General features: G+C 47.0%; 1 protein-coding gene, 2 long non-coding RNA genes and 1 other non-coding gene across 13 annotated transcripts; 2 read left to right on the top strand and 2 right to left on the bottom strand.

Annotated features, from left to right (window-relative positions):
* Positions 1–11,854: 11,854 nt before the first annotated feature.
* On the top strand, positions 11,855–11,992 carry LOC119949744. The gene has a single exon (XR_005457282.1). It is a non-coding gene; the product is annotated as a small nucleolar RNA SNORA7 (small nucleolar RNA).
* Positions 11,993–33,353: 21,361 nt separating this feature from the next.
* Positions 33,354–44,950, bottom strand: LOC119949504 (dynein light chain roadblock-type 2-like). Of its 4 annotated transcripts, none has more exons than XR_005457214.1 (4): positions 44,927–44,950; positions 43,979–44,048; positions 36,775–36,932; positions 33,354–33,648 (listed from the first exon to the last, which is right to left on the bottom strand). XR_005457214.1 is itself a non-coding variant. In XM_038771330.1 (4 exons), the coding sequence occupies exons 1-4, from the start codon at positions 44,283–44,285 to the stop codon at positions 33,511–33,513; spliced, it is 402 nt and encodes a 133-aa protein (XP_038627258.1). In that variant the 5' UTR covers positions 44,286–44,300; the 3' UTR covers positions 33,354–33,510. The 4 variants fall into 4 exon arrangements, 1 of the variants encoding a protein (XP_038627258.1); XR_005457213.1 differs by lacking the exon at positions 44,927–44,950 and adding an exon at positions 44,708–44,888; XR_005457212.1 differs by lacking the exon at positions 44,927–44,950 and adding an exon at positions 44,718–44,888.
* A 3,657-nt stretch (positions 44,951–48,607) lies between these two features.
* LOC119949475 lies at positions 48,608–92,150 on the top strand. 7 transcript variants are annotated; one of them, XR_005457206.1, is made up of 6 exons: positions 48,608–48,644; positions 50,991–51,112; positions 53,238–53,662; positions 59,378–59,495; positions 61,907–62,330; positions 92,073–92,150. It is a non-coding gene; the product is annotated as an uncharacterized LOC119949475 (long non-coding RNA). The 7 variants fall into 7 exon arrangements; XR_005457205.1 differs by lacking the exon at positions 92,073–92,150 and having other exon boundaries at positions 53,241–53,662; positions 61,907–62,427; XR_005457202.1 differs by lacking the exon at positions 92,073–92,150 and having other exon boundaries at positions 53,238–53,646; positions 61,907–62,427.
* On the bottom strand, positions 72,546–81,684 carry LOC119949473. The gene is made up of 3 exons (XR_005457199.1): positions 81,313–81,684; positions 78,262–78,429; positions 72,546–72,836 (listed from the first exon to the last, which is right to left on the bottom strand). It is a non-coding gene; the product is annotated as an uncharacterized LOC119949473 (long non-coding RNA).
* Positions 92,151–144,179: the final 52,029 nt, after the last annotated feature.

Genomic DNA, 144,179 nt, shown 5'->3' with positions numbered 1-144,179 from the left:
CTAATCCCAGTTCCAATACTGTCTGCTGTGTGACCTTGGGCAAGTCACTTAACTTCTCTGTGCTTCAGTTCCCTCATCTGCAAAATTCGTAGTCAATGCCTGTTTTTTTATGGCATTTATTAAGTGCTTACTATGTGCAAAGCACTGTTCTTAGCGCTAGGGAGGTTACAAGGTGATCAGGTTGTCCCACGGGGGGCTCACAGTCTTAACCCCCATTTTACAGTTGAGGGAACTGAGGCGCAGAGAAGTTAAGTGACTTGTCCAAAGTCACACAGCTGACAATTGGCGGAGCTGGGATTTGAACCCGTGACCTCTGACTCCAAAGCTCGTGCTCTTTCCACTGAGCCACACTGCTTCTCTCTCCAACTTAGGCCCCATGTGGGACCTGATTATCTTGTATCTACTTGGCACATAGTAAGCACTTAACAAATACCACAATTGTAATTAAAGACAAAGTCAAAAGACACACCAAAGGCAAAAGGGAGATAGGGGCTCTTGTCAGTAGCAAGACAAGTAGCAGAGTGGGCCTGGGTGCGGGTTGGAAGGGTAACAGACACATATCCATGAGCTTCCAATAAAGTGTTCTGGGTCCCAGCACCATCGCATCTGTCTTCTTGTCTCCACATTGGCATAACCCATGGAAAGGGAGGCAGCAATGTTTGATGGAAAGAAGGATTCTGACACAAAGCAGAGCCACAGATGGGCTACGTTTCTTCCAGAGGGTTGGGCTTGGGTGACTGCAGGTACCCAAAACTCCCTTATGGAGCAGCTGCCTGGGTGGAAATGCCCAGGTAGGGTGATGCTAGGAAACCGGGGTTGAAAATGGAGTTTTTCCTACTGGGACTCAGGAAACTATGGAGTTTAGGTTGCTGCTTGAAATAGCTAAAGAGATAGGGAGTCCCTTTGCTGAGGGGGAGGAAAAAAGTGGGCAGACGGGGAGGTCATCCTTATAAAATGTGGGAAGTAAGTGGGACTTGTGATGAGCTTTCCAATTGACCTTCTGGGTTTCATTCTTCTTGCAACCCAAATCAAAGAGATCCCGTATGAGATCTTTAGGGATAAATCAGCTGACATCCACATATTAGCACTTCTATGAACTGATAAATCAATCAATCATATTAAATGCTTACTGTGTGTGCAGTGCATTGTACTAAGTGCTTGGGATAGTACAATACAACAGAGTTGGTAGAAGATAAGAATATTCAATTAACATTTATAGACATATTCAATCTGTCATTAAATCCTGCCGGTTCAACCTTCACAACATCGCTAATCCACCCTTTCCTCTCGATCCAAGCTGCTACCATGTTAATCCAAGAATTTATCCTATCTCACCTTCATTACTGTATCAGCTTCCTTCCTTGTCTCCCTGCCTCATGTCTCTCCCCACTCCAGTCCATACTTCTCTCTGCTGCCTGGTTCATTTTTCTACAAAAATGTTTAGTCCCTGTTTCCCCATTAGTCAAGAACCTCCAGTGGTTGCCCATCCACCTCTGCATCAAAAAGAAATGTCTTACCATTAATTTTAAAGCCCTCAATAACCTTTCCCCCTCCTACCTCACCTTGCTGTTCTCCTACTACAACCCAGCCTGCACACTGTGGTCCTCTAATGCCAACCTACTCACTGTACCTCAGTATCATCTATCTTGCCACCAACCTCTTGTCCTTGTCCAGCCTCTGGCCTGGAATGCCTTCTGACAGTGCTTGGCACATAGTAAGTGCTTAACAAATACCACAATTATTGCCTTTGACACTGTGGACCACCCCCTTCTCCTCAACACCTATCCAAACTTGGCTTCACTGTCTGTCCTCTCCTGGTTCTCCTCATCTCTCTGGCCCTTCATTCTCAGTCTCCTTTGCGGGCCCTTCCTCCCTCTCCCATCCCCTAACTGTAGGGGTCCTTCAAGGTTCGGTTCTTGGTCCCTTTCTATTCTCCATCTACACTCACTCCCTTGGAGAACTCATTTGCTCCTACGGCTTCACCTATCATCTCTACGCAGATGACACCCAAATCTATATCTCCTCCCCAGTTCTCTCTCCCTCCCTCCAGGCTCGCATCTTCTCCTGCCTTCAGGACATCTCTACTTGGATGTCCTCCCGCCCCCTAAAACTCAACATGACCAAGACAGAGCTCCTTATCTTCCCTCCCAGAGTCCTGATCAAATATCTTCCTTCCATCTTCTCACTCCTTCTTCCAGATCTTCAGGTTCTTGCTTGCCCCAGTCCCACTCTCCAACTCCCCTCAGAGCCATAGTCTGCCCTTGAGTTCCGCAGTTCAGTCTTTTCAACCTCACCTCCTGGCCCCCCTGCCCCCGCCAATACCAACCCTGCAACCCTTTCTGCCAGATATGTGCTTGCCATCCACTTCCCTCACCTCTCCCATCTTTCCAAGTCCAGTTCCAGGTCGACTCTAGGGAGAATTTCAGTGGAATGGCAGGTGACTGAATATTTCAAGGCCAAAACTGGAGAGGGTAGGCAGGGTTTCCAAGAAATGGGTCTTCCCGGGCCTAAGGGGCCAAGGGGGAAGGGGAGAGGGAGGGAGAATTAGCAATGTCACTAGGTCTGTTCTAGGGCCTCTTCTGTCCTCCTGGACAGGCACCGTGACACCCGAACAGGCTTTCATTTTGTAGGTCAGTGAAAATGACCAAAGCCACTGTTCCCGACAGGAAGGGTTGTGCTGTTGCTTATCACCACAGATTCTAAAGGTTTGGCTCCTGCTCCCCACCTTGGTCACCCTTCACCCTCAAAGGAGCTAGAGTGGCCTAGTGAATAGAGCCTGGGCCTGGAAGTCAGAAGGACCTGGGTTCTAATTCCAGCTCTGCCACTTGTCTGCTGTGTGACCAACTCCATCTTTGTAAGCATCTGCCACTTGCCATAAGCAGGCGTCTGTGAACCCAAAGTACATAACAGGAAACCAGGCCCCAGCTGAGAGGGGATGTAAAATCTCAGAAATAAACCCAAAGTTCATAACAGGAAACTAGGCCCCATTCAAAGGGATCACAGAAACAATACTGAAGGGTCCGATGGGTCTTGCCGCACAATCCTCGCCCCTCCTCCTTCCCCACTGAATAAGGCATTGTAACTGCCATTGGTCTATTGCCAGCACAGAGGAGAGGAACCAAGATATGGCAGGGCATATTTGGAGGGGCGTCTCCACAAACTCTTCAGTAGGTTGGAACTCTGTAACACCAATGTGGCAAGTCGCCTCTACCCAGAGTAGGGTATGCCCACTCTGTTGGACCCTGAGCAGTATCGAGTGACTGAGAGCCCACTGTTGGGTAGGGACCGTCTCTATATGTTGACAACTTGTACTTCCCAAGCGCTTAATACAGTGCTCTGCAACACAGTAAGTGTTCAATAAATACGATTGAATGAATGAATGAATGAATATGATTGAATGAATGAATGATCAGACCTCCTCTCTGGAGCAGGGAGAAGTGAATATCCTCTTGGGGAGGGAGCTCAACTGCTGGGTTATTTGAAAGGTACCCCATGCCAGCGTGATTTGAAAAGTAGCTCCTAGAGACAACCAGTATCTCCTTCCCAGTTCCTCAGGCTGTTAGTAGTTGGTGACCATGCTGGCCACAGAAGTGTGTATTCCTTCAGAGGGGGAAGTGTTCATGGGGTGGGAGCTAGGTGCTTCACCATGTGCTGGTAACTAAATAAGTGTATTCCTCCTGAAAAGTTCAATTCTCCACACAGGATAAATCGTGCAAGGCTTAGCCTTTCTCACTTCAGTCTCTCACTCTCACTGCGTCAGTCCTCCAACCCGTCCCCACCCAATGGGTGACAGCTTCCTATTAATTCCCAAATACTTGAAAATATGAGGAGAGCATAATTTAATTATTTGTAAATTCTCTTCTCTGCCGGCCCGCCCCCACTCCCCATTCTTTCACCTCCACCTTCCCTCCAGAATAAAATTCTTCCTCCAGGGTCCCGGCCCATCTCACAAATGCCAGCCTCCACGTTGCCCTGCTCATACTGTCAACATAATTGCTGTGAAGGGCAGAGATCTTACCTGGCCTGGGACCTTTGATGGTCTGCATTGCATCACATGACTTTCAGCTCAAATTCCCACCTCCCTCTTCCCCGGTACCACCCCCCTGCTCAGAAACTCCAGCAGCCTTGTAATTTAAACTTTGCAGAGATTTGGTGGGGCAGGTCCATAGTTCACTGCTTAAGAGAATCATCTCTAAGGATCAAGTTTCATTAGCATAGTGTAGAACAATGTCTGGAAAAACGTCATGTAACTACCTCCACAGCATGCTTCCTCCGCTCCTGTGCACAATCTGCACAGTGCTGCTGGAGGAAATTCAGACACCAGGCTGACCTTGTCTATCCTAAACTCATCCTCATCTACTTTTACACTGCCCTCTCCTTCCCCCAGCAGCAATGCATTTCTTTCCTTATTACCATGCCCATTTCCCCCGCCAGTTGTTGTAGATTTTTAACTCCCTTTCAAACTCTGTCCCCCTGCCTCTCCCATATCTTTCCCTTAATGACCTTGCCACCTACGTCACTGATAAAATTGAAACCATTTGGTGTGGTCTCTCTAAAATCTCCCCTGCTCTTCTCCAGTCCTACCTCCTCCTGCCCTCTTTGATTCTATCATCCTTCCCAACAGAATCTTAAAAAAACCTCCCACCTCCTCTTCAAATCTATCCACTCCAACAATGCCTCCAACCTCATCCTGCCACACCTTATTAAAAGGTTTGCTCTCTCCCTTCTTCCCTTCCCTACTGACATCTTCAACCATTCACTTTCCAACGGTTCCTTCCCCACTGCTTTTAATCATGTCCATGTATCCCCTGTCCGAAAAAACCCTCCCTTGACCCCACTGTGCCCTCCAGTTATTGCCCCATCTCCCTCCAGCCATTCTTTTCCCAACTCCTCGAGTGAGCTGTTTACACCTGCTGCCTTCACTTCCTCTCCTCCAATGTTCCCATTGACCGCTTGCAATCTGGCCTCCACCCTCTCCACTGACCAATGACCTCCGTCTTACCAACTCCAATGGCCTCTACTCCATCCTAATCCTCCTCGACCGCTCATCTGCCTTGGACACTGTAGACCACCCCCTTCTGGAAACATTATTTAACCTTAGAATCACTGATACTCTCAATTAATCAGTCAATCAATCAATGGTATTTATCAGATCACTGTACTAAGTGCTTGAGAGAGTGCAATACAAAGGAGTAATTATAGATGATCCCTGTCCACAAGGAGCTTACTAGCTAAAGGGGGTTCTAGTCTAAGAGATAGATTCTCCTCCTGTCTCTCTGGCTGCTCCTTCTCAGTCTCTACTGCCTGTTTCCTTTTGGCCTCCCAACCCCTAACTGGGAGTCCCTCAAGGCTCAGTTCTTCATCTACATTGGATCTCTTGGCTTCAATCTCCATCTCTATGTAGATGAATCCCAAAACTACATCTCCAGCCCTAATCTTTCTCCCTCTCTGCAGTTTTGTATTTCCTCCGGCCTTCAGGGCATCTCTAGTTGGATGTCCCACCAACACCTCAAACTTAACATGTCCAAAACAGAATTCCTCATCTTCCCACTCAAGCCCTGTCCTCCCCCTGACTTTCCCATCACTGTAGACAGCACCACCATCCTCCCTTTTTCACAATCCCATAACTTTAACATTATCCTTGACTCATCTCTTTCATTTTACCCACTTATTCAATCTGTCACTAAATCCTGTCAGGTCAACTTTTATAACAACGCTGCCCTTTCCTCTCCCTTCAAACTGCTACCGTGTTAATCCAAGTACTTATCCTTCCCTGCCCTGATTACTGCATCAGCCCTCTTGCTGGCCTTGCTGCCTCCCATCTCCCCACTCTAATCCATACTTCACTCTGCTGCTCAGCTCATTTTTCAATGAAACTGCTTTGTTCATGTTTCTCCACTGCTCAGGAACCTCCAGTGGTTGCCTACCCAGTTCTGCATCAAACAGAAACTCCTTTAAAGCACTCAATCTCCTTTCCCCTTCCTCCTTTACCTCCCTGATTTCCTCCTACAACCCAGCCTGCACACTTCACTCCTCTAATGCCTACTTAAGCACTGTACCTCAGTCTCGTTTATGCCACCGCCAACCCCTCGCCCATGTCCTGTCTCTGGCCGGAACTCCCTGTACCGTTCTTCATAACTGACAGATGATCACCCTCCCCAACTTCAAAGACTTATAAAAATCACATCTCCTCCAAGAGGTCGTCCTTGACTAGGCCCTCCTTTTCTCTTCTCCCACTCCCTTCTGATGGCCTTTGTACATGGATTTACACCCTTTTTTCACCCTACCCTCTGTCCCAAAGCCCTTATTGCATATATCCATAAATTATTTATTTATATTAATGTCTGTCTCCCCCTCCACCAACTCATCTCCCGAGCCCTTAGTTCAATGCTCTGCACACAGTGTTCAATCAATCAATCAATTTTATATATTTATTGATCGATAGCAGTGTGGCTCCCAACCCATCTGGTTAATCTCAGATAAGCACACACATGAACACACACACACACACACACACACACACACACACACACACAGAGAACTAGTAATTCACCAGTTATAGCATAATTTTCAAGTAAGAAGTCAGCTGATTGATTATTCTCCATTTTCAGAGGTGGCGTGGCTGAAAGGTATCTTTGTCCATGGGCATGGGTAGAGGTTGAAAAAATGAATGTTTCCCTTCTACACACACACACACACACACACACACACACAAGAAAAGCGTATCTTTGCTTATAGCAATAGCTACCATTTCCAGGGCCTGGAAACTTTTAACCTGCTCATTCCTCATTCAGAGGAACCCAGGCCTGAAATCTTACCTAGAATTTTCTCCCCCAACACTGCCACCAAGAGCATATCTTCACAACCTGTAGAAGGTTTGGAAGCTGCACCCACTTAGTAATGGTAATAATAGAGCACGGGCTTGGGAGTCAGAGGTCGTGGGTTCTAATCCTGGCTCCGCCACTCGACAGCTGTGTGACCTTGGGCAAATCACTTAATTTCTCTGTGCCTCAGTTACCTCATCTGTAAAATGGGGATTAAGACTGTGAACCCCACGTGGGACAACCTGATTACCTTATACCTACCCCAGCACTTAGACCAGTGCTTGGCACATAGTAAGCACTTAAAATGCCATTATTATTATTACATATGTTATTTGTTTAGTGCTTACTATGTGCGAGGCACTGTACTAGGCATTTAGGTAGATACAAGTTAGGTTGGGCACAGTCTCTGTCCCACATGGGGCTCACAGTCTCAATCCCCATTTTACAGACGAGGTACCTGAGGCACAGAGAAGTAAAGTGACTTGCCCAAGTTCACACAGAAGATATGGTGCAGAGCCAGGATTCATTCATTCATTCATTCAATCGTATTTATTGAGCGCTTACTTTGTGCAGAGCACTGTACTAAGCGCTTGGGAAGTCCAAGTCGGCAACATATAGAGACGGTCCCTACCCAACAGCGGGCTCACAGTCTAGAAAGGGGAGACAGACAACAAAACAGAACATATTAACGAAATAAAATAAATAGAATAAATATGTACAAGTAAAATAAATAAACTCATTCATTAAATCTTATTTATTGAGCACTTACTGTGTGCAGAGCACTGCGCTAAGCGCTTGGGAAGTACAAGTTGGCCACATAGACAACAAAACGGAACATATTAACGAAATTAAATAGGCTAAATATGTATAAGTAAAATAAATAAATTCATTCATTCAATCGTATTTATTGAGCGCTTCCTGTGTGCAGAGTGCTTTCCTAAGCGCTTGGGAAGTACAAGTTGGCCACATAGAGAGACAGACAACAAAACAGAACATATTAACGAAATAAAATAATTAGAATAAATATGTACAAGTAAAATAAATAAATTCATTCATTCAATCGTATTTATTGAGCGCTTCCTGTGTGCAGAGCACTGTCCTAAGAGCTTGGGAAGTACAAGTTGGCCACATAGAGAGACAGACAACAAAACGGAACATATTAACGAAATAAAATAAATAGAATAAATATGTACAAGTAAAATAAATAAATTCATTCATTCAATCATATTTATTGAGCACTTCCTGTGTGCAGATCACTGTCCTAAGCGCTTGGGAAGTACAAGTTGGCCACATAGAGAGACAGACAACAAAACGGAGCATATTAACAAAATAAAATAAATAGAATAAATATGTACAAGTAAAATAAATTCATTCATTCAATCGTATTTCTTGAGTGCTTCCTGTGTGCAGAGCACTGTACTAAGCGCTTGGGATCAGAACTCATGACCTTCTGACTCCCAGGCCTGTGCTCTATCCACTACTCCATGTGGATGCCATGGTCACTCCAGACCAGGAACTGGAAGCAGTGCTGACTCCAGACCAGGGACTGGTAGATGTGGTCTCTGCCAACCTGGAACTGGATCTTGTGGACCCCGGACCACTCCAGACTAAAGTCTAGTAGTTGGGGTGCTTGAGGTCCTAGGACTACACCATGAAACTCCCACCCAAGCACTCTGTGCTCACCCTGTCCCTGTCCTACTCTCCCACTTCCACCCCAAACTGCTCAGCATTGCACCCCATCAGGTCACTCCTATCCAATCCATCCCCACTGCTCATGCTGTCCTTTCCCCTGCCCAGTAACCTCATCTAAATGCAGTCTGTGGAACCCTTGTTCCGTCGTAGGCAAACTCTCCTTCAGCCTTAACCTGTAAAAAAAGAGGGGGATGGCTGTTCCAAGGGGAACTGGGGTACTCACCAACTCAAGGTCAATACCTTTTCCTTTTCTCTTAAGGAAATGAGCCCTCCAGGTGCGTTACCCCCTATTCGGTCTTTGGGGCCTTTTCCCTTAAGGAAATGAGCCCGCCGGGTGCGTTACCCCCTATTCGGTCTTTGGGGCCTTTTCCCTTAAGGAAATGAGCCCGCCGGGTGCGTTACCCCCTATTCGGTCTTCGGCCTTACCAATAAAACTTTATTAAAACTTTCGGTAGTCACATGCTGCCTAACTAATTCTTTAGTCGCCCGGCGACTTGGTGGCCATCCGGAACCACTGCCTCCATCAACCTGTATAGATGTATCACCTGTATAGATGTTTGTACGTATTTATTACTCTATTCTATTTATTTTATTTTGTTAATATGTTTTGTTTTGCTGTCTGTCTCCACCTTCTAGACTGTGAGCCCCCTGTTGGGTAGGGACCGTCTGTATATCAATCAATCCTATTTATTGAGCGCTTACTGAGCGCTTGGGAAGTACAAGTTGGCAACATATAGAGACGGTCCCTACCCAAAAGTGGGCTCACAGTCTAGAAGACTCTAGACTGTCAAAATCATTTGACAAGCCCAGCCCGCACCCTCCACTCCTCTGCCGCTAATCTCCTCACCGTGCTTCATTCTCGCCTGTCCCACCGTCGACCCCCGGCCCACGTCAACCCAATGGCCTGGAATGCCCTCCCTCCGCACATCCGCCAAGCTAGCTCTCTTCCTCCCTTCAAGGCCCTACTGAGAGCTCACCTCCTCCAGGAGGCCTTCCCAGACTGAGCCCCCTCCTTCCTCTCCCCCCTCCTCCCCCTCTACATCCCCCCCACCTTACCTCCTTCCCTTCCCCACAGCACCTATGTATATGTTTTTACGTATTTATTACTCTATTTATTTTACTTGTACATATTCTATTTATTTTATTTTGTTAATATGTTTTGTTTTGTTCTCTGTCTCCCCCTTCTAGACTGAGTCCACTGTTGGGTAGGGACCGTCTCTATATGCTGCCAACTTGTACTTCCCAAGCGCTTAGTACAGTGCTCTGCACACAGTAAGTGCTCAATAAATACAATTGAATGAATGAATACAATCCCGTGACTGCCTGAGCTAGCAAAGCAGAACTCGGGAGCATGGGCAGGACACTGCAACTGAAATAGACAGAAATACCAGGCCAGGAATACAGAAGGTGTCCCTCACCCCCATGCTAATCAAATAAGGAATGGAGGAAGGGGTGGGACGGAGATTGGACAGGCAGAAACCAGAAGCCCAAACAGCCCAGAAGGACAGCTGATAAATACCTGCTGCTCCTAATATTCTGGGCAGTGGATCAAGACTCGCAGAAGCTGAATGTCTGTCACCTCTACCCGGAGCGTGGGATGCCGGGTCTGTCTGCACCAAGTGAGAAGCCCTGGGACAGGTGAGTGTCCCATTGAGCACTCATGGATCTGGATGCTAGGCACTTCTCCACGTGTATGTAACACATAAGTGGATTCCTCCCAAGAGGGAAGCGTTCATGGTCGGAGCCTAGGTGCTTCGCCATGTGCAAGTAACACATAAGTTACATATATATATGCACACGTTACATATATATGTGTGTATATGAGTGTGTATATATATATATAAACATATATATAATATAGATAAGTAATATATATATATATATATTAGGTTATATATGTATGTGTATATATATATATATGTGTATACATACACACACATAGAGAAGCAGCGTGGCTCAGTGGAAAGAACCCGGACTTGGGAGTCAGAGGTCATGGGTTCGAATCCCAGCTCCACCACTTGTGAGCTGTGTGACTTTGGGCAAGTCACTTAACTTCTCTGTGCCTCACTTCTCTCATCTGTAAAATGGGGATTAAGACTGTGAGCCCCACGTGGGGCAACCTGATCACCTTGTATCCTCCCCAGTGCTTAGAACAGTGCTTAGCATGTAATAAGTGCTTAATAAATTCCATTATTATTATTATTATAAGTGTAGTCCTTCCGAGGGGGAAGTTCAATTCGCTGCGTGTGAATAACTCAAATGAATGTATTTCTCCCAAAAGGGAAGTTCAGTTCACCACATACAATAAATCTTTCATGGCTCAGCCTTTTTGACCCTGGTCTCTAGCTCTCTCCGTGCCAATCCTCGAACCCATCCCCATGCAAGGAGTGACAGTGGCTTCTCCTTGTCATCACCAAGTTCTGGCTCACTTCAGACAACACTGCCTCTCCTGCTGCTCTCTTAAAGCGGGGCCAGGGGGGCCTCACTTCCCACTCCACCTGACTTACTGGAAAATTGAGAGGTGTTGGGCTGCTTCTTGCTAACCATGCCACTTTGGTATTCTCTCAGTCTTTCCTCTGCTTTCAAAATCCACACCCTCTACCTGCACCTCCAACCCCATCCTTTCATGCCTTATAGAGACACTTGCTCCTACTCTCCTTCCCTCCCTTACTACCATCTTCAATCACTCACTCTCAGATGGCTCCTTCCCCTCTGCTTTCAAACATGCCCACATTTTCCTTATCCAAAAAAAATTTCCCTTGACTCCACTGCACCATTCATTCATTCAATTGTATTTATTGAGCACTTACTGTGTGCAGAGCACTGTACTAAGCACTAGGGAAGTACAAGTTGGCAACATAATCAAGAGAGAGCCTCATTTCCCTCCTACCAGTCCTCTCCAAACTCCTTGAACACGTTTTATCCACCCACTGCCTCACTTCCTCTTCTCCAAATATCTCTTTTACCCTCTGCAATCTGGCTTTCACCCTCCTTCATTCCACCAAGACCACTTTATCCAAGGTCACCAATGATCCTTTCTCACCAAATCTAACAGACTATTTCATCCAAATCCTCCTCAACCACTCCACTGTCTTTGACACTGTGAACGACCCCTTTCTCCTTGGAAACACTATTTAACCTTTTTTTTTGGACAAAGTCCTTTCCTGATTCTCCTCTTACTTTTTGGACCGTTCCTTCTCAATCTTCTTTGACCTCTGACTTAGGATTCCCTCAAGGCTTAACTTTAGTTCCCCTTCTATTTTCAATCTACACGTACTTCCTCAATGAACTCATCTGCTCCCACAGCTTTCAGACTTTACACCAGGGATGATAACAGTTCCCTCTCAGAGTCACACCTGGTGAGTTTCCAGTACTCTACCAGTTTTGTCTATGGGAGGGAGAGCCAAGCAGAGGCATACCCATTCCATTCCTAGCTTGAGCAGTGGCTAGCGAGTGGAATGCAATCTGCTACAAATCAAAACTCACCTGTGCTGGGCAGCAGCAGCTTGGGAGAAATTCGAGGGGGGAGACTCAGGTTTACTGCGTGGAAGGAGGTAATGGTAAACCACTTCCACATTTTTACCAAGAAAACACTATGGTTACACTACCAGAATGATTGTAGATGGAGGTGGGGCATTCTGGGAGAGATGTGTCCATGGAGTCGCTATGGGCTGGAGATGACTTGACAGCATAAGACAAGACAACCCTCCCTTGAACCCACATCTCTCTCCAGTTACCACCCCATCTCCCTCCTATCTTTCCTCTCTGTACTCCTTGAGCAAGTCGTCTACACCCACTGTCTCAAATTCCTCTCCGCCAATTCTCTCCTGGACCCCCTCAAATCTGGCTTCTGTCCCCTTCACTCCACTTTAACCACCCTCTCAAAGGTCACCAATGATCTCCTTCTTGCCAAATCCAATGGCTCCTACTCCATCTTAATCCTCCTCGACCTCTCAGCCGCCTTTGACACTGTGGACCCTCCCCTTCTCCTGAGTACATTACCCAACCTTGGCTTCACTGCCTCTGTCCTCTCCTGGTTCTCCTCTTATCTCTCTGGCTGTTCATTCTCAGTCTCCTTCATGGGCTCCTCCTCCCCCTCCCACCTCCTAACTTGGGGGTCCCACAAGGTTCAGTTCTGGTTCCCCTTCTATTCTCCATCTACATCCACTCCCTTGGAGAACTCAATTGCTCCCACGGCTTCAACTACCATCTATACGCGGATGATACCCAAATCTACATCTCCTCCCTTGATCTCTCTCCCTCTCTCCCTCTCTCCAGGCTCGCACCCTCTCCAGTCTTCAAGACATCTCTATGTAGATGTCCTTCCATCACCTCAAACTTAGCATGTCCAAAACAGAGCTTATCTTCCCACCCAAACTCTGCATTCTATAGAATTTGTAGACACTGTAGACAGCACCAATATCTCACAAGCTCATAACCTTGGCGTTATCCTTGACTCCGTTCTCTCATTCAATCCATATATCTAATTTGTCACCAAATCCTGTTGGTCTCACCTTCATAACATCGCTAAAATCCACCCTTTCTTCTCCATCCATACTGCTACCACATTAGTACAATCACTCATCCTATCCCACCCAGATTACTGCATCACCCTCCTTGCTTGACCTACCAACCTTCTGGCTCTCCCCACTCCAGTCCATACTTCACTCCGCTGCCCAGATGATCTTTCTACAGAAACGTTCAGGACGTGTCACCACCCCACCTCCCACTCCTCAAAAATCTCCAGTGGTTGCCTATCCACTGCTGTATCAAACAAAAACTTCTCACCTTTGGCTTTAAAGCCCTATATCACCTCGCCCCTTCCTACCTCACCTTGCTTCTCTCCTTCTACAACCCAGCCCGCACACTTTTCTCCTCTGGTGCTAACCTTCTCACTGTGCCTCGATCTCACCTGTCCCGGCTCTGATCCCTGGCCCACATCAATCAATCAATCATATTTATTGAGCACTTACTGTGTGCAGAGCACTGTACTAAGCGCTTGGGAAGTACAAGTTGGCATCATATAGAGACAGTCCCTACCCAACAGTGGGCTCACAGTCTAAAACAGTCTACCATCCTACATCTGGCCTGGAATGCCCTCCCTCTTCAAATCTCTCAGACAATTACTCTCCCTCCCTTCAAAGCCTTACTGAAGGCCTATCTCCTCCAAGAGGCCTTCCCAGACTAAGCCTCACTTTTCCTTAACTTCCACTCCCTTCTGTGTCACCCTGGCTTGCTCCCTTTGCTCTTCCTCCCCTCCCCACACCACAGCACTTATGTACATATCTGTAATTTTATTTATATTGATGTCTGTTTATTTGTATTGATGTCTGTTCCCCCCTTCTAGACTGTGAGCTCATTGTGGGCAAGGATTGTCTCTCTTTATTGCTGTATTGTGCTTTCTCAGGCACTTATTACAGTGCTCTGCACACAGTCAGTGCTCAATAAATATGATTGAATGAAGGAACAAGATGATGACAGTGATGATTATGATGATGGTAGATTTTCTCAGGGTTCCCTTCTTTGAGGAGAAGCCCAGACTGATATCTAAGCCATATTTTTTTTTTATCTTGTAGATCTTGGCAGATGTGCACTGAATTATGGGAGGTTTAATCATTATTCATGGCTTTGTCTGTAGCTGTTGTTCCTTCAAAAGTTGTAATGAAGACCAAAGAGCATGATCTCTTTGCTTAAGAGGGCATAATCCTAGATAGTGGAAAGCACCACCATTCATTCATTAAGTCATATTTATTGAGCACTTTCTGTGTGCAGAGCACTGTACTAAGTGCTTGGAACAGTACAGTACAACAATACACAGACACATTCCCTGCCCACAATGAGCTGGCGGGTGTTGTGGGGGGAGACAGACATTAATATAAAAAATATACTACAAATATGTACATAAGTGCTGTGGGGCTGGGAGGAGGGAATGATCAAAGGGAACTAGTCAGGGTGATGCAGAAGGGAGTGGGAGAAGAGGAAAGGGGGGCTTAGTCAGGGAGGACCTCTTGGAGGAGATGTGCCCTCAATAAGACTTTGAAGGGGGAGAGAGTAATTGTCTGTTGGATTTGAGGAGGGAAAGCGTTCCAGTCCAGAGGCAGGACATGGGCAAGGGGTCGGCAGCGAGATAGACAAGATCGAGGCACAGTGAGAAGATTGGCATTAGAGAAGGGAAGTGTGACGTCTAGGTTGTAGTAGGAGAGTAACAAGGTGGGGTAGGAGGGGGCAAGGTTATTGAGTGCTTTAAAGTCAATGGTGAGCAGTTTTTGTTTGATGTGGAGGTGGATGGGCAACCACTGGAGTTTCTTGAGAAATGGGGAAACATGTCCTGAGCTTTACTGCAGAGAAATGATCCGGGCAGCAGACTGAAGTATGGACTAGAGTAGGGAAAGACAGGAGGCTGAGAGGTCAGCAAGGAGACTGATGTAGTAATCCAGGCAGGATAGGATGAGTGATTTTAGTAACGTTGTGGCAGTTTGGATGGAGAGAAAAGGGAAGATTTTAGCTATGTTGTGAAGGTCGAACCGACAGGATTTAGTGATGGATTGAATTATGTGGGTTAAATGGGAGAGAGGAGTCAGGGATAATGCCAAGGTTACTGGTTTGTGAGCCAGGAAGGATGGTGGTGCCACCTACAGTGATGGGAAAGTCACGGGGAGGACAGGGTTTGGGTGGGAAGATAATGAGTTCTGTTTTGGGTATTTTAAGCTTGAGGTGATGGGAGGATATCCAAGTAGAGATGTCTTGAAGGCAGAAGGAAATGCAAGGCTGCAGAGTTGGAGAAAAATCATGGCTAGAGATGTAGATTTGGGTATCAACCGCTTTGAGGTGGTAGTTGAAGCCATGGGAGTGAATGAATTCTCCAAGGGAGTAAGTGCAGATGGAGAATAGATGGGAACCGCAAACTGAACCTTGAGGGACCACCGCAGTTAGGGGATGGGAGGCAGAGGAGGAGCCCACGAAAGAGAATGAGACTGAGTGGCCAGAGAAATGAGAACCAGGAGAGCACAGTGTCAGTGAAGCCAAGGTTGAATAATGTTTCCAGGAGAAGGGGGTGGTCAACAGTGTAGAAGGCAACTGAGAGGTCGAGGAGGATTTGGATGGAGTAGAAGCTGTTGGATCTGACAAGAAGATCATCATTGGTGACCTTTGAGAGGGTGGTTTCTGTGGAGTGAAGGGGACGGAAGCCAGATTGGAGGGGGTCAAAGAGAGAATTGGAAGAGAGGGATTTGAGACAGCGTGTATAGATAACTCGATCAAGGAGTTTGGAGAGGAATAGCAGGAGGGAGATGGGGCAGTAACTGGAGGGAGCTGTGGGGTCAAGGGAGGGGTTTTTTAGGATAGGGGAGACATGGGCATGTTTGAAGCAGCCAATGGCGAGCGAGAAGGAAGAGGAAGATTTGTAACCTTAGGATGGTGCCTGATGTCCCAGTTTTCTACAAAGTACATGTGATGCGTCTATTTATGTCAGTCATAATAAAGCTGGACAGTCAAAAAACAGGAAAGAGTATCAATTTTTTTGAAATGTGGTTTTGGAGAAGACCTGTCTACATGTTTTGTTTTGTTGTCTGTCTCCCCCTTCTAGACTGTGAGCCCATTGTTGGGTAGGGACTGTCTCTATATGTTGCCGACTTGTACTTCCCAAGAACTTAGTACAGTGCTCTGCACACAGTATGCGCTCAATAAATACGATTGAATGAGTGAATGAATGAATGAATGAATGAATACCATGGACTGCCCAAATAACAAACAAATGGGTTTTGGAGCAAATTAATTAAACCAAAGTGGTCTTTGGAAGGCCAAATAACTCGACTTGGATGAGCATATTTTGGACACATATTTGAACACATATTTAGGAGGACTAATTCTCTGGAGAAGACACTAATGCTAGGAAAAGGCCAGGGAAAATGAGAAAGAGGCAGACCAGCAGCTAGATGGATTGAGACCATAACAACGATAATGGAAGAACTGTTAGAAAGGTTGCGAATTATGGCAGAGGACAGGTCGTTCTGGAGAAAGTAAACCCATGGAGTCGCTGTGAATCGGAAATGATTTGACAGCACATAGTAACAACAATAATGATAAGGAGCTGTTGGATTTGGCAAGAAGAAAATCATTGGTGACCTCTGAGAGGGCAGTTTCAGTGGAGTGAAGGGGGTGGAAGCCAGATTGGAGGGGGTCCAGGAAGAGAGGAATTTGAGGCAGCGAGTGTAGATGACTCACTCAAGGAGTTTGGAGAGGAAAGGTAGGAGGGAGATGGGGTGATAGCTGGAGGGGGCTGTGGGGTCAAGGGAGGCTTTTTTAGGATGGGCGAGATGTGGGCATGTTTGAAGGCAGTTGGGAAGAAGTCATTGGAGAGTGAGCAGTTGAAGATGGTAGTTATATGAGGGAAGAAGGGAAGGGGCGAGAGTTTTTATAAGGTGCGAAGGAATGGGGTCCGATGCACATGTAGAGGGGATGTCACTTGAGAGGAGGCAGGATATTTCATCTGGAGATACTGCTGGGAAGGATGGGAAAGTGCCTGGATTACTGTATCAGCTTTCTTTGCTGACCTCCCAACCTTCTGTCTCTCCCCACTCCAGTCCATACTTCACTCTGCTGCCAAGATCATTTTTTCTACAAAATCGTTCCCCTCTATGTTCCCAGATAACTAAAACAAACATAAAAATTGCCAGAGTCCAGAGAGGCAGTAGATGCTGTCCAGCTATTTGCTAGCTTTGCCCCTGTGGCTTTCTCCTGGCTCCAGTAGTTTGCATGTTGGGGTACCATTATTAGCCCAAGACGGGCCTAGAGGAAGCAATACTGTTTTAAGTGTGCCTTGAAGCTTTAGGAGGAGCAGTGGGAGCAATGACCAAAAGAGGAGCTGGAGCAATGGCAGTGTCTAGAGAAGAAAGAGAAGGAAGTACACAGAAGAGGCTTAACAACAGGGTGCATGATAAGTGTGCAAATCCAATAAACTATGAATTGCTAAGCTTCTTCAGCTTCCGGGCAACCTTCTTTGATCATATTCCATCAGTTAAAAGCAATTTTACACCCCACACGTGTGACACTTTTTCTGATGGGTTTCCACTGCCAGGATCTGCCAATCTGCTGGTTGAAAGGCAATTCCCATATCCGTGTGTGTGTGTGTGTGTGTGTGTCCGCGCATCCGGGGGTGGGGTGGGCAGGGGTTTATGTGAGTGTGTATGCATATGCCCAGGTTGCAACAACGGCAGCAGGATATTTCAGGCACCATGCACTTCTAAATCTCTGAAGCTGCTGACCTGAGCCCAAGCTCTGCTCACTTTGTCAGATGCAGAAAGTGGGGGCAGGGGGTGGGGGGAATTTCATGGGAGAATAATAATAATAATACTTTTGGTATTCGTTAAGCACTTATTATGTGCCAGGCACTATACTAACCACTGGGGTGGCTGCACCTAAGTCAGGGACACAGTCCCTATCCCATGTATGGCTCATAGTCTCAAACCCCATTTTACAAATGAGGTAACTGAGGCACAGAGAAGTAAACTAACCTGCCCAAGGTTGCACAGCAGACGAGTGGTGGAGTCAGGATTAGAACCCACGACCTTCTGACTCCCAGGCCCACATTCTATTTACTATGCCAGGCCTGCTGGGGAAGGCATGGCTCAGCGTTGGTGAGAGGGAAATCTGTAGAAAGGCTTCAAGGACATTCTTCTAGGCCTCTGTTAAGCTTGGGTGGAGAGTTGGGCTCACTGAAACCACAGTTAAACCTGCAAGGTAGACTATCTCCTGGTCTTTTTAAAGCATATTTATATCAGTTCATTCTATTTTAAATCAATGAAAATGTTAGCCTTACTGGTTTGATTCCCAACTGTTTCCAGGTATCATTTCCCTCCCAAACTCTCTCCTCCCCACAAATTTCCCAACACTGTAGGTCAAGTGTAGTCATAAGGTCACTCCCTCTCACAAGCCCACAATCGTGACATCATCCTTGATTCAACTCCTTTTTTCAATCTGCATACTCAGTCACTACATCTGATGAATTCTCTATCCACAACATCTCCAGAATTCACTCCATTCAAACTGCTACCACACTGGTTCAAGCACCTGTCCATATCCTGTCTTAGCTACTATATCAGCCTCCACGCTGAACTACCTTCTTCCAGCTTCTCTCCTCTCCAGGCCATACTTCACTCTGCTGCCCTGATCATTTTTCTAAAAATACCATTCTGCACCCATCTTCCAGCTCCTCAAGTGCCTCCAATGTTTGTCCATCCGTCTCTGCATCAAGTAGGAACTCCTCACCATCGGGTTCAAGGCACTCAGTCATCTTTCTCCCAGCTACTTATCCTCACTCCTCTCCCACTACAACCCAGCCCTCACATTTCAGCCCTGTACCCAATGGGCCTTGCTTTTGTCTCTCCTGTCAGTCAATCAATGGTATTTATTGAGTGGTTACTGCATCCGGAGCACTGTACTAAGCTCTTGGGAGAGCATGATATGAAAAAGAGTAGGTATAGGCAATCCCTGCTCATGAGTTTACAGACTAGGCGGGGAATTACTGACAAAGATGTACATATGTGTTGTGGAGCTGGGGGAGGGGTGATTTTCACAGTGCTCACTCTGACTCCTTTCCCTCCTTCCTGGAGCTCCCTCCCCCTTGACATCTGGGCTCTCCCATCTCCAAAGCCCTATTAAAATCATACCTCCTCCAGGAATAATAATAACAATAATAATAATAATATTTGCTAAGCGCTTACTATGTGCTAAGCACTGGGGTAGATAGACGATAATCAGGTTGTCCCATGTGAAACTCACAGTCTTAATCCCCATTTAACAGATGAGGTAACTGAGGCCCAGAGAATAATAATAATAATGATGATGATGGCAGTTATTAAGCGCTTACTATGTGCAAAGCACTGTTCTAAGCGCTGGGGAGGTTACAAGGTGATCAGGTTGTCCCACAGGGGGTTCACAGTCTTAATCCCCTTTTTACAGATGAGGTAACTGAGGCACAGAGAAGTTAAGTGACTTGCCCAAAGCCACACAGCTGACAAGTGGCGGAGCTGGGATTTGAACCCATGACTTTTGACTCCAGAGCCTGTGCTCTTTCCACTGAGCCATGCTGCTTCTCTATGTTAAGTGGTCAGAGAAGTTAAGTGACTTGCCCAAGGTCACACAGCAGACAAGTGGCAGAGTCAGGATTAGAACCCACATCCTCTGACTCTCAAGTCCATGCTCTCGCCACTAGGCCATGCTGCTTCCTGAGTAACCTCTCCTCCCCAGCTTCCTATTTTATCTCCTTATTGCCTGACCCATATACTTAGCCCATCCCCTAAGCACTTTGGAACTCACCCTACCCTGACAGCACTTATGTACATATCTTTATACTGCCTGTAATTTATTTTAGTGCCTGGCTCCCCTACTAGACTGTAAGCTCCTGGAGAGCAGGGATTGTTTACTTTTGTCTTGAAATAGGGGTCACAAGACACTGGGTTACTTGGATTCTGAAGTTCTGTATGTGTGAGATGGAGATGCAAAGATCACAATATACACAATACAGTTAAGCAAACCTTTGAAATTATAATAATCATAATTCTACAGGGATGGAAGGGAGATTCATTAGGATGACTGCAGTCAATTTGAATACATGTAGTTAGGAGAATAGGTTACAAAGAGCTAGATATAAAGGAGGAATAATACCATAGCAGCATCCTTCTGATTCGAGGGAGCCCTGGGCTCTCAAGAGGACCTTCTGCTCTCACACTGTTTCCGGTTGCCTGGCATCAGCTCCAGCATTTCTGAACCCAAGGCTGAGGCTCAACTTCCTAGATCTTTCAGCGATCTTCCATACCTTTTACTGTCAATCATACCCGTGTAGCCTGGCCTCCAAGGCTTATCGGTCCACTGATTCAAGGCAAATCTTATCCGTTGACAACTCTTCTTGTCCTGGGGCCCGTTGTCTGCAGAACTGATAAGTGCTTTTGTGTAAGGCCTCATACAGTGTTATGGAAACTGTGTCTTGCTGGGCCCCCAGGATGTGGGGTCAGCTCTCAGGCACAACACCCCGCATTCCTCTGGTTAATCCTATATTTTCCTCCTCTTGAACAGCATACTTGCGTGCGGCAGACACCTACATACATTCCACCCTTGGCCTTTATGCAAAGCAGAAGAGTGGCATAAGCCTATCAGGACTGCTTTGAGGGCCCCCACTACAAGCCACATATAAGGCAATATGGATACTGAGCTAGAACTAGACTCACATCCCCAGTTTACCTGCTGAAGGAGAATTCATTAGAACACGGCCTAATGAGGAGGCTCACCTAGTTTATCTGATATGCTAGCACTTAAAACATGTATGAATACATCGGGTCTACCCATCCGAGAATACTTACAACCTCATCTGGCAGCATGGACTCCTTAGGGCTACTTAAAGCCCTATCCAGTAGCAGGAGGCAGCACGGATGCGCTGGTCAAGGTCGGGGGTCTACGTACATACAAACAAGGACCAACCAGATGCCCCTTCTTCTTAGCGGTGCTATCTCAGAGCCAGCATCCTACATTCTGGGTAGGGTAGAGTGTTAGACCAGATGACGGAGGTCTCATCCCACTACAAAAGGCTGTTTCTCAATGTTGATTTATATAGGGGTATCTGGCCGAACCCAGTTATTTTCCACTGGGTGGTTGCTCTACCAGGCTCTGTCTTATTCTTCTCAATCAATCGATCGTATTTATTGAGTGCTTACTATGTGCAAAGCACTGTACTAAGTGCTTAGGAGAGCACAATACAACAAAATTAGCAGATATGCTCCCTGCCCACAATGAGTTTACAGTCTAGAGGTGGAGACAGACAATCTACATCTCCAGACCTGATCGCGCTCTCTCAATGCAGTCTTTCATTTCCTCTTGCCTTCAAGACATCTCTACCTGGATGTGCTTCCATCACCTCATACTTAACGTGTCCAAAACAGAACTCCTTATCTTCCCACCCAAACCCTGTCCTCCCCGTGACTCTCCCATCACTGTAGATGTCACCACCATCCTTCCTGGCTCACAAACCAGTAACCTTGGCATTAGCCTTGACTCCTCTCTCCCATTTAACCCACATAATTCAATCCATCACTAAATCCTGTCAGTTCGACCTTCACAACATAGCTAAAAGCTGCCCTTTCCTCTCCATCCAAACTGCCACAACGTTACTAAAATCAGTCATCCTATCCTGCCTGGATTACTGCATCAGCCTCCTTGCTGACCTCCCAGCCTCCTGTCGCTCCCCACTCCAGTGTACTCTGCTGCCTGCATCATTTTTCTACAAAAATGCTCAGGACATGTTTCCCCACTCCTCAGGAAACTCCAGTGGTTGCCCATCTACCTCTGCATCAGTAAAAAACTCCTCACCATTTAAAGCACTTTAAAGCACTCAGTCACCTTGCCCCCTCCTATCTCACCTCACTACTCTCCTACCCAGCCTGCACACTTCATTCCTCTAATGCTAACCTTCTCACTGTGCCTTGATCTTGTCTATCTTGCTGCCGACCTCTTGCCCACATCCTGCCTCTGTCATGGAATGCCTCATGTCAGACAGATAATTGCTCTCCCCCACTTCAAAGCCTTATTGAAGGTATATCTCCCTCAAGAAACCTTCCCTAAGCCCTCCTCTCCTTTTCTCTCACTCCCTTCTATGTCAACCTGACTTGCTCCCTTTATTCATCCCCTCTCCCAGCCCCATAGCACTTATGTACATATCTGTAATTTATTTATTTCTATTAATGTCTGTCTCCCCCTCTAGACTCGAGACTGTAAGCTCGTTGTGGGCAGGAAACGTTTCTGTTTATCGGTATATTGAATTCTTCCAAGTGCTTAGTACAGTGCTCTGGACACAGTAAGTGCTCAATAAATATGATTGAATAAATAAATGAAATCTAGAGAGGGAGACAGACATTAATATCATTAGTAATAATGATAATAATGACCTAATAATTATTAGCTCAGGGACATGGGTGAATACCACTTCCTTGTCTGGCCTCTTCAGGGTCTGCAGCCCCTAAGGGTCAGCAGCTGCAGTCAAGGACATCAACAACATCTGCTAACATAGGGGTAGTCTCATACGTGCCCTGCCAACTTTGAGCTAATGGGGCTTTGGCCAAACAAAATGGAGTCCAGGCTTTGGACTCTGCTTTACTCTATTGTACTTTCCCAAATGCTTAGTACAGTGCTCTACACAGAGCAAGTGTTCAATTAATACAATTTATTGATCGATTGATTGAATGATGGAAAATATAAATCAGTGGTTTGAGTATTTAATGTTCAAATCTAAGAGATCCCAACAAAAAGAACATATAGCTTTCAGAAACAGTAGGGCATGCTATATGAGATTTCAAAAGTCATTCTATTCTGTGCATTTTGGTGATTTAAGGCTTGGTCAGCCTGATAGAGAACAAATATTGAGGTAGGGAATCAACAGGTATCCCAGGGGAAAACTGAATGACTGCAGGTTGCTGCTTCCATTTACAAGATGGTGATTTTTAGCCATGTCCATTATGGTCATCCCAGTTAGTGTACTTAATTTGTTCCCATGAGAAGAAAATGTTAAGTGAACAAAGCATGGAGATAATGTAAAGTGTATGAATACAACTGTATTTGTAAGTGATTAAAAAACACCTTGATGGGTTTGTCAGGGATCATGTCTACTAACTATATTGTAATCTGCACCTGGTAGGTTCAATGAATACTACTGATTGATGGCTAGAGGATTGAATAGCAAAGTAAATATATACTGCTAATGAAAGATTTTGAGTGCTGTTTTGTGTGTGTGTATGTGTGTGCACAGTACTTAATTTTCAGAGCGATATCTTTCACATCCTATTCAGCACAAAGACATCTTGTGCTAACATCTGCCATCATCTCTGGTAAATCAGTGTCAGTGTCATGATCTAATGCTAAATATGGGTTTTAGTCCCTCCCTCAAGTCAGACAAAATACTTCAAAGGATGGGGAAGGGAAGTCCTTGAGCCAAGGTCATCTGAGCAGCTTTGTGTCATTCATTCATTCAACTGTATTTATTGAGCACTTACTGTGTGCAAAGCCCTATACTAAGCGCTTAGGAGAGCAGAATATAACAATGAACAGACACATTCCCTGACCACAACAAGCTTACTAAGTATGATGTAGTGGATAGAGCATGGGCCTGGGAGTCAGAAGATCTTGGGTTCTAATTCTGGCACCTCCGCTTGTCTGATGCGTAGCCTTGGACAAGCCACTTTACTTCTCTATGCCTCAGTTACCTCATCTATAAAATGGGGATAAAGACTCTGAGCCCTTTGCAGGACAGGGACCGTGTCCAACCTGATTTGCTTGTATCCATCACAGTGTCTAGTACAGTGCCTGGCACATAGTAAACACTTAGCAAATACTATAATTACATAAATATGTACATAAGTGCTGTAGGGCTGGGAGGAAGGATGAATAAAGGGAGAAATTCAGGATGATGTAGGAGTGGGAGAAGAGGAAAAGAGGGCTTAGGGAAAACCTCTTGGAGGAGATGTGACTTCAGTAAGGCTTTGAAGGTGGGGAGAGTAATTGTCTCTCGGATTTGAGGAGGGAAGGCGTTCCAGGCCAGATGCAGGATATGCGCACAAGGTTGGCAGTGAGATGAACGAGATTGAGATACAGTGAGAAGGTTAACATTAGAGGAGTGATGTTAGCATTAGAGGAGTGAAGTGTGCAGGCTGAGTAGTGAGGTGAGGTAGGAGGAGGCAAGGTGATTGAGTACTTTAAAAGTTAGTTCTCTAACGATATTGGCATGAAAATTCAGTAGTGCTTAGAGCTAAAAGAAGAGCATTATAACGGGGCATGGCAGTACAAAATTTGTCCACATAAACAAACTGAACAATGAACACACTCATCCAAAGCACACTCATCCAGTGTGGCCTAGTGGATAGTGCATGGACCTGAGGGTCAGAGAGACCTGGGTTCTAATCCCGGCTCTGACACTTGTCTGCTGTGTGACCTTGGATGTCACTAACTTCTCTGTGTCTCAGTTACCTCATCTGTAAAATGGAGATTAAGACTTTGAGCTCCATGTGGGACGTGGACTGTGTCCAACCCGATTTACCTTGTATCTACCCCAGCACTTAGTACAGTGGCTGGCATATAGTAAGCACTTAACAAATACCACTAAAAAAAAAAAAATCCAGCTATAAATTATGGACACAAGGGGCAGCTGTTTCCACTGGGAAGGCACATTTGGTGCCTCAGCAGGGAAACTAGTTCCAGCTTTATTTGGTTTTACCATGCTTTCACCATTCTTTCCACCGTGGTTTCTGGATAGTCCATGCACACGTTTGTTCATATGAGTTATGAGGATAATTTACTATTGGAGACCAAGACCCTAAAATGTCTTTCCAAAGGGCACTAAGGTACGTGGTCCTAAATGGTTTTTCCATTGATTGCCCCCCAACTCCCCGAAGTTAGCAAGTGCAGTAAACACAGTGAAAATCAGAGTCTGGTGGAGTGATCAGGTCCGCCGAAGACTAGCAGCAGCAAGGTCCCGGAATGCAGTCAGCTCATCCTATGTGAGGGGATGTTTTCTGCTCCTCTTCTGCCCCTGGCTTCACTTTCATTCTGGCCTCTGTTCTCAGGAAGATAAAAATCCATTTGAATATCATTTCAAAGCACAACTTGTTATTCGAATACATCGAGATGCAGCATGTCCTAGTGGAAAGAGTACAGGCCTGGGAATCAGAGGACCTGGGTTCCAATCCTGGCTCTGCCACTTGCCAGCTGTGTGACCTTGGGCAAGTCACTTCATTTCTCTATGCCTGTTACCTCATCTGTAAAATGGGGATTAAGACTGTGAACCTTATATGGGACAGGGACTGAGTACAACCTGATTATTTTGTATGTACCTCAGCGCTTAATACAGCGCATGGCACGTAGAAAGAACTTAATAAATACCATTAAAAGAAAAAAGTCCCTTGGTTTGAGGTTTATCCATCAAATAGTCTGAGGTACCTTTCAATTCCTATTCTATCCTGGTCCTCCTCGACCTCTCAGCTGCCTTCGAAACTGTGGACCACCCCCTTCTCCTCAACACTCTGTCCAACCTTGGCTTCACAGACTCTGCCCTCTCCTGGCTCTCCTCATCTCTCTGGCTGTCCATTCTCAGTCTCCTTTGGGGGCTCCTCCTCCCCTTCCCATCCCCTTACTTTAGGGGTTCCTCAATGGTCAGTTCTGGGTCCCCTTCTGTTCTCTATCTATACTCACTCCCTTGGGGAACTCATTCACTCCCACAGCTTCAACTATCATCTCTACGCTGATGACACCCAAATCTACTTCTCCACCCCTGCTCTCTCTCCCTCCCGCCAGGCTCATATCTGAAAGCAGTGGGGAAGAAGCCATTGGAGAGAGAACAGTTTTCTACAAAAATGTTCAGCCCGTATTTCCCCATTCCTCAAGAAACTCCAGTGGTTGTATATATCTGTAATTTAATTTATTTTATATTGATGTCTTTATTTATATTGATGTCTGTTTATTTGTATTGATGTCTGTCTCTCCCCCAACCCCTGCAGACTGAGCTCGTTGTGGGCAGGGATTGTCCCTCTTTATTGCTGAATTGTAATTTCACAAGTGCTTAGTACAGTGCTCTGCACACAGTAAATTCTTAATAAATACGGTTGAATTGAATCCATCTCCGCATCAAACAAAAATTCCTCACAATTGACTTTAAAGCACTTGCCCCCTCCTACCTAACGTCACTACTTTACTACAACCCAGCGCACACACTTCTCTTAATGCTAATCTTCTCACTGCGACTCGATTTCGCCTATCTCACCACTGACCTCTCGCCCACGTCCTGCCTCTGGCCTGGAACGCCCTCCCTTTTCATATCCCCTTCTAGACTGTGAGCCCGCTGTTGGGTAGGGACCGTCTCTATATGTTGCCAACTTGTACTTCCCAAGCACTTAGTAAAGTGCTCTGCACACAGTAAGCGCTCAATAAATACGATTGAATGAATGAAGGAATGAATATCCGACAGACAGTTACTCGCCCCCCTTTCAAGTCCTCCAGGAGGCCTGCACTAACTAAGCCCCCCTTTCCTCTTCTCCCATTCCCTTCTGCATCACCCTGACTTGCTCCCTTTGTTTTTCCCCCTCCCAACCCCACAGCACTTATGTACATAGCTATAATTTATTTATATTAATGTCTGTCTCCACCTCTAGACTTTAAGCACATTGTGGGCAGGGATTGTGTCTGTTTCTTGCTGTATTATTGTATTGTAGAGAAGCAGCTTAGTAGATAGAGCACCGGCCTGGGAGTCAGAAGTACCTGGGTTCTTATCCCAAATCCACCACATGTCTAATGTGTGACCTTGGGCAAATCACTTCTCTGTGCCTCAGTTGCCCCATCTGTAAAATAGGGATAAGAGTGTGAGCCCCATGTGGGACAGGGACTGTGTCCAACCTGATTAACTTGTATCTACTCCAGCACTTAGAACGGTGCTTGGCACATAATAAGCACTTAGTAAGTATTATAATTAAGTACCATAATTATTTCCCAAGTGCTTACTGCACACAGTAAGCACTCAATAAATTTGTTTGAATGATTGAATGAATCACTGAAATCTGGCTGTCCCCAGACAACATGGTCTCTCCAGCTGCTCTCTCCAGAGCGGGCCTCATTTTATCCCACTCCCCCAGATTCACTGGGAAAGGAGGAGGTGTTACTTCATTTTCATCATCATCATCATCAATCGTATTTATTGAGCGCTTGCTATGTGCAGAGCACTGTACTAAGCGCTTGGGAAGTACAAATTGGCAACATATAGAGACAGTCCCTACCCAACAGTGGGCTCACAGTCTAAAAGGGGCTCACAGTCTAAAAGGGGATTAAAATTTTCATATCCCAATGCCACTTTCGCACCATTCCACCTTCCCCATCCCTTTCTTTCTTTCGCTTCCTTCGAAGCCCTTATCACCTGCTTCTACCAACCACTCCGGGTTCTAGTAATGGTCACCTACCACCCCCCAGGCTACACCTCCAACTTCTTTAACCATTTTGATCCCTTTCTCACATTCCTTCTTTCTCCATGCCTACATTGATCCTTGGGGACTTCAATATGCACTTAGATGTTCCTGATGACCCTTCTGCTGCACGCCTTCTATAACTCCTCAACTCCACTGCCCTCCTGCTCCACTCCACCTCACCCATTCATCAACTTGGACACACACTCGACCTCATAATCCCTAGCCACTGCACAATCTCTACCCTCACCAACTCTGAAATCCCTCTATCAGATCACAACCTCTTCATCTGCCTTCTCTCCCACACACCTCCTACCCGTAAATCTGTACTGTTCCCCACAGAGACCTCCAATCTTTTGATCCCATCCAATTTTCTCAACTCATCATACCCCGTTTAGCCAAACTACCCTCCCTTTGTGGACACCAACTCTTAACCAGCCTTACTCCATTTTGTTTTCATTCTCCATTTTGCATTAATCTAGTTTGTTTTCCTAAATTATGATTCAGCCACACTCTTCCCCTTTTGTCAATTTCAGCCATACCGTCCCCTGTCATCAGTTTCAGCCACACCCTATCATCAGTTAGGACAACTGCAGCCACATTTAATTGGATCTGTTGATGGTGTGAAGGAGCACCATCCCCACCACGGTGTATAACTAACTACCTCTCCCACATTTCTGTGAGGGTGTTGAGTCCACTTTTAGCATAACACACTTTGTCTGTCTTCACCCATGCAGATCTGTAATAGCATTCCATTTATAAACCCCTTGTGCTGTGTTGCTGCAACTGGCTTCGTTTGTTGGACCTGACATCTTGATGACGAAATTGACTCTCTCAAAACCACCCTCTCTACTGAACTCAACTCACTCGCTCTCCTATCCCTTCCTCGATCTCATACCACTAACCCACAGCCCTGGATCACCTCCACAGTCTGCCGCCTTTGTTCTTGCGCATGAGCTGCTGAGTGATGCTGGTGGAAATCTAGATCAGGCCAACTTCGTCCACTTCAAGCTAATCCTTGAGTGCTTTAAATCTGCCTTCTTTTCTGCCAGGCAAAATGAGTTCTCCATCCTTATTCATACCCATGCCCATCACCCTCATCAGTGGTTCCAGATGTCCCTCCTCAAACACCCTGTCTCCCTGCTTCCCTCGTCCCTTGTCCTCTATGACTTGGCCACTTACTTTATTGAGAAAATCGACACTCTCAGGCATGATGCCCTTAAAATCTCCCCTGCCCCTCCCCAGTCCCTTCCCCTTCTTGCCCCTTCTTCAACTCTCTCAACTTTCCTAGAAGTACCTCTAGAGGAGATCTCCTGCTTTCCCTCAAAACCCACCCATCCACCCGCGCATCCGACCCCACTCCTTTGCACCTTATCAAAACACGTGCCCTCCCTGCCGCCCCCTTCCCTTCTTCCCTGCCTAACTGCCATCTTCAATTGTTTGCTCTCCATTGGCTGCTTCCCCATTGCTTTCAAATATGCTCATGTCTCCCCTATCCTAAAACAACCTTCCTTTGACCCCATGGCTCCCTCCAGTTATCACCCCATCTCCCTCCTACCATTCCTTTCTAAACTCCTTGAGTGAGTGGTCTACACCCACTGCCTCAAATTCCTCTCCTCTAATTCTCTCCTTGACCCACTCCAATCTGGATTCCGTCCCCTTCACTCCACAGAAACTGCTCTGTCAAAGGTCACCAATGATCTCCTTCTTGTCAAATTCAATGGCCTCTACTCCATCCTAATCCTCCTCGACCTCTCAGCTGCCTTGGACACTGTCGACCACCTGCTTCTCCTGGAAACATTATCCAACCTCAGCTTCACTGATACTGTCCTCTCCTGGTTCTCCTCCTATCCCTCTGGCCGCTCATTCTCAGTCTCTTTCATGGGCTCCTCCTCTGCCACCCACCCCCTAAATGTGGGGGGTCCCTCAAGGTTCAGTTCTGGGTCCCCTTCTATTCTACATCTACACCTTGGAGAACTCGTTTGCTCCCATGGCTTCAACTACCACCGTTATGCAGATGTTACCCAAATCTACATCTCCAGCCCCGATCTCTCTCCCTCTCTGCAGTCTCACATTTCCTCCTGCCTTCTAGACATCTCTACTTGAACGTCTTCCAGTCATCTCAAGTTTAACATGTCCAAAACATGTTATCTTCCCACCCAGATCCTGTCCTCCCCCTGACTTTCCTATCACTGTGGTTGGCACCACCATCCTTCCTTTCTCACAAGCCTGTAACCTTGGTGTTATCCTTGACTCCTCTCTTTCATTCAACCCACATATTCAATCCGTCAATAAATCCTGTCGATTCGCTAAAATTTCCCCTTTCCTCTCCATCCAAACTACTACCACGTTAATCCAAGCCCTTATCCTACCTCGCCTTGATTACTGTATCAGCCTCCTTGCTGACCTCCGTGCTTCCTGCCTCTCCCCATTCCAATCCATACTTCACTCTGCTGCCCAGCTCATTTTCCTACAAAAAGGAAACAGACCATGTTTCCCCACTCCTCAAGAACTTCTAGTGGTTGCCCATCCACCTCCACATCAAACAAAAATTCCTCACCATTGGTTTTAGAGCACTCAATTACCTTTCCCTCTCCTACTTCACCCCACTACTCTCCTACTACAACCCAGCCCAAACATTCGACTCCTCTAATGCTAACCTTCTCACTGTACCTCGACCTTGTCTATCTCACCGATGACCTTTCATCCACATCCTGCCTCTGGCCGGGAATGTCCTCCTTTCTCATATCTGACAGACGATTACACTCCCCCCTTCAAAGCCTTATTAAAGGCATGTCTCCTCCACTCCCTTCTGCATATCCCTGACTTACTCCCTTTATTCATCCCCCTCCCAGTCTCACAGCACCTATGTACATATCTGTAATGTCTGCCTCCCCTTCTAGATTGTAAATTTGTTGTGGGTAGGGAATGAGTCTGTTTATTGTTATATTGTACTTTCCCAAGCACTTAATGCAGTGCTTTGCGCACAGTAAGTGCTCAATAAATTGGACTGAATGAACTAATCCCAATTTTACAGATGAGGTAATTGAGGCACAGAGAAGTTAAGTGACTTGCCCACAATCACACAGCAGACAAGTGGTGGAGCGGGATTAGAACCCAGGTCCTCTGACCCCTGGGCCTGTGATCCTTCTACTAGGCCACATTGCTTCTCATTCATCTTGTTCATTTGTCCACTGGAAGCCGAGCAGCAGGTTAGGAAGATGGAATGATTGGGAGGAAACCACCTATCCTGCCCCACACCCACTTCAAGCAATTTGGCCTAGATGGCTTGGTAGATGGCTTCCCAGTTGAGGGAAGTAGAATTTAGGCGTGGCAGCTTCCAACTGAGGTCAGTACCTTAATGTACCCCCAAAAGAACAATCTGGTCAGATCATGAGACCTCCTCTAAGATACTTCCCTTGGCTACGAAACTAGGAAACCGAAAGCAAGGAGGTCAGAGGAAACGTTCTGAGGACACAGTAAAACAAATCCTCAGACAATGCTGTACCCCAAGCTGCAAACTGGGAGCCAACTGCTTAAGACACACCTGCATGGCGCCCTGCCTTCAAGAAGGGAGTGGCTCTTCTCAAGCAAGAGCTTCAAAAGGAAAGAGAGACACGAGCCAACAATAGTACCAGGGCCTGAAAACATTAAGCCTGATAACACAACCATAAATACACTTACTACTATTAACGATGGTGGCTCCATGCTTCACCAAACAGCAAGGTAAACCCTACACCACCATCCGTCCCCCAGCTGCAGCAAGCAGCACTGGTGCTGAGGCAGATCGGCCAAGCCAAGTAGGAGGAGGCAACTTACCCCATCTGTGCACGGGGCCCATCAGTAGATCCCGTGCTAAGGCACCAGGCCCAGCAACAGTGACCAAGGGCAGGGTGCACTCCAGGCAGCAAAGTGGCAGTGTAGGGAGTAAGTTCAGGCCTCGTGCCCAGTGCCACAAGCACTTGTCATGGACTGCCAGGCATACCAGTTCCTGGAGGAGTTGAGCAGCAGCAGGAGGAGGAAGATCAGGGGAAGGGGCAGGCACTAAAGCCCTCCCACAGACTCTTGCCTCTCTGCTTCACTTCTGGCATCAGCAAGCTGTAGGCAAGAGCAGGGGCTAGTGCCAGCCCATGGAACCCCTCCTCTATCCCTTCCCTTACCCTTCTCTTCTGTACCCTCCAACCCTCTTCTTTCCCCACTCTTACTCATTCCCTTCCTTAACCTATTTATTGCCCCAACTACTCATATTCAAAATGGATGCAAAAACATTTGTCGTTGCTTTGTTTCGAATGAGTTTATTCATTTTTAATAATTATTCATTTTTAATTCTGTAAAATGTGCACTGTCAGGCCAGTACACTTTAAGGCCAGAGGAGGGAGAATATCTATGCCCCCTATTCTGGCCCACAGGGCAGTAAAGCTAGTAAAGCTTAATGCTTATTGATCGGTGTTTCCCATTGAAGGGGACTCAGTCGGGAGCTCAGGTGTCTTCTCATTTCTCTTAAGCAGCTTCCCTGAGTGCCTATCTGAGACTTGCAGGGGAGCTAGTTTCTTTTAGGGTATTTGTTAAGCACTTACTATGTGCCAGGCACTGTATAATAAGCCCTGGGGTAGATACAAGCTAATCAGGTTGGACAAAGTCCCTGTCCCACATGGGGCTTACAGCCTTAATCCTCATTTTACAGATGAGGTAACTGAGACACAGAGAAGTTAAGTGACTTGTCTAAGATCACGCAGTAGACAAGTGGCAGAGCCAACATTAGAGCCCAGGCCCTTCTGACTCCCAAGCTCTATCCACTAGGCCATGCTGCTTCTCTAATTCCAGTGGTTGTTGAGGTGGTTGTCTTCTGAGTAGTGTGCAATTCTTTCTAATCTTCAACCAAGTGCAAGGGTACAATAGTGGTGAGAGACTAGAAGGAGTCACCAATTCTCACCACTGGAATCCAAGAGGGTGAGTTCTCTCTCCCAAGTCAGAAGGGACTAATCTGTTCATTACCCAGGATCATTGCTAGTATCGAGTAAGTGCCTAGTACAGTGTTCTGCATACAGTAACTGCTCAATAAATACCACTGATGAAGTGTTTATGATGTCCTGAGCACTGTACTGTACCAGTCACTTGGAAGGTGTATAAAAGAGACTCAGTTCTTGCAATTGAGACACTTAAAATCTAATGGAGAAAAATGGGCACATGGCTAAATATTCACCAGGCAGAATTGGGGTAGGCATGTCTTTTGTGCAGAAGAGTCAACCCAAATGAAATATTTGAGCAGTCGGTTCACAAAAAGACATATAATTTAGTGCCACCGTACAAGAGGTTAAGTGATGACATCACTGCACCATGTGGCTGCTTCTTAGCAACAGCCGTTGCTGTCAGCAGGGATGGGACAAGGGAGAGGGAAGGGGAAAGGATGGTAGGGGAAGGAAGGAGAGAATGGTAAAAGTGTCACAGAAGTGCCAGGAGGAGAAGGGAGGCAAATTGTTGTGGCTAGAGGTCATTGTAACAGGCTCAGCACACATCTTTGCCCAACTGCCCCAATGGTATGGCAACTATAAAACCCTGTGGAAGCTTGAGTGAGGTATTCAGGGAATTCTTCTGCCTAGTATGGTACTATATGTATGTAGAGCTGTCCTTCGTATTCCAAGAAGGCACTACTTGAAGTACACCTGTGCGTGTGTGTGTGTGTGGCTGAAAAGGACAATGTGGGATCCACAGTCCCAGCCACATTGGACACACAAAAAGATGACCTCTTGTTGTGATGCTGTATTTCATATTTGCAGATAAGGGTGCTGTTCTTTCTTGTGCCTCCTTGTCTCTCAGCACAAAGCAGAAGTTAAGCAGAAACACCTTCAGGGAGCATGTTTCACATATTCATTTTTATTACATTAGTCATTAAGCTTGGCAACTCACATCAGATTTTGATCTGTGTATATCTTGCTAAAGCACAGTTCTAAAATTCAACCAGAAACAAAAACTGAGAAGCTGTGCTAGAAACAGTTTTAATAAAGACAAGCTCAGTACATTAGTAAATTCAGTAAGGACCACAATGAAAACTTGAGCCTTTTCAAAGTATAGTTTCGTGAATGCAAGATTACTACTGCAGAAGGTCTAGTCATATGGATCCTGAAGAACGACAAGAAGATATTCCTTAGCTGTGGAAAAAAATGAAAGAAACATGAGTTCAACTTCAACCAAAAAAAGCTAAGCTTAAAAATAAAAAGAGACCTCATTTTTGTTGCTTTTTATACTCCAACAATGCCGGCAGATTCTCTCAGTCCAGTCACTGTGTGGGGGAGCATGAGTTGCCATAAGTGGCCAGCAGTAATAGTATTTATTAAGCACCTACTGTGTACTACACTGTGTATACAGATACGGTCTCTGGCCCCCAAGGAGCTCACCATCTAAGAAGATCAGAAAAAGCAGATCAATCTTAGAACCCCCCTGGATGTACACAGTAAAGGTTTCCCTCCCTCCCCTCTCCCTGAGATCCCTAATCACCCATTCCGCTGCAGCCTGTGAAATTTGTTCTTAGTGGGCAACCCCAGAAAGTGGCACGAGATGGGACAGGAAAGGAAAAGGAGTAGGGTGGGGCTCTCTGTGATTCAGTTTGAACTCCAGTTCTCCCCAGCTCCCAACAATATGCTGCTCAGAGGAGATTGGCTGTCAGGTTGAACAAGTGATTCTTTAAGTGCAGCCAGGCAATGCTGGGAGCAGCTGGGAAGGGAGGGATGGTAGTAGTAAGACCACGTATTAAGGGTCTGCTGTGGGAAAAACCCAGGGAAAAAGTACAATATGGATAAGAATTAGGCACGATTTCTGGTTCTAGAAGGACGTCGGGCACTTCTCTGCAGTTTAGGAGGGTGAGTCTGTTTGCTTTCCCACACCAGAAAGGGAGAATATAATTTGTTGAATGCTAAGACTGCATACTCTTAATCATATCATCCTTAATGCATTAAAGCAGTTGAATCCAATTCCACTGAGAAAGAATGGAAGGTCACGGAAAAGTTGTACTTTTCCCATGTTTGAAGCAGAGGATCAGGCTCTTTCATTCATTCATTCATTCAATCATATTTACTGAGCGCTTACTGTGTGCAGAGCACTTCACTAAGTGCTTGGGAGAGTACAATACAACAAAAAACAGATACATTCCTTGTCCACAATAAGCTTACTTTACTTTTCAGTGGAAAAATACAGCACACCTATTTATTCAGGGTTATTTAAAAACATAAATTTACAGTTAAAATATTTTCCAATTGTATTTTCTAATTATGCAAAGTTAAAGATGAATGTTCAGAACCAATTTACTTCTGTTTACATACAAAATGGAATTTTAAGAAGATTGATTAAGATTGACTTTATCAGTCTTTGAAACACGGAATCTGATCCATAAAAGGAAAGCAAAATGCACCTGTGTGAAGGCAGCAAAAAGCAAAAAGAATATTAATTCAGGACATACATCTACAGAGATGATACCCAAATCTACATCTCCCCCCTGTTCTCTCTCCCTCCCTCCAGGCTCGTATCTCCTCCTGCCTTCAGGACATCTCTACCAAGATGTCCGCCCACCACCTAAAACTCAACATGTCTAAGACTGAGCTCCTTATCTTCCCTCCCAAACCCTGTCCTCTCTCTGACTTTCCCATCACTGTGAACGGCACTACCATCCTTCCCGTCTCACAAGCCTGCACCCTTGGTATCATCCTTGACTCCGCTCTCTCGTTCACCCCACACATCCAATCCGGCACCAAAACCTGTCGGGTTCACCTTCCTAACATCGCCAAGACCCTTACCCAACCACAGTCTTCTAACCTGTCATCTTGGCCCACCCCACACCTCCCCAAATCCATGACCTCTGCACTCTGGACCCACTCATGCTGTCCCAAACTGTCATATTCCTCCCATCCACCTCCTCAACACCTCCCTCTCCACCAAATAACTTCCTGGCCCCCTTGTCCCTCTGTCACTCTTACACCAGCAACCCCCTGCCCTGGATCACCCCCATTGCCCACTTGCCCCATTTCTGGGCTTGTGCAGCTGATCCCAGCTGGTGAAAACTAAGGCACCAGGCTAACTTCTGCCACTTGGAATTCACTCTGACCTGCTCTATTTCAGCTCACTCTTCGGCTCAGCAACCATTCTATTCCTCGCTCATTGACTCCCATGCCTGCAGCCCTATCAACTCTTGCAAACCTTCAACTCCTTCTTGAAGCCTCCAGTGTTCCTACTGCCTCTCTCCCATAGCCCTGATGATCTCACCAACTTCTTTCAGGGTAAAATAGAAACCACTGGGCATGAACTTTGCAAGGTTCTTCCTTCCCTTTCTCAAGCTCTACTCCCTCCTCTTCCTTCTCTTCCTCCTTCCCTGCTCACAGGAAGCTTACACTCTAGGGGTGGAGACTGACAGGGGAATCAGAATAAATAAATGGAATGTTCAATAATAATATCAGTAGTAAATGAATTGCATTTTCAAAGGATAAGACCTAGATCATAAAGGCAGTTAACAAAAAATAAACACAGAACCCTAGAAGCAGATGATGGGTTGCTGCATTCAGGGTACGGATAATTGCCTGGGTAAGTATTGTTGTAAAAGGTGGCATTTTAAGAGGCCTTTGAAGGTGAGGAGGATTAAGGTCTGGTGGATTTCAGGGTGGGGGCAGGGGGAGAAGGGTGCTCTTGATTGCAGGGATAGTATGAATGAGCTGAGCTGAGAGCACAGGTTGGAGGTGGGCTTGGGTGGAGCAAATAGTATGAGCCGGGAACGTATGAGAAAACTGAGGCCCGGAGAAGATTAGTGACTTGCCCAAGGTCGAGCAACAGGCAAGTAGCAGAGCTGGGACTAGAACCTGTGACTCCTGGCTCCCAGGTCTGTGCTTATTCCACTAGGCCCCACTGGTTTTGAGGTGAAAGATGATGTGTGCCAAGCAAGGTTTCAGAAAGATGATCTGGGCAGGAGTGCCATTTTATCAATCAGTCAATGTGTGCAGAGCACTGTACTAAGCCTATGGGGGAGTACAATATAACAGAGTTGATATACATGTTCCCTGCCCTGTCTAGAGGACTGGACGGACTGTAGAGGTAAGCGTTGGTGCATCCACCTCACCCAGCCATCAAAAATTGAAAGCCAAGGTCTCACTTAACATTTTTGGCTTTGATCAATGTACATCTAAATGGCTGTTTGATATGCTTCGAAACAGTAGGTAACACCGAATGTATAAGAATGTGGTTTGTTTTTTAAAGTTACAAAAAGTCACTTTAAATATTAAATTACCTGGTATTACCAGGATTTCATATTTCTCTGTAGCAATCCGAAGAAGATTTAGGGCATCTTGAGGATTAAATTCTTTCACAGCGTACTGTGCTAGTTCTATAAGGTGATGAAGATGCTTTGCATATTGAACTGTTGCAGGGTACAATAGGTTTTTTTTAATTGGAGTGCCTATAAAAATGAGTGAATACAAAACATACTATTAGTGCACAGATCATCACTGCATGCTAAAGAGCACATTCAAATGAAAACCCATAAATGAATATTCTCTATTCATTAACAGCTTCTCTCACAAAATTTAAATTTTATATTAGGATTTATTAGAAAATCTTTAGAAAAATAAATCTAGATTACATCATCTCAGAGTTTATTTACTAGAGAAGCAGCATAGTGTAGTGGATAGAGCACGGGCCTGGGAGTCAGAAGGTCATTCGTCCTTATTCTGGCTCCTCCACCTGTCTGCTGTGCGACCTTGGGCAAGTCACTTCACTTCTCTGGGCCTCAGTTACCTCATCTGTAAAAAGGGGATTGAGACTGTGAGCCCCACATGGGACAGGGACTATGTCCAACCCAATTTGCTTGTATCTACCCCAGTGCTTAGTACAGTGCCTCGCACATAGTAAGCGCTTAACAAAATACCATTATTCATTCATTCATTCGTATTTATTGAGCGCTTACTGTGTGCAGAGCACTGTACTAAGCGCTTGGGAAGTACAAATCGGCAACATATAGAGACGGTCCCTACCCAACAGTGGGTTCACAGTCTAGAAGGGGGAGACAGACAACAAAACAAAACATATTAACAAAATAAAATAAATAGAATAAACATGTACAAATCAAATAAAGAGTAATATAAAATAAATAAATAAATAAATAAATAGAGTAATACACATGGTAAGAGCCCGCTGCGGGACAAGGCCTGCGTCCAACCCGATCTCCTTGGGAGCCACCCCGGCGTTCATTCATTCATTCAATCGTATTTATTGAGCGCTTACTGTGTGCAGATCACTGTACTAAGCGCTTGGGAAGTACAAGTTGGCAACATATAGAGACAGTCCCTACCCAACAGTGGGCTCACAGTCTATTGTCTGTTGTTTGCAATCATAAACACAAACATTTATTAAGTCCTTATACTGAATAACTCTAATGCTCCATACTACACATTACAGAAAACACATAGAAATTGATTAAGTCACCGAGAAGCCACTTGGAGGTATCTGTTCAAAATGGTGTTAAATGGTCTGCGTTAATTGGCACTAAATGTAGTTATTTCGGTCATATGAATTCACACAAAGATATCTATTCTTCATATTCAAAGACCCAGCTACCGACAGTGGTGCTTTCTCCTTGTGTGTGGCTGAAAACTGATGACTCCTGATGACTCCTCCCTGATGACGCCTCTGCCGCCCACCTTCTATCTCTCCTCGACGCTGCCAACCTCTTGCTCCACCCCACCTCACCCACTCACCAACTTGGTCATACTCTCGACCTCGTGATCTCCTATCGCTGCACTGTGTCCACCCTCACCAACTCTGAAATCCCTCTCTGATCATAATGTTCTCACCTGCCTCCTCACTCACACTCCTTTCCCCTGTAAATCCATATTACTCCCTCATAGAGATCTCTGCTCTCTTGACCCCATCCATCTTTCTGAGCACCTCACACCCCACCTCGCCTCCCTCTCCTCTCTACCCAGTCTTGACGATCAGATTACTGCTCTCAACTCTGCCCTTTCTACTCAGCTAGACTCACTCGCTCCCCTTTCCCTTCGACGCTCTCGTACCACTAACCCACAGCCCTGGATCACTGCCACTGTGCACCTCCTTCGCTCTTATGCTCGAGCTGCCGAACATTGCTGGCGAAAGTCTAAACACCATGCCAACCTCTTTCACTTCAAGTTTATCCTTTCCTGCCTTAACTCAGCCCTCTCCTCTGCCAGACAAAACTATTTCTCCTCCCTTATTGACACCCATGCCCATCATCCCCGCCAGCTCTTCCGTACATTTAACTCCCTACTCAGGCCTCCGGTTCCTCCCCCTCCTCCTTCCCTCACCCCCAACGATCTGGCCTCCTACTTCATTAACAAAATTAAATCCATCAGGTCTGACCTCCCCAAGGTCACTCCCCCCCCTTCTCCAACCCCCCGGCTCTCCACACTCTCTGCTACTCTCCCATCCTTCCCAGCAGTATCCTCAGAGGAGCTCTCCTCCCTCCTCTCAAGTGCTACTCCGGCCACCTGTGCTTCTGACCCCATTCCCTCTCATCTCATGAAATCTCTCGCTCCATCCCTTCTCCCCCGCCTTAACCTCCATCTTCAACCGTTCTCTCTCCACTGGTTCCTTCCCCTCTGCCTTCAAACATGCCCATGTCTCTCCCATCCGAAAAAAACCCTCTCTTAACCCCACCTCACCTTCTAGTTATCGCCCCATATCCCTCCTACCATTCCTTTCCAAACTCCTTGAACAAGTTGTCTACGCGCGCTGCCTCGAAGTCTTCAACACCTACTCTCTTCTCGACCCCCTCCAGTCTGGCTTCCGTCCCCTACATTCCATGGAAACTGCCCTCTCAAAGGTCACCAATGACCTCTTGCTTGCCAAATCCAACGGCTCATACTCTGTCCTAATCCTCCTCGACGTCTCAGCTGCCTTCGACACTGTGGACCACCCCCTTCTCCTCAACACGCTATCCGACCTTGGCTTCACAGACTCCGTCCTCTCCTGGTTCTCCTCTTATCTCTCCGGTCGTTCATTCTCAGTCTCTTTTGCAGGCTCCTCCGCCCCCTCCCATCCCCTTACTGTGGGGGTTCCCCAATGTTCAGTGCTTGGTCCCCTTCTGTTCTCGATCTACACTCAGTCCCTTGGTGACCTCATTCGTTCCCACGGCTTCAACTATCATCTCTACACTGATGACACCCAGATCTACATCTCTGCCACTGCTCTCTCCCCCTCTCTCCAGGCTCGCATCTCCGCCTGCCTTCAGGACATCTCCATCTGGATGTCTGCCCGACACCTAAAACTCAATATGTCCAAGACTGAACTCCTTGTCTTCTCTCCCAAACCCTGCCCTCTCCCTGACTTTCCCACCTCTGTTGACGGCACTACCACCCTTCCCGTCTCACAAGCCTGCAACCTTGGTGTCATCCTCGACTCCGCTCTCTCATTCACCCCTCACATCCACGCCGTCACCAAAACCTGCCGGTCTCAGCTCCGCAACATCGCCAAGATCCGCCCTTTCCTCTCCATCCAAACCGCTACCCTGCTCGTTCAAGCTCTGATCCTATCCCGTCTGGACTACTGTATCAGCCTTCTCTCTGATCTCCCATCCTCATGTCTCTCCCCACTTCAATCCATACTTCGTGCTGCTGCCCAGATTGTCTTTGTCTAGAAATGCTCTGGGCATGTTACTCCCCTCCTCAAAAATCTCCAGTGGCTACCAATCAATCTGTGCATCAGGCAGAAACTCCTCACCCTCAGCTTCACAGCTGTCCATCACTTTGCCCCCTCCTACCTCACCTCCCTTCTCTCCTTCTACAGCCCACCCCGTACCCTCCGCTCCTCTGCCGCTACTCTCCTCACCGTGCCTCATTCTCACCTGTCCCGCCATCGACCCCCGGCCCACATCATCCCCGGGGCCTGGAATGCCCTCCCTCTGCCCATCCGCCAAGCTAGCTCTCTTCCTCCCTTCAAGGCCCTACTGAGAGCTCACCTCCTCCAGGAGGCCTTCCCTGACTGAGCCCCTTCCTCCCTTTCCCCCTCGTCCCCCTCTCCATCCCCCTCATCTTACCTCCTTCCCTTCCCCACAGCACCTGTATATATGTATATATGTTTGTACGTATTTATTACTCTATTCATTTATTTTACTTGTACATATCTATTCTATTTATTTTATTTTGTTAGTATGTTTGGCTTTGTTCTCTGTCTCCCCCTTTTAGACTGTGAGCCCACTGTTGGGTAGGGACTGTCTCTATATGTTGCCAACTTGTACTTCCCAAGTGCTTAGTACAGTGCTCTACACACAGTAAGCGCTCAATAAATACGATTTGATTGATTGATTGAAAAGGTGGTGAACATACACCAAAGGTAGGTAGAGCACTTTTTGTGGTCCCCTGCTCCACTGGGTTGAGCAATGTGCTCCTAAATATGGCTGCTTGGACAACAAGAATGTTGCAAGCAGCCACTGAGGCCTCTTCGGAAACCGAGAGCCCAATATAAAGTTCCTGACTGACACGGGACTTGAGTTTAGGGTGGCAGGGTGAAAACTGCATTTGATTTGTCCTTGCAGGAGTGGTGATGGACAAATCCTCACTATTGGCTTCAAAGCTCTCCATCACCCTGCCCCCTCTTACCTCACCTCCCTTCTCACCTTCTACAGCCCAGCCCGCACACTCCGCTCCTCTGCCTCTAACCTCACTGTGCTTCATTCTCGCCTGTCCGGCCGTCGACCCCTGGCCCACGTCCTACCTCTGGCCTGGAATGCCCTCCCTCCTCACATCCACCAAACTAGCACACTTCCCCTCTTCAAAGCCCTACTGAAAGCTCACCTCCTCCAGAAGGCCTTCCCAGACTAAGTCCCCCTTTTCCTCTGCTCCTCCTCCCCTCCCTGTTGCCCCGACTCCCTCCCTCTGCTCTACCCCCCTCCGCACCCCACAACACTTGTGTATACATGTACATATTTATTATTCTATTTATTTTATTAATGATGTGTATATATCTATAATTCTCTCCTCCCTTTCCTCCCAGGAGGCCTTCCCAGACTGAGCCCCCCTATTCCTCTCCCCCTCCCCATCCCCCCAACCCTACCTCCTTCCCCTCCCCACAGCACCTGTATATATGTTTGTACAGATTTATTACTCTATTTTACTTGTACATATTTACTGTTCTATTTATTTTATTTTGTTAATATGTTTTGTTTTGTTGTCTGTCTCCCCCTTCTAGACTGTGAACCCGCTGTTGGGTAGGGACCATCTCTATATGTTGCCAACTTGTACTTCCCAAGCACTTAGTACAGTGCTCTGCACACAGTAAGCGCTCAATAAATATGATTGTATGAATGCTATTGATGCCTGTCTACTTGTTTTGTTTTGCTTTGTATTGTTGTCTGTCTCTCCCCTTCTAGACTGTGAGCCCATTGTTGGGTAGGGATTGTCTCTCTCTGTTGCCAAAATGTACTTTCCAAGCACTTGGTACACTGCTCTGCACATGCTAGACCCTCAATAAATACCAGTGGTTGACTGATAAATACTAAAGCCAGAACAAGTAGGACCATCAGAAAGGAAGTTGATTACCAAACTCAATTCTCATGTGTAAAATCAGAGGCCCTTAAGAAATGTCATTATGGCCCACCGGCCCACTAGATGCCACTGGTCCACCTAGCTCAGTTCTCCAACAGTAGCAACAGGATTCTTGAAGGAACACGGTGATGATTACCCTCAGTAACGGTTAGGGATGTGCCACCTACCATCTCTCTACACGACTGATTTCCCCTCTAGTAATCCAGTATGAATTCAATCAATCAATAGTGTTTACTGAGTACTTGCTTTGGGCAGAGCCCTGTACTTAGCACTTGGGAGAATACGATATAATAATAACTGTGGTATTTTTTAAGGGCTTAAAAAACAGTGTCAGTCACTGTTCTACGAGCTGGACAAGGCAATTAGGCTGGACACAGTCCATATCCCACTCAGGGCTGACTGTCTTAATCCCTATTTTACAGATGAGGTAACTGAGGCACAGAGAAATTAAGTGACTTGCCCAAGGTCGCACAGCACACAGCCCAACATATGACCCTTTTACAAAAGGGATGTCCGGAGGAGGGATGGAAGTGGAGGAGCTGGGATGACAGCAAAGGGGGCTCCAGAAGAGGAAAAGGCGGGTCTGGATAGAGCACAGCCCTGGGAGTCAGAAGGACCTGGTTCTAATCCTGGCTCCACCATCTGTCTGCCAGGTGACCTTGGACAAGTCGCTCAATTTCTCTGCCCCTCACTTCCCTCATCTGTTAATGGGCACGAACACAGTCCCTTCCCTCAAGGAGCTTACAGTCTAATGGGAGGTCCTGAAACTGAAATAAATTAACAGGTAGGGGGAAGCAACCGGGTTTAAAGATATGGACATAACTGCCATGGGCGGGATGGGGTGGGAGTGGGCTCAAGTACACTGACACCTGTCTACATGTTTCGTTTTGTTGTCTGTCTCCCCCTTCTAGACTGTGAGTCCGTTTCCGGGTAGGGACTGTCTCTATATGTTGCCAATCTGTACTTCCCAAGCGCTTAGGACAGTGCTCTGCACACAATAAGGGCTCAATAAATACGATTGAATGAATGAATGAAAGTACAGAGGTGACAGTATGTTTGCACCTTTTCACACTAGAATCAGGATTCAGGACAGAGTCGATTATTATCTCGCAGTCCATTATCTGTTTCTGAAACTAATTATGGTACTTGTTAAGCACTTACGATGTGCCAAACACCGTTCTAAACACTGGGGTAGATAAAAGTTAATCAGGTTGGTCACAGTCCCTGTTCCACATGGGGCTCACATTCTCTTAGTCCCCACTTTACAGATGAGATAACTAAGGCCCACAGAATACTAATAATGATGGTATTTAAGGGCTTACTATGTGGGGGCACTGTACTAAGCGCCCAGATGGATACAAGCAAATCAAGTTGGATAAAGTCCCTGTCCCACGTGGGGCTCACAATCTCAATCCCCATTCTACATCTGAGGTCCCTGCGGCACAGAGAAGTGAACCGACTGGCCCAGGGTCACACAGCAGATAAGCGGTGGAGCCGAGATCAGAAGCCAGGTCCTTCTGGCCCCTGCTCTATCCGCTAAGCCACACTGCTTCTAAACTCGTAGGCTATATAAATGTCTTTCCTAAACTGAGAAATTCCCAGACATTCCCAGAAATTCCCAGCGGTAAGCTCTTCAAATTCAGGAGCGAAACCAACAGCTGTTGAGAACTATCATAACTCAAACATTTTCCCCTTTCTGAATAGTTACTGAAGAATACAAATTGGGGGGTGGAATTGTATTTAGGTTTTTTAGAAGAACCGCTGGATTTTTTAGCATAATACCCATAAAGTGTTAAACTCAAAATATAGAGAACAGTTCTTTGATATCAAAGTATTTTACAAGGCATTTTTTTTTCTTCAGGCCTGGTATAACACACACCTATGAAGTTACATTTTAGATCTTTAAATATAGTTGAAATATATTTACCGTCTGCACTTATAACCATAACTCCAACAACCCTTCTATGGAACCACAACCTCCTTAAGGTCCTTGCCGTCTATAACGAATGAAACAGAGCAGTGAGAGTTAATTAACCAAAATAACATGTTGGGGGATATACACTTTCCTTTTTCTCCAACTCGAGACTAAATTGTCCATTGCAAAGACATCTCAGTGAGATTCTCGTGAAAACATTATTTAACTTTAGTTGAGAAGTTATCCAGATCCTAAGTGTCCTCCAGATTCAGTAAAAACCTACTAGGACATTGTAGTCGAAATTCTGGAAAAAGACCATGCGTTGATCAATCAGATCCTAGGCGTCATCAAGTCAATGGGAAATAGGGAATCTGGCTCTCGAGGAGGCAGATTTTCTATAATTTTTAAAAAAGAAGATTTTGACAAATATTTAGGACTACACGTGTTGCAGATTGGTGTGTGTATACATACACACACAGACACACACACACACAGAATTATTGTGACATCTTTCAGTGTTTATGTGTAGCATATCATTTCTGGGGGTCGGTGGGGTATGCCGGTCTTTCCTTCCCCGTCTACCGCTGACTTGGAGAGTTAGTTAACCACAGTGTAGCCCAAAAGCTTCCTAGGGTCGATCAAATTCTGCCTTCATTTAACAGTGCTAGAGAATGAATAAAGGGAATCACAGCAATATAGAAAGTTAGGTCTTGTAAATGGGGATGCTTAAAGCTCAGGGACCTGGGCCTACTTTGTGGTCATGAATGGATCTTGTAAATGGGGATGCTTAAAGCTCCTGGGTCTCCTTTTTGGTCATGAACGGCGCAGGGCGGTTGCGGGGCTTCCCCGGGCTCAGCTACGCCAGAGGCAGAACGACAAGCCGAGCCGCCTGAGCCCTCCTCCCGGGCCGCTCCCCCTCTCCCCGTCCCCCCCGGCAGGGTGGGGGTCCAGCCCGGTTACCATGGCGGGGCGGAGCGGAGCCGGGAGCCCAACCGCCGCCACGGGCCCCGTCGGTTGCTAGGAGACAGGGGCGATGACGTCACCCCGGACAAGCGGCCGGGCGCCGCCGGTCGGGGGCGCGCGGGGGAGCGGGGGCGCGCGGAGCCGGGCCCCAATGGCGTGGGCGGAGCCTCCCCCGGCCCGGCGGGGACGCGGCCGCGCCTCTGTCGTCTCCTCCGCCTCCTCCTCCTTTTCTCTCTCTCTCTCTCGGTGGCAGCTGGGAGTGGACTGCTTTAGGTACACAAGGACTACAGAATCAGGTGCCGGCATCATCTGCGCACTGACTGGAGCCGGAGGTTTCTTTGGTTTTTCTTCTTTTAATGGCATTCGTCAGTTGCTTACTGTGCGCCAGTCACTGTACTATGCACTGGAGTAGACGGTAATAATGACTGTATTTTTAAGCGCTTACTATCTGCCAAGCACTGTTCTAAGCGCTGGGGTAGATACAAGGTCATCAGGTTGTCCCATGTGGAGCTCACAGTCTTAACCCCTATTTTACAGAGAAGTGAAGTGACTCGCCCAAAATCACACAGCCGACAAGCGGCAGAGCCAGGATTAATCGTGACCTCTGGCTCGCAAGCCCGTGCTCTTTCCACTGAGCCACACTGCTTCTCCAGATATAAACTAATCAGGTCTGACACAGTCCGTATCGTTCACATTGGGCTCACAGTTTTCATCCCCATTTTACAGATGAGGTAACTGAGGCAGAGGCAAATTAAGTGACTTGCCCAAAGTCCCACTGGGGGCAAGTGGCAAAGCCCGGGTTAGAAGTCAGAGAGGAGGGAAGGGATCTCTTGAGATATTGCCGGGAAAGATGGGAGAGTTGAAGAAGGGGAAGGAGGAGGGAGGGACAGGAGAGGAGCCGGGGAGATTTTAGGGAGCTCGTGCCTGATGGTTTCGATTTTCTCAATAAAGTACCTGGCCATTAGGGTCAAGAGATGAGGGAGGCAGGGGGGAAGAGGCCAGTAGACAGCCAACAGGGAATGTGTCTGTTTATCGTTGTATTGTACTCTTCCAAGCGCTTAGTACAGTGCTCCGCACACAGTAAGCACTCAATAAATACGATTGAATGAATGAACAAACAGTTGAAGATCAATTAATCATTCAATCGAATTTACTGGGTGAATTAAATGACTTGCCCAAAGCCGCACTGGGGGCAAGTGGCAGAGCCCGGGGTTAGAAGTCAGGTCCTCCTGACTCACAGGCCCACGCTCCATCCATTAGACTATGCCACTGATACTGATTCCACTCCCAGGTTCAGCAGTCTGTGGTTGCACTGATGCCAGCTGAACCAGGCTTTCCTTGGTTAGCCTATGACTGGAGCATTACTGATTTTGGGACTAGGATTTTCCAATGCTCTTTCTTGCCTCCTCCCTCTCTCTTCTCCTTCCATCGCCCATTCTCCTCCACCTCCTATTCCCTCTGCCACTCCCTCCCCCTTCTCCTTCTTCCTTCCCCTGTTGACAGAGCCTACTTCAGATGGCCGAGTGGCAAGAGCACAAGCTTGGGAGTCAGAGGATGAGTCAGTCTAATCCCGGCTCCACTACTTGTTTGCTGGGAGACCTTGGACAAGTCACTTCATTCATTCATTCAGTTGTATTTGAGCGCTTACTGTGTGCAGAGTACTGTACTAAGCACTTGGGAAGTACAGAAGCAGCGTGGCTGTGTACACAGAGCACGGGCTTGGGAGTCAGAGCTCATGGGTTCAAATCCTGGCTCCGCCAATTCTCAGCTGTGTGATTTTGGGCAAGTCACTCAATTTCTCTGTGCCTCAGTCACCTCATCTGTAATCTGTAATATCTGTAATATGGGGATTAAGACTGTGAGCCCCACGTGGGACAACCTGATCACCTTGTATCCTCCCCAGCGATTAGAACAGTGCTTTGCACATAGGAAGCGCTTAACAAATGCCATCATTATTATTACAAATTGGCAACATAGTCATTCATTCAATCGTATTTATTGAGCGCTTACTGTGTGCAGAGCATTGTACTAAGCACTTGGGAAGTACAAGTGGGCAACATATAGAGACGGTCCCTACCCAACAACGGGCTCACAGTCTAGAAGGGGGAGACAGACAACAAAACAATACATGTAGACAGGTGTCAAAATCGTTAGAATAAATAGAATTATAGCTATATGTACATCATTAACAAAATAGAGTAGTAAATATGTAAAAGTAAAATGAATAGAGTAATAAATCTGTACAAATATATACAAGTGCTGTGGGGAGGGGAAGGAGGTAGGGTGGGGGAGGATGGGGAGGAAGGGGGGGAAAGGGGGCTCAGTCTGAGAAGGCCTCCTGGAGGGGGTGAGCTCTCAGTAGGGCTTTGAAGGGAGGAAGAGAGCTAGCTTGGCGGATGTGCGGAGGGAGGGCATTCCAGGCCAGGGGAAGCACGTGGGCCGGGGGTCGACGGCGGGACAGGCGAGAACGAGGCACGGTGAGGAGGTTAGCAGCAGAGGAGCGGAGGGTGCGGGCTGGGCCGTAGAAGGAGAGAAGGGAGGTGAGATAGGAGACTGCGAGCCCACCGTTGGGTAGGGACTGTCTCTATATGTTGCCAACTTGTACTTCCCAAGCGCTTAGTACAATGCTCTGCACACAGTAGGTGCTCAATAAATACGATCGATTGATTGATAGGAGGGGGCGAGGTGATGGAGAGCCTTGAAGCCGAGGTGAGGAGTTTTTGCTTGATGCGTACGTTGGCGGGCACTGGAGATTTTTGAGGAGGGAAGTAACATGCCCAGAGGGTTTCTGTACAAATATAATCCGGGCAGCAGAGTGAAGTATAGACTGAAGAGGGGAGAGACAGGAGGATGGGAGATCCAAACAACTCCGCACGACCCTCAAGAAGCAGCGAAGCCAGTGGAAAGTGCCCAGGGCTGGGAGTTGGAAGTCTTGGGTCCTAGTCCTGGTTCTGACACTTGTGTGCTGCGTGACCTTGGGCAAAGGCTCTTTGGCTTCTCTGGGCTTCAATGCCCAATCTGTAAAACTGGGGGAAAGGCATCTGTTCTCCCTCTTCCTTAGCCTGGGACGCTGCCTCTGCTCTGGCCGCCAAATCCCCGCACCAGCGATTGGCACAGAGGGATCGCTCGATCATCCGCGCTCGAATGCGGGGACTGACCTAGCCCACCCCAGGCACCGACTCAATCAGACCCTGCCGCGAGGGGAGGGAGCAAAGGCTTCTGGGAGTCGTAGTCCGGCGCTCGCTCTGGAGGGCGTCCGGCCGGGGCCACAGAACTACCAGTCCCGTCGTGCCCCGCGGCGGGGCCGGCTGCGGTGGGCGGAGCTGCCGCAGAAGGCGCTCGCGAGGCGATGGTTCGTACGGGCGAAGGGCGGCCGAGCGGCGGGGCCGGCCCCTTCCCGACCACTGCCGACGCCCTCCTTCCCCGCTCGGGTGGCGGAAGAAGCGAGGATTTTCGTCGTCGTCGTCGTCGTCGTCCTCCTCCTCCTCCTCCCCAGAGCCCGGGAGCGGTCAGGATGGCGCGGGGTCATCCATCCTACAGCCGGGCCCCGCCCCGCCCGCCCGCCGCTGGTGCCCAATGCCCAGGGCCCCGGCGGGCGGGGGAAGGAGGGAGGAGAGAGGGGGGCTCTGCCCCCAGGCCCGGCCCGGCCCGGCCCGGCCCAGCCCAGCTCACAGACAGACAGACAGACAGACAGACAGACAGACAGAGGGCGGAGGTAGGCCGCTGCAGGCCGCGGTGGGGAGAGGGGAGGGAGGGGAGGAAGGGCTCTGGCCATGGGCTGGACACCCTTGGCTCGTTCCTGGGGAGTTTACCCTTCAGGATAACTTGAAGGGGCACTAATAACAGCTGTGGTATTTGTTGAGTGCCTAACAAAGTGCCGGGCACTGTACTGAACTCCGGGGTGGAGACGAGCGGATCGGGGCGGACACAGTGTCTGCCCTCACCTGGGGCTCACAGCCTCAGTCCCCGTTTTACAGATGAGGAAACTGAGGCCCCGAGAAGTGAAGTGACCTGCCCGAGGGCACGCGGCAGACAGGTGGTGGAGTAGGGATTAGAACCCAGGTCCTCCGACTCCCAGGCCTGTGCTCTATCCACTAGGCCGCGCCAAACGGCGGCGGAAAACCACCGTCAGACTCCTGCTCGCCTGGTTCTGGGCCCACGCTGAAGGGAAAAACATTGCGTAACCATTGGCCACATAAGGAAGGGCCGGGATTGGCGGTAAAGGTTCAGCCTTAGATCAGCGGATTGTATTTCACTGGGAATCAGTCAATAATAATAATAATGGTGTTTGTTAAGCGCTTACTATGTGCAAAGCACTGTTCTAAGCGCTTGGCGGGGGGGGCTACAAGGTGACCAGGTTGTCCCACTTGGGGCTCACAGTCTTAATCCCCATTTTGCAGATGAGGTAACTGAGGCACAGAGAAGTTAAGTGGCTTGCCCAAGGTCACACAGCCGACAGGTGGCGGAGCCGGGATTCGAACGCATGACCTCCGACTCCCAGGCCCTCGCTCTTTCCACTGAGCCACGCCGCTTTGCACTTACTATGTGCCAATCACTGTCCTGAGATTGAGATCAATCAGTGGTACCGATTGAGTGCTTGGCTTCAGCAGGGAAGCAGCGCTTGAGAGAGCCCAGTTCCATAGAGTTGGTGGGCATGTTCTGTGCCCACCAGGAGCTTACAAGTTAGAGGGAGGAGCTTACAGCCTAGAGGGGCCCGTAATAATAATAATAATAATGATGATGGCATTTGTTAAGCACTTACTATGTGCAAAGCACTGTTCTAAGTGCTGGGGAGGTTACAGGGTGATCAGATTGTCCCACGGGGGGCTCACAGTCTTAATCCCCATTTTACAGATGAGGGAACTGAGGCACAGAGAAGTTAAGTGACTTGCCCAAAGTCACACAGCTGACAATTGGTGGAGCCGGGATTTGAACCCATGACCTCTGACTCCAAAGCCCGGGCTCCCGTACTATCTGATTTAACCCTCCACGGTGTTCGCGGCACCATTTCATTCATTCATTCGATTAGTCATATTTATTGAGCGCTTACTGTGTGCAGAGCACTGTACTATGTGCTTGGGAGTACGAGTTGGCAACATACAGAGATGGTCCCTACCCAACTACGGGGTCACAGTCTAGAATGGGGAGACAGACGACAAAACAAAACAGGTGGACAGGTGTCAAGTCATCAGAATAAATAGAAGTAAAGCTAGATGCACATCATTAACAAAATAAGTAGAATAGTAAATATGTACAAGTTAAATAGAGTAGTAAATCTGTGCAAACATATACAGGTGCTGTGGGGAGGGGAAGGAGATAGGGTGGGGGGGATGGGGAGGAGGAGAGGAAAAAGGGGGCTCAGTCTGGGAAGGCCTCTTGGAGGAGGTGAGCTCTCAGGGCTTTGAAGGGAGGAAGAGCTAGCTTGGCGGATGTGCAGAGGGAGGGCACCATTTGCTGCTTGGGATTCACCACCAGGTCATTTCATCTGATTCTCAGGTCTTTGGCCTGGGTTGATTCCCCAGGCTCATTTATCATTTCCCATTTCCATCTTCCCTTGGATTTTGGGGCATTTCATTCATTCATTCATTCACTCATTCAACCGTATTTATTGAGCACTTACTGTGTGCAGAGCACTGTACTAAGGACTTGGGAAGTACAAGTTGGCAACATATAGAGATGGTCCCTACCCAACAGTGGGCTCACAGTCTAGAAGGGGGAGACAGACAACAAAACAAAACATATTAACAAAATAAAATAAATAGAATAAATATGTACAAATAAAATAAAGTAATAAATACATACAAACATATGTACAGGTGCTGTGGGGAGGGGAAAGAGGTAAGGTGGGGGGGATGGAGAGGGAGAGGAGGGGGAGAGGAAGGAGAGGGCTCAGTCTGGGAAGGCCTCCTGGAGGAGGTGAGCCCTATCAGGGTCCTATTAGCAAGGACGGTTGAGAGCTGGGCCAACATTGATCGATCAGTCGTATTTATTAAGCGCTTACTGTGTGCCGAGCACTGTAAGATCTGTTGGGTTTCTCTTTCTCTGCCCTGTGGGGTTGTAGATGGCCCCTGATGGATGGCTTGCAAGCAGGTGCAGAAACTCCAGGACCAGGTTTCTCTGCGGGAGATCCCTGCGGCCAAGATCCCGAAGCCCTGCTTCCCTGAGGACAGGCTCCAAGGTGAGGTAAGGACAGGTAAATTCCTAAGGAATGAGTGTCAGATCTGACCCCAAAGGGGCACGGTTGGAGTATGCTGACCCTGTAGTGCAGGTGCTAAAGGACGCCCCTGGATCGAAGGATGCTTTGGGCACAGCGGGCGGGCAATTATCCGTGAACATGAGTTGTACTCTCCCGAGTGCTTAGTACACCATATGCTTTGCACACCATACGTGCTTAATAAATAGGATTGAATGAATGAATGGACATCCTGCCACGGGAGTACATCTCTTCAAACGTCTCTTGCCCAGCTTAAAGAGGAAGAACGGCACCTTCAGTCCCTTCTCAGACTGACCTACTCACTATGCCTCAGGCTCATCTCGTGCATCTCCGACTCCTGGCTCACACACTCCCTCTGGCCTGGAGCTTCTTTTACCCCCTGCCCCCTTCCACGTCCATCATAACACATCTCTCCCCAGCTTCACAGCCCTCCCGCGGTCATGTGGCCTCCGGGAGCTCATCTTTGATTCATTTTTCTTTTGTCCAGGTGGTCCATACTCTGCCTAACTACAACATGAGCCCTTCATGGCCAACATTGCACCCACACTTACCTACCTGTAACACGTTTACACACACTGGCTTAAATATTTGGCTTTTCATTATTAATAATAATAGTAATGGCATTTGTTAAGCGCTTACTATGTGTCAGGCACTGTACTAAGCGCTGGGGTGGATACAAGCAAATTGGGTTGGACACAGTCCCTGTCCCACTTGGGGCTCAGACTCAATCCCCAATTAACAGATGAGGGAACTGAGGCCCAGAGAAGTGAAGTGAGTTGCCTAAGGTCACACAGCAGACAAGGGGCAGAGGCGGGATTAGAACCCATGACCGTCTGACTCCCAGGCCTGTACTCTATCCACTATGCCATGCTGGCTGCTTCTCTAAGCATTTTCTTATCTGCACATCCAATTTTCCTTTCTCTTCTTCTAGCTGTAAGGTGTTTGGTGTTTGGCTCCCCTGCTGGGCTGTGGTTTCCTCAAAGGGAGGAATCCATTTTCTAACTGTATTATATTATTCCATGTGCATGCCACAGTGTTATGCACAAGGGAGGTTTTTCCCAGATTGAGCCCCCTTTTTCCTCTCCTCCCCGTCCTCCCCGCCCTACCTCCTTCCCCTCCCCACAGCACCTATGTATATGTTTGTACAGCTTTATTACTCTATTTATTTTACTTGTACATATTTACTATTCTATTTATTTTGTTAAAGCATCTAGCTTTACTTCTATTTATTCTGATGACTTGACACCTGTCCACATGTTTTGTTTTGTTGTCTGTCTCCCCCTTCTAGACTGTGAGCCCATTGTTGGGTAGGGACCGAAAAAATCTCCTCAAAAAATCTCCTCAAAAATCTCCAGTGGCTACGCATCAGGCTGAAACTCCTCACCCTGGGCTTCAAGGCTCTCCATCACCTCGCCCCCTCCTACCTCACCTCCCTTCTTTCCTTCTACAGCCCAGCCCGCACCCTCCGCTCCTCCGCCGCTAATCTCCTCACCGTACCTCATTCTCACCTGTCCCGCCATTGACCCCCGGCCCACGTCATCCCCCGGGGCCTGGAATGCCCTCCCTCTGCCCATCCGCCAAGCTAGCTCTCTTCCTCCCTTCAAGGCCCTGCTGAGAGCTCACCTCCTCCAGGAGGCCTTCCCAGACTGAGCCCCTTCCTTCCTCTCCCCCTCGTCCCCCTCTCCATCCCCCCGTCTTACCTCCTTCCCTTCCCCACAGCACCTGTATATATGTATATATGTTTGTACATATTTATTACTCTATTTATTTATTTATTTATTTTACTTGTACATATCTATTCTATTTTATTTTGTTAGTATGTTTGGTTTTGTTCTCTGTCTCCCCCTTTTAGACTGTGAGCCCAATGTTGGGTAGGAACTGTCTCTATATGTTGCCAACTTGTACTTCCCAAGCGCTTAGTACAGTGCTCTGCACATAGTAAGCGCTCAATAAATACGATTGATGATGACCGTCTCTATATGTTGCCAACTTGTACTTCCCAAGCAATTAGTACAGTGCTCTGCACACAGTAAGTGTTCAATAAATACGAATGAATGAATGAATACCACTGTTACACCAGCTTCCTTTCCCTAGCAGATGATTTCAACGTTGCTTTTGATGAAAACCATCTACCATCTCAACTTGGAGGAGCGGGAAAGAAAAGATCAGGACAGAAGGGAGATAAAAGTCTCAGGAACGAGGAGGCAAAGGAAATGTCACTGAAGAAAGGCATCTGCTCCAAAAAGTGGTGAAGGGAGAAGAAGAGGGAGAAGCATGGCATCCTCCAAAGAGAACAGGCCGTGAGATGATAAATGAAAGAATCGGGGAGACTGGGAAGAAAATGTCTCTGAAGAGAGGAGAGAAACTTAACAGAGTTCCTGGAGAAATATGTCAAGGGACGGGGTTGGAGGATGGGACGTAGTGCCTGCCCAGGAGAAGAGGACAGGCAAGGAAAATGGAAGACACAGTGAGAGAAGGAAGACGAGGCGCGTGCACGCCAGAGGTGCGTACTGCCGAAGGTACGGCCGTCCCGAGCACCCCTGTTATTCGTTCAATCGTATTTATTGTGTGCAGAGCACACAGTAGGTACAATTAGGATAATACAATTTGGCAACAGATAGAGAAAATCCCTACCCAACAACGGGCTCACGGTCTAGAAGGGGGGAAGCAGACAACGAAACAAGTAGACAGGCATTAATAGCATCAAAATAAATAGAATTATAGATTTATATACACATCATTAACAAAATAAATAGAATAATAAATATGTACAAATATACAAAAGTGCTGGGGCGCGGGGTAGGGGGCAGAGTAGAGGGAGGGAGTAGGGGTGATGGGGAGGGGAGAAGCTGAGGAAAAGGGGGAGCTCAGTCTGGGAAGGCCTCCTGGAGGAGGTGAGCTCTCAGTCGGGTTTTGAAGGTGAGGGGAAGTGAGCTAGTTTGGCAGATGTAAGGAGGGAGGGCATTCCAGGCCAGAGGTAGGGTGTGGGCCAGGGGTTGACCGTGGGACAGGAGAGAAAGAGACACAGTGAGGAGGTTAGCAGCAGAGAAACGGAGCGTGTGGGATGGGCTGTAGATAGAGAGCTTTGAAGCCAGTAGTGAGGAGTTTTTGCTTAATGCGAAGGTTGATAGGCAACCACTGGAGACTTTTGAGGAGGGGAGTGACATACCCAAAGCGTTTCTGTACAAAGGTAATCCGGGCAGCAGAGTGAAGTCTAGATAGACTGAAGTGGGTAGAGACAGGAGGTAGGGAGATCAGAAAGGATGCTGATGCAGTAATCCAGTTGGGATTGGATGAGTGATTGTACCAACAAGGTAATGGTTTGGATGGAGACGAAAGGGCGGATCTTGGCGATGTTGTGGAGGTGAGACCGGCATGTTTTGGTGATGGAGTGGATGTGTGGGGTGAATGAGAGAGCGGAGTCGAGGACGACACCAAGTTTGCTGGCTTGTGAGGTGGGAAGGATGGTAGTGCCATCCACAGTGACGGGAAAGTCAGGTAGAGGACGGGGTTTGGGAGGGAAGATAAGAGGTTCTATCTTGGACATGTTGAGTATTAGGTGGTGGGCAGACATCCAGGTGGAGATGTCCTGAAGTCAAGGAGGAGATACGAGCCTGGAGGGAAGGAGAGAGAACAGGGGAGGAGATGTAGATTTGGGTGTCATCTGTGTAGAGATGATAGATGAAGCTGTGGAAGTGAATGAGTTCACCAAGGGAGTGAGTATAGATGGAGGACTGAAGGGGACCAAGAACTGACCCTTGAGGAACCCCTGCAGTTAGGGGATGGGATGGGGAGGAGGAGCCCGCGAAGGAGACTGAGAATGAATGGTCAGAGTGATAGAGGAGAACCAGGGGAGGACGGGGTTCATGAAGCCAAGGTTGGATAACGTGTTGAGGAGAAGGGGACGGTCGACAGTGTCAAAGGCAGCTGAGTGGTCGAGGAGGATTAAGATAGAGTAGGAGCCATTGGATTTGGCAAGAAGGAGGTCAATGGTGACCTTTGAGAGGGCAGTGTCAGTGGAGTGGAGGGGACGGAATCCAGATTGGAGAGGTCCAGGTGAGAGTTGGAGCTGAGGAATTCGAGGCAGTGAGTGTAGACAACTCATTAGATCTTCCTTCTCTCAGCTGAAGGGATTAATTTAGGGCTCGGTAATGAGCTGCCTCGTTTGGTTACTGCCAGCATGAACCGTGTATCATTTTTGGTTCCCCAGTTCTGTTGTCCCTGCTTTGGGATGGGTTTGCAGCCGGGCCTTTCCTGCCATCAGGATCCAAAACTTTGTTTAAAATGTACTAGAGAAGGAGAGAATGTTTCTGAAAAATGCAAATCAGTACCCTTTTCCGTGCTCGCAGCCACCCCAGCTCCTTGGGGCACAGATCAAGCGGGCTTCCCAACCTGGAGGAATTTATTTTTTTCTTTGTTTCGTAACTAAAGAATGCCTGCCACTGTCTCCCCACGGCTGGTCATCTCCACGGGCGCAGGAGTGCCAGTGCCAGGGCATTTATTTTAAATTTAGGGCAGTGGGAAGGCAGCTGTGGCTCTTCCCCTCCCGCAGCGACAGGAGCAGCGGCTTACGGTGACCGGCCAGGAAAGCCCCAGCTTCAGTGGCCCGGACCGGATTCCTCCCTGCCGCGGGGCTCGGCTCCAGGTTCATCCAATTCGGAGGTGATCTTGTGGTGATCCCAGGTTCCTTCCTCCCCGGCTTCACCGAAAGCCCCGGCCTCCCTCTTCCCTGGCTCCTCCTGCCCGTCATATCGGGCAACTTAGTAATGCAAAGTGAGAGGCGGGTCGCCCCCGAAGTCACGGAAAAAGGCCGCCTGATAGCATCTTGAAGATTTTCGCCCGAATAAAGTGTCGTAGTGAAAAACACGCTGCCCTGCGCCTTGTGGAACCGACAAGACGAAGAGGAAACGGTCCCAGAGCAGAGAGGAATGATCGTGGTGGGTCTGGTGGGCCTCGTGCTGTTGGCCACAGAGAGTGCCCCGCATGACCTGCCCTCCGCTGGGGAGGCTGGTTTAGACTCGCATGTGTTCTACTCGATTAGCTTGAATCAACCCAGCATCTAGTACAGTGCCTAGTACATAGTGCTCGTTCAGCGATTACTCTTGGCCAGTCGCTGGTGTGGGGACTGTACGGTTAGAGCAGAGGCAGCCTGCGTTCCACATGGGGCTCCCCGGAGAAGATGGAGAACAAGTGCTTCACCCCCAGTTTGAGAGATAAGCCAACCGAGGCCCAGAGAAACCAAAGAGCCTTTGCCCAAAATCACACAGCACACTAGTGGCGGAGCCGGGACTTGAATCCAGGTCTCCCAACTCCCAGCTCTGTGCACTTTCCACTGGCTTCCCTGCTTCTTGAGGGTTGTGCGGGGTTATTTGGACGGAGGCGGGATTGTGGGAGACCAGAGGAGCCGGCCGTTGCTGCTTTCTTGTGGCAACTCTGGAGTGTTACATCCGCCCTGAACTGGCACATCAGTACTTTAGTACTTCAATTCATTTAATAATACTAATGGTAATGATGGCATTTGTTAAGCGCTTACTATGTGCCAAACACTGTTCTAAACGTGGGGTAGATACAAGGTAATCAAGTGGGGCTCACAGTCCATTTTACAGATGTGGTAACTGAGGCACAGAGAAGTGAAGTGACTTGCCCAAAGTCACACAGCTGATAGCGGCGGAGCCGGGATTAGAACCCACGACCTCTGACTCCCAAGCTCGTGCTCTTTCCACTAGGCCACGATGCTACTCGTTTACTGAGAGCTTGATGTGCAGAGCACTGTACTAAGTGCTTAGAAAGTACAATTCAGTAACAAATAGAGACAATCCCTGCCCGCAATGGAATCACAGTCTATAAAGGGGGAGACAGGCAGCAAAACACATAGACAGGCATCAATAGCATCAATATAAATAAATAGAATTATAGACGTATACACACCATTAATAAAATAAATAGAATAATAAATATGTACATATATACACAAGTGCTGTGGGGAGGGCAGGGAAGTAATAATAATGGCATTTTGTTAAGCACTTACTATGTGCAAAGCACTGTTCTAAGTGCTGGGGAGGCTACAAAGTGATGAGGTTGTCCCACGGGGGCTCACAGTCAATCCCCATTTTACAGATGAGGTAACTGAGGCCCAGAGAAGTTAAGTGACTTCCCCAAAGTCACACAACTGGCAAATGGCGGAACTGGGATTTGAACCCATGACCACTGACTCCAAAACCTGTGCTTTTTCCACTGAGCCACGCTGCTTCTCCAAGTAGAGTAGAGGGAGAGAGTCGGGGCGATGGGGAGGGGAGAGAGAGAGCAGAGGAAAAGGGGGGCTTAGTCTGGGAAGGCCTCCTGGAGGAGATGAGCCTTCAGTAGGGCTTTGAAAGGGGGAAGTGTGCTAGTTTGGTGGATGTGAGGAAGGAGGGCATTCCAGGCCAGAGATAGGACGTGGGCTAGGGGTCGACAGCGGAACGGGCGAGAACGAGGCACAGTGAGGAGGTTAGCGAGAGAGGAGCCAAGTGTGTGGGCTGGGCTGTAGAAGGAGAGAAGGGAGGTGAGGTAGGAGGGGGCGAGGTGATCAGACCCAATAATGAGTTTTTGCTTCATGCAAAGATTGATAGGCAACCATTGGAGAGTTTTGAGGAGGGGGGTGTCACTCCCAGAGCGTTTCTGTAGAAAGATAATCCGGGCAGCAGAGTGAAGTATCACGTGTACTATGTCTCACCTGCACCTCGAATTAGACATGTCCAAAACAGAACTCCTCCTCTTCCCACTTGAACCCTGTCCCAGCACCTGTCTTCTTTTTCTTTTTCTGATGTTTGTTAAGCCCTTACTATGTACTAGGCACTGTACTAGATGCTGGGTTGATTCAAGCTAATCGGGTAGAACACAATCCCTGTCCCACATAAGAAGAATAATAATAATTATTATTATGGTATTAAGCACTTACTATGTGCCAGGCACTGTACTAGGCGCCGGGGTGGAGACAAGTAAATTGGGTTGGGCAGTCCCTGCCCCACATGGGGCTCCCAGTCTTAATCCCCATTTTACACATGAGAGAACTGAGCCCTGAGAAGTGGAGTGACTTGCCCAGGGTCACGCAGCAGGCAAGTGGCGAAGCTTGAACCCATGAAGTTCTGTCTCCCAGGCCCATGCTCTATCCACTACACCAGGCTACATGAGGCTCACAGTCTTAACCCCCCTTTTACAGATGAGGTAACTGAGGCCCAGAAAAGTTAAATGACTTGCCTGAGGACACACAGCAGAAAAGTGGCAGGGCTGGGATTAGAACCCAGATCCTTTTTTAAAAACTGGTATTTGTTAAGCGCTTGCCATGTGCCAGGCACTGTCCTAAGCACTGGAATAAGTGCAAGGTATTCAAGTGGGACACGCTTTATGTCCCACATGGGGCTCACAGTCTTAATCCCTATTTTACAGATGAGGTAACAGCACAGAGAAGCCAACAAGTCTTGTCCAAGGTCACACAGCACACAAAAGTAGCCGGGATTAGAACCTAGGCCTCTCAATTCACAGCACTGTGCGCTTTCCACTCGCTTCACTGCTTCTTGAAGGTTGTGTGGGGTTGTTTGGACGGCGGCCGGGCTGAGGGAATCCAGAGGAACCGGCCATGGCCAGGGTAATCAGGGCAGCTGCTCTCTTGTGGCGACTCTGGAGCCTTAGGTCAGCACTCAACGTGTGCATCAGTACTTTAATACGTTATCTTCTATGAACTCCTCCTACCTGGAATCTTCTTTTTGTCCCTCCTTCCATCTAGTCCTTGGGCAGGGATCACGTACACTATGTTCTGCTGACACCTCAAACTAGGCGTGTCCAAAACAGAACTCCTTTTCTTCCTTTTCATTCATTCATTAAACTGGTGTTATAAAATGAAAAGACAATCTGATTATGGAACAGTTTGTTCCCATCCACTGAAATAAACATCTCACTTGCATGCAATAACTTGGGACAACAACATCAGAACAACATAACGCACAGACACAGAGTTGCTCATCGCTTTCATCTCCCACTGCTGAGATTCTTGTCTTACCCCAGAAGAGCCCTAACACTTGCATTCCAAAATTTCATTCAGTACAATCCTCTCCTTTGCACCAAAAAAAGAGATGAGTTTGGGGCACAGAGAGGAGAGAATCTCCTCAAGCCCTCTACTTGATTCTTCACACTTACTGTGTACCGAGCACTGTCAAAGATCTGTTGGGTTTCTCTTTCTCTGCCCTGTGCAATTGTAGATGGCCCCTGATGGATGGCTTGCAGGCAGGTGCAGAAACTCCAGGACCAGGTTTCTCTGCGGGAGATCCCTGCAGCCAAGATCTTGAAGCCCTGCTTTCCCTGAGGACAGGCTCCAAGGTTAGGTAACGACGGGTAAATTCCTAAGGAACGAGTGTCAGATCTGACCCCAAAGGGGCATGGTTGGAGTATGCTGACCCTGTAGTGCCGGTGCTAAAGGACGCCCCTGGATCGAAGAATGCTTTGGGCACAGCGGGCGGGCAACTACCGTTCACATGACTTGTACTCTCCCGAGTGCTTAGTACACTGCTTTGCACACCGTACGTACTCAATAAATAGGATTGAATGAATGAATGGACATCCTGCCATGGGAGTACATCTTATCAAACGTCTCTCGCCCAGCTTAAAGAGGAAGAACCGCACCTTCAGTCCCCTCTCGGACCGACCTACTCACTGTGCCTCATGCTCATCTCGTGCATCTCCGACTCCTGGCTCACACACTCCCTCTGGCCTGGAGCTTCTTTTACCCCCTGCCCCCTTCCACATCCATCATACCACATCTCTCCCCAGCTTCACAGCCCTCCCGCGGTCATATGGCCTCCGGGAGCTCATCTTTGATTCATTTTTCTTTTGTCCAGGTGGTCCATACTCCGCCTAACTACAACATGAGCCCTTCATGGCCAACATTGCACCCACACTTACCTACCTGTAACACGTTTAAACACACTGGCTTTTCATTATTAATAATAATAGTAATGGCATTTGTTAAGCGCTTACTATGTGTCAGGCACTGTACTAAGCGCTGGGGTGGATACAAGCAAATTGGGTTGGACACAGTCCCTGCCCCACTTGGGGCTCGGTATCAATCCCCAATTAACAGATGAGGGAACTGAGGCCCAGAGAAGTGAAGTGAGTTTCCTAAGGTCACATAGCAGACAAGGGGCAGAGGCGGGATTAGAACCCATGACCGTCTGACTCCCAGGCCTGTACTCTATCCACTGTGCCATGCTGCTTCTCTAAGCATTTTCTTATCTGCACATCCAATTTTCCTTTCTCTTCTTCTAGCTGTAAGGTAGTTGGTGTTTGGCTCCCCTGCTGGGCTGTGGTTTCCTCGAAGGGAGGAATCCATTTTCTAACTGTATTATATTAGTCAATCAATCAATCGTATTTATTGAGTGCTTACTGTGTGCAGAGCACTGTACTAAGCGCTTGGGAAGTACAAGTTGGCAACATATAGAGACAGTCCCTACCCAACAGTGGGCTCACAGTCTAGAAGGGGGAGACAGAGAACAAAACCAAACATATTAACAAAATAAATAGAATAGGTATGTACAAGTAAAATGAATAGAGTAATAAATATGTACATACATATATACAGGTGCTGTGGGGAAGGGAAGTAGGTAAGACGGGGGGAAGGAGAGGGGAACAAGGGGGAGAGGAAGGAGGGGGCTCAGTCTGGGAAGGCCTTCTGGAGGAGGTGAGCTCTCAGTAGGGCCTTGAAGGGAGGAAGAGAGCTAGCTTGGCAGATGGGAAGAGGAAGGGCATTCCGGGCCAGGGGGATGATGTGGGCCGGGGGTCGACGGCGGGACAGGTGAGAACGAGGCACGGTGAGGAGATTAGCGCCAGAGGAGCAGAGGGTGCGGGCTGGGCTGTAGAAGGAGAGAAGGGAGGTGAAGTAGGAGGGGGCGAGGTGATGGACAGCCTTGAAGCCGAGAGTGAGGAGTTTCTGCCTGATGCGCTGATTGATTGGTAGCCACTGGGGATTTTTGAAGAGGGGAGTAACATGCCCAGAGCATTTCTAGACAAAGACAATCCGGGCAGCAGCATGAAGTATGGATTGACGTGGGGAGAGACACGAGGATGGGAGATCAGAGAGAAGGCTGATGCAGTAGTCCAGACGGGATAGGAGGAGAGCTTGAACGAGCAGGGTAGCGTTTTGGATGGAGAGGAAAGGGCGGATCTTGTCAATGTTGTGGAGCTGAGACCGGCAGGTTTTGGTGACGGCTTGGATGTGAGGGGTGAATGAGAGAGCGGAGTCGAGGATGACACCAAGGTTGCTGGCTTGTGAGACTGGAAGGATGGTAGTGCCGTCAACAACGTGCCACAGTGTTCTGCACAAGGGAGGTTCTTCCCAGACTGAGCCCCCTTTTTCCTCTCCACCTCCCCATCCCCTCTGCCCTACCTCCTTCCCCTCCCCACAGCACCTGTATATATGCTTTTACGGATTTATTTCTCTATTCATTTTACTTGTACATATTTACTATTCTATTAATTTTGTTAATGATGTGTGTCTAGCTTTACTTCTATTTATTCTGATGACTTGACACCTCTCCACATGTTTTGTTTTGTTGTCTGTCTCCCCCTTCTGCACTGTGAGCCCGTTGTTGGGTAGGGACCGTCTCTATATGTTGCCAACTTGTACTTCCCAAGCGCTTAGTACAGTGCTCTGCACACAGTAAGCATTGAATAAATACGTTTGAATGAATGAATAAATACCACTGTTACACCAGCTTCCTTTCTCTCCCTAGCAGATGATTTCAACGTTGCTTTTGATGAAAACCATCTACCATCTCAACTTGGAGGAGCGGGAAAGAAAAGATCAGGACAGAAGGGAGATAAAAGTCTCAGGAGCGAGGAGGTAAAGGAAATGTCACTGAAGAAAGACATCTGCCCCAAAAAGTGGTGAAGGGAGAAGAAGAGGGAGAAGCATGGCATCCTCCAAAGAGAACAGGCCATGAGATGATAAATGAAAGCATCGGGGAGATTGGGAAAAAAAAGTCTCTGAAGAGAGGAGAGAAACTTAACAGAGTTCCTGGAAAAACATGTCAAGGGATGGGGTGGGAGGACGGGACGTATGGCCTGCCCAGGAGAAGAGGACAGGCAAGGAAAATGGAAGACGCAGTGAGAGGAAAGGAAGACAAGGTGCGTGCACACCAGAGGTGCATACTGCCGAAGGTACGGCCGTCCCGAGCACCCCTGTTATTCGTTCAATCGTATTTACTGTGTGCAGAGCACACAGTAAGTACAATTAGGACAGTGCAATTCGGCAACAGAGACAATCCCTACCCAACAATGGGCTCACAGTCTAGAAGGGGGGAAGCAGACAACAAAACAAAACAAGTAGACAGGCATCAATAGCATCAAAATAAATGAATAGAATTATAGATATGTATACATATCATTAATAAAATTAATAGAATAATAAATATGTACAAATATACAAAAGTGCTTGGGGGCGGGGTAGGGGGCAGAGTAGGGGGAGGGAGTAGGGGCGATGGGGAGGGGAGGAGCTGAGGAAAAGGGGGAGCTCAGTCTGGGAAGGCCTCCTGGAGGAGGTGAGCTCTCAGTAGGACTTTGGGGGGTGGGGGGGGCAAGTGAGGTAGTTTGGCCGATATGAGGAGGGAGGACATTCCAGGCCAGTGGTAGAGTGTGGGCCGGGGGTTGACCGTGGGACAGGCGAGAAAGAGGCACAGTGAGGAGGTTAGCGGCAGAGAAGCAGAGCGTTTGGGTTGGGCTGTAGATGGAGAGCTTTGAAGCCGGTAGTGAGGAGTTTTTGCTTCATGCGAAGGTTGATAGGCAACCACTGGAGACTTTTGAGGAGGGGAGTGACATACCCAAAGCGTTTCTGTACAAAGGTAATCCGGGCAGCAGAGTGAAGTATAGATAGACTGAAGTGGGTAGAGACAGGAGGTTGGGAGATCAGAAAGGATGCTGATGCAGTAATCCAGTCAGGGTACGATGAGTGATTGTACCAACAAGGTAATGGTTTGGATGGAGAGGAAAGGGTGGATCTTGGTGATCTTGTGGAGGTGAGACTGGCAGGTTTTGGTGACGGATTGGATGTTTGGGGTGAATGAGAGAGCGGAGTCGAGGATGACACCAAGGTTGCGGGTTGTGAGATGGAAAGGAGGGTAGTGCTGTCCACAGTGACTGGAAAGTCAGGGAGAGGACAGGGTTTGAGAGGGTAGATAAGGAGCTCTATCTTGGACCTGCTGAGTATTAGGTGGGGGGCGGACATCCAGGTGGAGGTGTCCTGAAGGCAGGAGGAGATATGAGCCTGGAGGGAGGGAGAGAGAACAGGGGAGGAGATGTAGATTTGGGTGTCATCTATGTAGAGGTGATAGTTGAAGCTGTGGGAGTGAATGAGTTCACCAAGGGAGTGAGTATAGATGGAGGACTAAAGGGGACCAAGAACTGACCCTTGAGGAACCCCTGCAGTTAGGGGATGGGATGGGGAGGAGGAGCCCGCGAAGGAGACTGAGAATGAACGGTCAGAGTGATAGAGGAGAACCAGGAGAAGACGGGGTTCGTGAATCCAAGGTTGGATAACGTGTTGAGGAGAAGGGGACGGTCGACAGTGTCAAAGGCAGCTGAGTGGTCGAGGAGGATTAAGATAGAGTAGGAGCCATTGGATTTGGCAAGAAGGAGGTTATTGGTGCCCTTTGAGAGGGCAGTGTCAGTGGAGTGGAGGGGACGGAATCCAGATTGGAGGGGTCCAGGTGAGAGTTGGAGTTGAGGAATTCGAGGCAGCGAGTTTAGATAACTCGTTAGATCTTCCTTCTTTCAGCTGAAGGGATTAATTTAGGGCTCGGTAATGAGTTGCCTCGTTTGGTTACTGCCAGTGTGAACCGGGTATTTTTTTTGGTTCCCCAGTTCTGTTGTCCCTGTTGTGGGATGGGTTTGCAGCCGGGCCCTTCCTGCCATCAGGATCCAAAACTTGTTTAAAATGTACTAGAGAAGGAGAGAATGTTTCTGAAAAATGCAAATCATCATCATCATCATCATCAATCGTATTTATTGAGCGCTTACTATGTGCAGAGCACTGTACTAAGCACTTGGGAAGTACAAATTGGTGTGATCGCAGCCACCCCAGCTCCTTGGGGCACAGATCAAGCGGGCTTTCCAACCTGGAGGAATTTTTTTTTTTTTTTTTTTGTAATTAAAGAATGCCTGCCACTGTCTCCCCACGGCTGGCCATCTCCACGGGCACAGGAGCCCCAGTGCCAGGGCATTTATTTTAAATTTAGGGCAGTGGGAAGGCAGCTCTGGCTCTTCCCCTTCCGCGCCCCCAAGAGCGACAGGAGCAGCAGCTCACGGTGACCGGCCAGGAAAGCCGCATCTGCAGCGGCCCGGACCGGGGTCCTCCCTGCCGCGGGGCTCGGCTCCAGGTTCATCCGATTCGGAGGCGATCCTGTGGAGATCCCGGGTTCCTGCCTCCCTGGCTTCACTGAAAGCCCCGGCCTCCCTCTCCCTGGCTCCTCCTGCTCGTCAGATCGGGCAACTTAGTAATGCAAAGTGAGAGACGGGTCGCCCCTGAAGTCACAGAAAAGGGCCGCCTAATAGCATCTTGAAGATTTTCACCCGAATAATGTGTCGTAGCGAAAAATGTGCTGCCCTGCACCTTGTGGAACCAACAGGACGAAGAGGAAACGGTCCCAGAGCGGAGAGGAATGATCGTGGTGGGTGTGGTGGGCCTCGTCCTGTTGGCCACAGAGAGTCCCCCCCACGACCGGCCCTCCGCTGGGGAGGCAGAAGGCAGATGTCCAACCTGAGGGCCCGTCGCAGATGGGGCAGGCTTTATGGGAGCACCTGGCTCCCTGGTGACACAGGCCTCGACTAGGGTACCGTGGGCCACATCTGCTGAGGCCATGGGCCTCTTTGATTTTTATTTTTTTAGCCTGTTCCGGGGTCTCTGCCCAGCTCAGTGCCCTGGGGCTGGAAGGGAACCACTTCACCCGAGCCTTGCAGCTGAGCCCCAGCCAGATGCAGCCCTTCCTGCTGCACGGACATGGGAGGGTGGGAGGCTTCCTGGTCGCTGTCCCTGCTCCTGGGGCCGGGGCCAGCTCTGTTGGAGAGGATCCCGTTGGGGCTGAAGTTGGTGCTCTTCTTGGAGGGCTTCGTGCTGGGTGGGTGCAGTATGGCCTAGTGGATACAGCACGGGTCCGGGAGTCCGAAGGACCTGCGTTCTAATCCCAGCTCTGTCACGTGTCTGCTGTGTGACCTTGGACAAGTCACCTCACTTCTCTATGCCTCAGTTACCTCATCTGTAAAACGGTGATTAAGGCTGTGAGCCCTTGTGGGATAGGGACTGTCCAACCTGCTTATGCTGTTTCAGTGTGCCATCCCTCAGAAATGAGTTCTTAGTGTTTATTTCTTTGCACTCTCCAATAAATCTGAACACGAATCAACCGAATGCTCCATCGTGGTGATTGCGAGTATTTCCTTTGCTTTTCCAATAATTTCCGCATCTATTGAGAAGCCCAACGGGCCCGAAGGTGGCCTTTCCCCAGCTCCATGCCGCCTGTCTGCTTCTCCTCAGGCTACAGCAGCTGCACAGGGTCCCATCTGGCTGAGGCTGATCCACGCCCTTGATGACCCAAAGGATCCTCCGACCCTATTAGTGGCTTGAGAGCTCCCGGGACTGGTGTGGAAATTCAGGAGGGCCAGGAATCCCCAAGTGGGTCCCTCCAAGCCCACACCACCCAAAGCCGAACCAAACCCCCAAGGGACGAAAAGCAGCGTGGCTCTGTGGAAAGAGCACAGGCTTTGGAGTCAGAGGTCATGGGTTCAAATTCCGACTCTGCCACTTAGCTGTGTGACTTTGGGCAAGTCACTTAACTTCTGTGTGCCTCAGTTACCTCAACTGTAAAATGGGGATGAAGACTGTGAGCCCCCTATGGGACAACCTGATCACCTTGTAACCTCCCCAGCTCTTAGAACAGTGCTTTGCACATAGTATGTGCTTAATAAATGCCATGAAAAGAAAAGAAAAGGGTCAGCTCCAATTGTACACGAAGCTGCCTTGAGCTTCAGGGGCTCCCTGGAAGCTGTGAGCTCAGGGCTTGAGATGGGGCATAGGAACCCTGGGGTGTCCAGCATCATTGCTCTCCTCGTGGATGTTTGTCATGAGAGAATTGGTCCGGGCTGGTCCTTTCCAAATAGAGCCTGTTTTAGCTCGGGTGAGTGCCTGAGGGTCAGTCAGAAGAAGGTCCTTCCAAAAGAGAAATCCCGGAGGGGCCCCTGGATGGGTAGGCATATTTCTCCAAGTTGGTGCAGCCCATTATTCGTGTCCCCAGCCTGATTTCCATGAGATGGAACCTCAAAAAATCGATCCAAATGGAGTCACTGGAGCCAGCTTTCTGGAAACAGCCCTTAGCTCCCTACACTAGAGAGGCCTACCTCTCCTCTCTGAAAATCTGGGGTTTTCCTTGGAACTCTGGAAATTCCACAATTTCTGCCAGGCTAACGCGACAGCCTCTAGATAGCCTTGAGAAGCAACGTGGCCTAATGGATAGAGCACGGGCCTTGGAGACAGAAGGACCCGGGTACTAATCTCTGCTCCGCCACGTCTGCTTGACAAGTCACCTTGGACAAGTCACTTCACTTTCTGGGCCTCAGTTACCTCCTCTGTAAAATGGAGATTAAGATTGTGAGCCCCATGTGGGACAGGGCCTGTGTCCAACCTGATTAACTTGTATCTACTCTAGCACTTAGAACAGTGCTTAGCACATAGTAAGCACTTAACAGGTACCATAAAAATAGTGATTATAATAATTATTATCATTATTTGATTTCTAACGACTTCCTGGTCCCAGGGAAAACCTCACTGGTCAGTGCTCATTTGGTTGATCCCACATGCTTCCTGACTGGTGGGCCACAGCCTTGACTTTAGGGAGGATTTCAGAAGGATGGGAGGTGACAGGATATTTCAAGGCCAAAACCGTAGTGGGCAGGCGGAAGGGGTTCAAGGAGGTGGGTCTTCCCAGGGCTCAGGAACCCAACGGGGCAAGGGGAGATGGAGAATTAGCAATGTCACTAGGTTTGTTCTAGGGTCTCGTCCTCCTGGACGGGCATCGTGACACCCGAACATGGTTTCATTTTGTAGGTCAGTGAAAATGACCCAAGTCAGTGTTCCTGAGGGTGGGCTGGAGAAGGTGCCGCGCTGTTGCTTATCACCACAGATTCTTAACGTTTTGGCTCCTGCTTCCCACTTTGGACACCGATCACTCTCAAAGGAGCTAGCGTGACCTAATGTATTTAGAGCATGGGCCTGGAAATCAGAAGGACCTGGATTCTAATCCCAGCTCTGCCACCTGTCTGCTGCGTGACCTTGGGCAAGTCACTTCACTTCTCTGTGCTTCAGTTAGCTAATCTGTGAAAAGGGGATTAAGACTGTGAGCCCCAAATGGAGCCATGGACTGTATCCAATCTGAATAGCTTGCACCTACCCCAGTGCTTAGCACAGTGCCTGGGACATAGTAAACGCTTAACAGACACCGGTTTTTTTTTTTAAAAAAAGAGCTAGCGACCGGACCTCTCTCTCCAGATAGGAAAAATCTGGAATTGTTCTGGCTCAGATGGTTAGAGGGATAGCGAAAGTCCTAAATGGGGTCTTGCAGAACTAGGATGTCAGTCACCTGATTTTCTGTGACTCTCCACTGTTCTCTTGGGTGTGCCTTATCCAACTACATGCTGGCCAGCTGCTTTTGACCAAAGTGAGGGCTCTGTACTCTCTACTATGATACTCATGCCTCTATTCCCCTCTAGACTGTAAGGTAGTTGTGAGCAAGGAACGTGTCTACCACTCTGTTATACTGTACTCTCCCAACCTGTCCCATGACCAGCAGCGGCTTTGACTGGAAAGAAGGGCCCAGGTTGCGCTGCGGGGCTGCTACTTTGCTCTGGTGACAGAACTTGGCTCGTTCTGGATTGTGTACACTCAATCAAGATGCCATTTTAAGCAAATTCCTCCTTTCTTTTGATGAGCAACAAGAAGAAGAGAAGCAGCACGGCTTAGTGGAAAGAGCATGGGCTTGGGAGTCAGAGGTCATGGGTTCTAATCCCAGCTCCACCACTTTTCAGCTGTGTGACTTTGGGCAAGTCACTTAACTTCTCTGTGCCTAAGTTACCTCATCTGTAAAATGGGGATTAAGACTGTGAGCCCCACGTGGGACAACCCAACTACTTTGTGTCTACCGTAGCGCTTAGAACAGTGCTTGGCACATAGTAAGCTCTTAACAAATACCATCATTATTATCATGATGATGATCGCATGCAGGAACATGTGGGAACCTTTTCCCAATGAAATTCCTCATCTGATGATTTAAACAGTACTGATTCCTCCACCTTTTGTGATGGTGTGCAGGAATCCTTTCTCTGAGAGATTTTCATGTTGATGCTAGAATACGTGAATCTTCCCTTGAAAAGTTCCAGAGTTGCCCAGATGGTCCTCCCCAGATTGACGCAGGTTCAGTGTGGCTATCTGGCTGCTGTTCTTCTGCAGTGGGCACATTCTGTGCTCAGTGACCCCCTGAACCACAGGTAACAGTAAATACTACTTCTTCCAAGATAAAGAAACTCATTCTAAACCAAGTTGGCATAAATACTTCAACATCCAATTTGAACATGATTACTTGGAACGACAAACGGGGTGATGTTGAAAGTACCACAGAAGCCCAGAGCAGAGTCTACAGGCCTGGATCACCTCCACAATCTGCCTCCTTCACCCCTGGGCATGAGCTGCAGAGCACTGCAGGCAGAAATCTAGATATCAGGCCGACTTCATCCACTTCAAGTTTAACTCTGCCCTCTCCTCTGTCCAGCAAAACGATTTCTCCATGCTTACTGACACCTGTGTCCATCCCCCTCGCACTTTGTTCCAGACCACCCTCGCCCCAAATCTCCCAACCCTTTCCGTTAATAACATAGCCACACATTTGTTTTGAGAAAATTGACACTATGAGGTGTGATTGCTCTATAGTCTCCCTTGCCTCTCCCCAATCCCTCCCTTTTCCTCAACTCTCCCATGTTTCCCAGCAGTATCTCTAGAAGAGATCTCCTGCCTTCTCTCAAAATCAACCCCCTCCACCTGCACATCTGACCCCGTTTCTTCGCACCTCATTAAAATATTTGCCCCCTCCTTTCCCACAACCATCTTCAACTGTTTGCTCTCCAATAGCTTCTTCCCCACCACTTTCAAATATGCCCATGTCTCCCTCATCCTAAAAAAACCCTCCCTGGACCGCATGGCTCCCTCCAGCTATCGCCCTATCACCCTCGTATCATTCCTCGCCAAACTCCTTGAGCAAATTGTCTATGTCCACTGTCTCAAGTTCCTCTCCTCCAATTCTCTCCTTGACCCCCTCCAATCTGGCTTCTGTCCCCTTCACTCCACAGAAACTGCCCTCTCAAAGGTCATGAATGATCTCCTTCTTGCCAAATCCAACAGCCTCTATTCAAACCTAATCCTCCTCAACCACTCAGCTGTCCTCGACACTGTCGACCACCCCTTTCTCCTGGAAACGTTATCCAACCTCAGCTTCACTGGCACTGTCCTCTTCTCCATCTACTCCTACTCCCTTGGAGTACTCATTTGCTCCCATGGTTTCAACTACTACTTCTATGCGGATGGTACCCAAATCTACATCTCCAGCCCTGTTCTCTCTCCCTCTCTGCAGTCTCACATTTCCTCTTGCCTCAACTACATTTCTACTTGGATATTCTCCCATCACTAAAACTTAACATGTCCAAAACAGAGCTCCTTATCTTCCCACCCAAACCCTGTCCTCCTCCTGACTGTCCCATGACACCACCATCCTTCCTGTCTCACAAGCTTGTAACTTTGGCTTTATCCTTGATTCCTTTCTCTCATTCAACACTCATAGTCAATCTATCACTAGATCCTGTTGGTTGGAACTTCACAACATCGCTACAATCCACACCTTCCCCTCTCCATCCTAACTGCTTCCACATAAATTCAATGACTTATCCTACCCCTCCTGGATTACTGCATCAGCCTCCTTGCTGACCTCCCAGCCTCCTGTCTCTTCCCACTCTAGTCAGTGCTTCACTCTGATGCCCGGGTCCTTTTCCTACAAAAACGTTTAGTCCACAGTTTCCTACTCCTCATGAACCCCCAGTGGTTGCCCATCCACCTCCGCTTCAGACATAAACTCCTCACGATTGGCTTTAAAGCACTCGTCACCTTGCCCCCTCCTACCTCACCTCGCTGCTCTACTACTACTACCCAGCCCACAGACTTTGCTCCTCTAATACTAACCTTCTCACTGTACCTCGATCTTGTCTATCTCACCGCCGACTTCTTGCCCACATCCTGCCTCTGGCTTGGAACGCCTTCCTTCCTTGTATCCTACAATTACTCTCCTCCCTTTCAAATCCTGTTGAAGGCAAATCTCCTCCAAGATGCCTTCCCTAGGCCCTCCTTTCCTCTTCTCCCTCTCCCTTCTGCGTCACCCTTTGTTCTTCCCCCCTCCCAGCCCCACAGCACTTATGTACATATCTGTAATTTATTTTGATGTCTGTCTCCCCCATCTAGATTGTAAGCTCGTTGTGGACAGGGAATGTGTTCATTATTTTGTTATACTGCATTCTCCCAAGATCTCTGTACAGAGCTCTGTATACAATAAGAGTGAAATAAATATGATTGACTGATTGACTAGGAGATGGGGAAGCAATAAGCTGGGAGTAGGTTATTGTGTCAGGTTCAGTACACATCTTTCCTGATTTCTTCAGAGATATGGTAACTAAAAAAACCTTGTGGAAACTTAGGTGAGGTATTGAGGGAATCCTTCAGCTTAGTAGGGTACTCTGCATGTGTGTAGCTGTCAGTCAATCAATCACATATTTTAAGTGCTTTACTGTGTGCAGAGCATGGTACTAAGCTCTTGGGACGGTACACTACAACAGAATTGATAGACACATTCCATGCCCACAACGAGTTTACAGTCTAATAATAATGATGGCATTTATTAAGCGCTTACTATGTGCAAAGCACTGTTCTAAGCGCTGGGGAGGTTACAAGGTGATAAGGGTGTCCCACGGGAGGCTCACGATCTTGATCCCCATTTTCCAGATGAGGTAACTGAGGCACAGAGAAGTGAAGGGACTTGCCCAAAGTCACACAGATGACAATTGGTGGAGCCGGAATTTGAACCCATGACCTCGGACTCCAAAGCTCGTGCTCTTTCCACTGAGCCACGCTGCTTCTCTAGAGAGGGAGACAGACAGTAATATAAAGAAATGAATTACAGATCTGTACATAAATGCTGTGGGGCTGAGGGGGAGGGGAGTGAATGAAGGGAGCAAATCAGGGTGATGCAGAAGGGAGTAGGAGAAGGGGAAATGAGGGCTTAGTCAGAGGAGGTCTCTGGGAGGAGATAGGCTGCTATTGAGGTTTTGAAGACGGGAAGAGTGATTGTCTGTCGGATATGAAGAGGGAGGGCGTCCCGGTTTAGAGGCAGGACGTGGGTAAGAGGTCAGCAGAGAGACAGATGAGATGGAGGTACAGTGAGGTTGTCATTAGAGGAGTGAAGTGTGCGGGCTGGGTTGTAGTAGGAAAGCAGAGCAGAAAGAAGATAGCATGGAGTTTCAGTTTAATGTGGAGATGGATGGGCAACCACTGGAGGTTCTTGAGGAGTGGGGAAACGTGAACTGAACATTTCTGTAGGAAATCGATCCAGGCAGCAGAGCGAAATATGGACTGGAGTGGGGAGAGACAGGAGGCAGGAAGGTCAGCAAGGAGGCTGAGGCAGTAATCAAGGAGGGATAGGATGAGTGCTTGGTTTAAAGTGGTATCAGTTTGGATGGAGAGGAAAGGGTGGGTTTTAATGATATTGTGAAGGTTGAACCAACGGGATTTGGTGACCGATTGAAATGTGGGTCGAATAAGGGAGATGAGTCGAGGATAACGCCAAGATTACTTGCTTGTGGTGACAGGGAGGATGGTGGTGTTGTCTACAGTGATAGTAAAGTCAGGGGGAGACAGGGTTTAGGTGGGAAGATACGGAATTCCATTTGGAATGCGTTAAGTCTGAGGTGTCGGCGGGACCCTGGCCGGGAGCGGAGGGAGCATCGATGGAGGGAGGATTTTCATCGTCCTCCTTTCAGTCAGTCAGTCAGTCAATTACATTTACTGAGTGCTTACTGTGTGGAGAGCACTGTATTAAGAGCTCGGGAGAGTACAATATAACAACCTAACAGACACATTCCCTGGCTATGGGATCCACAGTGCCAGTCCCATTGGACACAAGAAAGGTGTGTGTTGTGTCATGTGTAATGTTTGTAACACCTGGTGCAGTTCTCTCTTTTGCCTCCTTTTGACTCTTAGGGCCAAGTTGAAGAAAAGCAGAAGCACCTTCAGGAAGCAGGTTTCACAAATTCATTTTTATTATGTTAAACATTGAGCACGGCCACTCGCGTCGGATCTTGACGTATGCATTACACCTTGCCAGAGCACACTTTGAAAATACAATGAGAAACAAAAACTAAGTAACTGTGCTAGAAACAGTTTTGGTGAAGACAGGCTGAATATATTGGTAAATTCAGGAAGGAACAATGAAAGATTGAGCATTTTTTAAAGTACGGTTTCATTCATGCAAGATCTAATCCAGCAGAAGGTCTATTCATTTGGATTCTGCAAAGCAACTAGATGATTTCCCCTATCTGTGGAAAAAATAAGAAAAAAACCACTCATTCATCTTCAACCAAAACTCTAACCTTAAAAATGAAATGACCCCATTCGTGCTGCTTTTTATCCATGCAACAATGCTGGCAGACCTTACTAGGCCTGATGCTCTCAATCTAGTCACTGTGTGGAGGAGCGTGAGTAGCCATAAAGGGTCAGCAGTAATAGTTACTCATTAAGCGCCACACTGTGTACTAAGCATTTAGTACCCGACTAACGGAGATGTGGTCCCGGGCCTCCAGCGAAGAAGATCAGAACTAGCAGATCAATCTAAGGGCCCCTGGGAACGTTCACAGCATCCTACCATCTCCCCGAGACCCCTACTCACCCACTCTGCTACAGCATGGATAATTTGTACTTCATGAGCCACCCCAGAGGGGGCACAAGATGGGACAGGAAAGGAAAGGATAGGAGTAGGGTGGGGCTCACTTGGTGGTTTGGCTGGAATTCTCCTTCCCCAGTTCCCCACCATGGGCTGCTCAGAGGAGCCGGCCTCCCAAGCCAAATGAGTCATTCTTTGAGCAGAGCCAGGCAGCCCTGGGGGCAGCCAGGAAGGGAGAGAGATGGTAGTAGTAAGAGCGTGTATTAAGCTCCGACTGTGGGCAAAGTCCTGGGGAAATGTATGACACATATTAAGAATCAGGCACAGTCCTTGTTCCTCAAGGGGCCATTCTTCACGGTGGCATTAAAGCGGTTGTGAACCAGATTCCACAGATGAAGACTGAAAGGTCAACAAAAATGTGTACCTTGCCCATATCTGAAGCAAAATACCCGGCTCATTAATCGTGATGGATGCCTTTTAATGGGAAAATACAACACCTATTTATTGAGGGTTCTTTAAAAACACACATTTATGTGAGCAGGGATCACGTCTACTGACTCTATTGGGCCGGACTTTCCCAAGTGCTTAGTACAGTGGTTTTCCTACAGTACTCAATAATTGATCGATTTTTTAAAATATACTTTTTAAAAGACATTTTCTAAGTGCTTACTGTGTGCCAGGCACTGTATTAATACTAATAATTATGGTATTTGTTCTGCACTTACTCTGTGTCAGGCACCGTACTGGGCGCTGGGGTGGATACAAGATGATCAGGTCAGACACACATGGGGCTCACGGTCCTTATCAATCTGTTGCCAATTTGACTTTCTAGGATTACTCATAACAAAAGATGAATGTTCTGAAGGAATTTAACTTTATTTACATACAAAATGGAATTGTAAAAAGATCAATTAAGGTTGATTTAATTTTTCAATCTTGGAAATATGGAATCTGATGCAGGAAAGGAGAGTAAAATGCCCCTGTGTGAGGACAGGTTACACTAAGCAAAGAAAACCAAACATACTAACAAAATAAAATAAATAGAATAGATATGTACAAATAAAATAAATAAATAAATAAATAGAGTAAATAAATATGTACAAACATATATACATATATACAGGTGCTGTGGGGAAGGGAAGAAGGTAAGATGGGGGGGATGGAGAGGGGGACGAGGGGGAGAGGAAGGAAGGGGCTCAGTCTGGGAAGGCCTCCTGGAGGAGGTGAGCTCTCAGTAGGGCCTTGAAAGGAGGAAGAGAGCTAGCTTGGCGGATGGGCAGAGGGAGGGCATTCCAGGCCCGGGGGATGACGTGGGCCGGGGGTCGATGGCGGGACAGGCGAGAGCGAGGTACGGTGAGGAGATCAGCGGTGGAGGAGCGGAGGGTGCGGACTGGGCTGTAGAAGGAGAGAAGGGAGGTGAGGTAGGAGGGGGCGAGGTGATGAGAGCCTTGAAGCCCAGGGTGAGGAGTTTCTGCCTGATGCGCAGATTGATTGGTAGCCACTGGAGATTTTTGAGGAGGGGAATGATATGCCCAGAGCGTTTCTGGACAATGTCTCCCCCTTTTAGACTGTGAGCCCACTGTTGGGTAGGGACTGTCTCTATATGTTGCCAATTTGTACTTCCCAAGCGCTTAGTACAGTGCTCTGCACATAGTAAGCACTCAATAAATACGATTGATGACGATGATGATGATGAATAGAGATTCAGGAGATAAATATATGTATATCTATATCTTTATATACATGTTTATGTGCAAGACAGATGTTAAAATATTTCACACTCATGCCCTATACTCTGGTTATTCACTTCTCCAAACATCTGCTGGCTTTTGGGGTAACATGATATTGGATTGCACCTTCTTATTCTATTGGGCTGATCGATTAGTCATTCACAGGTACTTAGGGAGCGAATCTAGTGGGCAAAGCATTGTACTAAGCCCAGGGGAAGCATACAATGGGGGATTTAATTAGACAATGTCCCTGGCCTTCTGGGGGCTCTCAATCTAAAAGAGGGGCAGGGAGGTTGGGGATGAGGATATGAGGAAAAATTGAAATGATTAAGACAAAATGCCAGAAGGACACAAATACAAAATTTGCTATTAAACAATAGATTCCCAAGTTGGTGTTTTATGAATTGAGAATACAATTTAAAGAAACTCTGAAAGGGAATAAATTTACTTTCCTTTCACCAACACGACCAACCTCACTACTTTGCTTGGGGCATCTGCAGAGCGCTGGATCCCATACAGGTTTCTGGATCTCGGGGTGGCGGGGGGCGGGGGGGCGGGGGGGGGGGGGGCGGAGGGGCGGTGTCCATGAATCTTTTTCTATACTTCTCACCAGGTTCCTGGCAGAGCAGATTAGGTCTAAAATTGATTCCTGGAGCACATGTGCACCTTATGCTTTCCACAGCACGGGGGCAGTAAGAGGAAGTTGGTCTCTATCTCCCTACTGGCCTTGCCTCTGCCTTCTTAACCAACTTTTTTTTACCTCTCCCTTTGTTTTTATTTTTTAAATGGTATTTGTTAAGCACTTACTGTGTGCCAGGCACTGTACTAAACACTGGGGTATATACAAGATAATCAGGTTGGACAAGTCTCTGTCCTACATAGGGTTCACAGTCTTAATCCGCATTGTACAAATGAGGTAACTGAGGCACAGAGAAGTCAGGTGACTTGCCCAGGATCACAAAGCAGATGAGTGTCAGAGCTGGGATTAGAACACAAGTCCTATGACTCCTAGACCCATGTTCTTTTCCTCTAGGCCATGCTGCCTCCTTTTTACTCTCACTTCCTTCTCCCGTGTTGTGTTCAGGAACTTTTAATCTTCATGTTGGCTATTCTCTGGGCCCCCTGGCAACCCCCTTCCTCACTCAGTTCAACTTTGCTGACCACTCACATAACCCCACTTAAGTCGCACCTAAGCCAGACACAGGTTCAACGGCATCTCTAGACAATGCCCCACCTTGGGAAGTACAAGTTGGCAACATATAGAGACAGTCCCTACCCAACAGTGGGCTCACAGTCTAAAAGGGGGAGACAGAGAACAAAACCAAACATACTAACAAAATAAAATAAATAGAATAGATATGTACAAGTAAAATAAATAAATAAACATCAACATCACCAATGGTATTTATTAAGCACTCTACTTGGGACAGGATGAGTGGGCCCCGAGTGTAGAGATCATGAGTGAGGGGTTGTGGGCAAGGTGACAGGTTAGAAGTCTGTGGTTGGATAGTCACTTGAATCTGGGACCTTTGGGCATTTGATAGTCTCCCTATCCTCAGCCCCACAGCACTTATGTACATATCTATCAATTATATATTACACATTTTTTATTTCTACAAATGTCTGTCTCCCCGTCTAGACTGGAAGCTTGTTGTGGACAAAGGAATGTGTCTATCAACTCAGTTCTACTGTACTCTCCCAAGCAGCATGGCTCAGGAGAAGCAGCGTGGCTCAGCGGAAAGAGCCCGGGCTTGGGAGTCAAGGGTCGTGGGTTCTGATCCCGGCTCCACCACTTGTCAGCTGTGTGACTTTGGGCAAGTCACTTCACTTCTCTGGGCCTCAGTTCCCTCATCTGTAAAATGGGGATGAAGACTGTGAGCCTCATGTGGGACAACCTGATCACCTTGTATCTCCCCCAGCACTTAGAACAGTGCCTGGCACATAGTAAGCACTTAACAAATGCCACACAGTATGCCTTCAATGAATACCATGAAATGATTAAAGCTCCCCCACAGTCCACATTCCCCATTTCTGGGTTTTCGCAGCTAATGCCAGCTGGTGAAAATTCAGGCACCAGGCTAACTTCCACCACTCGGCATTCTCTCTGACTGCTCTATTTCAGTTCTCTCTCCTGTCTCGGCAATTATTCTATTCCTCGGTCACTGACACACATACCTGCAGCCCCAACTATTGCAAACCTTCAACTCCCTCTTGAAGTCTCCAGTGTTCCCGCTGCCTCTCTCCCCTAAACCATGATGATCTCACTAACTACTTTCAAGGTAAAATAGAAACCACCAGGCATGAGTTATGCAAGGTTTCTCCTTCACTTTCTCACAGCTCTACTACTTCCTCTTCCTCCTTCCCAGGTGACAATCACAAGGAGCTGGGAGACAGTCATGAAAATATTTACAAGCACAGGAATCAGAATAAACTGAATGTTCAATAAAAATACTAGTGAATAAACTGCATTTCCCAAGGATTATACCTAGATCACAAGGGCAGATGACTAAAAATAATCACAGAACCCTAGAGGTGGCCTATGGATTGTTACATTTGGAGTATGGATCATTAGCTGGGTAAGCATTGTTGGAAGGGGGGGTGGTTAGGAGGGCTTTGAAGATAGGAAGGACTAAGGCCTGGCAGAGTTCTGGGGGGCCGAGGGAGAAGGGAGCTTTGGGTTGGGGGGAGAGCAGGAGTGAGATGAGAGCACAGGTTGGAGGTGGGTTTGGGTGGAGCAAAGAGGTCGAGCAGGGAATGTACTGGGGGAGGAGGGCTGATGCGCCACCTGGAGAGAGCTGGGGGAGAGCCTCAAGGCCAATGGTAAGGAAGTTTGCTTGGATGTTTAAGGAGATGGGCAACCACGAGAGGGTTGATAAATAGCAATACATAATCACAGTGGTATTTGTCAAGCTCTGAGTATGTGCCAAGGCCTGGGGTAGAAACAAGATAATCAGATCAGACACACAGACCCTGTCCCACACACAGGGATCACAGTTCAAGAGGGACCCAGGATAGGCATTTCATCCACATTATACACATGAGGACACTGAGGCCCAGAGGAGGAGAATGACTTGCCCAGGGGAACACAGCAGGCAAATGGCAGAGCCAGGACTAGAACCTGTGTCTCCTGGCTCCTGGACACGTGCCAAGTGAGGTTTTAGAAAGATGACCTGGGCAGCGGGGCAGATGGATGGTGTCATTTTAGTGAGATCTCACCTAGCATTTTTGGTTTTCATCAACCTACATCTAAATGGCTGTTCAATATTCTGGGGAACACCAGTTAGCTCTTACTGAATATAGAAGAATACAATTTCTAAAAGTAAGAAAAAGACGGCTTAAATATTCGATTACCTGGGGTCACGATGATTTCGTATTGCTGGGTTCTAATTCTAAGAAAAGTCAGGGCATCCTCGGGATCGATCTCTCTCACTGTGCTGTGCGCTACCTGTGTGAGCGGCTGAAGGTACCCTGCATACTGAACTGATGAATAGCTACTTAGGGTTGTTTTCAATGGAATGCCTATAACAATAAGACAGATTATGAAAATATGAAATATCGGTGGACTGCGGTCATTTGTACATCACTCAAACAATAACAACCCCCCTACCCCTAGTGAATATTCTAAATTCATTAGCCGCTCCTCTCATGGAATTAGTGTCATATTCAGATTTCTTTGAAAATGTTTGGCAAGAACTAAAGCTAGATTGTATCATATTCTAGTTTATCGACTAGTTGGCTTTCATCAGTCATGAACACAAATGTTTATTAAGCTCTTACACAGTGGGAGGCATGGTGCTCAGCATGAGAGAAAATACCTGGAAATTGACTAAGACGCCCAGAAGCCACATGGATCAGTCATCTGTTCAACATGGCATTAAGTGGTCTATTTGAATGGAAAGTAAATGGGATGATTTTGGTGATATTACTTCATATTCAAAGATACAGCTACTGATGGTGAGTTTTTCTCTGTGTGTGGGAAGGGGGATGATGGGGCGGGGGGTAGGCGGAGCACCTTTTACAGTCCCCTGCTTAACTGGGTTGAGCAATGGGTTCAAAAATAAGGCCGCTCTGACACCGAGGGGGAGGCCAAAAGTCACTGCGGCCTCTTCAGCAACCGAGAGCCCAATATTGAGCTCCTGGGAGACACAGAACTTGAGTTTAGGGTGGCAGGGTGAAGTGGGGTACCTCAGCAACAAACGCATTGATTGGTCTTGCAGGAGTGGCGATGGGATGATTTGGGATGTGCACACACTCTCTCTCCTGGGCCTCTGAGAACCAAGGCACATATGTGCACGCATGCAGAGAGGATGAGCTCCAGAAAGACAGGGATCATGTCTACCTAGTAAATTGTCCTCTCCCAGGTGCTGGGTATGTTGGCTCTGCACAGGGTAAGTGTTCAGAAATACCATCGGTCAACGGATAGATGTTGAATCCAGAATAATTCTGACCACCAAGACAGGAAATTTTTTTTTGAATAGTTTCTGCAAAGCCCTTACACCGTGTCAAGTACTATTCCAAGCACTGGGCTAGACACAAGTTAATCAGGTGGGACACAGTCTCTGTCCCCCATGGGGCTCACAGGTAAGTAGGAGGGAAAACAGGTACTGAATCCCCATTTTACAGTTGAGGAAACTGAGGCACTTAGAAGCTTACATGACTTGCCTAAAGACACACGGCAGGCAAGTGGCAGAGCCGCTATTAGAACCCAGGTCCTCCGGCTTTGACTTCCAGGCCCGGGCTTTATCCACTAGCCCATACTGCTTTCCTGATAGTTACCAACTGATGAAGTGGCTCAATTCTCAAATGTAAAGCAGTAAGACCTTAAGAAATGCCACCATGGGTAAGACCACTAATCCAACCAGATGGTTGAATGGTTGATGGTTGAATAAACTGTGTGATGACTGCCCTCTTCGGACATGTATCCTGATGATGAGAGATGTGCCCTCCAACATCTCTCTGAATCTCTGATTTTCCCTCTAGTAACCTAGTATGAATCAAATCAACCCACCAGGGGTAGTTATTGAGCACTTCCTCTGTGCAGAGCCCTGTACTTAGCACTTGGGATAAAGTGATACAGTCGGTAGGCACAAAGACAACATCCCCACCCTCAACAACCGTACTTACCGTCTAGTGGGAGAGACAGAGGTGGCAGTAAGTTGCAGGTAGGGGGAACCATTCATTCATTCATTCATTTAATCGTATTTATTGAGCGCTTACTGTGTGCAGAGCACTGTAGTAAGCGCTTGAGAAGTATAAAGAGTTTAAAGATGTGGACATAATTGCTGTGGGGGGAGGAGGTTCAGGGTGGGCTCAAGCCTATAGGTGACATAGGAGGGGAGAATAATAATAATAATAATAATAATAATGATAATGATGGTATTTGTTAAGTGCTTACCATGTGCCAGGCACCGTACTAAGCGCTGGGGCGGAGATGAGCAAATCGGATTGGACACTTTCCCTGTCCCACACAGGGCTCAGAGTCTCAATACACATTTTACAGAGGAGGTAACTGAGGCACAAGGTCACACAGCAGACAAGTCGCAGAGAAAATAGGGGGTGAGCCCCACACGGGACGGGGACTGTGTCCAACCTCATTCACTTGTGTCTACCGTAGCGCTTAGAACAGTGTTTGACACACGCTTAGACACACTCCACTATTAAAAACTGGAAAATTAATAGAGTAATTCAGGGATTCTTTTAAGTTCACAACTTTTTACGCTAGGATCAGAACTCGGGGTGAAGAAGTTAGTTAATATCTCTCAGTCCATTACCTTTCCCCAAAACTAGTAGGTTATAATCATACCTTTCCTAGATTTAGAAATTCCTATACAATAATAATAATAATAATAATAATAATGGTATTTGTTAAGTGCTTACTATTGTGTCAAGCACTGTTCTAAACCCTGGATACAGGGTAATCAGGTTGTCCCACGTGGGGCTCACAATCAGTTCCCATTTTACAGATGAGGTAACTGAAGCACGGAGAAGCTAAGTGATTTGCCCAAGTTCACACAGCAGACAGGTGGTGGAGCTGGAATGAGAACCCACATCCTCTGACTCCCAAGCCCGGGCTCTTCCCACTAAGCCACGCTGTAGTCTCTCTTCCAATTCGGGGGCAAAACCAACTGCTGGAGGAAAGAAACTATCGTAACACAAACCCTTTTCTCCTTTCCAAAAAATACAAAACATTAAAATTTGGGGATCGGGAATTTATCATATTTAGGTTCTGGAGTAGAAACACTGCTTTCTGCCACAGTGCGCAGTGTAACCCTGTTACAGTCAGAAAATATATACAACAGTCCCTTAATATCAAGGCATTTTCCAAATCGAATGGTTTTCTTGAGGTTTGGCACAACGTAGAGTTACATTTTAGTTCTTCAAAGGAAGTCGAAATATATTTACCGTGGGCATCCATAACTATAATTCCAATAACCCCTCTTTGGCCACGAATCCTCCTTAGGATTTCATCGGTCTCATCCTACAATCAATGAAACATCGAACGATGATAGATAGTTAATCCATCTAAACGGCTTGTTTCTTTTTACTGAATACTCATTCCCTTTTCTTGGGAGCAAAAAGTATCTCCTGCCAAGAAACTGCAGTCAGATTCTCCAAAAAACCCACTCTTCAACTTGAGTGGAGAAGTTCTCCGGGTATTATCAAAGGGTCCACAGCCCGGGGATCCGGATTCGGGGAAATCTCACGGAACATCGTAGTTACGATTTTGAAAAAGGCCACGTTTCAATCTGTCGGATGCTATGATCCCTCCCCCTCTCCCCGTCCCCCCGGCAGGGTGGGGGTCCGGCCCGGTTACCATCGCGGAGCCGAGCCGGCGGGTCCCAGGAGCCCCGCCACGGCCCCCGCCGGTTGCTAGGAGACGGGGGCGATGGCGTCATCCCAGTCACGCGGCCGGGCGCCGCCGGTAGGGGGCGCGCGCGGGAGCGGGGGCGCTCGCGGAGCCGGGCCCCGATGCTGCGGGCGCGCGGAGCCTCCCCCGGCCCGGCGGGGACACTGCCGCACCTCTGTCGTCTCCTCCGCCTCCGCCTTTTCTCTCTCTCTTTTACGCATTCTCTCCTATCCCACCCTTCTATCTCTTCGCTGTTGAAGTAGCCATTTATCTGGGCTTGCTACCAGTGTGGCACCATACTGAAAAAAATTACATAACTGCCTTTTTTTTCCCTCCAAATACCTGTCATTTGTAGAGCATAAACTTTCCAAAAATACTCATATTTGCCAAAGGGTGGCAGCTGGGAGTAAACTGCTTTCGCTTTACAAAGACTACAGAATCAGGTGCCAGCATCATCTGCTCACTGACTGGATCCAGAGGTTTATTTGGTTTTTCTTCTTTTAACGGTATATGTTAGGCACTTAATATGCTACAGGCACTATACTAAGCCCTAGAGTAGCTACAGGTCGGACAAAATCAGGTCGGACAAAATCCGTATCTCTCACATGGGGCTCACAGTCTTACTCCCCATTTTACAGGTGAGGTAACCGAGGCGCAGGCAAATGAAGTGACTTGTCCAAAGTCACATTGGGGGCAAGTGGCAGAGGCCGGGTTAGAAGCCAGGTCCTTCTGACTCTCAGGCCCATGCTCTATCCACTAGGACACGCTGTTTCTGATTCTACCCCCAGGTGCAGCAGTTTGTGGTTGCACTGATGCCAACTGGACCAGGCTTTTACTGGTTAGAATATGACTGGAGCATTACTATATTTTGGACTAGGATTTTCCGATGCTCTTTCTTCCCTCCTCCCACTCTCTCCCACTTTCTTCTTCCACCGCCCATTCTCCTCCACCTCCTACTCCCTCTGCCACTCCCTTCCTGGAGTATGTAGTTTGCACCTTGCGTTAAGAATTTGTTCAACTTAATGCCCTTCGGTTTATCGCTTCCTGTCATCCCAACCCGCAGGGACCTTCTAAGAACGGAACACCAAAAAACTGTAATTGATAGATTAGGATAATTAGGCGGAAGAAGCTCAACAAGTATAGTATAAAAGGCTGGGGGAAGCGTCTGTCGCTGCTGTTCCCTGTCCTCCGAAGGGAAGGCAGGGAGTGAGCCCGGACCCAGGGACTCCCGTGCCGGTGCGGCTCGTTAAGGACCTGAACACCGGAGGACATTGATCATCCCGCCATGGGAAATTCTCAATGCCCCTGGATTGAGGGCTTAAATAGTGGTCGTGGGGATGAATAATAATAATGATGACATTTATTAAGCACTTACTATGTGCAAAGCGCTGTTCTAAGGGAGGGGGAGGTTACAAAGTGATCAGGTTGTCCCACGGGGGGCTCACGGTCTTAATCCCCATTTTACAGATGAGGTAACTGAGGCACAGAGAAGTTAATGACTTGCCCAAAGTCACACAGCTGACAATTGGCGGAGTCAGGATTTGAACCCATGACCTCTGACTCCAAAGCCTGTGCTCTTTACACTGAGCCACGCTGCTTCTCGCAGCATGAAGACTGTGACTGTGAGCCCCACGTGGGACAACCTGATTACCTTGTATCGACCCCAGCGCTTGGAACAGTGCCTGGCACATAGTAAGCGCTTAACAAATACCATCATTATTAGTGTCAGAGATCTCATCACGCCTGCGTTGAGAACTTAACAAGAAGCCGGATCCGTTGCACTTGAATGTTTTTCTGTTTGTTAATAAATGTTTTTTTTTCCCGTGATAGTGAATATCATGGTCAGGAACACCCCCATTCCTTTCTGACTCTATTGGGGCCTTACAATTCCTGTTCTCCTTCTTCCTTCCCCTGTTGATACAGCCTATTTCAGATTGCTATTAAAGGGGGACTGAAGCAGAAGGAAGACAATTCTTTTTATAACACCTACTGCCTGGCAACTACATTTCCTTGAAGCCAGACGTTCCTGTTGCCTTCAGTCATTGGCATGACTTCACATGCCCATTGTCCTCACCAGTTGTTTCAGATGTATAGCTTCCTCCTCCAATCCCCTGTCATTCATTCATTCAATTGCATTTATTGAGCACTTACTGTGTCCAGAGCACTGTACTAAGCGCTTGGGAGAGTACAATACAACAATAAACAGTCACATTCCCTGACCACAATGAGCTTACAGTCTGGGGAGGGGGCGGGGGGGAGACATCAAGATCAAACGGGCTTGGGTAATCAGCTCAGAACAAAGACCCGAAAATTGGATGCCCTGGCCAAAGGTTGAATCCTAAGATGCAAATGGTGCTGTGACCATTGTGGAGGGTTAAATCAGATTCTACAGGCCCCTCTAGGCTGCAAGCTCCTCCCTCTAGCTGGTAAACTGGTGGGCACAGCACATGCCCGCCAACTCTGTGGAATTGAACACTCTCAATTGCTTAGTACATTGCTCTGCTCACACAAAGCAATCAATACCATTGATTGATTCCCAGTGAAATGCAACTCGCTGATTTGAGGTTAAAACTTAACCACTATTCCCAGCCCTTGCCAATACGGCCAGTGGTTATGCAATGTTTTTCCTCCAGCCTGCGCCCAGAACCAGAGAGGCTGTAAAGGTCTGACAATGGTTATCCTTGAGGATTAATCGTCTAGTTGCCCCTTCAAGTTATCCTAAAGTGTAAACTCCCCAGGAACCATCCAAGGGTGTCCAAACCATGGCCAGAGCTCTCCCAGGCCAGGGCCTGCTACAGCCTACCTCCTCCCTCTGCCTGTGACCTGGGCTCCGCTGGGGTCCTGGGCAGCGGGCACGAGCGGGGGTCATGGTGTGATTGTAGGACCGACGACTCCACGCCTCCCCGACTGCTCCCGGGTTCCTTCTGTGACGCCACGGGGAGGAGGAGGAAGAGGATGCTCCTGGCGCAGGAGTCCCACAGAATGAGCGACTGAGCAGGAAAAGGGGGAGGAAAAGAGTGCAGTGATCCATGCCTCGGAGAACCAACTCCTCACCCTCGGCTTCAAGGCTCTCCATCACCTCGCCCCCTCCTACTCACCTCCCTTCTCTCCTTCTACAGCCCAGCCCGCACCCTCTGCTACTCTGCTGCTAATCTCCTTGCAGTGCCTCGTTCTCACCTGTCCCGCCGTCGACCCCCGGCCCACGTCATTCCCCTGGCCTGGAATGCCCTCCCTCCCCACATCTGCCAAGCTAGCTCTCTTCCTCACTTCAAGGCCCTACTGAGAGCTCACCTCTTCCAGGAGGCCTTCCCAGACTGAGCCCCCTCCTTCTTCTCCCCCTCCTCGCCCTCTCCATCCCCCTGCCTTACCTCCTTTCCTTCCCCACAGCACCTGCATATATGTATATATGTTTGTACATAGTTATTACTCTATGCATTTTACTTGTACATATCTATTTTATTTATTTTATTTTGTTAATAGGTTTGGTTTTGTTCTCTGTCTCCCCCTTCTAGAATGTGAGCCCACTGTTGGGTAGGGACCGTCTCTATATGTTGCCAACTTTTACTTCCCAAGCGCTTAGTACAGTGCTCTGCACACAGTAAGCGCTCAATAAATACGATTGATTGATTGATTGATTGTGCGGGGTTGTACGGACGGAGGCGGGATTGTGGGAGACCAGAGGAGCCGGCCGTGGCTGCCCTCTTGTGGCAACTCTGGAGTATTACATCCGCCCTCAATTGACGCATCAGTACTTTAGTACTTAATTCAATCGTATTTAATAATAATAATGATAATGATGGCATTTGTTAAGCGCTTACTATCTGCCAAACACTGTTCTAAACGCGGGGTAGATAGAAATTAATCAAGTGGGGCTCACAGTCCATTTTACAGATGTGGTAACTGAGGCACAGAGAAGTGAAGTGACTGACTTGCCCAAAGTCACACAGCTGATAGCGGCGGAGCCAGGATTAGAACCCATGACCTCTGACTCCCTAGCCCGTGCTCTTTCCACTAAGCCACGATGCTACTCGTTTACTGAGAACTTACTGTGCGCAGAGCACTGTACTAAGCGCTTCGAAAGTACAATTCAGTAACAAATAGAGACAATCCCTGCCCACAATGGAATCACAGTCTATAAAGGGGGAGACAGGCAGCAAAACAAGTAGACAGGCATCAATAGCATCAATGTAAATAAATAGAATTATAGATGTATACACATCATTAATAAAATAAATAGAATAATGAATATGTACATATATACACAAGTGCTGTGGGGAGGGCAGGGAAGTAATAATAATAATAATAATGGCATTTTGTTAAGCGCTTACTACGTGCAAAGCACTGTTTTAAGCCCTGGGGAGGCTACAAGGTGATGAGGTTGTCCCACGGGGCGCTCACAGTCAATCCCCAATTTACAGATGAGGTAACTGAGGCCCAGAGAAGTTAAGTGACTAGCCCAAAGTCACACAGCTGGAAATTGGCGCAACTGGGATTTGAACCCATGACCACTGACTCCAAAACCCGTGCTCTTTCCACTGAGCCACGCTGCTTCTCCACGTAGAGTAGAGGGAGAGAGTCGGGACGATGGGGAGGGGAGAGAGAGCAGAGGAAAAGGGGGGTTTAGTCTGGGAAGGCCTCCTGGAGGAGGTGAGCCTTCAGTAGGGCTTTGAAAGGGGGAAGTGTGCTAGTTTGGTGGATGTGAGGAAGGAGGGCATTCCAGACCAGAGATAGGACGTGGGCTAGGGGTCGACAGCGGAACGGGCAAGAACGAGGCACAGTGAGGAGGTTAGCAGGAGAGGAGCCAAGTTTGTGGGCTGGGCTGTAGAAGGAGAGAAGGGAGGTGAGGTAGGAAGAGGCGAGGTGATGGAGACCCAATAGTGAGGAGTTTTTGCTTCATACAAATATTGAGAGGCAGCCACTGGAGATTTTTGAGGAGGGGGGTGTCACTCCCAGAACGTTTCTGTAGAAAGATAATCCGGGCAGCAGAGTGAAGTATCACGTGTACTATGTCTCACCTGCACCTCAAATTAGACATGTCCAAAACAGAACTCCTCCTCTTCCCACTTGAACCCTGTCCCAGCACCTGTCTTTTTCTTTTTCTGGTGTTTGTTAAGCCCTTACTATGTACTAGGCACTGTAGTAGATGCTGGGTTGATTCAAGCTAATCGGGTAGAACACAATCCCTGTCCCACATAAGAATAATAATAATTATTATTATTATTGTATTTGTTAAGCACTTACTATGTGCCAGGCACTGTACTAGGCGCCGGGGTGGAGACAAGTAAATTGGGTTGGGCAGTCCCTGCCCCATATGGGGCTCACAGTCTTAATCCCCATTTTACAGATGAGAGAACTGAGCCCTGAGAAGTGGAGTGACTTGCCCAGGGTCACGCAGCAGGCAAGCGGCGAAGCTTGAACCCATGAAGTTCTGACTCCCAGGCCCATGCTCTATCCACTACACCAGGCTACATGAGGCTCACAGTCTTAACCCCCCTTTTGCAGATGAGGGAACTGAGGCCCAGAAAAGTTAAATGACTTGCCTGAGGACACACAGCAGAAAAGTGGCAGGGCTGGGATTAGAACCCAGATCCTTTTTTAAAAACTGGTATAGGTTAGGTGCTTGCCATGTGCCAGGCACTGCCCTAAGCACTGGAATAAGTGCAAGGTATTCAAGTTGGACACGGTTTATGTCCCACATGGTTCTCACAGTCTTAATCCCTATTTTACAGATGAGGTAACAGCACAGAGAAGCCAAAAAGTCTTGGCCAAGGTCACACAGCACACAAACGTGGCTGGGATTAGAACCTAGGCCTCTCAATTCACAGTACTGTGTGCTTTCCACTCGCTTCACTGCTTCTTGAGGGTTGTGTGAGGTTGTTTGGACGGTGGACGGGCTAAGGGAATCCAGAGGAACCGGCCGTGGCCAGGGTAATCGGGGCAGCTGCTCTCTTGTGGCGACTCGATCCCTTGGTGATCCGCACTCCCTTGGTGATCTCATTCGCTCCCACGGCTCCAACTATCATCTCTACGCTGATGACACCCAGATCTACATCTCTGCCCCTGCTCTCACCCTGTCTCTCCAGGCTCGCATCTCCTCCTGCCTTCAGGACATCTCATCTGGATGTCTGCCCGCCACCTAAAGCTCAACATGTCGAAGACTGAACTCATTGTCTTCCCTCCCAAACCTTGCCCTCTCCCTGACTTTCCCATCTCTGTTGACGGCACTACCATCCTTCCCATCTCACAAGCCCGCAACCTTGGTGTCATCCTCGACTCCGCTCTCTCATTCACCCCTCACATCCAAGCCGTCACCAAAACCTGCGGGTCTCAGCTCCACAACATTGCCGAGATCCGCCCTTTCCCCTCCTTCCCTACTGCTACCCTGCTCATTCAAGCTCTCATCCTATCCCGTCTGGACTACTGCCTCAGCCTTCTCTCTGATCTCCCATCATCATGTCTCTCTCCACTTCAATCCATACTTCATGCTGCTGCCCGGATTATCTTTGTCCAGAAACGCTCTGGGCATATTACTCCCCTCCTCAAAAATCTCCAGTGGCTACCAATCAATCTGTGCATCAGGCTGAAACTCCTCACCCTGGGCTTCAAGGCTCTCCATCACCTCGCCCCCTCCTACCTCACCTCCCTTCTCTCCTTCTACAGCCCACCCCGCACCCTCCGTTCCTCTGCCACTAATCTCCTCACCGTACCTCATTCTCGCCTGTCCTGCCATCGACCCCCGGCCCACGTCATCCCCCAGGCCTGTAATGCCCTCCCTCTGCCCCTCCGCCAAGCTAACTCTCTTCCTCCCTTCAAGGCCCTACTGAGAGCTCACCTCCTCCAGGAGGCCTTCCCAGACTGAGCCCCTTCCTTCCTCTCCCCCTCCTCCCCCTCTCCATCCCCCCATCTTACCTCCTTCCCTTCCCCACAGCACCTGTATATATGAATATATGTTTGTACATATTTATTACTCTATTTATTTATTTATTTTACTTGTACATATCTATTCTATTGATTCTATTTTGTTAGTATGTTTGGTTTTGTTCTCTGTCCCCCCCCCTTTTAGACTGTGAGCCCACTGTTGGGTAGGGACTGTCTCTATATTTTGCCAATTTGTACTTCCCAAGCGCTTAGTACAGTGCTCTGCACATAGTAAGTGCTCAATAAATACGATTGATGATGATGATGACTCTGGAGCCTTAGGTCAGCGCTCAACGTGTGCATCAGTACTTTAATACTTCATCTTCTATGAACTCCTCCTACCTGGAATCTTCTTTTTGTCCCTCCTTCCATCTAGACCGTAAGAGTCCTTGGGCAGGGATCATGTATACTATGTTCTGCTGACACCTCAAACTAGGCGTGTCCAAAACAGAACTTCTTTTCTTCCTTTTCATTCATTCATTTTACTGGTGTTATAAAACGAAAAGACAATCTGATTATGGAACAGTTTGTTCCCATCCACTGAAATAAACATCTCACTTGCATGCAATAACTTGGGACAACAACTTCAGAACAACATAATGCACAGAGTTGCTCTTCGCTTTCATCTCCCACTGCTGAGACTCTTGCCTTACCTCAGAAGAGCCATAACACTTGCATTCCAAAATTTCATTCAGTACAATCCTCTCCTTTGCACCAAAAAAAAGAGATGAGTTTGGGGCACAGAGAGGAGAGAATCTCCTCAAGCCCTCTACTTGATTCTTCACCCTTACTGTGTGCCGAGCGCTGTCAAAGATCTGTTGGGTTTCTCTTTATCTGCTCTGTGCAATTGTAGATGGCCCCTGATGGACGGCTTGCAGGCAGGTGTGGAAACTCCAGGACCAGGTTTCTCTGTGGGAGATCCCTGCAGCCAAGATCCCGAAGCCCTGTTTTCCCTGAGGACAGGCTCCAAGGTTAGGTAAGGACAGGTAAATTCCTAAGGAACGAGTGTCAGATCTGACACCAAAGGAGCACGGTTGGAGTATACTGACCCCGTATTGCCGGTGCTACAGGACGCCCCTGGATCGAAGGATGCTTTGGGCACAGCGGGCGGGCAATTACCGTTCACATGACTTGTACTCTTCAGAGCGCTTAGTACACTGCTTTGCACACCGTACTCGCTCAATAAATAGGATTGAATGAATGAATGGACATCCTGCCATGGGAGTACATCTTATCAAACATCTCTCGCGCAGCTTAAAGAGGAAGAACCGCACCTTCAGTCCCCTCTCAGACCGACCTACTCACTATGCCTCATGCTCATCTCGTGCATCTCCGACTCCTGGCTCACATACTTCTCTGGCCTGGAACTTCTTTTACCCCCTGCCCCCTTCCACATCCATCATACCACATCTCTCCCCAGCTTCACAGCCCTCCCGCGGTCATGTGACCTCCGGGAGCTCATCTTTGATACATTTTTCTTTTGTCCAGGTGGTCCATACTCTGCCTAACTACAACATGAGCACTTTATGGGCAACACTGCACCTACACTTACGTACCTGGAACACGTTTACACACACTGGCTTTTCATTATTAATAATAATAGTAATGGCATTTGTTAAGCGCTTACTATGTGTCAGGCACTGTACTAAGCGCTGGGGTGGATACAAGCAAATTGGGTTGGACACAGTCCCTGCCCCACTTGGGGCTCAGACTCAATCCCCAATTAACAGATGAGGGAACTGAGGCCCAGAGAAGTGAAGTGAGTTGCCTAAGGTCACACAGCAGACAAGGGGCAGAGGCGGGATTAGAACCCATGACCGTCTGACTCCCAGGCCTGTACTCTATCCACTGTGCCATGCTGCTTCTGTAAGCATTTTCTTATTTGCGAATCCAATTTTCCTTTCTCTTCTTCCAGCTGTAAGGTATTTGGTGTTTTTCTCCCCTGCTGGGCTGTGGTTTCCTCGAAGGGAGGAATCCGTATTCTAACTGTATTATATTATTCAATCAATCAATCAATTAATCGTATTTATTGAGCACTTACTGTGTGCAGAGCGCTGTACTAAGCGCTTGGGAAGTACAAGTTGGCAACATATAGAGAAAGTCCCTGTCCAACAGTGGGCTCACAGTCTAGAAGGGGGAGACAGAGAACGAAACAAAACTTATTAACAAAATAAAATAAATAGAATAGGTATGTACAAGAAAAATGAATAGAGTAATAAATATATACAAACGTATATACATATATACAGGTGCTGTGGGGAAGGGAAGGAGGTAAGAAGGGGGGGACCTAGAGGGGAACGAGGGGGAGAGGAAGGAGGGGGCTCAGTCTGGGAATGCCTCCTGGAGGAGGTGAGCTCTCAGTAGTGCCTTGAAGGGAGGAAGAGAGCTAGCTTGGCGGAGGGGCAGATGGAGGGCATTCCAGGCCAGGGAGATGATGTGGGCCAGGGGTCGACGGCGGGACAGGCGAGAATGAGGCACGTTGAGGAGATTAGTGGCAGAGGAGCGGAGGGTGCAGGCTGGGCTGTAGAAGGAGAGAAGGGATGTGAAGTAGGAGGGGGCCAGGTGATGGAGAGCCTTGAAGCCGAGAGTGAGGAGTTTCTGCCTCATGCGCTGATTGATTGGTAGCCACTGGGGATTTTTGAGGAGGGGAGTAACATGCCCAGAGTATTTCTGGACAAAGAAAATCCGGGCAGCAGCATATATTATGGATTGAAGTGGCGAGAGACACGAGGATGGGAGATCAGAGAGAAGGCTGATGCAGTAGTCCAGACGGGATACCTTGAACGAGCAGGGTAGCGTTTTGGATGGAGAGTAAAGGGCGGATCTTGGCAATGTTGTGAAGCTGAGACCGGCAGATTTTGGTGATGGCTTGGATGTGAGGGGTGAATGAGAGAGCGGAGTCGAGGATGACACCAAGGTTGCGGGCTTGTGAGACTGGAAGGATGGTAGTGCTATCAACAACGTGCCACAGTGTTCTGCACAAGGGAGGTTCTTCCCAGACTGAGCCCCCTTTTTCCTCTCCTCCTCCCCATCCCCCCGCCCTACCTCCTTCCCCTCCCCGCAGCAGCACCTGTATATATGCTTTTATGGATTTATTTCTCTATTCATTTCACTTGTACATATTTACTATTCTATTAATTTTGTTAATAATGTCTGTCTAGCTTTACTTCTATTTATTCTGATGACTTGACACCTCTCCACGTGTTTTGTTTTGTTGTCTGTCTCCCCCTTCTAGACTTTGAGCCTGTTGTTGGGTAGGGACCGTCTCTATATGTTGCCAACTTGTACTTCCCAAGCGCTTAGTACAGTGCTCTGCACACAGTAAGCATTGAATAAATACGTTTGAATGAATGAATAAATACCACTGTTACACCAGCTTCCTTTCTCTCCCTAGCAGATGATTTCAACGTTGCTTTTGATGAAAACCATCTACCATCTCAACTTGGAGGAGCGGGAAAGAAAAGATCAGGACAGAAGGAAGATAAAAGTCTCAGGAGCGAGGAGGGAAAGGAAATGTCACTGAAGAAAGACATCTGCCCCAAAAAGTGGTGAAGGGAGAAGAAGCAGGAGAAGCATGGCATTCTCCAAAGAGAACAGGACATGAGATGATAAATGAAAGAATTGGGGAGATTGGGAAAAAAAGTCTCTGAAGAGAGGACAGAAACTTGTCCCTGGAAAAACATGTCAAGGGATGGGGTGGGAGGACAGAACGTATGGCCTGCCCAGGAGAAGAGGATAGGCAAAGAAAATGGAAGACGCAGTGAGAGGAAAGGAAGACTAGGTGCGTGCACGACAGAGGTGTGTACTGCCGAAGGTACGGCCGTCCCGAGCACCCCTGTTATTCATTCAATCGTATTTACTGTGTTCAGAGCACCCAGTAAGTACAATTAGGACAGTGCAATTGGGCAACAGATAGAGACAATCCCTACCCAACAATGGGCTCACAGTTTAGAAGGGGGCATGCAGACAACAAGACAAAAGAAGTAGACAGGAATCAATAGCATGAAAATAAATAAATAGAATTATCGATATATAGATATAGATATATATACATATCATTAATAAAATTAATAGATTAATAAATATGTACAAATATACAAAAGTGCTGGGGAGCGGGGTAGGGGCAGAGTAGAGGGAGGGAGTAGGGGCGATGGGGAGGGGAGGAGCTGAGGAAAAGGGGGAGCTCAGTCTGGGAAGGCCTCCTGGAGGAGGTGATCTCTCAGTAGTGTTTTGAAGGTGAGGGGAAGTGAGGTAGTTTGGTCGATATGAGGAGGGAGGACATTCCAGGCCAGAAGTAGAGTGTGGGCCGGGGGTTGACCGTGGGACAGGCGAGAAAGAGGCACAGTAAGGAGCTTAGCAGCAGAGAAGCAGAGCGTTTGGAATGGGCTGTAGATGGAGAGCTTTGAAGCCAGTAGTGAGGAGCTTTTGCTTCATGCAAAAGTTGACAGGCAACCACTGGAGACTTTTGAGGAGGGGAGTGACATACCCAAAGCGTTTCTGTATAAAGGTAATCCGGGCAGCAGCGTGAAGTATAGATAGACTGAAGTGGGTAGAGACAGGAGGTTGGGAGATCAGAAAGGATGCTGATGCAGTAATCCAGTCGGGATATGATGAGTGATTGTACCAACAAGGTAGCCGTTTGGATGGAGAGGAAAGGGTGGATCTTGGCAATGTTGTGGAGGTGAGACCGGCAGGTTTTGGTGATGGATAGGATGTGTGGGGTGAATGAGAGAGCGGAGTCGAGGATGACACCAAGGTTGCGGGCTTGTGAGATGGGAAGGAGGGTAGTGCCGTCCACAGTGACGGGAAAATCAGGGAGAGGACAGGGTTTGAGAGGGAAGATAAGGAGCTCTATCTTGGACCTGCTGAGTATTAGGTGGGAGGTGGACATCCAGGTCGAGGTGTCCTGAAGGCAGGAGGAGATATGAGCCTGGAAGGAGGGAGAGAGAACAGGGGAGGAGATGTAGATTTGGGTGTCATCTGTGTAGAGATGATAGTTGAAGCTGTGGGAGTGAATGAGTTCACCAAAGGAGTGAGTATAGATGGAGGACTGAAGGGGACCAAGAACTGACCCTTGAGGAACCCCTGCAGCTAGGGGATGGGATGGGGAGGAGGAGCCCACGAAGGAGACTGAGAATGAACGGTCAGAGAGATAGAGGAGAACCAGGAGAAGACGGGGTTCGTGAAGCCAAGATTGGATAATGTGTTGAGGAGAAGGGGATGGTCAACAGTGTCAAAGGCAGCTGAGTGGTCAAGGAGGATTAAGATAGAGTAGGAGCCATTGGATTTGGCAAGAAGCAGGTCATTGGTGCCCTTTGAGAGGGCAGTGTCAGTGGAGTGGAGGGGACGGAAGCCAGATTGGAGGGGTCCAGGTGAGAGTTGGAGTTGAGGAATTCGAGGCAGCGAGTGTAGACAACTCGTCAGATCTTCCTTCTCTCAGCTGAAGGGATTAATTTAGGACTCGGTAATGAGTTGCCTCGTTTGGTTACTGCCAGTGTGAACCGGGTATTTTTTTTGGTTCCCCAGTTCTGTTGTTCCTGCTGTGGGATGGGTTTGCAGCCGGGGCCTTCCTGCCATCAGGATCAAGACTTTGTTTAAAATGTACTAGAGAAGGAGAGAATGTTTCTGAAAAATGCAAATCAGTGCCCTTTTCCATGATCGCAGCCACCCCAGCTCCTTTGGGCACAGATCAAGCAGGCTCCCCAAACTGGAGGAAGTTATTTTTTTTCTTCGTTTTGTAATTAAAGAATGCCTGCCACTGTTTCCCCACAGCTGGCCATTTCCACGGGCACAGGAGCCCCAGTGCCAGGGCATTTATTTTAAATTTAGGGCAGCGGGAAGGCAGCTCTGCCTCTTCCCCTCCTGTGGCCCCAAGAGCGACAGGAGCAGCAGCTCGTGGTGACCGGCCAGGAAAGCCCCAGCTGTAGCGGCCCAGACCGGGGTCTTCCTTGCCGCGGGGCTAGGCTCCAGGTTCATCCGATTCGGAGGCGATCCTGTGGTGATCCGGGGTTCCTGCCTCCCCGGCTTCACCGAAAGCCCCTGCCTCCCTCTTCTCTGGCTCCTCCTGCTCGTCAGATCGGGCAACTTAGTAATGCAAAGTGAGAGACGGGTCGCCCCTTAAATCACAGAAGAGGGCCGCCTGATAGCATCTTGAAGATTTTCATCCAAATAACATGTAGTAGTGAAAAACGCGCTGTCCTGCGCCTTGTGGAACCGACAAGACGAAGTGGAAACGGTCCCAGAGCGGAGAGGAATGATCGTGTTGGGTGTGGTGGGCCTCGTCCTGTTGGCCACAGAGAGTCCCCCCGACGACCGGCCCTCCGTTGGGGAGGCAGAAGGCAGATCATCATCATCAATCATATTTATTGAGCGCTTACTATGTACAGAGCACTGTACTAAGCGCTTAGGAAGTACAAATTGGGAACATATAGAGACAGTCCCTACCCAACAGTGGGCTCACAGTCTAAAAGGGGGAGACAGAGAACAAAATCAAACATACAAACCAAATAAAATAAATAGAATAGATATGTACAAGGAAAATAAATAAATAAATAAATAAATAAATAGAGTAATAAATATGTACAAACATAGATACATATATACAGGTGCTGTGGGGAAGGGAAGGAGGTAAGATGGGGGAATGGAGAGGGGGACGTGGGGGAGAGGAAGGAAGGGGCTCAGTCTGGAAAGGCCTCCTGGAGGAGGTGAGCTCTCAGTAGGGCCTTGAAGGGAAGAAGAGAGCTAGCTTGGCGGATGGGCAGAGGGAGGGCATTCCAGGCCCGGGGGTTGACATGGACCTTGGGTCGATGGCGAGACACGCGAGAACAAGGTACGGTGAGGAGATTAGCGGTGGAGGAGCGGAGGATGCGGGGTGGGCTGTAGAAGGAGAGAAGGGAGGTGAGGTAGGAGGGGGCGAGGTAATGGAAAGCCTTGAAGCCCAGGGTGAGGAGTTTCAGCCTGATGCGCAGATTGATTGGTAGCCACTGGAGAGTTTTGAAGAGGGGAGTAATATGCCCAGAGCGTTTCTGGACAAAGATAATCCGGGCAGCAGCATGAAGTATGGATTGAAGTGGAGAGAGACAGAGGATGGGAGATCAGAGAGAAGGCTGGTGCAGTAGTCCAGACGGGATAGGATGCGAGCTTGAATGAGCAGGGTAGCGGTATGGATGGAGAGGAAAGGGCGGATATTGGCAATGTTGCGGAGCTGAGATGTCCAATCTGAGGTCCTGTCGCAGATGGGGCGGGCTCTATCGGAGCACCTGGCTCCCTGGTGACACAGGCCTCGACTAGGGTACCGTGGGCCACATCTGCTGAGGCCATGGGCCTCTTAGATTTTTATTTTTTTAGCCTGTTCTGGGGTCTCTGCCCAGCTCAGTGCCCTGGGGCTGGAAGGGAACCACTTCACCCAAGCCTTGCAGCTGAGCCCCAGCCAGATGCAGCCCTTCCTGCTGCACGGTCATGGGAGGGTGGGAGGCTTCCTGGTCGCTGTCCCTGCTCCTGGGGCCGAGGCCAGCTGTGTTGGAGAGGATCCTGTTGGGGCTGAAGTCGGTGCTCTTCTTGGAGGGCTTCGTGCTGGGTGGGTGCAGTATGGCCTAGTGGATACAGCACGGGCCCGGGAGTCCGAAGGATATGGGTTCTAATCCCAGCTCTGTCACGTGTCTGCTGTGTGCCCTTGGACAAGTCACCTCACTTCTCTGTGCCTCAGTTACCTCATCTGTAAAATGGTGATTAAGACCATGAGCCCTTGTGGGATAGGGACTGTCCAACCCGATTTGCTTGGACTGTGTCCAACGTACCCCAGCGCTTAGAACAGTGCTTGACACATAGTACTTGCTTAACAAATACCATCATTATTATTGAGGGTGGTACTGGATTCGTCGGTTCCAGCCCAGATGCTGCTGAGAAATTGGCCGGGTTCCTGGAGAAAGGCATAGTTGGCTCACCCCACACACCTGCTTATGCTGTTTCAGTGTGCCATCTCTCAGAAATGAGTTCTTAGTGTTTATTTCTTTGCACTCTCCAATAAATCTGAACACGAATCAACTGAATGCCGCGTCGTGGTGATTGCGAGTGTTTCCTTTGCTTTTCCAATAATTTCTGCATCCATTGAGAAGCCCAACAGGCCTGAAGGTGACCTTTCCCCCGCTCCATGTCGCCTGTCTGCTTCTCCTCAGGCTACAGCAGCTGCACAGGGTCCCATCTGGCTGTGGCTAATCCACGCCCTCGATGACCCAAAGAATCCTCAGACCCCATTAGTGGCTTGAGAGCTCCCAGGACTGTTGTGGACATTCAGGAGGGCCAGGAATCCCCAAGTGGGTCCCTCCAAGCCCACACCACCCAAAGCCGAACCAAACCCCCAAGGGATGAAAAGCAGCGTGGCTCAGTGGAAAGAGCACAGGCTTTGGAGTCAGAGCTCTTGGGTTCAAATCCCGACTCTGCCACTTGTCAGCTGTGTGATTTTGGGAGAAGTCACTTAACTTTTGTGTGCCTCAGTTACCTCAACTGTAAAATGGGGATGAAGACTGTGAGCCCCCTGTGGGACAACCTGATCAACTTGTAACCTCCCCAGCTATTAGAACAGTGCTTTGCACGTAGTAAGTGCTTAATAAATGATATAAAAAGAAAAAAAAAGGTCAGCTCCAATTGTACATGAAGCTGCCTTGAGCTTCAGGGGCTCCCTGGAAGCTGTGAGCTCAGGGCTTGAGATGGGGCATAGGAACCCTGGGGAGTCCAGCATCGTTGCTCTCCTCGTGGATGTTTGTCATGAGAGAATTGGTCCGGGCTGCTCCTTTCCAAATAGGGCTCGTTTTTGCTCGGGTGAGTGCCTGAGGGTCAGTCAGAAGAAGGTCCTTCCAAAAGAGAAATTCTGAAGGGGCCCCTGGATGGGTAGGCATATTTCTCCAAGTTGGTGCAGCCCATTATTCGTGTCCCCAGCCTGATTTCCATGAGATGGAACCTCAAAAAATTGATCCACATGGAGTCACTGGAGCCAGCTTTCTGGAAATAACCCTTAGCTCCCTACACTAGAGAGGCCTACCTCTCTCCTCTGAAAATCTGGGGTTTTCCTTGGAACTCTGGAAATTCCACAATTTCTGCCAGGTTAACGTGACAGCCTCTAGATAGCCTTGAGAAGCAACGTGTCCTAGTGGATAGAGCACGGGCATTGGAGACAGAAGGACCTGGGTACTAATCTCTGCTCCGCCATGTCTGCTTGACAAGTCACCTTGGACAAGTCACTTCACTTTCTGGGCCTCAGTTACCTCCTCTGTAAAATGGAGATTAAGTTGGTGAGCCCCATGTGGGACAGGGCCTGTGTCCAACCTGATAAACTTGTATTTACTCTAGCACTTAGAACAGTGCTTAGCACATAGTAAGCACTTAACAGGTACCATAAAAGTAGTGATTATAATAATTATTATCATTATTAGATTTCTAACGACTTCCTGGTCCCAGGGAAAACCTCACTGGTCAGTGCTATATCCAATCTGAATAGTTTGCACCTACCCCAGTGCAGAGCACAGTGCCTGGGACATATGAAAGGCTTAACAGACACCGTTTTTGTTTTTTTAAAAAAAGAGCTAGCGACCAGTCATCTCTCTGCAGATAGGAAATATCTGGAATAGTTCTGGCTCAGATGGTTAGAGGGATAGCAAAAGTCCTAAATGGGGCCTTGCAGAACTAGGATGTCAGTCACCTGATTTTCTGTGACCCTCCACTGTTCTCTTGGGTGTGCCTTATCCAACTACATGCTGGCCACCTGCGTTTGACCTCAGTGAGGGCTCTGTACTCTCTACTCTGATACTCATGCCTCTATTCCCCTCTAGACTGTAAGCTAGTTGTGAGCAAGGAACGTGTCTACCACTCTACTGTACTCTCCCAACCTGTTCCATGACCAGCAACAGCTTTGACTGGAAAGAAGGGCCCAGGTCATGCTGCGGGGTTGTTACTTTGCTCTGGTGACAGAACTTTGCTCGTTCTGGTTTGTGTACACTCAATCAAGATGCCATTATAAGCAAATTCCTCCTTTCTTTTGATGAGCTGCAAGAAGAAGAGAAGCAGCACGGCTTAGTGGAAAAGCATGGGCTTGGGAGTCAGAGGTCATGGGTTCTAATCCCAGCTCCACCACTTTTCAGCTGTGTGACTTTGGGCAAGTCACTTAACTTCTCTGTACCTCAGTTACCTCATCTGTAAAATGGGGATTAAGACTATGAGCCCCACGTGGGACAACCCAACTACTTTGTGTCTACCGTAGCGCTTAGAACAGTGCTTGGCACATAGTAAGCTCTTAACAAATACCATCATTATTATCATGATGACGATCGCATGCAGGAACATGTGGGAACCTTTTCCCAATGAAATTCCTCATCTGATGATTTAAACAGTACTGATTCCTCCACCTTTTGTTGATGGTGTGCAGGAATCCTTTCTCTGAGAGATTTTCATGTTGATGCTAGAATACGTGAATCTTCCCTTGAAAAGTTCCAGAGTTGCCCAGATGGTCCTCCCCAGATTGACGCAGGTTCAGTGTGGCTATCTGGCTGCTGTTACTCTGCAGTGGGCACATCCTGTGCTCAGTGACCCCCTGAACCACAGGTAACAGTAAATACTACTTCTTCCAAGATGAAGAAACTCATTCTAAACCAAGTTGGCATAAATACTTCAACATCCAATTTGAACATGTTTACTTGGAACGACAAACGGGGTGATTGTGAAAGTACCACAGAAGCCCAGAGCAGAGTCTACAGACCTGGATCACCTCCACAATCTGCCTCCTTCACCCCTGGGCATGAGCTGCAGAGCACTGCAGGCAGAAATCTAGGTATCAGGCCGACTTCGTCCACTTCAAGTTTAATTCTGCCCTCTCCTCTGTCCAGCAAAACGATTTCTCCATGCTTACTGACAACTGTGTCCATCCCCCTCGCACTTTGTTCCAGACCACCCTCGCTCCAAATCTCCCAACCCTTTCCGTTAATAACATAGCCACACATTTGTTTTGAGAAAATTGACAATATGGGGTGTGATTGCTCTATAGTCTCCCTTGCCTCTCCCCAATCCCTCCCTTTTCCTCAACTCTCCCATATTTCCCAGCAGTATCTCTAGAAGAGATCTCCTGCCTTCTCTCAAAATCAACCCCCTCCACCTGCACATGTGACCCCGTTTCTTCGCACCTCATTAAAATATTTGCCCCCTCCTTTCCCACAACCATCTTCAACTGTTTGCTCTCCAATAGCTTCTTCCCCACCAATTTCTAATATGCCCATGTCTCCCATATCCCAAAAAAAGTCCTTGGACCACATGGCTCCCTCTAGCTATCACCTTCGTATCATTCCTCGCCAAACTCCTTCATCAAATTGTCTATGTCCAATTTCTCAAGTTCCTCTCCTCCAATTCTCTCCTTGGTCCCTTCCAATCTGGAATCTGTCCCCTTTACTCCACAGTAACTGACCTCAGAAAGGTCATGAGTGATCTCCTTCTTAACAAATTCATTAACCCCTATTTTAAGGAAATCCTTCTCAACCACTCAGGTGTCCTCGAAACTGTCGACAACCACTTTCTCCCAGAAACGTTATCCAACCTCAGCTTCACTGACACTGTCCTCTTCTCCATCTACTCCTACTCCATTGGAGTACTCATTTACTCCCATGGTTTCAACTACCATCACAATGCGGATGGTACCCAAATCTACATCTGCAGCTCTGTTCTCTCTCCCTTTCTGCAGTTTCACATTTCCTCTTGCCTCAACTGCATTTCTACTTGGATATTCTCCCATTACTGAAACTTGACCTGTCGAAAACCGAGCTGCTTATATTCCCTCCCAATCCCTGTCCTCCTACTGATGTTCCCATGGCACCAACATCCTTTCCGTCATACGAGCTTGTAACTATAGCTTTATCCTTGTCTACTTTCTCTCATTCAAAACTCATTGTCCATCTATCACTAAATCCTGTTGGAATTTCACAAGATTACAACAAATTAAAGACCATCCCCTCTCCATTCAAACTGCCTCCACATAAATTCAATGATTTATCCTACTCCTCCTGGATTACTGAATCAGTCTCCATGCTGACCTCCCAGCCTCCTGTCTCTCTCCACTCCAGTCTTTGATGTCCGGGTCCTTTTTCTACAAAAACGTTTAGTCCATGTTTTCCTACTCCTCATGAATCCTCAGTGGTTGCCCATCCACCTCTGCTTCAGACGTAAACTCCTCACGATTGGCTTTAAAGCACTCGTCACCTTGCCCCATCCTACCTCACCTCGCTGCTCTAATACTACTACCGAGCTCTCAGACTTTGCTCCTCTAATACTAAACTTCTCACTGTACCACTATATTTTGTATCTAACTGCGGACTTCTTGCCCACATCCTACCTCTGGCTTGGAACGCCTTCCTTGTATCCTGCAATTACTCTCCTCCTTTTTAAATACTGTTGAAGGCAAATCTCCTCCAAGATGTATTCACCAGGCACTCCCTCTTCTCCCTCTCCGTTCTGCGTCACCCTGACTTGCCCCTTTTGTTCTTCCCCATTCCCAGCCCCACAGAACTTTTGTACATATCTTTAATTTATTTTAATGTCTGTCTCCCCCAACTAGATTGCAAGCTCGTTGTGGACAGGGGATGGGTCAATTATTTTGTTATACTACCTTCTCCCAAGAGCTCTGTACAGAGCTTTGAATACAAGAAGAGTGAAATAAATATGAATGACTGATTTACTTGGAGATGGGAAAGCAATAAGCTTGTGTAGTTTTTTTGTGATTTTTCAGGACACATCTTTCCTGATTTCTCCAGAGATATGGTAAATGAAAAAGCCTTATGTAAACCTAGTTGAAATATTGAGCTAATCCTTATGCATAATAGGGTTTATATAAGTGTGTAGCTGTCAGTCAATCAATCACACATTTTAAGTGTTTTATTTTGAGCAAAGCATAGTACTAAGATCTTGGTAGAGTAAAATGCAAGAGAATTGATAAACACATTCCATGCCTACAATGAGTTTACAGTCTAAAGACGGAGACAGACAGTAATATAAAGAAATGAATTACAGATCTGTACATAAATGCTGTGGGGCTGAGGGGGAGGGGAGTGAATGAAGGGAGAAAATCAGGGTGATGCAGAAGGGAGTGGGAGAAGGGCAAATGAGGACATAGTAAGAGAAGTTGTCTTGGAGGTGATAGGCGGTTATTGATGCTTTGAAGATGGGAAGAGTGATTGTCTATATCATATGAAAAGGAACAGCGTCCGGGTTAGAGACAGGAAGTGGGAAAGAGGTCAGCAGCGAGACAAATGAGATGGAGGCACAGTGAGGTTGTCATTAGAGGAGTGAAGTGTGCCAGCTGTGTTGTAGTAGGAAATCAAGGCAGAAAAAAATAACATGGAGTTTCAGTTAAATGTGGAGATGGATGGGCAAACACTGGACGTTATTTAGGAGTGGTGGAACGTGAACTGAAAGTTTTTGCAGGATGTATTTCCAGGCAGCAGAGCGACATATGGACTGTAGTGGGGAGAGACAGGAGGCAAGAATGACAACAAGGAGGCTGAGGCAGTAATCCAAGAGGGATAGGATGAGTGTTTGGCTTAAAGTGGTATCAAGCTGTAGAGGAAAGGGTGGCCTATAATGATTTTGTAAAGGTTGAATCAACAGGATTTTGTGACCGTTTTACATGTGGGTCGAATAAGAGAGATAAGTCTAGGATAATGCCAAAATTACTTGCTTGTGGTGACAGGAAGGATGGTATTGTTGTCTGTAGTAAAGATAAATTCACGGGAAGACAGGGTTTAAGTGGAAAGATACCTAATTCCATTTGGAATGCTTTATGTTGGAGGTGTCAGTGGAACCCTAGCCGGGAGTGGAGGGAGCTTCGATGGAGCGAGGATGTTCGTCGTCCTTCTTTCAGTCAGTTGACTAACTGACTGAATTACATTTACTTAGTCAATTACATTTACTTAGTACTTACTGTGTGGAGAGCACTGTATTAAGAGCTCGAAAGAATACCATATAACAACTTAACAGACAAATTCCCTCTCTATGTGATCCACTGTGCCAGTCCCATTGGACACAAGAAAGATGTGTGTTGTGTCATGTGTAATGTTTTTAACACCTGGTGTATTTCTCTTTTTTGCCTCCTTTTCTCTCTTTGGGCACAGGCGAAGAAAAGCAGATGCACCTTCAGGAAGCAAGTTTCACAAATTCATTTTTATTATGTTAAATATTGAGCACGGCGACTCGCGTCAGATCTGAACATACGCAATACACCTTGCCAGAGCACACTCTGAAAATACAATGAGAAACAAAAAATAAGTAACTGTGCTAAAGCAGTTTTGGTGAACACAACCTGAATATATTGGTAAATTCAGGAATGAACAATGAAAGATTAAGCATTTTCTAAAGTATTGCTTAACTGATGCAAGATCTAATCCAGCAGAAGTTCTATTCTTTTGGATCCTGCAAAACAACTAGATGATTTCTTCTATATCTGTAGTAAAATAAGAAAAAAAACACTCATTACTCTTCAACCAAAACGTGGTTAATTAAGTGACTTAATTCTCAGGTGTAAAACATTAAGACCATAAGAAATGTCACCGTGGGAAAGTTTTTCTTGTTCCGTTGAAAATAGTAGCTACCAAATGCTTGATTAAATTGTGTGATGAATGCCCTCTTCGAATATGTATCCTGATGGTGAGAGACGTACCCTCCAACATGTCTCTGCATCTCTGATTTTCCCTCCCAGGACAGGCATGAAAATTCAGAAGGCTGGGACTCTCTAAGTGGATCCTTCCAAGGTAGGTCCCCAACTCCTGCAGACCAAACCGAACCCCTAGAGCCCTAGAACATTCCAATTTCACACTAATCTGCCTTGAGCTTCAGGGACTCCTTGGAGTCTGTGAGCTCAGGGTTTAAGATGGGGCCCTGGATCCTGCGGAGTCCAGGGCAGTTGCTCTCCTCATAGATGTTTATCACGAGAGAACTTGTCCAGGTAGATCCTTTCCAAATGGGGCCTATTTTTGCTTGGGTGAATGCCTGTGTGTCAAGTAAAGGAGGGTAATTTCATAAGAGAAATTCTGGGGGGACCCCTGAACAGATAGGCATATTTCTCCAGTATTGGTGCAGTCTGTTATTCATGTCCCTAGACTGATTCTCATACGAGGGAATCTAAAGAACTTTGACTCAAATAGAGTCACTGGAGCCAGATTTCTGGAAACAACCCTTAACTTCCTACTCTGAAGAAGCCTATCTCTTCCCTGTGAAAATAAAGTATTTTCCTTGCAACTCTGCAAATTCCATGATTCCCGCCAGCTTAACGTGACAGACTCAAGATTTCCAAACTTTTCCTTATCCAAGAAAAACATCTCACTGGTTACTGCTCATTTGGTTGATCCCACACACTTCCTGGCTGATGGACCACAGCCTCGACTCTTGGGAAGATTTCAGCAGGAAGGGAAGTGACTGGATATGAGAAGTGACTGGACAAGGCCTAAAGCTGAGAGGGTTGTCAGGGCTTCCAAGATGTGGGTCTTCCTGGGGCCAAGGGCAAGGGGAGGGGCGGGGAGAGAATTAGCAATGTCACTAGGTCTGTTCTAGGCCTGTTTTGTCCTCCTGGACAGGTATCCTTTCAATCATTCAATCGTAATTATCGAATGCTTACTGTGTGTTGAGCACTGTCCTAAGCGTTTGAGAAGTACAAGTTGGCAACACAGAGACAGTCCGTACCCAACAACGGGCTCACAGTCTGAAAGGGGGAGGCAGACAACAAAACAAAACGTAGAGAGGTGTCAAAGTCGTCAGAACAAATAGAATTAAAAGTATATGCACATCATTAAAAAAAATTTATATTTAATATGTACAAGTAAAACAGAGTAATACATCTGTACAAATATATATACAAGTGCTGAGGGTAAGGGAAAGAAGTAGGGCGGGGAATGGAGAGGAGGAGAGGAAAAGGGGCTCAGTCCGGGAAGGCCTCTTGAAGGATGTGAGCTCTCAGTAGGGATTTGAAGGGAGGAAGAGAGCTAGCTTGGGGGATGTGTGGAGAGAGGGCATTCCCGGCCAGGGGAAGGAAGTGGGCCAGGGGTCGATGGCGGAACAGATGAGAACGAGGTACAGTGAGGAGGTTAGCGGCAGAGAAGCGGAGCGTGCAAGGTAAGATGTAGAAGGAGAGAAGGGAGGTGAGGTAGGAGGGACGAGGAGATGGAGAGCCTTGAAGCCGAAAATGAGGAGTTTTTACTTGATGCATTGGTTGACAGGCAGCCATTTTTGAGGAGTAGAGTAACATGCCCAGAGAGTTTCTAAACACAACGATGATCCGGGCAGCAGCGTGAAGTATAAACGGAAATAGGGAGAGACAGGAGGATGGGAGATCAGAGAAGAGGCTGATGCAGTAATCCAGTCTTCATAGAATGAGAGCTTGAACCAGCAACGAAGTGGTTTGGATAAAGAAGAAATATCGGATTTTGGTGATGTTGTGTAGTTGAGACCAGTAGGTTTTGGTGATGGATTGTATGTGTGGGGTGAACGAGCGTGCGGAGTCGAGGATTACACCAAGGTTGCGGACTTGTGAGACAGGAAGGATGGTAGTGCGGACTAAACTGATGGGAAATTCAGGAAGGGGAACAGGGTTTAGGAGGGAAGATAATCACACCCGAGATGTATTTGTATTGTAGGTCAAGTGAAAGTGACCTAAGCCAGTGTTCCTGAGAGTGGGCTGGAGGAAGTACAGTGCTGTTGCTTATTGCCACAATTTCTAAACTTTGACATGGGCTCTCTATCTTGGTCACCCGTCACCCTCAAAGCAGCTAGTGTGGTATGGAAGTCAGAAGGACCTGGGTTCTAATCCAAACTCTGCCAGTTGCCTGCTGTGTGACTTTGTCACTTAATTTGCTTGTGGCCCAATCACCTCATCTGTGACATCCCCATTAAGACTGTGAGCCCCATGTGGGGCACGACTGTGTCTAACCTGACAAGTTTACATTTACTCCAGTTCTAACTACAGTGCCTGGCATATAGATTTAGAAAGATAACATTTTTTAAAAATGGAGAGAATAACTGGATATCTCTCTCCAGAGAAGGAAAATCTGGAACTGTTCTGGCTCAAATAGTTAAAGGAGTGTCTGTGAACGTCCCAAACCGGGCCTTGCTGGACTTTTTTCAGATTCTCTGTGACTCTTCACTATTCTCTTGAGTGTGCCTTATCCAAGTACATGCTGGCTAGCTGCTTTGGACCAAAATAGGACCTCTTTTATGTCCACATTGATTGGGAGACTTGATATCACAGTGGAGATTCAGAGACTACTCAGAAGAGATAGCAGGCATTTGGCATTCTTCCAAAACTTAGCTTGTAGCTTTTATGGAGCAGGATGGCCTAGCTGATCCCCAGGCAAGAAGAGAACATGTGATAGAGTTCACCAGCAAGGAAGGCAAGAGTGAAGCCAAGTCAGGTTGGTGTTATTAGAGCAAGATGTTTGGGCTGTGTTGTAAAGGGAGCGGAGCAAGGATAGTAGCGGGGAGGAAGGTGATTCAGTTCCTTCATGCCGGTGGTGAGTTTCTGCTAGATGTGGAGCTGGATACGCATCCATTAGAAATCACTGAGGAGTGGGGAGACATTTGCAAATGATATTTAAGGAAAACGTTCCGGGAATCAGAACAAAGTATGAATTCCCCAAGAGCCTCCATTGGCTCCCTTCCACCTTTGGATCAAACAGAAACTCCTTACCATCGGATTTAAGGATTCAATCACCTTGCCCCTCCGAACTCACTTCACTTCTGTCCCACTACAACCCAGCCTGCACACTTTGCTCCTCTGATGCCAGTCTTCTCAGTGTACCTTGGTCTTGTTTATCTCACTGCTGGCCTCTTGCCCACGTCCTGCCTCTGGCCTGGAATACCCTCTGGGAAGGCGGGAAGCAGAGTGAAGTATGGACTGGAGGCAGTGAGTGTGCGAAGAGGCTGATGCAGTAGGAGATTAGCTATGCCAAACACTTGGATAGCATGAAAGCAGTTTGGGTCGAGAGGAAAAGGCAGATTCTAGAGACTCTGTGAAGACAGATTTAGCAAGATTTCATGACTTGGTGGGTTGAAGGGAAAAGAGGAGTTGAGGATAACACCGATTTTGTAACTTATGAGACAAAGGATGATAGTGTTTTCAAGAGTGATGGAAAAGTTAAGGGGAGAGAGCCTTTGGGTGGGAAAATGAGGAGTTCTTTTTTGGACATATCAAGGTGGAAATGATCTGTTGGACATCCAAGTACAGCTGTCCTGAAGGCAGGAGGAAATTCAAGACTACAGAGAAGAAGAGAGATTGGGGCTGGAGAGGTAGATTTGCACGCCATCTGCACAGAGATGGGTGTTTAAGCAGTGAGAGAGGATGAGTTGTCCAAGAGAGTGGGTGTAGATGGAGAACAGAAAGGGGACCTGGAACTGATGCTTGAAGAACCGCCCCCCCCTCCCAGTTAGCAGTTGGGAGACAGAAGAGGAGCCAGCCAAAGAGCCTAAGAAGGAGCAGCCTGGAAGGTAGGAAGAGAACCAAATGAGGACGTTGTAGTCAAAGCCAATGATAGATCACGTTTCTTGGAGAAGGGGCTGGTCCATGGTGTCTAGGGCTACTGAAAATTCTAGGAGGATTAGGATGGAGTAGAATCCATTGGATTTAGCAAGAAGTAGGTCATTGGTGACCTTGGAGAGAATCATTCCTTCATCCTTCTCCACACTCTTCCCTTTCCAGTCCTGTCCCCTCCTTTTTTTTTTTGGTATGGTATTACTAAGTGCTCACTGTGTGCCAGGTACTGTACTAAGCACTGGGATAGATACAACCCAATCAGGTTGGACACAGTCCACGTCCCACCATGGGGTTCACAGTCTTAATCCCCATTTTAGAGGTAAGATAACTGAGGCATAGAGCAGTGAAGTGAATTGAACAAGGTCATGCAGCAGACAAGTTGCAGAGCAAGGATTAGAACCCAAGCCATTCTGACTCCCAGGCCCAAACTCTTTCCTCTAGTCTGCGCTGCTCCCGTTCATAGTTGTTGCTAAGCAGAGGCTACTCAGTGTAATAGTATCACATTGCATCGTATAGTGTCTCTTGTCACATGGGAGGGTGGACAATACATTGTATGCCTTTTTGATTTATTTGATTTGGCTCTTCTGCACAAAAAGGGGTTCCTACCCCTATTCTGCCTATTATGTATTTAGGAATACGTCCACTTTTCTTCACACAGCAATTGAGTCCTTTACTTCGGTGTCTAGCAGTCAGTCAATTGTATTTATTGCACACTTACTGTGTGCCGTGTGCTGAGCTAAGTGCTTGAGTAGCAAACACATTCCCTTCCCACAGTAAGCTTAAAGTCTAGAGGGAGAGACTGCCTAGAAGGGCAAAGTACAGTGTTCTTGACCTAACAGACTAGAAATACTAGAAATACTTTTCACGCTGACTTTTCCAATGCTGACAGTAGCACACTGGGTTTTGGTCACGATGTCCACGTTCTCAGTTTTTCCCTTAGGTTGTGAAGTGTCTACGCATTCGGGGTGGGGGTACTGGGACACCACCTTCATTCCCTGCATCTCCTATTGAGCGGCATCTTGCTGGCCAAGCAACTAAACAGATTGTGGGAGACGCTAAAGGTGAAGTGCATCGAGAACCCCACACTGGTGGCTACGGCTTCTAAAAAGGGGGAATGCTCTGGTACTCCTTTTGTAAACATTGGAAGGGGTAAGCTCAGTCACAAGGGCTTTGCTTAAATTCTACAGTAATAGTGGTAATAATAACAATTATGGTATTTGTTAAGCGCTTACTATGTACCAAGCACTGTTCTAAGTGATGGGGTTTCTTCAACTTAGCTTTCCATTGGCTTCTTTCCCACTATTTTCAAACATGCACTATTCTAAAAAAAACCGTCCCTGGACACCACAGCTTCCTCCAATCACCCTATCTCTCTCTTACCACTCCTCTCTAAATTCCTTGGTGACTTGTCTACAACCATTGCCTCAAATTCCTCTCCTCTAATTCTCTCCTTGACCCCATCCAATCTGGCTTCCAACCCCTTCACTCCACAGAAACTGCCATCTCTAACATTACCAATGATCATCTTCTTTCCAAATCGTCTACTCCATCCTAATCTTCCTCAATCTCTCAGCCACCTCTTCAGCCTCTTCAACTCTGTGAACCACCCCTTTCTCCTGGGCACATTACCCAAACTCAGCTTCACTGACACTATCCTCCCCTGGTTCTCTTCCTATCTCTTTGAGGGCTCATTCTCAGTCTCTTTCATAGGCTCTTCCTCTGCCTCCTACCCCTAACTGTGGTTGTCCCTCAGGGTTCATTTTTGGGTCTTCTTCTATTCTCCATCTACCTTCACTCCCTTGGAGAACTCATTCACTCTCATGGCTTCAACTACCACAACTATGCAGATAATTCCCAAATCCACATCTCCAGCCCTGATCTCTCCCCCTCTCTGCAGTCTCGCATTTCCTCCAGACTTCAAGACATCTTTACTTGGATGGCCTCCTGTAACCTCAAGTTTAACATATCGAAAACAGAATTCCTTATCTTCCCACCCATACTCTGCCCTCCCCCGACTTTCCAATCATTGTGGATGGCACCACCATTCTTCCTGTATCATGAGTCTGTAAACTTGCCATTATCCTTGATTCCCCTTTTTCATTCAACCCATATATTCAATCAATCACTAAACCATGTAGGTCCCATCTACACAGCATCGCTAAAATTTGCTCCTTGTTCTCCATCGAAACTGCTACAATTACTCATCTTATCCCACCTAGATTACTACGCAAACTTCCTTGTTGACCTCCTAGCCTCCTGTCTCTCCTCAATCCAGTCCATATTTCACACTGCTCCTTGGAGCATTTTTCTACAAAAGCCTTCAGGTCACGTCACCCCACTCCTCAAAAAACTCCAGTGATTGTCAATCCATCTCCGCATTAAACAAACAACAACAATAGTAATAATGCTGCTGGCATTTGTTGAGTGGTTACTACGTGCCAAGCACTGTTCTAAGCAGTGGGGAGGATACAAGGTGTTCAGGTTATCTCATGTGCGGCTCACAGTCTTAATCCCCATTTTACAAATGAGGTAACTGAGTCACAGAGAAGATAAATGACTTGCCCAAAGTCACTCAGCTGAAAATTTGTGGAACCTGGATTTGAACTCCTGACTTCTGACTCCCTAGCCCATGCTCTTTCCACTGAGACATGCTGTTTCCTTGCCCTCAAGGAGATTTGGATTTAACAGAGGAAACATGTGAACACAGATGGTATTGCATAGGTGAGGGGAAACCTGATAAAAAAATGGAAACATTAAGTATCCAAAAGTGAATAGATAAATGAGTGTCTTGAGTGCTGAGCGTGGCTGATGGGCAGGCAAGGTCAGATGAGTATCAGGCAGTGATGAATACCTGGAAAAAAGAGCTCTTTCAGAAGGCTTTGATTTGAGATAGGAGGTATTTCTATGTCGTGGGGAAGGTTATTTGCAGGAGTCAGAAACGAGTATGGAGAGCATGTTTTAGCTTGAAATTTAACTTGGTAAAAGGAAAAAGAGTGAGAAAGAGTATAGTGGTTATAGAGGGGGAAGCTAAGAAGGAGAAAACCTTGCCAAAATTAGTAGGTGTTTAGATTTGCTGCGGAGAGAAATGGATCTTGGCATTGGAGGATTTCGATTGTGTCTGACCTGATTAACTACTTCATTACATAGAACGGTGCTTGAAACATAGTAAACACTTAAGAAGTAATGATAATAGTAATAATAATAAAATAATAATCGTGAAATTTTTGAAGCCCTTTACTTTGTGCCAGCCATTCTACTAAGTGCTTGGGGAGATACAAGACACAATTCCTGTTCCACAAGAGATTCAGAGTCTAAGTAGGAGGGAGAACAAGTATTGAACCACAATATAACAAATGAAGAAAGGTAGGCACAGAGAATTTAAATGACTTACCAAAGGTCATTTAGCAGGTAAGTGGCAGAGTCAAGATTGCATCACTAGACTCCTGACTAATAATACTTCTGGTATTTTTTAAGTGCTTACTATTTGCCAAGCACTGTACTGAGTGATAGAGTAGTTAGAAGATAATCAGGCTTGACACGATCTCTGCCTCACATGAGGCTCATCGTCTGAGGGGGAGGGCCTGAGAGTGGGTGTGTTTGGGATGATGTTTTTTAAAAGATGATAATAATAAAAATTGTGTCGTTTGTTAACCACTTACTGTGTGCCAGGAACTGTACTAAACACAGGAATGGATACAAGCAAATCGGTTTGTCCCCTGTGGGGCTCACAATCTCAGTCTCCATTTTAGTGATGAGGTAACTGAGGTCCAGAGAATTGATTTGTCCTAGGTCACAGAGCAACCAAGTGGTAGATGCGGGGTTAGAACCAATGATCTTCTGACTCCCAAGGCCAATCTCTATCCACGACTTCATGCTGCTTCTCATATGGATTGGACAGTAGTGGGTAGGATAGATTGAAGGGGAAATAGACAGGAATCAGGGAGAGCCAGTGAGGAGGCTGTTTGGGGTAATCCAGTCAGGAGATAAACAAGCATGGTAATTATGGACAAGAAGGGAGCAATCTCGGAAAATACTAGAGAGAAAGACGCAGCAAGCTGTAGAGATAGGTTGAATGTGGGAGGTGAGAGACAGTTATTCATTCAATCCTATTTATTGAGAGCTTACTGTGTGCAGAGCACTGTACTAAACCCTTCTGAATTTATAAGTTGGCAACTTGCAGAGACGGTCCCTACGCAACAGCGGGCTCACAGTCTAGAAGAAGGAGGCAGACAACAGAACAAAACTTGTGGACAGATGTGAAGGGAAGAATAGTTGTCTGTTGGATATTCATTCATTCAATTGTATTTTTTGAGCGCTTACTGCGTGTAGAGCACTGTACTAAGCGCTTAGGAAGTACAAGTCAGCAACATATAGAGACGATCCCTACCGAATAACGTGCTCACAGTCTAGAAGGGGGAGAAAGACAACAAACAAAACAAAAGAAAACATCACGCCTTCTTGGAAAGCAAGAAACAGTGTAAAGTATAGACTGGATGCTGGGAAGCATACGAAGAGGGTGGGACAAGATATGACAAGTTCTTGGAGTAGCATGTATCAGTTTGGGTTGAGAGGAAAAGGCAAATCCTAGAGACTTTGTGAAGATCGAATTGGCAGGATTTAATGACTGCCCGGATATGTGTGTTGAAGGAAAGAGAGGAGTTGAGGATAACACCAATGTTGTGAATTGTGAAACAAAGGATGACAGTGTTGTCACTGGTGATGGAAATGTTGGAGGCGAAAGGAGGGCTTGCGTAGGAAAATGAGGAGTTCTATTTTAGACACGCTAAAGTTGAGGTGGTTACTGGGGCATCAAAGTAGAGTTGCCATGAAGGCAGGAGAAAATGCAATACTACAGAATTGAGAGATTGGGGTTGGAGAGATAGATTTGTCTGTCATCCCGTAGAGATGGGAGTGGTGTTGAAGCCATGGGAACCGATGAGTTCTCCAAGGGAGTGGGTGAAGATGGAGAACAGAAGGTAACCTAGAACTGATGCTTGCAGAATCTCCTCCCAGTAAGCATGTTGAGGAGGAGCCAGCCAGTGATACTAATAAGGAGCAGACCGGGAGGTAGGAGGCGAACCAGGCGAAGACCGTGTAGGTGAGGTCAACGTTAGATCATGTTTCCAGGAGAAGAGGGTTGTCTATTGTGTCAAGAGCTACTGAGAATTCTAGGTGGATTAAGATGGAGTAAAGTTCATTGGATTAGGCAAGGAGGAGGTCATTGGTGAATTTGGAGAGAACTTCATCTTCATTCTCCCCACTCTTTCCCTTCCAGTCCTCTCACCTACTTTTTTTTTGTAATCGTTTTTACTAAGTGCTCACTATGTGTCAGGTAGTGTACTAAGCCAATCAGTTTCATGTACCATATGGGGCTCACAGTCCTAATCTCCATTTGAGAGATGGAATAACTGAGGCACAGAGCACTGAAGTGACTTGCCCAAGGTCATTTGTCCTCAGCAGATAAGTGGTGGAGCCCGAGTTCAAAACCAGGCCTTCTGACTCCCAGGCCTGAGCTCTATTCATTCATTCAATCATATTTATTGATCACTTACTATGTACAGAGCACTGTACTTAGCCCTTGGGAAGGACAAATCAGGAACATATAAACCAACAACAGGCTCACAGTCTAGAAGGGGGAGACAGACATCAAAACAAGTCGACAGACCATCAGAATAGATAAATAGAATTATCTCTATGCACATCTCTATCCACTAAGCAACACCACTCCCATTCTTTGCTGTTGCTATCAGCAACCACATGGTGCAATGCTCATATTGTCTTGTGTTATGCTGTCAAGCCATATCTGACCCATAGCGACTCAATGGACACATCCTTCCTAGAATGACCCACCTCCATCTGCAATCTTTCTGGAAGTGTTTTTTGGCAAAAATACAGAAGTGGTTTTCCACTGCCTTCTTCTGTGCAGTACACCTAAGTCTTCCTATCGACTCTCTGCTGCTCAGAACAGACGAATTTTGACATGTAGCAGAATGCCTTCCACTTGCTAACCACTGCCCAAGGTAAGCATGGAATGGATATGCCTCTATTTGACTCTCCCTCCTGAAACCGAGACTGGTAAATTCTCCAGGTGCAATCCTGAGAGGGGTGTGCTGAACAAGAGTGACTCCATCTTGTATTACTTGACCCCGGGAGCAAAAAGGCCAAAGGATAACTCCATCTTTGTTATCTGACTTCGGGAGCAACGAGGCCAAATGACGGTTTAGAGGAGAAAATATATTATCTTTCTGAGGAGTTTTGAGGACCTGAATTGTTAGAGAGGAAACAAATTGTTTTTCAGAGTGGCCAACGTGATTTGCTGGGCAGGAAAAAAACCCTGCTGGATGGGGCAATGCCGCGGAGGTATAATTCCTGGGGTAGGGGTTCGCATTCCCAACTTGCTTACCCAGTACCGAGTAGAAGACTGCAAGCAATCCTCAGCAGTCTCCCTGCTGCAACTCCCCCCGAGCCCCAAGAACAATGGATAAAATGGAAAAAGAACTGGCAATCTTTGCCCGGCATGGAGCCACCTAAGCCATGCACTAAGATTCATATGGCTTCTGCGCCCAAGCACCTAAGACTTCAACCAGGGCGATGACAAGCTGCAGGCAGACTCCTTCAAACTCCTCCAACGTGGGATCATCTTCACCAACTGGAAAGCCAGTTGGATTGGATTGGTGTAGGTGTTGTGTTTTGTGTGTGTGCATGCGTGTGTGTGCATTTATATGTGCATATCCCCTGTTTTATTAAAATAAATCTTTCCGCAGTAAGAGTGGTGTTTGGTTTTACTTTTTGGAACATGTCATTTGGGCACCCGAATTATTAAGAAAGTCGAATCCCTATTTAAAGGCTCATAGGTCGAGTGCCTGATATTATGTGGGAGCAATCCCCGGAAGAGGCTTATTACAAGGGGACTACATGCTTAGGAGAGTACAATGTAACAGTTTAACAGACACATTCTTGCACTCTTTGCGGGAAAGTTTCTAAAAGGGCAGAGTACAGTGCTCTGGACCCACTAGTTATTCAATACTATGATTCTCACACTGACTTTTACAGTGCTAACAGTATTGCACTGGGATTTGGTCATAACATCGAAGATCTCAGTTTGGCTTATTTTCCCTCAAATAGTGAAATATCCATGCAGTTGGAGGAAGGGTTCCTGGGACACTACCTTCATTCACTGCATTCTTCTAATGGAAATATCCACCTTTGACTTCACTGGCACTGTCTTCCCTGGTTCTCCTCTTATCCCTCTGGCCGATAATTCTCAGTCCCTTCTCAGGCTCCTCCTCTGCCTCCCACCCCCTAACTGTGGGGGTCCCACAAGTTTCAGTTTTCGGTCCCCTTCTACTCTCCATTTATACCCACTCCCTTAGAGAACACATACATCCTCCCCTTCCCCATCCCCCCGGCATTAGCTCCTTCCCCTCTTCACAGCACCTGTATATGTGTTTGTACATATTTATTACTCTATTTATTTTACTTGTACATATTTAGAATTCTATTTATTTTATTTTGTTGGTATGTTTTGTTTTGTTGTCTGTCTCCTCCTTCTAGACTGTGACCCCACTGCTGGGTAGGGACTTTCTCTATATGTTGCCAATTTGTAATTCCCAAGCGCTTTAGTACACTGATCTGCACACAGAAAGCACTCAATAAATACGATTGAATGAATGAATGAATTCAATCCCATGGCTTCAACTAACACCTCTATGCAGTTGATACACGAATCTACATCTTAAGCCCTTATCTCTCTCCCTATCTACAGTCTCGAATTTCTTCCAACCTTAAAATCATCTTTACTTGGATGTGCTCTTGTCACCTCGAGCTTAACGTGTCCAAAAGAGAACTCCTACTTTCCCTCCCAAACGGTGTTTTCCCCATGACATTCACATCACTGTCAATGGCACCACCATCCTCTCTGTCTCAAAAGCCTGTAACGTTGGCATTATCATTCAACCCACATATTCAATCCATTATTAAATCCTGTGTGTTCCACCTTCACAAAACAGCTAAAATCCTCCATTTCCTCTGCATCCAAACTGTTAGCACGTTAATACAATCACACATCCTATCCCGCCTGGATTAATGCATCGGCCTTCATCAGCCACCTGTCTCTTCTCCACTCCAACTCATATTTCATTCTGCTCTCCCTATCACTTTAATACAAAATTGTTCAGAGTATGTTTCCCCACTCATCCAGTGTTTGCCCATCCACCTTCACAACAAGAACTAATCACTGTTGACTTCAAAGCACTCAATCACCTTTCCCCTTCTTATTTCACCTCACTGTTCCTTCTATTCTGCTGCGATTCTCCTGGGTTGTAACCCAGCCCACACACTTTGTTCCTCTGATGCTAAACTTCGTACTGTGCCTTGATTTCCTCTATATGAACCCTCGCCTAAGTCTCTGGTCTGGAATACTCTCCATCCTCAAATCTCAAAAACAATTACTCTCCCCTCCTTCAAAGTCTTATAAAGGCAATTCTCCTCCAAGAGTCCATCTTTGACTCCCTTTCCTCTTCTCCCACTCCCTTCTGTGTTGCTATAATTTGCTCCTTTTGTTCATCCCCCCTCCTAAAACCACAACGTTTACGCACATATCTTTATATTAATGTCTGTTTCCACTCTTCTTCTAAACTTTATGCTTATTATGGGTAGGAAATGTTTCATTCCATTTATTGATGTGGTTTACTCTCCTTAGCATTTAGCACATAGCTCTGCACACAGTAAGCGCTCAATATGATTGAATGAATAGATGACATAAAAGGGGTTCATAATTGTTATCAATCTTTTATCAGTTTGACTTTCTTTGATTATTCATAGCATAAGATGAATGTTTCTGAAGCAATTTTACTTTTATTACATGCAACATAGATTTGTAAAAAGATCAATTAAAGATGATTACATTTTTCCATCTCGGAAATTCAAAATCTGATGCATTAAAAAAGAGCAAAGTGACACAAGCAAATAGAATAGAGACTCAGGGCATATGAATATACTTATAAAAATATAAATACTTAGGCAGATTTATATTCATATTTATGTACCATACATATGTTAAAATACTTCAGATTCATGAACCCGTGTACTGATTATTTACTTCTCCAATCATCTGCCTACTGTAGAGAATTATGATTTTTGATTGCACCTTTTAATTTTCCTGGCTTGATCTATCAGTCATTCAAGTGTACTTAGGAAGTGCCTCCAGTGGGCAAAGCTATGTACTAATCTCTAGGTTAGGGTTATATAGGGGATTTAATTAGACGGAGTACCTGGCCCTCAGGGGCTGCCAATCTGGAAGATGGGCAGGAAGGTTACGGATTAGGATAAGAGGAAACATTGAAATAATCAAGAAAATATGAAACAAGGACACAAGTACAAAATTCATTACTAAATGATAGATTACAGAGAAAGAGTTTCATGAGACAGAATAGAGGTTAAGAAACTCTGAAAGAGAATGCATTTACTTTCCTCAACCACATTACTTAAAATACCATTGGCTTCAAAGCACTCAGTCAGGAAAAATATATGGACTTACAAAAACAGACCTGTTGCCTACCATTTCTAATTAAAATAACAATGATAATTATAATAAGAATAAGAACAACAATAGTAGATTTCATTAAGTGCGTAATATGGACTCAGACTGTACGGAGCACTGAGCTAGATGAAGATATTTGCGATCTGACCCCAGTCCCGGCAAAGTATGGAACTCATATACCAAGGGGGAAAGAGAAAGGGAATTTAATTCCCAGTTTACAGAGCAGGAAACTGAGGAGAAGAGAAGCAAGTTGACTTGCCTAAGTCCACACAGCGGACTAATGTTGGGAAGAGGATTTGAACACAGGTCCTCTGGCTCTCTGTTCGGTGCTTTTTCCAAAGGTCACAATTCTTCTCAATTGGCAGTGGTGAAATTAAAGATTTCTTTGCATACTTTGAAGAACCAGAGTCCTCAGTCAATCATATATTCATTCAGTCAATGATATTTATTAAGAGCTTACTGTGTGTGGAGCTCTGTACTAAGTGCTTAGGAGAGTAAAATATAAAAATAAACAGACACATTCTCTGAACACACGATCTTAAACTCTAGAGGATGAACTTATATGCACCTTGCAAAGCATCTGATTCCCAGCCACGAATGCTTCCTACTCTGGATTAATATATTTATTGGCTAAATGCATCTGGCGAAGACCCCAAACTTCCTGCCTCATGAACGTTCAGCGGGACACTCGCCTATCCCACAGCTCCTCAATTGGTGCAGGCAGAACTTGTATACAATATCCGGTGCATAGGTAGTTCTCAGCCAACTGCAGCAAGTCTCTATCAGCTGTAAAGAACATCAGAGGCAGAGAGTATTTATCACCTGTCCTTATTGGACATTGTGTCTTCTGGTTTTTGCTTGTCCCAACGTTCTCCCTCCTTCATTTCTTATTTGGTTTTCCCGGGAGTTAGGGACACTTTTCTTATTGCCTGTCTGTTTTTCTAGTGGTTCTGTTTTTGGGGTCCCGTCCACGGTTTGACGATCTGTTTTGCTGCTTCAGGCAGTCACGAAATGGCGTTTAACCTGGAGGTGGTGGGTCCCCCGGTTCACCTTGTAACAGACAAAGACACCAAGGGAAACAAAAAAAAATCTGAAAAATCAAAATTAGTATCTTCACCCCCAAAGCCACTGGAGACCAAAGCCTAAGTTGCTGTTCTAATCTACTCTCTCTTCCCCGGGTAGCCACTCCAGTTGAGCCCTGTTCTTTCTACACCCTGGACAAGACTTTATTCCGTGTCAAATTCATGGTACACAAGACTTAGAGCCGTACTCTCTCTTCTCATCCCCTCCTCTCTCTTCCATTAAACCTTTCCCACAATGTTCTGTTCCATGGCGGGCTGCAGTGGTCTGCTCTCAGAGATACTCATTGTGAGTGCATTGAATCTCACTTTTGTCCCCACCGCAATGGGAAACGGAAAATGAAAATAACGCTGGGTACCGCACCATTCAAATTGACCACAGCGACGTGCACTGGGGAGACTTTAAAACTCCAAGACCTTCAAAGCTGGATAGACTGGGCTGAGGAATTTTGAGAGCCCTCTTCATTTGGAGGAAGTTCCCATTCTGACCCATTCGAAATCAGCTGGACACTGAGATTACGAGATTAGGCCAACATGTCAAAAGGACACCATAAGGGCATTTCAAAACTCGGTGAAGGAAGGGGACAAGCTGGCCCGGAATTCAAATGGGAGCATTAGAGAAGTGGCGGGAATTGGGTGGGAAGCAGAGAAGCATGATTCTGGAAGTGTTTAATGAAGGACATGTGCCATAAGACAGTTTTGGAGGAGGAAGAGAAAGAGAAGAAGGAGGGAGGAGAGAGGTGGCCTGTGAAACTCGAAGTGGGTGACAGTAGACCTCTGTGATCATTTGTCTTTTTTATGGTGCTAAGCACTTACTGTGTGCCTGCAGTGTTCTAAGTGCTAGAATAAATACAAGTTAGACAGATTGGACAGATTCCACGTAACAGGTGGGGCTCACAGTCCTAATCCCCATTTTATAGATTAACGGAATAACAAAGGCACTGAGAAGTGAAATAACTTGCACCAGATCACAGAGCATAAAAGGGGCGAGGTCGGGATTAGAACCCAAGTCCTTCGGACTCCCAGGTTTATGCTTTATCCATTAAGCAGAGCGCCTGTCTCGAGTCTCACAGGTTGCTCCCAAAGGCTCCTCCTTTCAGTGTCCAACAATATCATGACAAACAAACTAGATGATGAACAAAATAGAAGAAATAGAAAAATATATGCTTTCCAGCGGTGCAGGGAGCCTGTTGCTTTTGAAACTGAGCGTAGTCCCCATAAAGACTGGTAGAAGGTGGCCCTTAGACCCCAGCGCAGTAGTCTGCATGGAGATCCTGATTGTGAGGGCATTGACGCAAGCGATTCCCTCCAATTATATTTAAAAACATTAAATTAAAGGTAAGTGTGTACCGCCAAAAATAAAGTGGCAACAGTGACAAGCACTGGGGATGTGCAGTAAATCCCCACTTGTTAAATGCTGAAAATATGCCAAGCTCTGAACTAAATTCTTGAGGAAAGAGAATACATTCAGATCAGACCCTGGCCCTTGTCCCACAGTTGTCCCACAGACTAAGAGGGAGGGACAACTGGGATAGAGGAATGTCCACTAGGGCCCCTATGGGAGAAGGCAGAATGAGCACTGTCTGGTGCGAATCACGCGATGAGAAGTCGAGTGACTTTTTGCTTGATACGTAGTTTGACTGGTAGCCACTTGAGATTTTTGAGGAGGAGATTAACATGATCAGAGCGTTTCTGCACATAGATGATCCGGGCAGCAGCGTGAAGCATAGACTGAAGTCGGGGGAGACAAGAGGATGGGAGATAAGAGAGGAGGCTGATGCAGTAATCCAGTCGAGATAGGATGAAAGATTGAACCAGTAAGGTAGCGGTTTAAATGGAGAGTAAATGAAGTATCCTGGCGGTCTTGCGGATGTGAGACAAGCAGGTTTTAGGGTTGGGGTGAATGTGAGGGCTTGTGAGATGTGAAGGATGGTAGTACCGTCAACAGTGATGGGAAACTCAGGGAGAGGGAAGAGTTTTGGCGAAAAACCCGAAAGTTCTGTCTTGGACATACTGAGTTTTAGATGGCGGGCAAACATTCAGATGGAGATGTCCTGAGGGCAGGAGGAGACCCGAGCTTGAAAGGATTGAACGAGAGCTGTGAAACCGATGTGGTTTTGAGTGTCATAAACATAGGGATGATCGTTGATGCTGTGGGAGCGAATGAGTTCACCAAGGGAGTGAGTGTAGATAAGAAACAGAAGGTGACCAAGAACTGAGAATTGAGGAACCCCCACAGTAGAGGGATGGGAGGGAGAGCCACCAAAGTAGACTGAGAATGAACGGACAGAGAGTTAAGAGGAGAACCTAGATAGGAAGGAGTATGTGAAAAAAAGGTTGGATAGCGTTTTGAGGAGAAGGTGTTGGTGTATCATCTTCAATCGTACTTATTGAGCGCTTACTATGTTTAGAACACTGTAGTAAGCTATTGGGAATTTCGAATTGGCAAAATATAGAGACAGTCCCTACCCAACAGTGGCCTCACAGTCTAAAATGGGGAGACAGAGAACAAAACCAAACATACTAACAAAATAAAATAAATAGTATAGATTTGTACAAGTAAAATAAATAAATAAATAGAGTAATAAATATGTACAGACATATATACATATATACATTTGCTCTCTGGAAGGGAAGAAGGTAAGATGGGGGGATGGAGAAGAGGAAGAGGGGGAGATGGAGGAAGGGGCTTGGTCTGGGAAGACCTCCTGGAGGAGGTGAGCTCTCAGCAGGGCCTTGAAGGGAGGAAGAGAGCTAGCTTGGCGGATGGGCAGAGGGAGGGCATTCCAGGCCCGGGGGATGACGTGGGCCGGGGTCGATGGCGGGACAGGCGAGAACGAGGTACAGTGCGGAGATTAGCTGCGGAGGAGAGGAGGGTGCAGGCTGGGCTATAGAAGAAGAGAAGGGAGGTGAGGTAGGAGGGGGCGAGGTGATGGACGGCCTTGAAACCCAGGGTGAGGTTTTTCTGCTTAATGCGCAGATTGATTGGTAGCCACTGGAGATTTTTGAGGAGCGAAATAATATGCCGAGAGCGTTTCTGGAAAAAGATAATCTGGACAGCAGCATGAAGTATGGATTGAAGTGGAGAGAGACACGAGGATGGGAGATCAGAAAGAAGGCTGATGCAGTAGTCCGGATGGTATAGGATGAGAGCTTGAATGAGCAGGGTAGCGGTTGGGATGGGGAGGAAAGTGCGGATCTTGGCAATGTTGTGGAGCTGAGACCGGCAGGTTTTGGTGACGGCTTGGATGTGAGGGGTGAATGAGAGAGCGGAGTCGAGGATGACACCAAGGTTGCGGGCTTGTGAGACGGGAAGGATGGTAGTGCCGTCAACAGAGATGGGAAAGTCAGGGAGAGGGCAAGGTTTGGGAGGGAAGACAAGGAGTTCAGTCTTCGACATGTTGAGCTTTAGGTGGTGACCAGACATCCAGATGGTGATTTCCTGAAGGCAGGAGGAGATGCGAGCCAGGAGAGAGGGGGAGAGAGCAGGAGCAGAGATGTAGATCTGGGTGTCATCAGCGTTGAGATGATAGTGGGAGCGAATCAGGTCACTAATGAAGTGCGTGTAGATCGAGAACAGAAGGGGACCAAGCACTTAACCTTGGGGAACCCCCACAGTGAGAGAATGGGATGGGGAGGAGGATCCTGCAAAAGAGACTGAGAAAGAACGACCAGAGAGGTAAGAGGAGAACCAGGAGAGGACGGAGTCTGTGAAGCCAAGGTCAGATAGCGTGTTGAGGAGAAGGGGGTGGTCCACAGTGTCGAAGGCAGCTGAGAGGTCGAGGAGGATTAGGACAGAGTAGGAGCCGTTGGATTTGGCAAGCAGGAGGTCATTGGTTACCTTTGAGAGGGCAGTTTCCGTGGAATGTAGGGGACGGAAGCCACACTGGAGCGGGTCGAGGAGAGAGTTGTTGTTGAGGAATTCTAGGTAGCGAATGTACTAGCGTGGTACTAGTTCACTTAACCAGATCTTGGTCCTCCTCCTTTGCCTAGTCCTGACCCTCCTCCTCCACCCGGTCCTTGATCTCCTCCTCCGTCTGGTCGTGGGCTCTATTCCTCTGCCTGGTCCTGTCCCTCTTACTGAGTTTTGTTCCGGCTTTCATTCTCCCTTTGGTCCTGACCAAACTTTGTTGACTGGTCTTTGTCCTTCTCCTCTCCCTGGTCTCCTCATCTCGACTCTTCAACCTGATCGTGACCTGCCTCCTCCGCTCGGTCCTGGTCCTAGGTATCTAGCTGATCTTGGCCTCCTCACCCCAAATCTTGTCATACCCTTTTACTCGGGCCTGGATCTCTGCATCCATCTGGTCTTCCCTCTCCCCTTTAATCTGGTCATGACACATTCCCCTCTGCTTTTTCCTCCCTCTTCACTTCTGCCTGGTTAAGGTCCCCTTCCATCCACGTGTTGGTGGACATCCTCTTCTGCTTGACCCTGGTCGTTCCCTTTCTCCTGGTAGTGGTTAACCTCCTCAGCTTGATTATACTCATCCTCTTCCACCTTGTCCTTGTCCTCCTACTCGGACCAGTCCAAGCCACCATGATCCTACCTGATAATGGCCCACCTCCTCAGCCTGGCCTTGGTACTCTTCCTTCTATGTAAAATAGCCGATAATGAATCAGAAGACCCATATACACCGATCACGACACTGGAATACGTGTGTCATCAGGAGTAGGCTTTCCTACATGTATCATTTTTCTTCTGTCTTGCAAATAAGGCGAGTTCAAAAATTTCCTATTACTAAATGTGTTCAATCCTATTTTGAAAGGAAACTCGTCTGAAAGGAAATGACATAATGAACTCAGGTTAAAATTGCAATTTCTCAGTTCAATGTTCTGCTTTATGCTGACAGAAGATGGTTACACTGATCCTAGATTACAGTATTTTGACGTCTCCTCTTCTAGTAATTTCCATAACTCATTTTCTTTCCAGCTAGTTAATAGTGAATGTATTTATGTTAATGTGAAGTTCTCCATTGTTTAAAGGTCAGCTTTTTTGAAACCACTTTTGTACGAAATATTATGTGGGCAATTCAGGAAATTTCATCTGCTCTTTTCCAAGTCTTATAGCTTGTAGTGAAAGAGAAGATACATACACCGATTCCTGCAATAAAGACAAGGAGTCTATTTTTGTGCAACTATCAGTTAACTTCTACAGTGCTAATAAAGCAAGTTAAAAAAAAGAACTTTTATGAAAGATTCGTTTGTTTCAATCCCGTCAGAATCGCTTGAGAGGAAATTCGTGAATCACGAAATGTCATATTGACTCATCTTGAAATTTCACATTGTCAGTTCAATGTTCAGCAATACTGTGACAGAATATAGTTTCAAACATCTTTGCCTTGCAGTTTTCTGCGCATACCTTGTGTAGCACTCTACATGGCTCTTTTTCTTTCTTGCCTGTTAAAGTAAGCACGAATGTGTTAATTGAAAATGTTTTCTGCGTCTATTGCTTTGAAACACTTCTGATAAAAAGTAACATATGGGCGTTTCATGAAATTTGAATTGTTTAGACCAAGAGAAGAAGCGTGGCTCAGAGGAAAGAGAACACACTTGGAGTCAGAGATAAAATGTTCAAATCTTCTCTCCCCTCAATATCAGCTGTGTGACTTCGGGCAAGTCACACTTGTGGCCACTACGCCTCAGTTACCTCACTTGTTAAATAGGGATTAAGACTCTGAGCCCCACGTAGACTAATCTGATAATCTTCTTTTCTCCCCAAAGGTGAGAAAATATTTTCACGCAGTAAGTGCAAACGTCTCCATTACTGTTATCATTCTACGTCAAAGCGCAAATACTGAAAGAGAAGACAACTACCACAGGTAAGTCTGGTTTTCTACAGTGTAACATTTTTAGAACTTGAAAAAACTACCCGCAAATTAGGCAAAGTGAAACAGAAAATTTATGATATGTGAGTTTCTTTCAATTTGAACACAACCACGATGAAAAACACGTTTGGAAAGACATGACATTGGAAAGAAGCTAAAAATTTAAAATGGTCATTTACATGGGCAGCAATAAATTGACAGAAGGTAGTTACGCTCATCTTTGTTTCACAGTATTCCTCGCTTTACGAGCATAGTTATCTGCATGATTCATTTTGCTTTCAGACACTTAGAAAGAGTCAAAGAGTTAATTTAACTTGCGTTTTCTCGATTATGTAAAAGTCGATTGCGTAAGAAACACCTTTGGTACGAAATGTTCTATGAGCTCGTCACAAAATTTAAACTGTTTTGTTTGAAAAACAATAGCAAAAACTGATACAGAAGATGAATACACCGATCCTTACCTTACTTATCTGATCAGGAGTCTAGTTTTCTGTATGTATTATATTTCTTCTATTTTGCTACATAAGAATGTTAAAAAGGAAAAGATAGTTACAGCTGTATTTTCATCGTAGTTTTGGGCCATCTACCTCTCTTGTACTTTGTATAAAACTCATTTTTCTTCTAGCCAGTTAACAAAAAATAAATGTGTTAAATGACTGTTGCTTTCGCCTTTCTGTAAAAGTCGCTTTCGTTAAAACCCCCTTATACAAAATGTTTTATGAGCAATTTTCGAAAATTAAATTTTTCATGTCGAGGTAAAAATAAAACCTGAAACAGAAGATTACTCCAGTACCTCCAGTGATTAGCTCGTCAGGAATCTAGGTTTCTGAATTTATCACTTTTCTTCTGTGTTGTCACGTATTTCTAGGTTGAACTAGAATATTTTCTATTCCTTTGTAAACACTTCTATTCTTTCCTAACCTTTTCTATGTGTATCTCTCAATCTTAGAACAGTCACTTGAACGGAAAAGCGATTGGAACCGAATGTCATAAGTACACGTCTTGAAAAGCAGAGCAAGAATCAGTCGGCATCTTCTATTTCAGTATTCGGATAGCATACCTGGAACTGAGCTGTTGAAATTTCATGATGCACCTACAAAGATTTCGTTCCAGAAAGTGTTCAACACAACTTATTTTACAAATAGTAAGAATCACACATTCCTTCCCTTAACATATACATTCTTACTGGCTTAGTCTTAGGCTAGAAAGAAAATGAGTCATGCAAAGAACTCAATGTCAGTTAGAAGGCTGAACACTACAAAGTGAGGATCGTGTAAACATCTTCTGTCACCTAATAGGCATAATAGTGACAGTATAAAAATTTACCCTCAAGTGAATCTGCAAGGACGGGGAGAAACACACATAGATTAAGTTCTTTTTTAACTTGCAAAAAAGAAGAAAAATGATACATGCAGAAAACCAGATTCCCGTGCAAGGATCGGGGTAGACATTGTCTCGTTCAGTGTTTTCTATTTGACTTGGGACTAACAATTTAATTTTCATCAAAGCCCCATCTACTATTTCTGAACAAAGTGGTTTCTACGCAAGTGGCATTTACAGAGTGGATAAAACACACGGTCTACCCCTTATCACAAGTTACTTGTATCATATATTTTGGCCTGTATCATTAGCAAAGAAGGCAAGTTAAAAAATATCCGATATGAAAAGTGCGTTTCTCATTCAATCAGCGTGTGGGAAAACTAGTGAGGCACGAAATGTCCTTTTGACATATATTGCAACTACAAGGTTTCTGTTCAGCAAAATAATAGCAGAAGATATTTACCCTGATCCTGGTTTTACAGTGTTCAGCCTTCTACGAGTCTAGTACTCTGTATTACTCATTTTGCTTCTAGCCTTTTAAGAAAGAGTGAACGTATTAAATGAATGCGTCTTTTGCTTCAATCAGTAAAAGTCGTTTAGATAAAAACCTCTCCATTATGAACACCTCCCGAAATTTCAACTGCTTAGCTCGAGGTAAAATAGCGAAACGTGAATCAGAAGATGCCTACACTGATCATTGCAATGATTAACTGACTAAGAGTCTAATTTACTGTCTCTCATTTTGCTCCCATTTTGCCACTTAAGTGAAGTTCTATTTCATAAAAACCTTTACCAAATTTGTTTCTCTCTATCACAGTCATCTGAGGGGAAATGCTCCAAATATCACCAAAGTGGCACCCAATGTCATGGGGACATATCTGCAATTTAAAATATTCAGTTCAGTTCAATGTTGAGCCTTAGGGTGACAGGAGACAGTTGCGAAAGTTCCTTGCCTTTTTTGTACAGACGTATCGGTGTCTAGTACTCTCCATGACTCAATTTTCATCTAGCCTCTCAATTGAGAATTGAGTACGTTAAGTGAATACGTGTTTTCCTTCACTCTATAAAAGTAGTTTCAGGTGAAACGCCTCTGCCAGGAATTACATCATTTGTGCGTCGGAAAATTTTGGCTAAGTTCCAACTAAAATAGCAAAAATCGAAACATATGTCTACACCGATTTTCGCACAGCCTATGTAGCTCAACAGGAGTCTAGGTTTCTGCATGTATCAATTTTATTCTATCTTATACAGAAGGTAATTTTAAAATGAACCCTATATAAATGTGGTTCAATCTTTTAAAACAATGACAAAGGAACACACATGTTTTCTGTTCAAATTTCAGCAATAATATAACAGAAGGGTAACAAACCACTTTTCTTTCCATAGCAGTTTTCAGCTCTCTTCGTGTCTAGTAATCTGCCTAACTCATTATCTTTCTAGCTTGAGTGAATGTGTTCAATCAATGTGCATTTTCTCCGTACTGTAAAAAGCAGTTGCATTGAAACTCCTCTGATACGAAATGGGAAATGGAAGATGGGTTTTCATGAAATTTTAATTGTTTAATTTCCTAGCAAAATACTGAATACAATAATGAAACTTTTCTTCGTTTTTCATTTTTATTCTGTCTTTCGAGCTGAGCAAGTTAAAAAAAGCACGTTTAACCATTAAGTTCCTTGTAAAAAAGTAATTCAGGAACAGAGGTTAAAACCTTTCTTTGCTCTTCAATATGCAGGCAATCTAGTTTTTTGCCTACAGACTTCTTTTTACCTCTATACTTCTTAGTAAATTATTTAAATAAGAAAAATGACAACTTCTTTGCTTCCTTCAATCCCGTCAAAGCTACTTGCGTTGAAACCTATATGGAAAGCAATGTCATAGGAACTACCCTTGAAATTTCAAATGTACATATAGAACGATACGGTAACAGACTTACCTACACTAATCCTTGTCTTACAGTTTTCTGCTCACCAGTAGTGGAGTTCTCTGCATGAATCACTTTTCTTCTAGCTTGCCGAGTAAACGTGAATATGATGAGCGAATATGATCACTAAAGATCTCTTGCTTTGATAGCCCTCTTCGACGAAATATTAGATGGGTGTTAAGGGTGGGAGAAGGGCATTTAAGAAAAATTCAGCTATTCCATTCCATGTAAAATGATAATGAAGAAACAGAAGATGTCTTCACTGATTTTTCTACTGCGGTGTACAGCGAATACAGCTTCAGAGACCCCGGGGCCAGTTGTTCCCGGCTTCAGGGCTCCAGGCACCTCCGGTGTTCTCTGGTGACCCAGCCCCCTGGGTTCCAAAACGTCCTGAATCCCCCCTGTGGATCCAGAGGGGTGTTTTGCCGCGTTACCATATTTGGTGGACTTCTCCCGCCAGGACTGAATCCTGCGTGGGCCAGGTTTGTGGTACCGGATGCCGCGCGGAATCAGCGTTGCTCAGTGGAAAGAGCATGGGTTTTGGAGCCAGAGATCAGGGGTTCAATTCCCGGCCCCAACAACGGTCAGCTTTGTGGGTTTGGGCCCGTCGCTTCGCTTCTCTGGGCCTTAGTTACTTCATCTGAAAAATGGGGATTAAGACAATGAGCCCCTCCCCGTGGGACAACCTGAACAACTTGTAACCTCCCCAGCGCTTAGAACAGTACTTTGCTCAAAGTAATTGGCCTACCTCCTCTCCCTGGCCTGGATTGATTGTTCTCTTTCCACACATCCGCCAAGATAGCTCTCTTCTTCCCTTCAAAGCTCTACTGAGAGTTCACCTCCTCCACGATGCCTTCCCAGACAGAGCCCCCAAATTCGTCTGCCCCTCCTCGCCCTCCCCATCCCCCCCGCCTTATCTTCTACCCCTCCACACATCACTTGCATAAATGTATATATATTTTTACGTATTTATTACTCTATTTATTTTACTTATATTGATTCTATTTATTTTATTTTGTTAATATGTTTTGTTTTGTTGTCTTTCTACTCCTTCTAGACAGTAATCCCGCTGTTGACTAAGGACCCTCTCTATATGTTGCCGACTAGAACTTCCCAAGCTCTTAGTGCAGTGCTCTGCAAACAGTGAGTACTCAAAGGATACGATTGAAGGAATGAAGAAGGAAGGAAGGACGCATCATGAAATTGCAACTTTTTTCTTCCCAGCCAAATAGCAAATACTGAAACGGAAGATGGCTACCCTGATCTGTGAGAACCAGAACCAGAACCAGGCAAAAGTACACGGCCATTACCAGGCATAGGAAAAGGGCCAAGATAAGGCCGAGGAAGAGGGTCAAGACGAAGCTGGGGAAGTAGGCAAAAACCAGGTGGAGGTGAACGGCTAGACCAGATGGAGGATCATGATCAACGCCAGGCAGAAGTAGAGGGCACAGACCAGGCAGATATGTGAGACCTGATCCATGGGGAGTCCGAAGAGATGACCCAGGCGGAAAAGGAGGGCCAGGACGAGTGGGGGATGGGGGACTCGGAAAAGGTGGAAGAGGAAGCCCAGGACAAGACAGAGAAGGAAGGCCGGGACAAGACGGAGGAAGAGATCAATGAGGAGGAAAAGGACCATGAGGAGGGATTAGCCTTATTCCCTGCCCTCCTTCCCTGCCTGGTTTTTGCCCTTCTCCTCTACCTGGTCCTGGAAGTCCTACTCCTTAAGGTGGAGTAGAAGGGCAAAGACCTGGCGGAGGAGGAGACAAGGCCAGGGAGAGGAGAAGACCCAGAACCAGGGGGAAGAGGACCGCTTGGATCAGGTGTAGGAGGAGGTGCAAGGAAAGACGGATGTGTACTGGCAAGAGAAGGGACAGAAAGGATCCCGAACCAGGCAGGGGTGAAGTGATCCCGAACCAGGCAGGGTCAGACAGAGAAAGAAGGCTAGGACCAGATTGAAGAAGAGAGCGGGAAAAGATGGAAGAGGAGGGCCAGAACAAAGAAAAGGAGTGGGGCCGGGATGGGGCTGATTAAAACAAGACCACTTGGACGCGGAAGGCCAGGACCAGACTGAAGCAGAGGGCCAGGACCAGATGGGGGAAGAAGGCCAGGCCCTAGCATAGGATGAGGGGGTGGTCTAGGAACAGGCGGAGGGGAAGGGCCATGAACAGTCAACTGAGTATGGCCTGCCTCAAGGGGAGAAAGTGGGCCGAACCAGAGTCAGGTAGTGGGACAGGACCACTCAGAGGAGTAAGGCCCAGACCAGGTAGAGGGGGAGGCCCAAGATAAAATGAAGGAGGAGAACAAGGAGCAGGAAGAGGAGAAGGGCCAGGACCTGGCCGATTGGGAAGCTAAGGACAAAGCACAGGAGGAGGGCTAAGACCTGGTCGAGGAGCTGACCCAAGGCTATGTGGAGGTGTGCGCCCAGGTTAGACTGAGTAGTATGGCCAGGGCCAGGCATAGGTGGAGGGCCTAGACCAGGCGAATGTGTGGTGCCATGACCAATGTGAGTTAAATGGTCAGAACCAGGCCGAAGAGGAAGGCCGAAAATGGGTAGAGGAGGAGGGCTAGGACCAGACAGAGACAGAGGGCCGGGTGGTGGGGGAGGTTCCGGAACAGGCTCAGTAGGTGGGTCGGGTGCAGACAGGGGGTAAAGCCAGGACTCGGTAGAGGGGAACTTCCTAGAACAGGTGAAGGAGAGTGTCCAGCCACAGGTGGAGGTATATCATCAAGAACAAATGGAGGGAGAGGGCCTGACCCAGGAGAAGTTATAGGCACAGAAAGAGCAGAGGAGGAAGGCTATGACCAGACTGAAGAGGAGAGCCAGGACTAGATGGATGAGTAGGGCCATGACCAGGAAAATGAATGTGGCAAGGACTGGGCTGAGGAGGTCGGGATCCATTAGATGCGGAGGACCTGGACACGACTGAAGTAGTGGGCCAGGAACAGGTGATGTTGGAGGACAAGTACCAGGAGAAGGAGGATTGCCAGGAATAAGGAGAGTAGGGGGGCCATACGCATGTGGAGGAGGAGGGCTGGGACATAGCACAGGATGAAGGGCAGGACCAAGCGAGGACAGGACTAGGCTGAAGAGAAGGTCAGGACCAGATAGGGGAAACGTCCCAGGCCTATGCATAAGTGGAGGGTCCAGATCCGGTATGATAGGATGGCCAGGTGCAGGAGAAAGGGGAGGGCCAAGAGCAGGAGGAGAAGGTCCATGGCCAGGCAGACGCTGGTGTTAGGGCTAGATGAAAAAATGATACATGCAGAAAATTGGACTCCTGATGAGCTACATACTACAGTGCAAAGAATCCGTGTAGGCATCTTCTGTTTCAGTATTTACCATTTGACTTGGAACCAAACATTTGAAAGTTCATGAAGGGTCCATATACTATTTCGTATCACTGTTTTCAATGCAACTGACTTTAACAGAACTGAGAAAACACACATTCACTTGACACCTTCACTTTCACCTTATTGACTAGAAAGAAAAGGAGTCATCCAGAGGACTAGACCCGTAGATGGCTGAACACTGAAATAAAGGTTCTTTTTTAATATACTTACCATGTAAGATAGAAGAAACCTGATACATGGAGTTGTCATGACTCCTTATCTTCTCCTATCTTGTCTCGTCCTCCACCTAGACTGATCCTGGCTCCCTGACTCAGCTTGGTCTTGGCCTTCATCCAGTGCTATGTCCCGGCTCGCCTTTTCCACCTTGCTTTGGCCTCTTAGTCCACCTATTCCTGCCCCACTTTTCCAAGTCCTTCTTCTTGCCCTCCACCTTCACCTGTACCTGGCCCTCTTCTTCAGCTTAATCCAGGCCCTCCGAATCTATCTGGTCCTGGCCTCCCTCTGCCCAGTCCTTGCTACACTCCTTTTCCTCATTTTGTCCCTCCTACTCCATCTGATCCCGGGCTTCTGCCTCTGTCTGGTCCTAGCCTTTCTCCTCTACCTGGTTTCGGCCTTCCTCTTCGGCCTGGTTCTGGCCCTTTAACTCCCATTGGTCATGACACCACACATTTGCCTGGTCTTGGCCCTCCACCTATGCCTGGCCCTGGCCATACTTCTCAGCTGGGCCTGGTCGCACACTTCCAACTAGCCTTGGCCCAGCTCCAAGACCAGGTCTTAGCCCTCCTCCTCTGCTTGGTCCTTAGCTTCCTAATCGGCCAGGTCTTGGCCCTCCTCCTCTTCCTGCTTCTTGATCTTCTCCTTCATCTGATCTTGGGCCTCTCCCTCTACCTGGTCTGTCCCATACTCCTCTGCCTGACTCTGTTTCGGCCCACTTTCTCCCCTTGATCCAGGCCATACTCCGCTGACTGTTCACGGTCCTTCTCCTCTGCCTGGTCCTAGACCACCCCACCTCCTATGCTTGGGCCTTCCCCCATCTAGTCCTGACCCTCCACATCCACCTGGTCCTGGCCCTCTGCTTCTGTCTGGTCCTGGCCTTCCGCGTCAAAGTGGTCCTGTCCTAATCAGCCCCGTCCCGGCCCCGCTCCTTTTCCTGGTGCTGGTCCTCCTCCATCTTTTCCGGCTCTTTTCAATCTGGACCTAGTCTTCCTACCCTGTCTGACCCTGTCAATTCACCCCTGCTTGGTTCGGGATCCTTTCTGTCCCTTCTCTTGCCCATACACATCAGTCTTTCCTTGGGCCTTCTCCTCTACCTGATCAAGTCCGTCCTCCTCCCGCTGAACCTGGGTGTTCTCCTCTGCGTGGCATTGTCCCACCTCCTCGGCCAGGTCGTGGCCTTTCTCCTCCACCTTGAGTAGTTGGACGGCCAGGACCAGGTGGGGGAGGTGGGCAATGACCAGGCAGGGAAAGAAGGCAGGGACCAGGGCAGGTCCCTCCTCCTGCTCCTGGTCTGCCTCATTCATCGCGTCCTCCGTCTAGCCCTGGGCTTCCTCCTACACCTTTTCCAGTTCCTCCTTCCACCACTGGTTTTGGCCCTCCTCCGCCTGGTCCAGCTCCTCGGACTCCCCTTGGTCCAGGTCCCACACATCTGCCTGTTCTTTGCCCTCCACATCCGCCTGGCCCTGACCATGATCCTCCTCTTTGTCTAGCTGTTCACCCCCACCTGTTTTTGGCTCACCTCCACAGCCTTGTCCTGACCCTCTTCCTTGGTCGGCTCTTGGCCCTCTTCCTCTGCCTAGTCCTGGCACTGTACCGCTGCCTTGTTCTGGTTCTGGTTCTGGCCCGCTGCATCTGCCTGGTCCTGGTCTTTTTATTCCAACTGGTCCTGGCCCTTCTCCCTGCCCTTGTCCCTGCCCGCCTTCCCTACTTGGTGATGACCCTCTTCCTCCACCTGATCCTGGCCAGTTTACTCTGCATAGTTCTGTCCCTCGTCTGTAACCAGATCTTGATCCTCTTCCTCTGCCTTGTCCTGACCATCCCCTAATCCTCCACCCTGTCCTTGATCTCCTTCTCCGACTGGTCGTGGACCCTATTCCTCTGCTTGGTCCTCTCTCTCTACCTGAGTTTTGTTCGGGGCTTTTTTCTCCCCCTTCCATCCACGTGTTAATGGACATCCTCTTCCACTTGATCCCGGTCGTTCCCCTTCGCCTGGTAGTGGCTCATCTCCTCAGCCTGATCATGGAAATCCTCCTCCACCTTGTCCTGGTCCTCCTACTCGGAGTAGTCCAAGACCCCCCCCCTTTTCTACCTGATACTGGCCCACCTCCTCCGCCTAGTCCTGGCCCAACTCTTATGCCGCTTTACTATCATGTAAAATAACCAATACCGAATCAGAAGACGCTAACAACGATCACGACACTGGAATACGTAGTCATCAGGAGTAGGGTTTCCTACCGGTATCATTTTTCTTCTATCTTACAAGTAAGGCAAGTCCAAAAAGTTTTTATTTCAAAATGTGTGTTCAATCTTATTTTAGTCTCTGGAATGAAAACTCGAGTGACACGAAATGACATATGAACTCGGGTTAAAATTTCAATTTCTCACTTCAATGTTCAGCATTCTGCTGACCGAAGATCGTTGCAGTGATCCTAGCTTACAGTCTTTTGACTTCTCCCTCTCTAGTACTTTCCATGATTCAATTTCTTTCCGCGACTTTAAATAGCATTGAATGTATCAAGTGAATGTGTGTTTACTCCATTGTCTAAAGTTCAGCTCTATTGAAACCACTCGTACGAAATAATACGTGTGCACTTCATGAATTCAACTGCTTTTTTCCAAGTCATATAGTTAAACAGAAGATGCAAACACCGATTCTTGCAATACAATTTGTAGCTTTCCAGGAGTGAGCGGGTGGCGAAGGATGGTACGCCTTCCATTGCCCTTAATTTTCCTGGCCCTCCTTCTCCACCTAGTCTAGCTCCGCTGACTCCCCATGGTTCTGGTCCCGCACATCTGCCTTGTCTTGGCGCTCCACCTTCTCCTTGCCCTGACTAGGTTCTTCCTCCTAGTCGAGCTGTTCACCTCCAATTGGTCTTGGGCCACATTCTCAGGCTCACCTCCTCGTACTGACCCTCTTCCTCGGCCTGGTTCTAGCCTTCTGCCTTTGCCTTGTCCTGGTCATTTTCTTCCACATGGTAATGGCCTTTCTCCCGCCTTCTGTCTAACAAGGTAGGCAAGCAAAAACAGAAAAATCCTTGAAATGTGTTTTTCTCTCAAGTTTATCATCACAGTCACATGAGAGGAAATTCTTGAGGAAAAAAAAACAAAATAATGAAAGAGAATATGCCTACACCGATTCCTGCATTGCTCACCTGAAGTCTAGTTTTCTGTATGTATCATGTTACAAATAATGTAAGTTAGAAAAGGACACTTAAATAAACGTACTGTTTCTGTCAATCTTATCAGTTACAATGACTCTTGATTTGTCGTGTTCCACCTTCTGTGAGTTTAGTTTTCTGCATGACATATTTTCTTTCTATACTATTAGGTAAGAGGGAATACGTGTTCAGTCGAATATGTGTTTTATACATTCTGTAAAAGTCAGTTGCGATTAAGCCCCTTTTATTCAAACTGGTAGATGAGCTTATCATGAAATTTGAATTGTTTACTTCCAAGTCAAAAGGTAAAAGAGAAGATGCCTACCTTAAGAGGCCAGAACATGCATAGCCGGATTCTGGCACTGCAGTACATATCTCATCTGTAATCTAATTTTGTAAATATATAATTAATTTTCTATCTCTCAATCTTGTCCAAGTCACTTGATGGTAATGTCGTGAGGAACGAAAAGACATATGAACACAGATGAAAGTTTCTAATGGTCACTTCCATGTTCAACAAAAATGTGACAGAATATAGTTACCCGATACTTGTTTTGCAGTGTTTAACACTCTTCCTATCTTATTCACTCTATGACATATTTTGTTTCTAACCTGTTAATTAGGATTGGATGCATTTGTGTGTCTTCTTCCTTTGCAAAACTAACTTGTATTGTAAAAATTCTAGTACCAAATATTATAAGGACGCTTCATGAAATTTCATCTCTTTAGTTCCAAGTAAAATAGCATTGCAGGAAATGTCAACTGAACTCATCTTGAAATTTCTTTTCGTCTCTTGACTACCAGTGCTATTCTTTTCCAGTGGACCAAATTACATTTCTCAAGCATATATTTAAGTGCTCCGAATCTCTAAGTTTTCAGTAGATGCTGCTCCCCATGGTGATGAAGGTGAAGATGCTTTCAACTAAAATTTAGTTCAAGTAATGCCATGATTCTAGTCTCTGGAGGTTAGAATTTTTTCCATACTTTCAATAATTTTTTACAATACATGCCAATCGATGCAACCATTCAACTTGTTCCACCGGCAAATTTGCTAAAAATGACCACTTCGAAAGAATTATTTAAAGTAGCAGCGTTTTTTAGCGGATAGGGCATGGGCCTGGGAGTCAGAAGGACCTGCATTCTGATCCCGACTACACCATTTGTCCACTGTGTGACCGTCAGCTTGTCACTTTCATCTCTGTGCCTCATTTTTCTCATCGGTAAATTAAGATTTAAGAATGTGAAACTCACGTGGGACAAGTTGAAAACCTTATATCGACCCCAGTGTTTTGTACAACATCTGCCATATTGTGGGCACTTAAAAAATACTGTATTTTAAAATTACTAAACAGAGAACATAAAAAACTTATCTGGGAATTCAATCTGTAAATCAATCACATTTAGTGAAAGAGTACAAATCCTTATAAAGAGCACTTTGAGCTCACAACCTAGAGGGGGAGAAGGGGTCCTGCTGTGATGAAGTTTTAATAGGGACCACACTCATTCATTCAATTCATTCAATCATACTTATACAGGGCTTTCTGTGTGCAGAGCACTGTACTAAGCGCTTAGGAAGCACAAGATGGAAACATATAGAGATGGACACTACCCAAAAATGGGTTCACAGACAAGGGGCTCACATGGGGAGACAGACAAGAAAACAAAACATATGGAAAAGTGTCAAGTCGTCAGAACAAATACAGTTCATTAACAAAATAAATAGAATAGTAAATATGTATAAGTAAAATAAATAAAGTAATAAATTTGTACAAACATATATACAGGTGCTGTGGGGGATGTGAAAGAGGTAAAGCGGGGGGAATAGGGAGTAGGGGAGGAAAAAGTGGGCTCATTAAGGGAAGGCTTCTTGGAGAAGGTGAGCTCTCTGTAGGGCTTTGAAAGGAAGAAGAGAGCTAGATTGGCGGATGTGTGGAGGGAGGGCATTCCAGGCCAGGGGAAGGACGTGGGTGGGGGTCGAAGGCAAGACATGTGAGAACGAGGTTAGTGGCAGAAGAGCGGAAGGTGCGAGCTGGGCTGAAGAATGAGAGAAAGACAATGTTCCCAAATATCCTGCCCCCTTTATCTAATCTGCTCAAAATCAGGTGTTCTGTGTCCTTTTTGTACCAATGGGGAAACTCGTGGGCCTTGGCAGGAGTGGACGCTGAAAGGAGGTGTTCTGTGCTTATGGGACAGCAGCGTTGTTTAATTGATACAGTACAGTCTGGGAGTCAGAAAGATCGGGATTTTAATCTGGTCTCGGTCACTTGTCTGCTGTGTGACATTTTGCAGGTCACTACACTTCTTTGTGCCTCATTTACCTTGTTTGCCCCATGTGAGACATGGACTTTCTGCAACCTGATCACCTTGTACTTACTCCAGGTCTTAGAACAGTGTCTGTCACACAGTAAAAAGCTAACAACAACAAAAAGAGGCAAGCACTCTCAGCGGCGTGCCCCCCCCCTACTTTGAGTTTGCAGGCATTCTCCTTTTTTCCTCCTCTTCCGAAAACTGAAGGTATTAGTTCTTGCATGACATGTTCCTGAAGTGATCTCTTCCCACTCCCCAACCCGTCACTTCTTCAGCATTTCCATTTAAGTTTCTGGCCCGGCTCACCCCCTGTCTTTTGCCGAGGTGTGAAATGTCCTGATGGTTCACTTTGGACATGCTGGTTCCAAGCTCCGTGGCCCAATGTCTCTCTGTGTTCAAATCTTCCCATAAACTGAGAGGACTCTCAAAATCCCTCAGTCCAAGCAAACTGTGATGCTCTCGGCGATTTTGTCATTGGGCATCTGTTCCTGCCTGGCCTCAAATATACTGATGCTTCTTCCAAGCCCTGCACTTGTCGCTGTCGCCGCTTTGAGTGGTCTACAGCATCAACGTTTATTTCCTGCTTTCCAATGCAATGGCTATAACCGCGATTAATGCCTCTGTACAGCCCACCGGAGACATGCATGGAGCAGAATCATATAAGACAGGCTTTTTTTGTCGAGAGGAGAGAGGACAGCTCTCTCTCTGTTGTGCTGTAGATTTGTGAGGGAGAAAACTTTTGTCCAGGGTGTAGTGGGAACTTGACCTAACGTGGTGGATAATGGGGAGTATTGGGCAGCCGTCCTACTTTTCAACCAATCGAGTGGCAGAGGTATTGAGGTTTGGGGTCAGGGACAGATACTGATACTCAGTTTTTAAAAACAGTTTTTTCCCTGGGACTCTTAGGCACACAGAAGCCACCCACTCAAAGATAACCAATGATCTTCTTCTTAACAAATCCAACAGGGCTATTCCATTCTAATCCTCCTCAAGCCGTCAGAAGCCTTCGATAACTGTTGACCACCCCCTTCTCCTGGAAACGTTATTCACTAACTGTACTCTCTTGTTTCCCCTCACCTCTCTAGCCGTTCATTCTCAGTCTCCTTCGTGGGCTCCTCCTATGTCTCCAAACCCCCTACATATGGGGGGGTGGTTGCTCAGGGTTAAGTTCTGAGTCCCTTTCTATTCTCCTTCTAACACTCTCTTGGAGACGTCATATGCTCCCATGGCATCAACTACCATTTCTATGCAGATGATAACCAAATCCTCTGATCTCTCTTCCTCTCCTCCTGACTTCAAGACATCTCTACTTGGATGTCCTCCCATTACATCAAACTTAACATGTCCAATACATAAGCTCCTTATCTTCCCACTAAAGTCCTGTCATTTCCATGACTTTCCCTTCACTGTAGCTGACACCGCCATCCTTCCCATCACACAAGCCTGTAACCTTGGCGTTATTCTTCTAGACACCGAGCCCGCTGTTGGGTAAGGACCGTCTCTATGTATTGCCAACTTGTACTTCCCTAGCACTTAGTACAGTACTCTGCATACAGTAAGCGCTCATTAAATACGATTGAATGAATGAAAGAATTCTTGACCCCTCGCTCTCCTTCAACACACATATTCGATCTGTAACCAAACCCTATCTTTTCCACATTCACAACATTGCTATAATCTTCCCATTCCTCTCAATTCAACGTGATACCACGTTAATACAATCACTCCTCCTATCCCACCTTGATTACTACATCAGCATCCTTGCTGACTTCGCAACCTCCTGACTCTCCCTCTTCCACTCCATACTAAACTCCCCTGCTCAGATCATCTTTCTACAGAAGCGTAAAGGATATGTCACCGCTCCTCAAAAATCTCTAGTGGTTGTCTATCTAACACTACATCTAACAAAAACTCCTCACAATTGGCTATTAAGCACTCAGATAAATTGCTTTCTCCAACCACAACTCGCTTTTCTCCTTCTAAAACCTAGTACCCTGCCTCAATCTCATTTATCTTGCCAATTAGATCCCCCCTTCAAAGCCTTAATGAAGGCACATCTCCACCAAGAGGCCTTCCCTGACTATACCCACGTTTTCCTCTTCTCCCACTCCCGTCTGCATTGTTATGTCCACTTTTCTCTTCCTCCCTTCTTAAACCCGCAGCTTACAGGCATTCTATTAATTTATTTGTTTTGCAGTCTGTCTCCCTGTCCACCCCCCTTCATCTCATACTGCGAGATCATTGTGAACAGAGAACATCACTGTTTGTTGTAATGTACTTTCCAAAGTGTTTATTACATTGCTCTTCACACAGCGCTTAATAGAAGTGATTGAAAGAACATATGGATGAATTAATCCCACAAGTACCCAGGAAAAGGCTTTTTCAGTGGGCCATTAATACTTACCAGATTCCCAAGGCGTTTTGGTGGAGAGGTGGCAAGTAGTAGGGAGAGGAGTGAGGATTTTGCAGTCATGTCAGACAGTCATGTTCTACCCAAAAGGTAGCGGGAAAGAACCCTGAGTGACATGAAATGTCTGTATTCCTTTTCCCAGTAGCAGAGACAATCCAGGTGAAGGGATGTCTCTGGACAGCAGGGAGAGAATCTTTGTCCCTAAGCCCTCCCCATTGTGTCGTAGATTTGTCAGGGATTAATGTTCTCTGTTCAGAAGGTAACGGAAAACAGGCCTACGGTAGTGACTATGTAGACTGAGAGAGAGCAACCTTGTAAGCACACCCATTCCGTGACTGGTGATAGAGAAGGGCCTGACATAGATATGATATTGATTTTTCAGGACCATTCTTTATTTCACTGGGTCTCCATTTCTCACCGTGGTTCCACTATGACATGGGAATAGGTTTATCCAGAGTGGCGATTATGCTTAGAACATTACATAGGTATTTTTGTGGGTTGTTTGCAGATAGAAGGGGAGAGGAGAGAGGATGGCTTTCTTTCTGGATAGTCGTAATCATAGAAGGCAGTGGTGCACTACGCTGGGTTTAGCGGGAAAGAGCTCCGACTGATCGGGAAATATCTTCTCTCTTCTCCCAGCAACAGGATCAGTCTGAGTAAATCAATCAATCGCATTTATTGAGCGCTTATTATGTGCACAGCACTGTACTAAGCGCTTGGGAAGTACAAATTGGCAGCATATAGAGAATGTCCTTACCCAAAAGTGGGATCACATTCTAAAAAGGGGAGACAGAGAATAAAACCAAGCATACTAACAAAATAAAATAAATAGAATAGATAGGGACAAGTAAAATAAATAAATAGAGTAATAGAAAAGTACAATCATATATATAGATATATAGGTGATGTGGGGAAGGAAGGAGGTAAGATGGGGGATGGAGAGGGGGACGAGGGGGAGAGGAAGGAAGGGGCTCAGTCTGGGAAGGCCTCCTGGAGGAGGTGAGCTCTCAGCAGGGCCTTGAAGGGAGGAAGAGTGCTACCTTGGAGGATGGGCAGAGGGAGGGCATTACAGGCTCGGGGGATAACTTGGGCCGGGGGTCGATGGCGGGACAGGTGAGAACGAGGTATGGTGAGGAGATTAGCGGCAGAGAAGAGGAGGGTGTGTGTTGAGCTGTAGAGGAGGAGAAGGGAGGTGAGGTAGGAGGGTACGAAGTGATGGAGAGCCTTGAAGCCCAGGGTGAGGAGTTTCTGCCTGACGCTCAGATTGATTGGTAGCCACTGGAGATTTTTGAGGAGGGGAGTAATATGCCCAGAACGTTTCTGGACAAAGATAATCCGGGCAGCAGCATGAAGTATGGATTGAAGTGGAGAGAGACACGAGAATGGGAGATCAAAGAGAAGGCTGGTGCAGTAGTCCAGACGGGATAGGATGAGAGCTTGAACGAGCAGGGTTAGTGGTATGGATGGAGAGGAAAGGGCGGATCTTGGCAATGTTGCGGAGCTGAGACGGGCAGGTTTTGTTGACGGCTTGGATGTGAGGGGTGAATGAGAGAGCGGAGTCGAGGATGACACCAAGGTTGAGGGCTTGTAAGACGGAAAGGAGTTAAAGGGATGTCTCTGGTCAGCAGGGAGGGAATCTATGACACTGGAATTAGTGAGTACCAAGCATCCTGGCCACCCCAACTTCCCAAGCATCTTGTCCAGGGTGTTCATGTCTGGGACCAACAGCCCTCTCACATCCAGGGACAATATTGGAACCTTTCCAGTGTGGTCACGCTAAGTCTCTGGGGTGACGTGCTCTATTTTCCTTCACCTAACCTTACTGGAAGGCAGGTGCCATTGTGAGCTCTTGTCCACAGCAAGAGTGGACAATGAAGGGAGGGGAACTGTTCCTATTGTTCCACATCAGATTCAAGACATACTTTCAGAGGAGGGGTCCCTCTCCTTCTTCAGGTTAGCAGGCTCTCCTTCCTTCTCCTCCATCTCTTCAAAACAATTCTGGAGTCTCATCTCATTCTGAAGTTTCCTGAATCATCTCTCTCCTCTCCCCACTCAACCTTCATACCCCAACCCCTCTTCAGCGCTTCCATTTGAGTTTACAGCGCAGACCATCCCCTGCCATTCACTGGGATGTGAAATACTCTAATGGAAACCCCTTGACAGGTTGGCCAAAACTGCTTCTACTGAACTCCTGCTCTGTTCAAAGCGGTCAGACTAATACCTTCCCCCAAACAGAGAGGACTATCAGAATCTCTCAGCTCAGGACCACGTGCTATGAGGATCTTGGCGACTAGGTCATCGTGCATGTTGGCGTGCCTGGCTTCAAACCTGCCTGTTTCAATGATACCACTAGGCATACCCTGTGTTTATCATTGTCGGTGCTTTGAATGGTGTGGGACATGGCGTCATCTGTTACTCTCTGCTTTCCACTGCGATGCGTTCAACGTCAATGATCTCCCAACTAGTATAGTATTCTGCACAAAATAAGCGCTTATTAAATAGGGTTGAATGAATTAGCATCTCAATACAGACCACCACAACCTAGAATGGAGCAGAATGCTGTGGGAAAGGCTTTTCTGGGGTTCTCTGGACAACTGGTCGGTAAAACTTGAGCAGGGTTCAGGCCAGATTTGAAGCTCAACGGACTCATGTTTTATCCCAGGCCTCCTGAGATGAGAAGCAGCATTTCCTAGTGAATCGAGTAGGTGCCTGGGAGTCAGAAGGACCATGACCTGAATTCTATTTCCTGGCTCCCCATCTGTGGCTATGATTTTCTCAGAGTTGTCCTTGGGAATTCTATTTATTAAAAACCCGATGAAAAAGTAAGAAAAAAAAAAGACATTGGTAAGCCTGTCTTATACCCCACCCTACCCCCTATTCTGTGTCTTCTCTTTCTCCTCCCCCACTTTGTGCTCTGAGGATCCGGGATGGCTGCTAAGGTGCTTGCGCCCTCCTATCTCACCTCGCTACTCTCCTACTACAAACAAGTCTGCACACTTTGCTTCTCTAATCCTGACTTTCTTGTCTGTCTTGCCGCCGACCCGTCACCCTTGTACTGTTTCTGGTCTGGCACAACCTCCTTTCTCATATCTGGCAATCACTCTCCACCACTTAAAAGCATTATTGAAGGAACGTCCCATCCAAGAGCTCTTCCCTGACTAAACCTTCTTTTTCTCTTTTTCCACTCCCTTCTGTCACCCTGACTTTCCCTTTATTCATTCCCCTTCCGGCCCAAAAACATTTCCCTACATATCTGTAATTGATTCATTTATTTTAATGTCTGTCTATCCCTCTAGATCATGGGCAGAGCATTGGTAAATGAGGAGAGAGGAGAGGGGATGGCTCTCCCTCTGATGTGTCAATAATAATAATATTAATAATAGTATATGCTAAGCACTTACTATGTGCCAAGCACATAGCTTGGGTTGATACAAGGTAATCAGTTTTACCCACGTGAGGCTCATAGTTTTAATCCCCATTTTACAGATGAGGTAACTGAGGTACAGAGAAGTGAAGTGTCACTTCACTTGTTCAAAGTCACACACCTGACAAGTGGTGGAGTTGACAATTGGCGGAGTCAGAATTAGAACTCGTGACATTTGATTCCCATACCCGTGTTCTTTCTACTAAGCTACGTTGCTTTTCTAGCCACGCTACTGGCAGGTGAAAATTAGCCCCTATTGAAATTCAGAATTCTTCTGTCCTATCCCAAAATGAGGGCCACTCCGGGAGAAAGGAGATTGCTGTTCAGCGGGGAAGGAGCCTATGTCACGCGAATGAGAGTGGGGCAAACTGTACAGACAAGCTTGTTCAAGTACTTAATCAAGGGGTGACATGACCAGAATTGATTTTTACCTTCTGCTCGCTGGCACTGCAGGACCATTTCTGGGGTCCATTCTCAGTCTCAAAACTTCTTGCGCCTTCATGTCTGACAAACTGCCCCTCTTTCTATCCCTCATCTTCCTCATCAAAGCAGTCTCCTGGACTGCACATTCCTGGAGTCATAGCTCTCCTCTCCCTACCCAATTTCCTCAGCCCGCTGTCTCTCTAGCGCTTCAACTTGAGTTTCTATCTCAGCCCATTTCCTTACTTTTGCTGAAGTGTGAAATGCCCTCATGGGGACCGCTGGACATGTTGGCCAAGAATACTTGTCTAAGGGTCTGAATGGGTTCAAATCAGAGAGAAATTTTAGAATCCCTCAGCTCAAGGCCGCCTGCAATGAGGGTCGCGGTGTCTCGGACATTTCTTATCTTCATGCACCTGGATTTGAACATCCTTGTTCCAGTGATGTTGCGGCCAATCCCTATCGCTTGTGGCTGTCGTCGCTTTCCAGCGAGATGGAGACAAATGTGGAAGTCAGCGCTCTCCCAATTAGGTTCTTTGTGCAGAGCACCGCAGCCCTGTATGGAGCAGAATGTTCTGGGAAATGTTTTCCGGGAATTTTAGACTGTAAGCTTATTCTGGGCAGGTAACTTACCTATTATTATGTCTCCTTCCTTCCTCTCCCCCTCGTCTCCCTCTCCATCCCCCCCTTCTTACCGCCTTCCCTTCCCCACAGCACCTGTATATATGTATATACGTTGGTACATATTTAGTACTCTATTTATTTATTTATTTATTTATTTTACTTGTGCATATCTATTCTATTTATTTTATTTTGTTAGTATGTATGGTTTTGTTCTCTGTCTTCCCCTTTTAGACTGTGAGCCCACTGTTGGGTAGGGAATGTCTCTATATGTTGCCAATTTGTACTTCCCAAGCGCTTAGAACAGTGCTCTAAACATAGTAAGCGCTCAATAAATACGATTTATTGATTGATTGATTGATTGATATTATATGTTTGTACTCCCCCAAGCACTCAGTTTAGTAAGTAAGCACGCAGTAAGCTATCAATAAATGCGATGGATTGATTGACAAATTCTTTGGCCCTTAAGACAGAGCCTGGCCAGATTCAAAGATCACTAGACCAATCCCTTGGCCTGCGCATCAATCAGGTGGAAAGCTCCTGGAAGGGAAGTTTGGGGCAGTCTGGGAAACACTTTTAAGAATCTGGCCAATGAACTTTTGGTGTACCCTCGATTGGTGGAGGAAGGAACTGAAGGAGGTAGAGCGGGGGGCAGTAGCAAAATTGTTCCTCCATCTAATCTACAAAAAGAACTCTTGAGAGGGAGACAAGTACTTCTCTTTGGCCTGTGTAGGGGAACAGAATCATATCGACGAAGCCATCTGCTGCTTCTTTATCCCGAAGACACCATTTACAGTTTTGTTCGGACAATTCATTCAATAAAAACTTTTGAAGGTTTAGTTGCACAGAAAAATAACCCTGGCAAGAGTTTGGGGAGGATGTCGGGAAACCTGACTCACTTGGCTCTGTAGTCACTTTGTCCAGTGATGCCTCAAATTTGGTCCAGGTGTGCTGAGGAAGCTTTGGCAGAGAAGAGGAAAGAAGAGAGGATGGCTTTCCCTCTTGTGTGCCATGGAACTGGCAGGGAGTAGTGTTCCTTCCAGGAGGTAGCAAGAACGAGCCCAACTAAGAGGCAAATCGTCTTTTCCTTGTCCCACGGGTCCATGCCAAGAGAAATGTTTTGTCTGATGAGGGAGCTTACATCATTCAAATGAATGAGGCTTAAACAGCCTATGCACCTCAGCTCTTTTTATGTTGTTTGTTTTTTTTGTTGTTGTTGTTTAATGTTAGAGAAGGAGTGTGTTTCAGTGGAAAGAGCACAGGCTTGGGATATCACAGGGCCTGCGTTCGAATTCCTGCTCAGCCAATTCTCGGCCGTTTGACTTTGGGCAAGCCACTACTTCTCTGTGCCTCAGTTACCATATCTG

This window comes from Tachyglossus aculeatus, chromosome X2, assembly GCF_015852505.1.
Source record: "Tachyglossus aculeatus isolate mTacAcu1 chromosome X2, mTacAcu1.pri, whole genome shotgun sequence".
NCBI classification, from domain to species: Eukaryota; Metazoa; Chordata; class Mammalia; order Monotremata; family Tachyglossidae; genus Tachyglossus; species Tachyglossus aculeatus.
The sequence above is the reverse complement of the archived record's forward strand: the minus strand, read 5'-3'. Positions and strand labels throughout refer to the sequence as shown.

Coding starts and splice junctions, on each gene's coding strand:
- LOC119949504 (XM_038771330.1), bottom strand. CDS start 44,285: ATGGTCTTTTTCCAGAATTTCGACTACAATGTCCTA. Junction 44,049..44,249: donor ATTTCGACTACAATGTCCTA/GTAGGTTTTTAC, acceptor CATTCGTTATAG/ACGGCAAGGACCTTAAGGAG. Junction 36,933..43,978: donor TATGGTTATAAGTGCAGACG/GTAAATATATTT, acceptor TCATTTTTATAG/GCACTCCAATTAAAAAAAAC.